This window comes from Clinocottus analis, unplaced genomic scaffold (genome assembly GCF_023055335.1).
Source record: "Clinocottus analis isolate CAN_PGR_092001 unplaced genomic scaffold, fCliAna1.0.p SCAF_5, whole genome shotgun sequence".
Classification (NCBI taxonomy): domain Eukaryota; kingdom Metazoa; phylum Chordata; class Actinopteri; order Perciformes; family Cottidae; genus Clinocottus; species Clinocottus analis.
This window is the reverse complement of record NW_027176207.1, coordinates 19,201,351-19,335,250: the sequence shown is the minus strand read 5'-3', so window position 1 is coordinate 19,335,250 and position 133,900 is coordinate 19,201,351. Positions and strand designations below refer to the sequence as shown.

Sequence of the window (133,900 nt, the reverse complement as noted above, 5' to 3'; positions counted from 1 at the left end):
AAACATGCTGACAGAGTGGGGGGGGGGGGGGGGGGGGTCAGAGTGTAAACACAACTCAATCCTGGGAGGCCATGATGTGTCCTTTTGTGCGCCGGGCAGTCAGAGTGGGTGGAGAGCGTTTTTCTTGGGAGCTTGCGGAGAGATTAACGCCGCCGCCGTCTTTGGTCAGTGTCTTCGGTCGTCGTCTTCGGTCGTCGTCTTCGTTTCTGTGGCCGTGGAGCGATGGTGGAGCGATGGTGGAGCGATGGTGGAGCGATGGCGGAGCGATGGCGCAGCGGGCGGCGCTTTGTTCGTTCCTCATTGCCCGGTGGCGGAAAGGTCGCGGGTCAAGATGGAAAACATCTCGTAAAATAAATGAAAACACGCTGTGAGAAAACATTTTATTGTTTTTAGTGTCGATATCGGCTCAATTTGCCAAACATGGTATTTTTATGTAATTTTATTCAGCAGCGTTTCCTCGCTTTGGAAGAAATCCGGGTCGATAGTCTCACTGTTGCAGTAGAATAATGAACTATTTTACCTGCAGTGTCTCGCTCACTTACTATTCGTGCTAAAGTGTATTAATATCACGTTAGCATTATAAAGATGATCATAGCTGCCACATCACCACTCAGACTAATTCAAACTGACATTTGTTAAGTTTGTTACGTTTTTTTTACGTTTGTTACGTTTATAACGTTTATTACGTTTGTTATGTTTGTTACGTTTTTCTACAATTGTTAAGTTTACGTTTGTTACATTTGTTAAGTTTGTAACATTTGTTAAGTTTGTAACATTTGTTAAGTTTGTTAAGTTTGTTACGTTTGTTATATTTGTTGCATTTGTTAAGTGTGTTACATTTGTTACATTTGTTACGTTTGTTACATGGTTTCTGTTCTCATTTATATTTAGTTAGCATACTCACCACGATGTTTTCCCTAAACCTGTAACAAAGTGGTTTTGTAAACCTCACTGAGCTCTTTACTGCAGTTGATCATCATGAATCTGATCATAACCGCGATAAGGAAGTGGCGTTAAATGACAAACAAAGCAGCAACGCACCGCTTTTCTTTTCATTTCCTATCGAAACGTGTCTTTTCCACGGTCTTCATCTCTGGATCCCCTCCTCTCGTCGTGCGGTGGCCTTCCTTCCTCTCTGACAGCCGATCAGCAGCTTTGGGTTTCGGTTACAGACGGATGATCTTCCTCTTCGGCCACAGACTCGAAGCCACGACCGCAGAGAGAGAGAACCCCTCAAGACAAACGACGTCCGCGTTACACGGCTGAGCTGCAGAGTCGCTTCACCGCCGCCGACTGTCATACCATCCGCTCCGCCGCTCTCTTCCCATCATCCCTCAGTGTCACGCTGGACAAGGGAAGAAGAAATGCTTCTGGAGGTCTAGACATCGCTGACATTCTCTCCTCGCCATATGCTACTGCTCATCAACGTTGCTAAGTCTTCAATCAATTAGATTTTCTATTTTTCTCTCCTTACGTTCCTCTCCACTGATTGTGTTTCATGAATGCGTGTGAAGCGGTTGCTGCTTTGAAGCGGTGGTATCGGTTGGAGGAATAATAATGCTGACACGGCACAGCTCCGAAGACAGTCTTCCCCAGCGTCGCATTCCTCGGCCCTGATCATGTTTCAGATGCGCTTTCATTTTGACGTCGGGAATCAACTTCAATGACGGGGCTGTAACGTGGTTTTATTTAGATCACAAACCAGCTGGAAAAGACGTGTGGAACCAGACGACAACGCTAGAGAAGAAGACTGGAAACTAGAGATGGAGACATGAAATCCTGTTGACAATGTTTACTGAGGGAATAAATCAAGAGAGAAGTAGAGTCATTTATATAGACTTCTATACAACCAGAGGAGTCACCCCCTAGTGGTCAATAGAGAGAATGCAGCTTTAACACATGAAGCAAAGACTTCTATACAACCAGAGGAGTCACCAACTGGGGGTCAGGTGGTAGAATGCAGCTTTAACACATGAAGCAGAGACTTCTATACAACCAGAGGAGTTGCCCACTGGTGGTCAATAGAGAGAATGCAGCTTTAACACATGAAGCAGAGACTTCTATACAACCAGAGGAGTTGCCCACTGGTGGTCAGTAGAGAGAATGAAGCTTTACCCCATTAAGCATAGACTTCTATACAACCAGAGGAGTCACCTACTGGTCGTCAGTAGAGATAATGCAGCTTCAACACATGAAGCATAGACTTCTATACAACCAGAGGAGTCGCCCCCTGGTGGTCAGGTGGTAGAATGCAGCTGTAACACATGAAGCAAGGACTTCTATACAACCAGAAGAGTATCCTCCCGCTGGCCTTTAACAGTAGTGGGTCCTTCTGCTCTTAAAGCAACACACAGGGTTAATTTAAGTCCCGGCACTGATATCACTGATTCAAGAGTCTCGTATCAGTGCAGCGACGTGAGCTCCCGTCTGTTGGTAAATGTCTGTTATTTGTATGTTTGTTCTCACGAATGAGTGTTTGTGTTGTCGTGCTGCTAACTGGGCGACAGCGCACCGCGCTCTGGTTTCAAATTGATTCAGCTGCATGTTTCTGAGGATTAGAGCCAGTAGCCAGCCAGTCTAGACTGGTCTCCAGTTACACTGGACGCACACAATGACTGGGACGCAGACAGAGGGGACACCATGGACAATATGCCTAATGGGCGGGGTGTGTGTCTGTTTGTATGTGTGTGTGTGTGTGGGAGAGAGGGCTGTGGGGGGTTGTTATGTGTTTCTTTAGTTGTGTTTGAGTGTACAGTTAGGGTTTGGGTTTGTTTTTTTTTAAATATAATAACACCTAATATTTACAGGTGTAAGCGTCTCAAATTTATTTATTTAATGTTTTTATATTTTTCAAAATAACTTATTTGCAATCTTTTTTGCTGTAGAATAAATTCTACAACTTGTTGATAGAAACAAAACCGCCATTTTTTTTTTTTTTTAACTTCAAAGCAAGTTTAGGAATAAGTCATGATTTTATACTTTATATACTTTTTATGTACGACATTATTAAATAATTAATTGATTTAATGACTTCATATCTGTGACTTATTGTACATATTCATACAATAGCACTGAGACTCTTCCTCTGGTCTTGAACGAGACGTCTCGACACAACTGATTAAATAAAGTGTAATATTACGTAACATTCGTAACCTTTGTGACATCTAATCTCAGAAGAAAGTCAACACTTTTCTCCTCCGTGAAAACGCCCGTCATCAAATACACTGTACGTATTCTCTCCATCATCAAATGAGCCCATTTCCTGTCAGACCACCTAGTCTTCCTGGAAGCCATCGTCTTAATGGGAATCAGCCTCCTGATGCCTGCCACTCCGCTGAATTACAGCACTCCATTAACTCTGATGAAGCCTTCTCTAATTGTCGGTATTTCCCTTTTTTTAAACCCCTTTCTTCGGTAAAGAATAGAAGGCAAGAACAGAAGGAGACGGATAAATACAGAGGAGAGACTCAAAGATGATCCATTAAGACACCACAAGCAAAAAAGATAAAAGATAAAGATAAAAGATAAAATACAAGGTGTTTGTTTTACTACTTTGTCTGTTTGGCATTCCCTAATGTGTGCAAATGTATCACATATTTCATGAGACTATGCCTCATTTTTATTTAAAAATACAATATCAGATTGTCTTAACATAAGTAATCACCTAAAGAAGTTTTATGATATCTGTTAGTATTTTTATTTTTTATCCTATTTACCCGGCAGCAAAAGGCTCAGATCCCGTCAGTAAGCTGCTAATTGAGCCTCATTGTTCTGCTGGACTTTGAACTCAGGCGTGTGTGTGTGTGTGTGTGTGTGTGTGTGTGTGTGTGTGTGTGTGTGTGTGTGTGTGTGTGTGGCCTCAGGTCCTGTCTTCCTTGAGGGCTTAAAGCATCAGGACCCTGAGACCCCCAACACACAAAGACGTGCATGTCCCGAGCGAGCGCAAGAAAAGACGACACAAGAAAGTCCATGGTGCATTAAAACACACACACACACACCAACACACACACACACACACACATGTTTACATACCCAAAAACACTGGATTCGGCCTCGATGATCTGTTTCATGCGGGGTCGTCCCTCACGCTGCTGCACGTCTGACTGACTGGTGACATGTCTGTGACACATGGACGCATCAAGAGTTTGTTTTTTTAAAGGGGCAGATGATTGTTTTTTCACTCTTATTTTAACGGAGTCTGAAAGATGTCGTCGGCCTCTACGGGTTTGTGGGAACCTGACAGACACTATCGAGTTGCATTGTGGGAATTGTAGAGTTTTGTGGGTACAGAAGAAGTAGTCAGATTATTTATTTAAGTAAAAGTAGAATCATCACACTGTGAAAATATTCTACTACGAGTAAAAGTCCTGCATTCAACAACTTCTGTAAGCTAAAGTTTTATCAGCAAAATATACTTAATGTTGTACTATAACTATTTTGGGATCCATATTATTGCTGCATTACTGTGTATGTGGTATTTCTGTACTTATTTAACTCATCACCAGTAATGCATCATATTCTAGGAGCTTTTCATATGAAATATATATATATATATATTAGATATTTGCTCAAACATGCGTGTACTTAATTTTAGGACTTAATCAATAGTTGTATCTTAATATATAAACTAAAAGTGAGTCGTATGAAGTTTCGGCGTTGCAGTAAAACAGCTGACAGACTCCTGTTAGCCACAGCTAGCTGCTAGTTTTATTCTCAGGTTACAGGATTCATCAGATGACCAGAAGCATAACTCAAAATGTAATCTGAAGTCGCTCCGTTGTGTATAATTAAGCCAAACGCTAACAATATTAATTTAGGTGATAGTATATCAGTGCGGTGTCACTAGTTTGTTTCTGCTGCCCCCTAGTGGCCAGAATATCAGCTAACGCAGGTTTAAGTAAATGTAGTTTAACATTTTTAAAAGTCTGTTAGTACCAGTATGAAAACATCTCGTACAACCTTTTACATCTTTTGTAGCGGAGTGCTAATAAGATAATGTTTGTATTTATTATTATTATTATATTTATTTATTTTTGATATTTTTATGTTTTATATTTTATTTATTTTATGTGTATTCAATTTATTTTATTTATTCACGTATTTTTTTAAATTTAATTTTCATATTTATTTTATTTTTAATTTTACTTATTTTTATTTTGAAAAGACCATATGCATGTAAAAAAACACCTTACTTTTGAAAGAAAATGCACAAAAGGTGATAAATAATCATAAACTATCAAACAAACATATTCTATCATTCTGTCCTCTTAGATCGGATTAAATTTTTTTTTAACTTTCTAGTCATTTAAAAATGCATAAAAGTATTAGTATTTCGCTGTAAAGCCGTATATGATCTCCTTCATCCGCACGTCCACATACTTCATGTGCCGGTGTTTCCTGCTGGACACGTTATTAATATCATAGATTATAGAGATGACTCGTGTTTTGTCGTGCGAGGCCGCGAGCAGACTGAGAAGTTCACACATCAGCAGTTTGAGCCGCTGTTGTTTCCCCACAGAGATCGTTGAGTTATGACGCAACGTTTTGTTTTCGTTAACACGGCGGAACATCGTTTCACCTCAAGGTGATGACTTCACCTGCCACCCAGACCACGAAACAACAGCTCCATGTGGGAGGTTAACAGATCATTGTTTACTCTGCTTTTGTTCTCCGCTGAGCAACAATGAGCGCCATCATCCCTCGGCTTATCGACGACGGCTCTTCTTGTTTCTGAACCGCATCGCAGGACGTGATTTATATTTACTGGCGTAGGAATGAGGGGCGGAGCCACGAAGACTGAATGAAGCAGCCGCCATGATGATCTGCTTTAGCACAACACAGCGCTGGGACGTCACTAAACTTTCCACTGAACACTTTACTGGAGGACAACGTTAAGATGCTTTTACTTTAGTTCCACTTATGATCATTCAGACTTCTCCTCCATTATATTTTAGCAGCCAATGTTGTAGTTTTTCTCTCCTATCTCGTCTATCTCTGTCTATCTCCTTCTATCTCCATTTCTCTTCTATCTCCGTCTATCTCTGTTTTTCTCTGTCTATCTTTTATCTCGTCTTCATCTCTCTCTCTCTCTCTCTCTCTCTCTCTCTCTCTCTCTCTCTCTCTCTCTCTCTCTCTCTCTCTCTCTCTCCTTATATCTCTATTTCTCTCCATTTCTCTCAATCTATCTCTGTCTCTTCCCTATCTCTATTTCCCTTCTATCTCTGTCTATCTTCTATCTCTCTCTATCTCCTTATATCTCCGTCTACTTCTCTATCTCCATCTACCTCCTATCTCCGTCTATCTTTCTCTATCTCCGTCTCTTTCTCTATCTCCGTCTCTTTCTCTATCTCCATCTCCGTCGGTTGCCACCCGCCTCTCGACCTCTGTCGTGTTTGGAGGTCAGCTGGCTGAGAGACGATGGCTTCAAGGGGCTGAGTGGCTTTCGGGTCACACCCAGAGTTTCAAACTAACACCGACCAAATGTCCACAAGTCATCTGCCAATGTTCTCCAGCTTTTAGACAACATTCCACTTGGAAATGTTATATTTAATATTTGATTCATTGTGGCCTGTCAACACATTCAGATCATGTAATACTTTAAGCCCATTTAAATTAGCTCATTAATTAGATTTAATACAAGTTCTATATTTTTGGACAAGACTCCATAGTGAAGCTTCATGGAGCTTTGTCACATTACAGGCTTTTTATTTTGTTAGATAAACGTTGTGAACATTTTGTCTCCGCAAGTTCACCCAGAAGAATTACACAATCATAGGGGACATTACAAAAGGGGCGGGGCTACAAGGTGATTGACAGGTCAGGGAGTTGTCTGTGTCTTTAACTCTTTGACAGTGTGTTTTCAGTTCATGGAAGTGAATTGAAAACATTTTTGGTCGCCTCATAACGCTTTGTTCCGTGTTTTCGGTTGTGCTTGGCTCCGCCCCCTTTCGCCACAAAAACAAGATAGCGACATCTTTTTGTCCACTCTTTTTTTTTTGTGCAGCTTCCAAACGCTCCCAAACCGTTGGCGGACGCGTGGACGATGTTTTCCCGTCTTTCTTTAAACCGCATTGAGAGGCGTACAGAAACCGCTCGTCATTGCTGCCGTTGTTGTCGACGCTTCGTGCGGCGGTCACACCCCGTCACACACCCTGCTGAGCAACCAGGTCGGACAACACACTCACCTCCCTGTGTTCAAAGTGTGCAGGCTTCCACATGCATGCAGACACACACACACACACACACATTGAGACACAGGCAAACCAACATCCACGCAAACACCGAGAAGAACCTGAGTCACGCCGCCAAAAGCTCGCCCTGAGGTGCACCCTCACCCTACCTCCACCCTCCTCCTTCTTCTTCTTGGGTGGGTTGCACCTTTTTGCCGTCAACCTGTCTCCTTTTCTAACGGTGTCAAAGCACAAAGGTGAGAGCCCTCTCAGTCCTCTGAAGAAGGTTGGGATCCCAATTAGCCGGAGGGCCGACCGCCCCACCCAGCTGTCACAGCGAGGGAGAAGCATTATGACGGGAACCAAGACTCCTCTTTTAAAACGGCACGATGGAAACTTGACTTCTTTTTTTTGTTGTTGTTGTCGTTGAAAGGCCGCCGGGGCCTCTCAGATTTTTCTTCTCTTTTACTTTCCTCCTCGGGTCTCCTTCGGGCTCTTTCTTCTCCTCGCTCATTCTCGGAGGCCCCTCCCACCACGGGCCCACTCCGTGCTTTGATGCCCTTCATTTAGCGTGTCAGCAACCCCGATGACACATGTGCCCATTCACCCGCCCCTCGTCCACATTGTTAGAAGTGTATTCCAAATCAAGCAGCAACAAGCACGGCCTTTCTGGCTTTTTTTTTCTCCCCCCATTGAACATTTATTCTGCCGAATAAAGCCTGCAGACATGCGAGCGGCTGAATATCTGGCCTCCACAAAAGGATTCCTTCTTGGAGATCTCTCGTACAAAAGCAGGCAGAGCGCATCATTTGTGCAAGTGTGCTTTCAGCGAGATCCCCTCCTGTCAGAGGGACGAAGGGTCTTTCATCTCTCGTGGGTGTCTTGAGCGGCTGCAGAGGCTCAGAGCCCGACCGACGGAGGGAAGACGCATACGTCAGCCGGAGTGGCAGCGACGGGGTCGACAGGCGTCGGCGTCGGACAAATCCTCCCCGATCTGGTCCCGGGAATCCTCTGAGGCCACTCGGGGAGCTGCCGTGACTCACCTTGAGCTTAATGATTTGCAGATATATACAGAGAGGAGAAGGCTGGAAACCTCCAGGGCCGGAGTTTATCTCCTGGACCTGACCCTTTGATCTGGCCCTTAGATTAACCCTGCAGACAAAGAGATAGAGCCTCTCTCCCTGTGTGTGTGTGTGTGTGTGAGTGTGTGTGGGAGAAGTGACAAAGACATTGTGTGCGCATACATCTGCTGTGCGAATACGTGTGTGTGTGTCTGGAGACGTGCTGCGCTTTGAATAACCTCGGTCTAACCTTAAGACCCTGGCAAGACCAATAAAAGCAATTTACAGCTGTCCAGCGATGCATTCCCCGACCTGCTGTCCCGTTCCCATGAGGAGAAGTTCCCCCGTCAGGGCTGCTGTCCGATCTGTCGTTAAGAAGTATTGTCTCTGTATCTATATTAATGTACTGCATCAAAAGCATGAACTAGATGTTTTATTTAAAAGCTTGATATTGACACCTGCAGGCTCGGTAATTTAGTTCAATATCAAGATGCGAATGAGAATATTTATTCCAATAGCAATAAAACTCCAATTACAAAATGTTTTCACACATGAAGTCCATGCTTTATGTGTTAAAGCTGCATTCTCTCTCCTGACCACCAGGGGGGGCGACTCCTCTGGTTGTATAGAAGTCTATGCTTCATTTAAATGACCCCATTCACCTTTGTCCAACACGGTGGTTTATTTCTCCGACTGTCGCGCATCTTAACTTCGGGGTCTCCTGAAAAATAAGACGTGGCCTAAACCTTGACAGAATGAAGCGTCCCTCAGAGCGTCTGTTCCTTCCTGCTTCGCTCTCGGGGCTTCGGCAGCGGCCTTACGCAGCTCTGTCGCATGTACGGAACAACAGGGATGTGCTCTTTGTTTCATCATCCCTGACAACCCCGCCGCCACGCCGCCACTCAAGACACTCGGGCGACACTCGGATCAGCAGTCTGAACACACATTACAGGCTTGTCATCGGCCCTCAGCCGTAAGACTGCCGGCTCTGCCAAAAGCTCCTCGCATTGAGGATCATGACTGAATATATTCTGGATGTCAGACTCCTGAGCCACTGAGTGACGCGTCTTCATCCCTACCCTGTCTCTTTTGATGCACCTCTTCTTCCTCTTCGACGCCTCGCGGTGACTGACAGTTGCAGCGGGGCTTCATTACGGCCGCACGAAAGCCACATTTGAAAATCATATTCACCATTTCCCCCTTCGGCGGGGCAGGGGAGGCGGCTGCTGGAGAAGAGGGGCGCGAGGGGGGTTGTGGGAGAGGAAAGCAGGAAGGGAGGGAAAAGCTCCCCAGATGAAAATCCTAAATCAGTATGCCCTGCCGCTGCAGCTGAGGCCTAGGCAGGGATTGCATTTAATTTATTCTCCTAAGCCTGGGAATCAGGCCATCAAAAGGAACCAAACTATCAGGTTTCCTGCACTAAATGGCCCGACGGTGTGATGTGGCCGGCCCGGGATCCGACTTAACCCTTTCGAGGTGGCGGGGCGAGCGACGCAGGCAGTCGCCTCCCTTCGCCCTGGACCAATTTATCTCCCGACACCCGCGAGTCTCCACTCGGGCCTCCCCCGCCTGGACTCGTGTGGCCCGAAGGTGACGCGCGAGGACAGGTGGCGCTGCCCTCACGGGCTCTGTTAGGCTCGGAGATCCCTTCTTTAGCCTTGTTTAATGGCCGTGGCTCATGGGATTAAGGGACACCCTCGTGGCGCAGGCCAGAGTCCGGCCCGGGCTTCCTTTTGTTAGTCACCTGTTGAAATGCAACTGGTGCTTCTTGCAGCACCTTCAACAGCAGGAAGAAGAAAATGTGGGCTGAAGGTCTGCATTCAGCTCCTAAAGACTCTGCTAAGTTCTTCTCTCGATTCAACCAGCGACGAGCTTTTGATTTCATATTCTTCCCCACATGTGGAATCTAAAACCGCTTCAGATCCCGAGCAGAGGGAAGACCGCTGTTCTTACATAACCAGCGTTCATCTTGACTGAGCTTTACCCACAATGCCGCGCTGGCAGGCGGCTGCAGGAGGAGAGCCTGAAGCGTCTTCATCGACTGTAAACGACTCGTCCTGGTGGAGGCGGACCCGACCGGAGCCAAACAAACCAACGCAGCAGGTCACATGGGTTCACATTGACTTTATTTTAATTTTTTTTTTTCGCTCACGTGTAAATCCATCTCTCGAGTTCTGGGAAATTATTGAGTCCCTCGACCGTGACTTCGTCCTTCGACCACATGAAACCCGGCTCCGACCCAGAGCGACGAGGCTACTGTGGAACCGTCACAAGACGCCGACCGCGCTCACTGTATACTTCACTGAGGCTTTGTTTCCTGCCGCAGAGGCTTTAGGAGGTTTTTATTAACTTATTCTGACACGGGGAGTCGTTTGGGTTTCCAAAAGTGAGGTCCAGGGACCATCGGGGGTCACCGTGGAGGTGAAAGGAGGCATCGGCTGCGTCCCAATTCCTGCACAACGCACTGATTCAAAGCAGGTTTCTGATGATTTACACAACTATCCCACACACATTGCAATGCACCATGGGAAATGAGGAGCTGCTCACAGCTGGAACACATTACATTAATTAAACTGTGGATGGTGAAACGGCACCAAGAAGAGCGAGGAAGACACAGCGATGACGCATAGTCTTCTATACAACCAGAGGCGTCGCCCCCTGGTGGTCAGTAGAGACAATGCACCTTGTTAGTCACATCACTCTTGCAAAACAGATTTTTTTTATCTCAAGGACACTAAAGTCCATTAACAAACACAGTTAAATAATGAAAAGCCTGTATTAGTACAATAGCACACTGTACACGGTACTGAAAGTGACGGTTTGAAGGCGTTTAAGGCTCCTTGGCCTTTTCTTCGACCTTCGTAATCTACAACGAGCTGAACGCTGGAAGAGTGAACGTCCAAGATCAGTAGCAGTTGTCAGCAGACTGTTGTTGTTATCGGGCTTCGGTCATAAAGGACATAATATTACTTTCTCCTTATGAACACAGTGAAAAGCCGGGCAGATCTCTGATGACCAGCTCCTTGCCCCCTCGCCTCCTCGCCTCCTTCATCTTCCTCCCCACTGTTTGCTTTACTTTATTCTCTGTTTTTCCTCCCCCTAACCCACACCCCCCCCTGTAATTTTTTCGTGCAAAGAATAAAATTTCATCCGCGCGGGGCTCTGGGAAAGGCGGCCCTCGGATTGGCCCTTGCCCGTACAGATGCTTTGAATTTACAGGGCTTCTCTGCCTGCGAGGAGAAGCAGGGAGGGATGGACAGTGGGGAAGGGAGGGAAAGAGATGGGGGGGGGCTGAAAGGGATGGGGGGGGGGGGTGAAACCTGCCTGTATTTCCTGGGGATTAGGGTTCAGATGGGCGCCCTCAGAGGAGGTCTCAGGTCCCGGCCTCCCTGGATGGCTGGGAAACTGACCCCCATCTGACTCCGTGGGCTTCTCTGTGCCCGGCCAGCTTTCGAAGCCCTCGAGGACGGGACCGAGACCCGGACTCTGTCCCATGAGCGGACCGGCGCCTGCTCGGCGGACTGAAAACCATCGCGTGTCTACCTTATACATACATATATTAAACCCCTATATATTTGCTTTATTATTATTGGTTTTTAAAAGGATAACGCCAGTGATTTGTTTTTTAAATCTGGGAACAAGGCAAACATCCCCAGAAAGAAGTCCAACGTGGTTGGAAACACAAGCAGAACAAACGTTGTGGCTTAGCCAAACTTATTGTCAGAAGACATGAAAGACCTTGAGCGCCGATCGAACGACTTTGCTGCAACGATGTAGCAACTCTGAAACAACTTTGGAGGAGCTCAATGTTATCGTAACCCTCAGATAAGGACCAAAAATATAAAGTTAAACCCAAGCTGAATCAACCAGAATGGAAGAAATGTGACGGATGAGCCGTAGAGGGCCAATCCGTAACCTGGATGAGAACTAAAGGGCCGATCCGTAACCTGGATGAGAACTAAAGGGCCGATCCGTAACCTGGATGAGAACTAAAGGGCCAATCCGTAACCTGGATGAGAACTAAAGGGCCGATCCGTAACCTGGATGAGAACTAAAGGGCCAATCCGTAACCTGGATGAGCCTTAAAGGGCCAATCCGTAACCTGGATGAGCCTTAAAGGGCCGAGCCGTAACCTGGATGAGAACTAAAGGGCCCTGAAGACTGAAATGCTGCGATTAAAAGGTTCAATGCAGCTTTCAGTGTGTTACAACATCTCAGATCTCAATACGTTTCAGACGTCTGAGGTTCGCTTCCCTCAGTAACGCATCACCGAACACGCTGGTATTCTTGAGTCTTGGTCTGTAAGCCGCACAGTTTGTTAACAGCAAATGTATGTAAGACTCTTTTAGACTCTTTCCTCAAACATTCCATAAACCAAAAGAAAAAACAGTTTATTTGTGAAAGACTTCCTAAAATAACTCAAATATTTGAGGCGGCCACTAAAAGAGCGTTTGTGATCAATGTTAACATGTTCAGCCACAGAAGGCGGTAGTTTTCAGCTAAAATAAACCCACTGGGTGCTGCTCAGAGTCAGCTGGTGGACACAGTGGAGCATTTAGCAGCTGGAGAGCCAGCAGCTTCCCTCAGAAGCTGGAGGAGACGAAAAGAGGAGCTAAAAGACAACACAAACCAAGAGAGAAAGTCTTTTTTCCCTCTTCGACAGGAAGTGTCACTTCAAAAGTTGTTATGCGTATTTATTATCGTTGTTTCATTGTTGTCTGAAGTCTTTTCTATTGTTCTTCTTCTGGTGCAATAATAAGAGCTGAGACACAGACGATGAGACATCCAGTGAACTCTAAAATAAATGAAGCGCGTCCTGTTTCAGATTCTGCTCACTTCAAAAACACTGGAGATGATTTATTACACTCACACACACTTTAAATTAAATCTTACACTCACACACTTTAAATTAAACTTCACACACGAACTTTAAAAACAATTTACACTCACACCTTAAATCTCTCTCACACACTTTTAAATTCCTCGCAGCATCCTTAAAGACGGTGGAAACACACCAACTGATCTCATAAAGTCAGAGATGGACGAATATGATTTTAAAGGTATTTTATTACCGGAGAGTGTACAGACCTTTTTATAGAATCATCAATTAGCAACTATTTAGAAAGCATTATCCATAAGAAAGTTATATTAGGCTTTTGAAAAGTCCAAATGCAGCAGAGCAGTATTCAGTTCCTCATATATATATATATATATATATATATATATATATATATATATATATATATATATATATATATATATATATATATATATATATATATATATATATATATATATCCGTCAATCCCAATTCAAATCCAACAGCTGTGTGTGTGTGTGGAGGAAAAGCTGCTGCACAGAAAATGGCCGAAGCTGAGAAATGTCCAATTCCTGGTTACAGAGCGCCATCTGGTGGCGGCTGAATGAAAGAGCAGAACCAAAAAGCAACAGCAGAGCTCAGTACATTTGTTTTATGGCTGAAGAAAAGACAACACAAAAACTCACAACAAAAAGAAGAACTACTCTCTCAATAATTTTTTTTTTTTCTCTCTTTCTCTTCCGAAGCTTTTGGATTCAATTAAAATTAGAAAATAAAATAAAAATCTGTTACGGTCCAATATTCTTCTATAACATTTCACAAATACTCCATCTATATCAACATTGATAGTAACACACAATGTAAACCTTCTGTGCTCTGCAAAAACCTCCAATTCTACTATTTATCTCATACATTTATTTATTTTATGACGACGCCGGCACCAGGATGATGATGACATCACGAAGGCGCTTATTCTTCCTCAAACAGAAAAAGTGTTTTGTGAGGAATTTAAAGGTTTCTGCAGCACACGAGGAAAATAACTGTGTTTGGGCGCGTAAAGAAAGGCCGAACACAGATGTGCAAACACACAACACAAAAACTCCTCCAATCCTTCAGTTTGAAGACCAACGCGGAGAAACTGAACGTCACCTTTTCATCACACGGTTACCGACAGAGACGATGAACGTAGAGAATAAAACGCAAAGAAAAAAACACTCGATTCGGTGTTTTGTGTTTTTTTGAGATGAAAATAAAGAGAACAGCTGTTTTTACTGCCATCGCCACGTGCATTAACCCGTATTCATCAGACCTCTCTGGAAGCCTGGAGGTGTGTCTATCTCTCATAGCATCTTTTACTGTGTCTATATACACACACACATGTGTATACATACATATACACACTTTTTGAATCGCTTTCGTCGGCCACTGCTCGTATTAAAAGACCGTCGGATGAGCAGCGCGCTTTTACATTTAAACGTCAGAGGTGACAAGTAAAATACGAAATTAAAATCAAATTTAGGAAAGAAATACAAACTGAAATAAAACTAAAATCTGGAGGCGGGACTTCCTCCCCGCCCCCGCCCAGCCCTTCTAGCTGGTCTCCAGTTTGGCCATTTCCTGCACGTAGATGCCGATGCTCTCGCTGTCGAACAGCACGAAGTAGACGGTCTTGATGGTGGAAGACATCGTGGCCACGAAGTAGGTGGAGATGGACTTGAGGATCAGCTGGGCCGCCGTCTGCTTCGGGAACCCGTTCCTGCCACAGAGGAACCGATTGCACATCAGCGTACGTCATCTTCAGGCTTATAGATTAACTTCACGAGGTGATTCAGCTGAAGTCCCTTTTATTTTGAAAGGGCATCATGCTCAACAGTACATCCTGTGAGAAGCTGCAGCCTTCATCTCCTCTCAGGTGGGTTTGAGTCTCTCGTCAGGATTCAGACGCTCGAGTGGTAAAATGTACAGTGCGGAACATAGGATGTAAAAATAATAAATGATAAAAATAGTACCGACCCTGTTGCAGCACATAGAGAACTTATTTTTCCTTTAAGATATTAAGTGTAACGTGTCTGTTTGATATTATCTGCCATATTAAGATGTATGCACGTATATATCTTTACATATAAAGCTGTGTATTATTTGAACCAACGGCATCGATCCTGCGGTGAGGCGTTCACAAGTTTCCAACGCGGCCCCCGACACATAGCGTGTGTGTGTGTGTGTGTGTGTGTGAAGCCTGATCAAACTGGAGGTGTGTGTTTTACCGCCGTCGCCGGGGGGAAACAACGGCAACGCCCGTTTTGATTGACGCGGGAGATTAGAGAAAGACGCACGAGCGGCGAGAATTTCCCTGCTGACGGTGAAGGACGTCATCAGGACGCTTTCTGGCCTGAAGGAGGACGGAGGCTCGGTTCAGGAGCGCAGATCAAGGCGCTTTGTCTAAACCAGGTGTTTATGCAACCAGACCTCATGACAAACAGTTCTTTGAAGTAAAACCGGCGTCAGGGGAAAGCACGTTTGCTTTGAGCAAAACACACTGTCCCTCAAGCGATGAGAAACTGCCCAAATCTTCAGATTTCCATCTTTCCCGACGGTTCCTGAACGCATCATGTGCGACAAAATGCTTACGTCAGAAAACGTGATTTTTTTGTACTATTTATTCTAGTTATTCTGACTTTTATACTGCAGCGAAAATCAACAACCGATCACCTCACGCTTTAAAACCAGAGACGCCGCGATGCATTGTGGGTGTTCTTACCTCCCGCTGCCGATGGAGGGGAACGCCACAGACTTGAGCTTCTTCTCGTCCGCCAGAGCCAGGCAGTTCTTCACCGTCTTGTCCAGCATCTCCTCGCACTTATCAGAGCCCCAACCCGGGCTGTTGCAGTGGATCACGTACTTAGCCGGCAGGCCGAAGCCCGAGGTCATCACGGCTGAGGGGGAGGAGTCAGAGAGAGGGAGGAGGAGTCAGAGAGAGGGAGGAGTTAGTGAGGGGAGGAAGGGTTAGAGAGGGGGACGAGTTAGTAAAGAGAGGTGGGGTTAATGAGTGGAGGTGAGTTAATGAGGAGAAGGGGGAAGGAGACAAGGAGACAAGGAGGGGGACAGAGTGAGGACGGTTTAAGTGCTGGCATTATTCGCGGGATTAAAATACGTCATATTCCTTTATAATCTAAATGATTTGAGGTCTATGATTAAATTAATATATTTAATTAGTCAATTAAACGACCCAAAATAAGAAAGAAAAACAAATGACGTAAAACAGATGAAAGCAACAAATCATCAGGGATTTAAATAAAGTTTAAAAATGTAAAATGTCCTGATCAAACTGAAACCTTCTCAATCTTCTTAACATTACAAATAAAAAAAGGACAGGAAACCGGACGCATATTTAGCTAAATTCATTCTACTTGTGTTTCGTCACCGGCGAGTGAACTTCTTCACCTCCAACAAGCTGCTGGCGTCCATCTTTTGAACATTAAAAAAACCCTGGAGGCCGAGATGCTACAAGAACACGTTGGCAGCAAATCTCAAACAGCTTAAAGCGGTTCGGCCCGGGAAACATAAAAATCACTTCTCCAGACTGCTCGAAGAGGAGCAGGAAGAGGAGGAAGAAGAAGAAAGTTAAACCAGCAGCCAAGGCTTCGGACTCTAAGTGAGAAAGCCTCCAGTCGGATTTTATAAGCCGGCAGCGAACGCCTCACCAGACACCGAGTCCGAAGCCGAGGACCAGCTCATTTCCAGATGGCACACAAAGAGGAAGGCGGGACTTCACACGGCACCATGCATGATGATGATGATGAGGGTGATGATGATGAGGGTGATGATAAGGGTGATCAGAATCAGGTTTTTCCCACAGAGTTCAACTTTACGGTTCGGGGCCTTTTCCATTATTGTCTATTCGTTACAATATAACAAAAAAACAACAACAATGAAGCTGAACTTCGGCCGCTGATTCATCTGAAGATCATTTTCTGAATTTATTATTTTTTCTCTCTCCAGAACGCTAAAAAACACAATGACAAAAAGACATCGAAGAGCTTAAAGCCAAAAGGTAATGTCATAAAATGTTCTTTTTTTATTTCACCAAAAGTCCGAGCACTTTGAAAACCTGCTGCAACACTTGTTCTGGACCGGGTCCGATCAGGACGACCGATCCCAAGATCCCCAGAATCGCCGGATGAAGAACAAGAAGTGAGCGACGAATAACGAGAGAGAGACTTTGAGAAAGAACAAGAGAACCGAGGAGGAAACAATGTGACGTCGCTCTGAGCTGCAGCTCGACACAAGATGTTACGGCCATGAGACACGGAAACTAGCACAAATCCAGCGAGAGGAGTGTGTCTGTGTGTGTGTGTGTGTGTGTGTGTGTGTGTGTGTGTGTGTGTGTGTGTGTGTGTGTGTGTATTTGAAGAGAGATTTACAGGACACTCTGACAGCAGATTGATATCAATATCTATATAATATCCAACATAACGTTCACGTTCAAGTCACGTCGATCGCTGTTTAATCACATGGATTTAGATAAATAGAAATTCTTATTGCTGTTTTATTACATATACAAATTCACAATCATAGTGACGAGTGGCTGAATCTCAGCCGACTACTTTTGGAAAATACTTTGTCAAGATCTAAGGCTTTTGTTGAATTGACAAAAGCTTGAAATACCAAAACAACAACAATACAAACTTGCAACGGCAGTAAATAACGAATGCCTGATTTGGACTTGGGCACCGATGACAAACTGCTTTTTGTATAAAAAGCAGAGTTTTGACAAAAATAAAAAATAAAAATAAATAAACGTCTGTGTGCATTTACCTCCAGCCACCTCCAGGGGGCCGCTCTTCTTCTTCAGCTCCGACAGCGCCTCGGTGAACTCCTTCCCTCCTTTCTTCTCCAGAGCGGAGCCTGAAAGCGGAGCAGAGGACCGGAGTGATCGCATAGCTCATGAGCTGCCGCCGGGCGGACAGAGGGGAGGGAGGCGGGGTCGTGCAGACAGACAGACGGACAAATAGACAGACAGGCAGGCAGACAGACAGACAGACAGGCAGGCAGACAGACAGGCAGGCATGGAGACAACGATGCTGTCAACCTTTTTCCCCGTGGTTTCTTGCTGTGTTTGTTGGAGATGTTTCTCAACATCTCCAACAAACACAGCAACAGAACCGTTTTATCCAAAATGACTCCGTCCGTTAAGCTAATGTCTTAAATGGGATCGCGTCCCTCTGTCCTCACATAGCGGCTGGTTGCAGAGGACCTGAAGACAGTCTGCTTTTTGCTCCACTCCCCACGTAGAGAGGGATGCGTCGGTTAGACATGAAAAACAGAGAAGCTCCTGGAACTGGTTTGAATACACGTTTTAAAGTAAAACAGCCCAAGAAGAGAAGCTCTGAGGAGGAGGAGGAGGAGGAGGAGGAGGAGGAGGAGGAGACTAAAGTCTCCCTGAGAAGTTAATGTTCTGGCTGCAGTAGCATTAGTATAAGGCAGGAGGAGACAAATACAATCAGCCCTTTAAAAGAAAAGTTAGTGATGAAAGCCAATAAGGTTAAAAACAGCCAAAACAGAGCAAGCAGATAACAACACATGAATATTAAAATCATTTTTTGCGTTATTTCATCACTCGTTAATTGACGAGCGATCGACGCTCAGGAGTTTCAATCGAGTCTTTTTATTTCTCTTTGGGAGCAGCTGAAGGGGGACAGGAAGTGGAGCGAAACCAGAGCGCCTGCATGTCAGTCAGGAGGAGCAAAGCAACAACAACAACAACAACAACAACAAGCAGCATTATGAACGCATGAATGTGATGCACTCAGCTGCTAGAAAAGAGTGACATCATAAAACTCAGCAGCGGTTAATAAATCCTCCTCATACTTTGTTACGCGTTCTGCCGGCCGGCTGCAGCTCGAGCCCATGAAATATTACGTAACTTAAATTTAAAAATTGTCCACATTGAGTTTATTTTCGGGGTTATTGAAGACGAAGGCGTACATTAAATATTCCCCCTGCTTGCACTTTCCACGACTCGGTTCCCTCATGAGGGGAAACGCCCAGAGAAGAACAGCAGGGGGTCTGAAGGTTTCTGACTAAACTACAAGCTGCTGCTGCTGTGATGCTGGTGCACTGACTGATATGCAGAATATCTGGTTTATGGAGAGAGAGAGAGAGAGAGAGAGAGAGAGAGAGAGAGAGAGAGAGAGAGAGAGAGAGAGAGAGAGAGACAGAGAGAGAGAAACAGAGACACCTCTGGTCCAATGGGTCCTTTACCTACTTCACCACCTGAATAGAGGGAGGAGTTGGTCGGGTGAACGACAGCGTCACTGTCCACGATGGAAATGTCGGCTTGGACAACTTGCAACTACAGACAACAACAACAGGCAAACAACATGGTGATAAAAACACAGTGAGAGTGTGTGTGTATATATATACACACAACATATATATAATAACGTGGGTAGAAAAAAGAAAGAAAGAACGAAAACACCAAAAAAAAGGATGAGAGAAGAACAGGGAGAAGAGAGGACTTGAGCTCCTTCTTGGCCGAGGTCACAGGAAACAAGGAGGCAACTGAGGACACGGTGGGTCACGTGATGTAACCAGGAAGTGGATGTGCTAAATGTTGTGTGTCTGACGCTCATCAGCGCACACGACTGCACGTTAAGAGCGCTTTTTAAATTCATACAATTGTACTTTTTGTGTCGTTTTTTTAAAAAAGAAAATAAAGCGACCATCTAACCGACCGTGTCATCCGGGTTCCTTAAAGAGCAGCCGACTCCCGGTGAACGTCCTCCAGGCCGCCGCCCTCACGGAGGGTTCATGTCCCCGTTGTTATTTCTGTAAATCGGAGCTCTGATTGACAACAAGCGTCCTAAATTAGAGATTATTAAGCTTTTTTTTCTCTTTTTTTCCTTTAAGTAAAAAGGTGCGACAGCCGGCTGGGAGGACGACGACCTGGAACACGTCGGGACGAGCGAGCGGCATCTCCGCTCTCCGCTTTGATGAAAAGTCCTTGAACGCCTCACGGCTCGAGTTGTGTTTCAAATGCATCGATCTTCCAATTGATCCGCCAGATAAAAATCACGTCTTTGTTTTATTTATTTTTTCATTTTCAGGTCGAAGAAGATCAAAAGAGCTCTGGCAGGAATAAATAAGAGATCTTTCATGAGCGTTTTACATCTTTGAGTAATTTAGGAGTCAGACGTTTGTGTCTAAAAAGAGAATTAATAATTAAAACTAAAGCAGAAAAATTATGAGAAATTTAATTAGAAGACCAATTAAAAATTGTGTATATGAATTGCTTATTAAAAGTAGTGTAGCTGCATTAAACATGAAGCTAATTCTGTTTATTTATTCCTTTTAAGATTGATTCAAACTGATTCACCCCCAAATTTATCCAAATTAATTGCATTTCTTGCTCCAAGATGATTCATGATTCGGATCTGGTGGAGTTTTTAAATTTAGGAGTTTAGTTATCAAGCTTTCGAACATTCAAGGATTTTGAAACTCAAAACTGGGACCAGAGAGGATGCTGGGGGTTTCAGGGAAGGGGGAGGGGTCAGGGAGGAAGGGGGAGGGGCTCACCTAGATCATCTTTAAGTTCAAGTTCAGCATTGGTGGGGTTGATGACCCCCTCCACGTCAAAGCCAGCCAAGTTACTGACCTCGCTGTGGATGAGGTTGAGCTGCGGGGGGGAGGAGCCATGGTAAAAGGGGGCGGGGCATGCCAAGGAGGAGGAGGGGAGGGAGGGGAGCCAGAAGGAAGAGGGGAGGAGGAAGCAAAGCAGTTAAAACCACATTCACACCACTGCTTAAGAAAAGGGATACCGTGACTTTTGACGGTTTAGGATCGAACATTCACATCTGCTGAAGCCGAATGTGTTCAGAGAGGCGGCCGCACGGGGTTGCAGCAGGACGATTGACCGGGGAACGCTGAATTATTTAATACGTCAAACGGGAACGAGCCGGAATAATCAGGACGGCGAGGACAATTGTCCTCGAGCAGGAGCTGAAAGGTTTACGAGTCGTCCGTTGCACAAACCTCCCATGATTTGAAACGTATGAATCATCCTCCCAAAAAAATAAGCTGTGACAACGACCCGTTGTGTTAAAAGCGTGCGACTGAGACTGAACACGCTGGGAATTAAAAATCGATTTGGACCAAATCAGAGTTGCTGATTGACGGAACGACTAACAGACTAATGTGTTTTGAATGCAGCGGATTTTATAAAAATACTAATAACAACAATACATTTGATTCATTGTAGTGGTTTTCATGGTACTCAAATCATCATAAAAGCTACACAATAAAAACAAATCAATAAAAAACACAGCGCACACAATGATGAACTACATTAACGTACGCTTGCGTTATTATGGGGAGTTTATTTTGTGTATTTAGCAGAGATTTGCGTAACATAACGAAACTAGCCACTCGCACGCAATGCATCCTGGGACACGTAGGCACCAGCAAGTCTCCGCAGAAGATGTTTCTCCAAAGCTAAACCAGGTGAGTTAAGTAGTTAAGTCTTCATGCAGCATTAGAAGTCACAGTGGAGCAGAAACGTTGAGCCTCTGGAAGTACATTTCCCACATTTGTCTTTCTTCTTTCTTTACATTTTGTTTTTTTGGAACGACTCAAATTGTAGAAAGAAAAGCTGCTAAACCCACGTTCTTCTCTTCAATGCACAGAATCAACGAGCCGTTAATATCTTTCTCCATCACTGCTGGTAATTAAGGAATCAGTGACGAGTGTTGCATCATTCTTGAGTCATTCATCCTCCTCTACATGCCCGCACGACTCAGATCTGACGACCGTCAGATCTTGAAACTTTAAGGTTGTGACTCTCAGGAAAATGTACTTCCATATTTCAGTTTAAATGATAATCATTTAAAATGAAGGTTAAAGAAAGAAGTTTTAGTTTTTTTATGCTGAGCAGAACCAAAGCGACGGGCGTGGTGGCTACAGCGCCCCCTAGAGGCCACTTTATGAAGTCTGGTGGATTAAAGGAGTGCTGTTAGAAAGTGCAGCGGGAGGGAAACACAAACAGCTTCATTGCTATACGAGACAGAACAGATAACTCATTACAACGTGATCGCCTCTCTGCTTCCGTTGAGATGGAAACGTGTCAATAAAAGATATTTATGAAGAGGCAGAGCTCACGGTTTGTAGACTCAAGCAGGCGGAAGAACGGTTTCAGTCCTAGTATGCATTATGTGCATCCAGTATGTATGCGTCTTATTCATGAGCTTTATTTTAGCCTGCCGTGAGTTAGAAATCTGTTCTTTCCAAACTGAAATAATTAAATTGCACTATGACACATTAAGCCATTGCAGGTTAAAAACATTTAAAAATTTAAAATTTTTTTTAAAGTAGAATAAACTCGGATATTCTCTGAATAGTCAAGAAATATATGAGGACAAAATAAAAATTGTGTCAAGTAACCAGTTTGCTTCACTTTACGCATACTTTATGAATTAACTCTGTTTTAGATTATTACGTATTATATGTTGATAAAAGAGCACAAAAGGATGAGAAAGAAAGCTCCTGTATGTGTCTTCCAGGACCTTTCAGAGGCCAATCTGCAGGGTTCATCTCATAACCCATCTGCAAAATACAACAGATATAACAAGAGGAGGCAGTAGTATTATTCATACTTTTGTGTCGCATTTTGTTCATAAAACAACAGAGAAGTGGAATAAAACGTGTCTCTGCATCTTTTGAGGCCTTCGTTTCTCAGAGGCCACACGAACACAACTTCAGAGATGAACAACTACATTTGTGACACATTGTTGCGGTTGTTCTCCCAAATTTGTCCTTTCATAATCTCAGAGAATATCCACTTTTATCCACCCTTTCCTGGCTCGGAAATGTTTTTTCGTTGTGGTTTTTACCTGCACAGGCCCCGATACGGCATCGCACCGCCGTACTCAACTGCACAGACCCGCCCGTCTACGTCTACGGAGACAGAACTGACCTTTTGACCCAGGAACAGGCTCTTGGTGGAGAGCACGGTGAAGCTGCCGGCCGGAGATCCCTCCGTGGTGCTGTCTGCCGACGCCGCCTTGCTCACCTCGCCCGGCTTCTGTTTGGGCACGGAGAACGAGGAAGAGGAGGAGTCATGGTTTCTATTGGGACCGATGGTTTCTATTGGGACCGATGGTTTCTATTGGGACCGATGGTTTCTATTGGGACTAATGGTCTCTATTTTATTTTTATTTGGCATTTATTTAACCAGATAAAATCAGTTGATAACCAATTCTCATTTACAATGATGACCTGGAGTAGTCTCTATTGGTACACTCTTGGTATTATTGGTTTCTATTGAGACTTATAGTTTCTATTGGTATTAATGGTTTCTATTGGTACACTCTTGGGACTTATGGTTTCCATTGGGACTAATAGTTTCTATTGGGACCCTCTTGTTACTAATGGTTTCTATTGGGAGTAATGGTTTCTGTCGGTACTAATGGTTTCTCTTGGTTTTGTGACGGGCGTTTGTGTCACACATGACATGTTTAAGGGCCGTCGGGAAAGATGAAGCTCAAACAACAACGACGGGTCTTTAAACTTATAGTTTTATAAACATGTTGTCTTTAAACCTACTGTTTTGATTCCATTAATACAAAGAGCGTCCCACAACAACAACAACAACAACAACGTTAAGTTAATACCTTCGCTTTCGCCTTCGCCTTGGCTCCACCCTTTCTCCCGCGCATTTTCTTGCCCGCCGATTTCTTGACCGGCTTTGGTTTCTTCTCGGGGGCGGGGGACATGGGCATCTCCAGCTTCCCCCTCAGGCCTCTCTTCTTCGCCAGCAGCTCCGGGTGGATGTTGGGCAACACGCCGCCCGCTGCGATGGTCACGCCTTTCAGCAGCTGGGACGGGAAGACAGAGTTAGTGGAGCGAAAGAAATAAAAAGGCTCAGCGTTTTTATTCTTTAAAAACACCAGAGTAGGATTTTTTAACCCTACTGAGCACAATCATGACTAGAAGTAGAGAGAACTCAAGAATGTGTTTAGTGCAGAATATCACAGTTATAAAGCCGTAAAGCTTCTTCTTTTTAAAGTGCAAGTTGAATTTCGGTGATAATTTATTTTACTAAAACTGGAAAACACGTGTCGAAAAAGTCTCAGTATAGTATTTTAAAAGAAAAACCACAGAAAGTAAATCAATGGTATTTCAACAAAGTGGAGAAAGAAGAGATAGTACAGAATGTTAAAAGTAATTGCAAAGTATTAAAAAGACGTAAAGTATTGTGAAAAGGTGTTCGTATAGTATGTGGACAAACGTGGAAAGCTTCATAGTATAGAACGCTGTAAAGTATAGCAGGTAAAAGGACACAGTAGAGTCTTTTAACGAGTCAGAGTATGAGTCATTAAAAAGTCCAAAATGCTAAGAAATATTTCAATCTTAAGATTTTTTTTTTTTTGCTGCTTTTTGTGACAGATTCTTTTTTTGTCACACAAGATGTGTTCAACAGCTTACAGCTCCTGTCTTTCATAAATGGCGTTGTTTTGCAGATGTTTTTCAGATTCAAGGGGTGAAACAAACGTGACACTATTGATCACATTTACATCGTCAACAACTCTAACAACGAACCTGGTTCAGCTCCTCGTCGTTGGCGATGGCCAGCAGGATGTGTCGTGGTGTGATGCGACCCTTCTTGTTGTCTCTGGCCGCGTTACCCGCCAGCTCCAAGATCTCAGCTGCGCGGTAGAGAAAACAATGATGTCACCAATAAGCACCGTTGAGAAAGAGAAGACCACTTCACGCCTCTGAAGCATAAACGCGAGGTTCCTTACTCTCAATTGGTTGAAAAGAGCAAATTTCGGCTACAAATAAAAAACGTTTAACCTCAATCCAGGAGAGACGTGCGTCTCTGAGCATGTGCGCATCTTCAAAATGTTTTCTCATTCTCTCTGCTGCCATTGATGTTGGCGATTTGGCGGGAACAAAAGCTTCCTCTGGGGTTTCTGGACGTCCCTGGCTCTGAAGACGCCTCAGCTCTTATAGCTGCGTCAACATGAGCCGATGAGATCTGTGGGGAAATGTGTGGTTTTCGTTATGTTCGGACACGACAGCTCACCGGTGAGATACTCCAGGACGGCCGCCAGGTAGACGGGCGCCCCAACGCCGATGCGGTACTTGGGCAGGTCCCTCTTGATGTAGCGCAGCATGCGACCCACGGGGAAGATGACCCCCGCCTTGGAGGACCGGGACGTCTTGGTCGACTTCTTCTTTGCTCCTCGGCTGGACATGGTCGCTGCCGGCGTCGGGCTCTAGGCTCCTGAGGGAGAAGGGGACATGTAAACATGGCTGACATGTAAACATAGCTGACCTTCAGAGACACACAAGCAGAGACACACAAGTGCGACGCCTTCCTCCAACACGTTGTCTCACCCTGACAACACACTGAAAAAGCTTTCTGTCAATGACAAACTAAATGCAATTCCTGGATAAACCACCAGTAGTATTTGTTTAATCTTTACTTTTTTTCGCAGGTTTGTTTCCCCTCTTCACGACAGAGAGACAACCTGAATAGTGTTTACATCCCAACACCCGGACCTGAGCTCCCACTACACGTACCGACCCATAATATGACTTGTTATTATGCCTCACATTGATTCCTCAATAGCCACTTCCTGTGTTAGTTTAGATCACGTGACGTTGCAGAGCCTCGTAAACGTCACATAAAGATCCGAGGATGTTTTATTAATAACAAGCCGGTGTCATGGCACCAGGTAAAATACATTTGCATATTCATATGCTGATATATTGACGGTGATGTTTCGAATAAAAAAGCTAACATTACAAGTCAAAACCAATGTTGTGAAAATGTAATTTAAAAAAACGCCCGTGGGGGAAAAATCTTATTTCTTTTTTTAATTATTATTCTTGTTGTTATTGTACAAGATGCAGACATCAATTATCCTTCTTGATACGGGTCATTAATTAGCAACAGGCCTTCAGCCCGCTGTGAAACACCAATACATCCGGTCACATCACAACATAAACCACCAATAACGTTATTGACCAGCGGAATATTGAAAAAAACAAGACACCATATCTGCTGCATTTCTCCCTGCGGACAGGTGGAGGTGAGTCCCAACCGCGTCTCCGGGTATTTCCGCATGTCAGCAGCTCCACGACGTCTCGCGCGTGAACGTTTATATCTATTCTACCCGGAGACGACGCGGCGGCACTAAACACCTCATCCGGCTCCTCTGTCGGCCGGAGACCGAGCCGGCGGAGCGACGACAGCTACCCGCTCGTCCTTCCCTTCCCTCCCCTTCCCTCTGCCTGTCAAGCTCCAGCGAAATCCCCGCTCTCGGCCTCCATACCGCCCCGCATACATGTCACCGTTACCGGCGGAGCTCGGCGCGCGGAGACCGAGGCCGACGAGACGCGACACGCGACGCGTAAACGTGTTGTTTCTTTCTTTTCGGTTACTTACAAACAAATTAAACACACACCGCCGTGGGGACGAGGAGGAGGAAGACGAAGAAGAAAATGTCTCCGGTTCTCCGGTAACGAGCCTCGGCAATATGCTCGACTCCCACAATCCACAGCGAGTCTGGATGTCGGAGGGAACGCGGAGCTGCCCGCGGAGCGCGCGAGCGGCTGCACGTGAAGTCCGCAGCCGCTGATCTTTAACCCTTCACGGCTTCTCTGTGAGCAGGAAGAGGAACGCGTGCTTTGCACTGGTTTTGCTGACAGCCCTCCACTCCTGTAAAGGGCCCAGAGAGTGAGAGCTGGTGGCTTCTGGAGCTGCGCTGATTTATTTATTTAGAGAATTGAAAAAGCGTCCAGCAGCGCTCCGCTCCTCCTTTGAGCGAGCTGAGGACTACGGTGGCCTTCAGGGATCAATAGTCTGCTACATGACCAGATTATTGCCTTTTAAAACCATAAATGTAATTTATAAAAGAATCTAATACAGACCAGGATTAGAATTTACATTTTCACTGGAAACAAAATGTAAATACAAATAAATAACACCTTTCTGACGTTTAGAAAGAATGAAGACCACAAATAACAGTCAATCCACCTGTCCACCTCTTCAGGTGTTTATTGGCTGCTCTGCTTTGCCAGCAGAGAAGTTAACAAATGAAACTAGAAAGAGCATTTCCTGCTGAAAATGCATTGGAATGCAAAAAGCTGAAGCTTAAAGCTGAAATATTTGAAAAAAAATAGCTGAATATCGCTGAACAAAGTGGGATATAGCTCAAAATAGCTGAACACAGCTAAATATGTATGAAAAAAGCTGAATATAGCTAAATATCTATTTAAAAAAAAGCTGAATATAGCTAAATATCTATAATTAAAAAAAGCTGAATATAGCTATATGATAAAACTGAAAAAAGACCTCTCCAGAAAGGTGTGCATCTCTTATCAAGACACAGGAGACCTTTGAAGCCTCGACGGAGTTTAAAAAAAAGGTCAAAGTCTGATCGACGTTGAGCAGGTTACTGACATACAGTCTTGTTTTTTAAGTCATGCTTTGTTTTTTAAGTCATTCATAGCATTTAATACATTGGAATAATATAAAAGTTGATTTCAATGTCTCATAAAAAGTCATATATCATATAACCTGTTTCTTTATGTACTGTCACATAACAGTGGAAAAGGAAGCGTGATGTTAATCGCCAAAACAAAAAGAAATGTGTGTTTGTACCCGAATGGCGGCTTTAACTTCCAGTAAAGTGAAATAAAGCACCTCCTCATATATACTTTGATTTTTAATGTGAGGTACATCTCTTTTAGTAAAAAATACATAAATGCATTGAATATGTGTAGCCCTGCAACTCCACACAAAAGCATTCATTGTGCCAAATGGGTCATGACGTCATATCTAAAACGCAGTCCAGGCTTCAGCCTTCAGGGTCGGCGCGAGACGGCTGCAGTGGCACCAGCTGCCCACCAGGGGGCAGACCTGAGCAGTCATTTATTTATATTGAGGCATTTACTGCAGAAGAAAATATGACGCAAAATAAAGATTCTGCAGAAAACATGGAAATTATACATTCTTATCAAAGTCAATGTTTTTTCTAGTCGAAGGTTAGGTTAGTACACTAAAGTCAAATGTTTTTACAGTATACCCTCAATACCTATATTGATATATAAAGAGCACAAACAATCCCAAGTTCGCATCATGTCTCATCTCTCATAAAAAAGCTAAATAAACATATTTATATTGAGAAAGGATTAGACAAGTTTAAAAGAAGACAAGAAGACTTCAAAATACATCAACTTCAGTTTCATAACACTACATAATAGACCGGTTGCATACAGTTTGTTAACGTTAGCTAAATATGGAATGATGATGATGGTAGCCAGATGCTTTGGGAGCTAGCCGGTAACTTCTAACTATCACTTCACTGCAACAGCCACAGTCGACTTTTGTTCATTTATTCTTTGACACGGTAACATTTAACCCATAAGAAACCCTGGGGGCACGGGTGTACATGTCCTCTAAATGTTCTGGAAAGTAACTATTAAGTCTGTGACAGGTCATGTGATATTGTGTTCTCATAACAACATTCCCAAAATGTCTGCCCCAGGCTATGACAGAAGTAGGTTGCAAAAAAGCTAATTTTTCATTGCTAAAGGCAAGATTTGCCCATTTTAAGAATGATAATGCTGACATAACATGTTCTATATTGCATTGAAGCTGCTGTGATTACATCTCTTGTAACATTCAGACCTTCTGGGTAGGTTTGATCGTCACAAGTCTGATTCTGTTGTGTTACCTGTCACTCACCTGTCTCTCGAGTCAGGCTCCGCCCTCCTTTTGTGTGACCTTGAGCCCCGCCCTCATTGTTCCAACCTGTGCCTCATGGCCTGACTTCTTTACGCATGTGTATTCAGTGTCAATTGTGTTTTCTGTGCCAGTTCATCTCAGCATGTTACTGTGAACCTACCAGCAATTCCTCCCTGTGCTTTCCCCATGCTTCAACCGCTTCTGTCTACCTCCAAGCGTTTACTTCGTAGGTAGACAAAGTTTCCTCTGACTGATCCTCCGTGTACAGAACCCCACTTGATCTTGTTTTTGCACCTTGACGCATGATTGACCAGATTGTCCTTTTAGGATGCTTTTCATGTTCTCCTTCAAAGGTTTATCGCCCACACCCTTTTGAAAAGCTCTCAAGAAGTCCTCAACACTAGCCAATAACACCCAATGATTATTTATGACCTGCCTGAATACACAAAATAAGTTTAACTGGGCCTCTGGGTGTCTGCTCGGTAGTTTAACTCGGCCGCGGCACATTTTCTACAATAAAAAAATCCTGCGGCACACCAACAACCAAAAAAGTTTTTAAAAATATCACATTGTAGCGTAATACAGCATATATAGTTATTGCACTACCTACTGGTGTGCCACAACGCAGTGGTTGAAAAGCACTGTGTCAGGTAGTTTAAATGGGCATTTGGGTGTGTTGCAGCTGGTGGATTATCAAGTCGCTGATTATGCAATGCGGCTGGCAGTTGGATGTTCCTTGAAATTAGAGGTTATCAACCATTATTACGTTGCATGTTGGCCATTATTACAATGCATGTTGGCCATTATTATGCTGCTCATTATTCTTCATTATGTCATCCAAACAGTGCACATTTTCATAGATTTCATGGTCCCAGACAACCGTGATTTTTATTGCTTCCAAGTGGACGATGAGGTTTCCTGGTGTCAGCATCTTTGTGAGAATTGTTTTTTTCTGATAATAAACATGTGTTTATTGCTCGTGCTATGCAACACAACCTCTATGCTGGTTCAATCTTCACCTCAAAATCTTATACCGTTTGCACAGCTCAACCTGCAACTGTGCATCATCCTTTTTGAGAACGTCAGTACGTTAGAGGAACATGTTTTAAAAATGTATTATTGATGTTTCAGATAAGGATTTTGCAGTATTCTTTACATTTTTGATTATTTACTTATATGACAAACCTTTAGGAAAAGTGTATATATCATATATCTATTGATTATTGTTGCCAAAGACCTATTTTTTGTGTTTTTTACAAAGATGTTATACCAACAAAACGGCCATAAAAACAGTCATGTCTAATATATAAATATACATGTATTTATTTAATATATATAAATATATTTATTTATATGTATTTTTTATTATATTATTTATTTACGTTTCTTTATTTTTATTTATTCGGCTTTTGTTTTTTTATTGATATTTTTTATATTTTTTATTTTTATGGATATGTGCAACTGTTAAATAAAACTATATAAGTGGAGTCGAGATCGCTGTTTCCACAACTTCCGGGTACGGCTCGAGTCAGCTGACCCGGAACCGGCCAATCAGGAGCCGCTCGCTGGTGTAAATACCCGGTTGTGTTGTTCGCGCCGCAGAGAGCTGAGCGGCACCGACACACCGGAGAGCCCGCGAGAGACATGACGGTGCAGCCCGGAGTCAGCGGTGAGTGGCGCTTCATTTGACCGGAAACACGTCGCTGGGCTCGGTGTGTGTTCTCCGTGAGAGACCGCGTGGTTGATGAGTGTGTATTAGTATTGTAAAAGTATTACTTTATAATATTCTGACGCTTTTATTGTTTTGAACAGTCTTTATCTCTACTTGATCAACTTTTATTTAAATGTAAATATTTATGGAAAGCCTAAATGTAATTCCTTAAAAGAAAAAAAAAGTTAATGTTATCAAGTTCATCTGTTTGTTCTCATAATTTCCTCAAATCGGCTACTAATAATAAACACATAAAATCGTATGTATTGTCCCAGCTGGAGCTTTAGATTTGTTAAATTAAGATAAAACTCCTTAAGCATAAAACTCCTCTGTTGTTGAACTTAAAGATGACCTTCAAATGTGGGTTATGATATTGTAAAAATGCTTTTTACAACATAGTAAGACACAATTTACAAAAATTGTGTCTTACTATGTTGTTCCATAACTTAAATAAACAATAACAAAATGTAACGTTTAAGAATGTTTAACTAAAGTCCACAGTAAACAAAGTAAAGTCGTCCGGATCACAAGACGTCTCTTGGTTCCCTGAAGTTTTCTCGTGGTTTGTGGTTTTCACATCATCAAGTTGAACATTGGAGCAAAACTAATTGTCAACCTCTTCTGCACAGTGAAGCTCAGACAACCAACGAGATTTAACAAAAAAGCAAAGGACGGTGGCTTCAACTTAATCTAGATGTTTACACCCGGCGCTGGATTAAAAAAAAGATTTCTGTTCTTTTTGTGATTTTCTTGCTCGGCTACAAACAGAAGAGAAAGTTCTTGGCTGTTCGCAGTGAGAAGAACCGATTATAACGAGATTATATTTGTAATCCTCTTCTGTAAATGTGGCTGCGGGCTGCATGGCACTCTGACGATTATCTGATGAAAAGATTAAAAAAGCAGGTCCGAGACTGTTTAAATGAATTCACATTATTGGTGGTAGAACAGCTCTAATGACTGAAGTTCAGTCTTTGGCACCAAGTCTGAGTTTCATGAATGTTCTGCGTTGAATATAAATTAATTATTAATGGGGGAAAAAAACACGGTAGAAGGTAAGAAATGATTTTAAAAGTTTTTTTTTTTTTTTACAGTTTGAAAAACTAAAAGGTGACTGTCATCCTAAAAATGTAATCCTGTTTATTTATTTTTTTTAAACGTATTATTTTACCAGGATTAGGCTGACTTCCTATTTTATAAAGCGCAGAACATTTGAACTTCAACCTTTTGCCTTCAGTCATTTTGGGACAGCAGGCGTCCCATTTGTGTCTAAAGTTAGCCCAAAATGTACGATTTTTTTTAATGGATTTTTTAAATCTGCCAATTCTGAACTGTATTTATTATGATTATGAACAACACCATGTGATGTGTGTAGATGAATGCTGCAGCTATGAATGTGTTGTCACACCTGGACAATAACTCAAATGTGCTTCTTTGTGCTGACAGACACGAGGGGCGTGGCCTCAGGGGACGGCAGCAGCCGGCGGGTAAGAACACAACACCTCACACCTGACTGCTGATACCTGATCATGAAAACGTGTGTGTGTGTGTGTGTGTGTGTGTGTGTGTGTGTGTGTGTGTGTGTGTGTGTGTGTGTGTGTGTGTGTGTGTGTGTGTGTGTGTGTGTGTGTGTGTGTGTGTGTGTGTGTGTGTGTGTGTGTGTGTAGATCATACACACGTGTATATATGTGTGTGTATAAACAGTGTGTGTTGTATGTATATTTATGTGTGTGTGTTTGTATATATACATATATCATCTTTTATCTATTGTTACACTGTGAATCCAAATGAAAGGATATGCTTCTTCTTCTTCTTCTTCTTCTTCTTCTTCTTCTTCTTTTGAAACCAATAAGTTTACTGATTTCTCTTACTTCTTTCATGTGAGTCGTTCCCACTTCCTTGTTGTTGTTCTCTAACGCATGATGTAACGCATGTCCTCCGCATGTAAAGTGCGTTTCCACCCGCCTGCTGGTGTTTTTGTCCGTGACTCAGTTTCCTGTTTGCCCGGTTTTCTTGACTTCTGGCTCGACCTGTTGAAGCTGCATTTCGTTCTCCTCCTGTGTGAATCTGTCGAGCAGACAAAGAGAAGGGTGGCCGGTGCATGGATCATGTGCACACGCTATGAGACACGCTAAGGAGTGGTTTATGCATCCTTCACACTGTAGAAAACAAAGGTAGTTGACTAAATGTCCTCGTAAGGATAGATATCCAAAGGATGCATCGGTGTCGGGAGACATGTGTGCAACGTTGTTGCCTCTGTTGCCGGGCAGAGAGCTGAAGGGGTGAAACGCTGGTATTTCTGGAGGTCTGGTGACCATGACATCAATCCCCTGGAAAATTAATTCCCCTGAGTGACCTGATCCAGTTTTCTCCGTGTCGGCTCAGATTTAGCTTTTGCTGAATGAACAGAGAGTTTGTACATTCAGGCGTTTAGCATTCAAGATGAAAAAGAAACGCTCGTTTCCAATTCAACTGTTGCCAAAAATGGATTTGTTAAAATCAGTTTAGGTCACGCTGAAATACATGGAAATAGTGTTACATTGAAAATTGGTTGTATAGAAGTCTATGCTTCATGTGTTAAAGCTGCGTTCTCTCTACTGTCCACCAGGGGTGACTCCTCTGGTTGTATAGAAGTCTATATAGATGACTCTACTTCTCTCTTGACGTATTCCAACATGAGTCTATGTCTCAATCTCTAGTTTCAAGACTTCTTCCATACAGCATGATGTTCATTCAGTAAATTATGGTCATTTATAGTCAAACAGATCATAAAGCAGGGGAGGCTTTAGGGGTGGGGCTACGAGGTGATTGACAGGTTGGTGTTGTCTAACTTTAACTCTTTTTCAGTGTGTTTTCTGTTCATGAATGTTAATAATAACCTCTTTGCTCTTCTAGAACTATCTTCTTCAGCGTTCGGTTTGCTTTGAGCTCCACTCTCTGGTTCTGAAAACCAAGATGGCGGCGTCTAAGAGGCCACCTGCTGACCTTTTCCACTTTATTCTATAGATTTATTCTCAAAAGCGCACTCTAACTTTGCTTTTCTCAGCATCAAGACCAATAAACCCACGAGTCTAACGTCTCCTTCTCAGTCTCGTACCATCGTAAAGCTGACGGACACGTTTCTCTCCTGCCGCCGGGCTTTATTTTTGCTCTCCGGCCTCACGCTCTCCCTGCTGTTTGTTTCCCTCCATGGCGCCGCATTCCTCACCGCGATGGAAACACAAAACCGCCGAGTCGTCTCCGTGTGTGAGGATCCGAATGGACACAAACGGAGACGTTTTCTGTGGGAAACGACGATGCAGCTCAGCATCCTCCAGAGTAACTGATACTCTCTCTCTCTCTCTCTCTCTCTCTCCTCCCCAGCAGGACAGTCCTGGAGAGCTGTGGGACTCCGTGAAGAAGGCGGCGGTCGTTATCGGGTCCGGGATCTTGTTCTTGGCTGCGTTCGGCAACTCGTTGACATGGTAGGAGCAATGTTGCCAACTCCTCAGCAAGGAAAGTCGCTATGGGCTGTCGTAGAAGTCGCTAGAAGTCGCTAAATGATGTCACCGGCATGACATCATTTAGCGACTTCTGCGTTGCTCCAACCAAACCAGAAGGAGCTGCACGGTCCCAGGTTATGAAGTCAAGCCCGATAATGAGAATAAAGGAAGAGGAGCAGAAGACCGAGCAGCACCGGTCTGGTCGGGCGTTGGTCCCTGCTCACCTGCTGCAGCATAAAATATTTATACATCTAAATAATAGCCAATGCGAGGCGGATCTCAGCCATTACTGTAATTACTGTCCTGCAATTATTTTTAATTTAGTGTGTGTGTGTGTGTTTGGCGGTGGCAAAAAATAATTGTCGGGATGATGGTTTCTTCTTCTTCTTCTTCTCCTTCTTCCTCTTCCTCCTCCTCTTCCTCCTCAGGCACCTGCAGAGGTTCTGGGGCGCTTCGGGGGATTTCTGGCAGGACTTATGGACCAAACTGCACGTGGCCTTCGAGGGTCATCACACCGCTCTGTTCTTCCTGGGTGAGGGAAGAAGAAACCTTAGCTTTGCTTGTGTTGACACACACACACACACACACACACACACACACACAACTTCCTCACTTCTATGAAGCAGCACCACGTTGTTGTTGTTGTTGTTGTTGTTGTTGTTGTGAGTCATGAGGTGTTCAGATATTCCCTCTGAGAACATTGGTCCATAACAACATGCGGTCAGAGATAAGCTTTATGATCTCTGACCGCAGAAGATAAATCCATGCAGCACAAATCAAATACTTACAAATATTTAAAACCAGGCGCAGGTAAAACACGTGTTTTAATGCAGCTTCAAGCTGATTGACGTCTGCAAAGAGAACATGATAACTGACGGAAAATAAATCTGATTATATTTATTATAAATGTGGTAATGGATGTAGAAATTAAATATGAAACGTATATCAATAAATATGGAAAACAAATAGTATTATATATTATTTATTCATTACCCAGTAATTTTGGCTTTATTCATTCATTTAAAATTGTATAATGCTCTTATGTTTTATTTATTAATGTAATCCCCGTGCCATTTTCATATAAATATTCAAATAATTCCACATTTTATTTATTCATTATGCCTGCGATGTGAATATTTCTGTATTTTCCAACTAAGGCTAAAAGCTGTTTTTTTGTATTATTTAATTACCATTTATGAAAAAACACATTTAATGGTGAATTCAGATGGTACGGCCCCCCGTGGTCGCCCCCGTGGTGAGTGACGGTTGGTCTCTCCCAACAGGAACCATGGTGATTCCCACCGTGACGTTCTGGGTCACCAACGGGCTGCTGCTCCTGGTGGACACCACCGGCAGGCCGGCCTTCATCACCCGGTACCGCATCCAGCCCGACAAGAACAACCCGGTAGGTCCGGTCCCTGATGTTGTCATTACTGCCAGGATGCTGGTGTGTGTGTGTGTGTGTGTGTGTGTGTGTGTGTGTGTGTGTGTGTGTGTGTGTGTGTGTGTGTGTGTGTGTGTGTATGTGTGTGTGTATATATATATATATATATATATATATATATATATATATATATATATATATATATATATATATATATATATATATATATATATATATATATTATTTATTTCTGGCAGGACTTAAAACATATATCAATAAATATGGAAAACAAATAGTATTATATATTATTTATATAATATACACACACACACACATAGTTAATGCATGATAAAATATTTTTCGGCGTTAACAGATGTTGCGTTAACGTCTATATAACGCGTTATGTGCCCATCCGTAATATATATAAACACACTCGCACACACATACGTATGTATGTATGTACACATACGTGTGTGTGTGTGTGTGTGTGTGTGTGTTGTATATGTGCAGCACATGTCCGTCTGTCCGCCGCTCAAAGTCCTCTTCCTGGGTTTGAGTCACCGGCGTTGGACAAAGATCGCTGTGTAATCAGATTATCGATAACCTTCACAGATCATGACGGGGACACGGTTCACAGGAAGCTCGTGTTTATGATCTATGAGGCAGGTTCAGGTTGATTTGTCCATAATTCACGTTTATGGGTGAACATTTATGGTTACATTTGGCCATGAATAGAAATGGTTTGACGTCGGCCATTAAGTGAACTTGGCGTTGTCTTTAATCTGCTGAGTCATGTTTGAGTCCCGTTGTTCTTTATGAGCGATGGGACTGCAGATCAGAGTTCACCTGTGAAGAACCAAAAGAACTTTTATCCAGCGATCCATCTCTGTATCTCTGTTATGATTTTATGAACGTCTGCGCCGGTCAATCTGCAGATGATGAGTAATAAAGATTTGAACTTCTTAGGCGTCTCCGTCTGCTCGTTCGACCAAAGCACGGAATATAATGTTCAGTAATTAGTTGTTAGTCTAATTTTGGATTCATAAAATAAATGTACCTTGATGTTGTTTTTGTTTATACGCACCAAAACATGTGAGTCAGTTTGAGAAGAACTTTTCCTGTTTGTGTTTTTATTTTCACCATCGTGGTGACGCTCGAGGATCAAAGTTCTGCTCCACATCGACACACACACACACACACACACACACACACACACACACACACACACACACACACACACACACAGTGTCTCACACACACACACACACACAGTGTCTCTCACACACACAATGTCACACATACACACACAGACATGCTCACACACATAGACACACAATGTCAAACATACACACACAATGTCACACACACACACAATGTCACACACACACACACACACACACACACAGTGTTTCACACACACACACACACACACACACACAGTGTGTCTCACACACACACACACACACACACACACACACACACACACAGGCCACGTGATGCGTTCATGTGTGTGTGTTGCAGTGAACTCTTTCTGTTGTTTGTGTTCTCGTTACAAAGATCTTGTATTTTTTATTCATCTTGTTTGTGTGTCCTTTAAGGTGAACTACTGTGTGCTCTGGAACTCTCATTGTTAGTTTAAATACAACATTGTCTCACTTTTTCATGTTCACACCGAGATATTTCCAAATGTTCGCTCATGTAAATTTGCTTTTAAAGTCATAAAATCCTCTGTTCTGATGCGTATGAACGTGAATATCAACATTCTGAACATTAACCGGCCCGCCGCCCCTGCGCCTCCCCCAGGTGGACCCCGTTAAGCTCCGCCAGGTGCTGAGGACGGTGGTCTTCAACCACGTGTGCATCTCGGGGCCCATGGTGGTGGCGGCCTACCAGCTGGTGACCTTGTGGGCCGACCCCTGCGGCCCCGAGCTGCCCACCTTCCACCGGGCGCTGCTGGAGCTGGCCTTCTTCTCCGGGCTGGAGGAGCTCATCTTCTACTACTCGCACAGGTGAGAGAGACCTCTTGATTTGGTTATTACTGAGCTTCAGCCGCCGCCACCTGGTGGCCGAGAGGGAGAACTTCAACTGTTTTTTATTTCGCTGTATGAACATTATTATTTGATTGTTTCAGGGCCAGAAAATGGATGCAGGAAGTAGAAAGTAATTAAAGTAAAGACCTTTCACATCGTAAAAAGGTTCAAGTTTATATTCATCCAATAATAATATAACCAGTGATTAATATATTAATAAAGTATATGTACACTTAAGTAAGATTTTGAGGTACTTTTGCCTTTATGTCACAGGGATATGTTGAACTTTATATTCCATAATTTTGATATTATTTGACTTTGCAGGTTCCGGTTATTAATAATGATGGATAACTTGTGTAATGTAAAATGAGACTTTTATTCTATTTTAAAGAAATTTAAATGATCTCTAACATAAAGTGATGCGTCAATCATCTGATTAAATACTGAAGCCGCTTTATGATCTTTGATCAAATCAGATGTTTTCTGATGTTCTGGTGCTCGAAAACATGAAAAGTTCCTTTTTTAAGAAACTTCAAATATATTTTTAAAGCAGAACTTCGACTCGTAACCGAGTTTCTACTCCGTTGTTTTTATTTCTGCTTTTATTCACGTAACTTATCCAAGTTCTTCTTCCTCTTCCTCCTCTTCCTCCTCTTCCTCCAGGTTGTTCCATCGTCCCGGCCTCTACAAGCGTTTCCACAAGCAGCATCATGAGTGGACGGCTCCCATCGGGGTCGTTTGTATTTACGCTCATCCTCTGGAGCACATGGTGAGTTCACGTCTTTAATACACGTTAATATGAACGTCTTTAATACACGTTAATATGAATCCAACATTCATTTACTAAAAGATAAGCGCTTCGTCCTCTATTAATCCATTCATCCATTCATCCATTCATCCATTCGCTACAATATGTTGTCTTTATGTCGTCTTGTTGTGCATGAAAAACTAAGTTAAAAAAAAAATTATATAAATGTATAGGCCCTGAGCTTTGAGCATCGTAGGTCTCTCACTGTCATCGTCGTTGTTGTTGTCGTTGTTGTTGTCGTTGTCGTCGTCCTCCAGCTCTCCAACATGCTGCCGGTGGCGTTGGGCCCGGTGCTGCTGGGCTCTCACCTCACCTCCACCATCATGTGGTACTGCCTGGCTCTGGTCAGCACCACCATCTCCCACTGCGGCTACCACCTGCCCTTCCTGCCCTCGCCCGAGTTCCACGACTTCCACCACCTCAGGTGAGTTCACCTGTCCTCTTCCTCACCTGTCCTCTTCCTCACCTGTCCTCCTTCACCTGTCCTCTTCTTCACCTGTCCTCTTCAGCTGTCCTCTTGTCCTCCTCCTCACCTGTCCTCTTCTTCACCTGTCCTCTTTACCTGTCTTCTTGTCCTCCTCTTTACCTATCCTCTTCTTCACCTGTCCCCTAGTCCTCTTGTCCTGTTCCTCACCTGTCCTGTTCCTCACCTGTCCTCTTGTCCTCTTCCTCACCTGTCCTCTTGTCCTCTTCCTCACCTGTCCTCTTGCCCCCCCCCTCCCCCTCCCTACAGGTTCAACCAGTGCTTCGGGGTCTTCGGGGTTCTGGATCGGCTTCACGGCACCGACGCCAAGTTCCGGCAGACGATCCAGTACGAGCGCCACTCGCTGCTCACGGGCCTCACGCCGCTGAGCCAGAGCATCCCCGACGCGCCCAAGAAGAGCCACTGACCCCTTGACCTTTGACCTTTTGACCTTCAGTGACTTAATTATGACTTATTGTGATCGGTATCTGACTGTGATTGTTCCCCCAAAGTAGAAATATTGCACTTTATTCCAGATTATGCAGATTCCTGATGAGACCAAAGAGTCCGGTGGTCGACGAGCGTGAAAACAAATCCTTCGTCTTTAACGTGCCGCCAGAAGGACTTCCTGTTCCGTTATGAAAACAGCTTTTTGGTTTTTAGTGTTTTTTGCCTGCAGAATGATTCTCTCAAGGTTTAAACCGACACGTTCCTGCTTTCCTTCATGATTATTAAAGCGGAAACGTGAGTGTTTGATAAATACATGCACAATATCATAAATATATATTTAAGAAGTGGTGTTTAGTAAGTAAACTTCCATTACTTCTCATGAAAGTTCTTGAATGTTAAAATGTTTGTATTTCAGGCCTCAAGTTATTGTGTAATAACACATGTGATTGAAATATGTAATTATTACTGATGTTTTTAATATTAAAAGATTCTCGTTTATTATTCCACTTGTTGCTCGTGTCTGCTGGAGGCTGAAGGATTATTACGCAACAGAAAAAACTAATATTTTGATTTTGTTAAAGCAGCTTAAGACTAAATCATGAAATACATAATTTAAAAAGCTATTAAACGCATCTGATGGACTGAGAAACACTTTCGCTTCTCATCAGGATGATACAAATAAAAAGCCTTTAAATTGTCAAAAGACATTTATACTCATTAAAAGCTCAGGTATGGAATATCAAAGTTGGTACATCCAAAAAAGGTGGTATATTTTGTTGACGCCATAAACATAATACGTCAATAGTATATTCATCATGGTCTGCCAAATCTCAGTATCGTATTTAAATGTCAGTGGCATTTCAAATAAATACGATATCATATTCCACATGAAGAGTACTCAATGTAAAAAAAGTAATTGCAAATTGTGAAAATGATATAAAATAAAAAAAATCTTTATATGCAGCAAAATGTGAAAGTAATTAAAGTATAGCAGGTAAACAAACAGTAAAATAAATCCTAAACGAGTCGTTAAAGTCAAAAAGCCGTTTTATAGTTAGCATGTTAATAAATCATAGTTCATACATTCATAGCAGTCTTTAAAAAGTAATATTTATTTAAAAGTAGTCATAAAAAGTTATATGGGAAAGAAAAATACTTTGTCACAAAGTATATTTTAAAGTTGTTTTTTTTTAAATACGAAATTCTAGAAAGAAATTTAGAATTCTACTTTCCTTTTCAGATTATTTCTGTGAAATCTGGATTAATTTTTTTTTTTTTTTTTTTTAAATGGTGTAAATTGGAAAGACAAGAAAAATCCCCTGGCAGTGTTTCCTCTGATATAATTTTCTAGTTCCTAAATCATTCTGTGACCTTTGACCTCGGCCGTCTGTCTTGAAGCGGTTCAGTGGTGGAAGTTGAAGCGTCTCCTCCTGCGATCGACACTTTAAAAAACACGTCGACATGATCGTAAACATAAAAACAAACAAACACTTTTTCAAAGATCTTCATTCAGAAATAATCACGCAGACGCCGACATTTTAGGTTTTTTTGTCCGTTTTGTGTTTTTTTTTTCTTTATTAAAGGAAAAGCATAATTACTACAAATTACAAATAACACTAATAGCGAATCACATCAGCCTACAAAGCAGATATTATGAATATTAAATGTTATAATACAAGATCTTATCCAAGTATTTTACATTTTTCCATTTTATATATTTTTTTGTTCCTTTTTTTTCCTCGTTTATCTTTTTTTCCTCATGACAAGCCTAAGATATAGTGATGCAATGAACTATGTTACCGGTTCATATACACTCATTTATTATTCATATGGCTTTATGGAATTTTGTCCTTTTTTTTCACATCAGTCTCCAGACATCCAAAAGCAGCCGGAGTCCTGTGAGCAACCTCACGAGCCCAGATGGTCTCTCCTCCTCCTCCTCCTCTCCTCTCTCCTCTCTCCCTCCGGTGGAGGCTTCGGCGCCCCCTAGAGTTCATCTGTGCTGATCCAGAAGGCTGAAAACTCCCAAAGCACCTGAATCCCTCTTCACCCCCCCCTCCCCCCTCCAAAAAATAAGTATGGTGGCAGGCGATGATGACAGAGGGATCATGTGAAGGCCCTTCACTGGCCCCTAGTGGCGGACTGCCGCGTCTGCATCCCCACACACACACACAAACACACCAGTTCAACCAGTCAAAGGCATCGCTGGTTTTTCCAGGGGGGTGGAACGAGTTTTCCTCTTTTCTGGATATTCTCTCGTCTCTTGAGAAGCTCGAGAAAACGTCTGAAACGGATCAAATCTCCCTGAAGATAAACGGAACAAATAAAAATAAAAACAAAAAAGTACAGCTTTGCATTATCGTGGACTCAGAGGAAGAAGCTGGAACAGCAGCTGAAGGGTTGTTACGCAACGAGGACCAAGACCTTCTTTTACAGTTTGATCAAAACTAGTCTTAAATTAAATTGTCAGGCTTTTTTTTTCTTCTTTCTTTGATCTTCTCCAAACTCTTTAGTTCCTTTAAATGCATTTTCAAAACTTTGACGAAGGAAACAGCTTAGTGGGGGGGCGTTGCGGTGATGAATTGTTCAATTTAAACTTGAAATCAGCTTTGAGGAAAACCAGGAGGCTGAAGGTTGAGTTCATTTGTCAATCCCAAATTATTTGATCGCGACCTGAAACCGTCTGAAAGCTCAGGTTTGAGTTTTTATGGCAATTTTTCCCTTTTGTGTTGTTCCCGTTTCTGTAAAAAAATGAAAAGAAAAACAGCCCGACACACAAACCCGTCCATCACAACAACAACAACGCTAGAAACACTGCAAATGAAAAATTAAAGAGCATTTGAAAAAGATAAATCATGAGACCATTAAAGAAAAGGGAAAAAAAAGAGAAAACGTTACGTTCACGTTTTTTAAGGCAAATATATAAATCTGTTCTATAAACAATAAAACAAGTAGCAGGAGCCTCTTTCATCCATCAGATTCACATTTTACACCAGCGGAGGAAGGAAGAAACGAGCCTGTGTGTGTGTGTGTGTGTGTGTGTGAGTGTCTCTCCGTGTGTGTGTGTGTGTGTGTGTCCATGTGTGTGTCTGTGTGTGTGTCTACACCGTCTGTGATGTCTGTAATTGATGTGCATCCGACAGAGCGCTCCGGTTTAAACACTGAAGCCAGGTGCCTGAGGCCCCGCCCCATGCCCCGCCCCATGCCCCGCCCCCTTCACATGCCCCGCCCCCTGTCCAACATGCGTGACTGAGCTTTTTTTTTTTTTTTTTTTTCAAGTAATCCAGATTGATGACTTCAGGTCGGATGGATGAACGGATGGATGGCGGCTCATCCAACGGGGAAGAAACAGGAAACGATTCCCAACGTTCTCTCCACCCCAGTGTTTCTGTTTTGGGGAGGCGGGGCGGGGGAGAAGGGGGAGGGGCGTTGGGTGGGGGAGGGAGGGGGGGGGTCAGGTATTTTTGTTGTAGTTTCAGCACAAACAAAAAAAAAGTCCCGACTTTGCAAAAATAAAAACAGGGAAGAATTACAGGACGTGTAACAGACCGAATGACACTTGGAAGACAGTTTGGGAAAAGTGACGGCGTGGAGTGAGCGAAGAGGAGGAAGAAGTGGAGGAAGAAGTGGAGGAAGAGGAGGAGGGGTGAAACAGCCCCACCTAGTGGCCTCTGCTGGGACCGGGTGAGCTGTACAGTCAGTCAGGCGGCGGCACAAGAAGAAGCATCAAACCATTCAAATAAGGCAACTTTCAATGCTGTGTCCATACCGAGGGAAGTCTCTCCTCTTCATCATTCTCTCCTCATCATCATCATCATCATCATTTGGTTCTTTAAAGAAAAAAAAAAATCATCCCCCCCGTCTCTCAACGTTCAGCCAGAAAGTAAATCAAATATTTTTTGTATTTTTTTTTTTAAACCGAGAGGATGAAACGTCCGCGTTGGGTCGGATGTTCAAGAGCGGCGCTTTTCATTCGACCCCCTTTCGTCCTCCGAGACGCTCAATGTTGTTCAAACTATTTCCTAGTCTGGCGCCGGGAGGAAATAATCATCATTAATCTGAGATCTGGAGGGGAGGAGCCAGCAGGACGCGAGGGGGGGGGGGGGTGGAAATGTAGGAAATAAAAACGTAGTTAATCACCACAAACCTCCACCGAGTGGACCGGCAAGGATTCCTAAAGCAACAAAATAAAAAGTTTATTTTTTTTTTCTCTCAAAATTATGGAACTAATTAATAAACCATAGCCGTATTAATTATTTGTCTTCCTTCCTTCCCATTCAAAAGTCTCTGTCGGGGTGAAAAACAACCTCATGCTGAGTGAAGAACCCCCCCCCCTCTCAGAGAGAACCGGTGACTTGCAGGCGTGGTCGAGTTGATCCGTGTGGGCCGGCGTGTTGGTGGAGTTACTTCAGTGTCTTGGCATCTGGTGCGGCGGCGGCGGCGGCTGTGGTGGTTCCGGTGGCGGCGGTGGCGGCTATCTGTCCGACGGGTTTGGCATCATCCTTGGCTGCGAGGCCCGGCGCGGTGGGGGCGGGGCCCGAGCCGGCCTGGCTTTGCGGCCGGCTTGAAGGCAGAGAGGGGTGGCGGCGCCGCCCGTCCCCGCTGGACGAGTGTCTTCTGCGGCCTCCTTCCTCCATCGGCGGCTGGAAGGGGGAGAAAGAGAGAGAGAACCGGGGGGGGAGGTGAAGAACAGTCAGTGGTGATGACGCCATCGGATAAACACCACAGGACTTAGCTTCCATGCTAATATACAGATATATCTACTGTAAAAGTTGGGTTATACCAAAAAAAACCCTCGCCTATGAATTTTGGAGTCTTCGTATTTTTAGTTACTTGATGGTTTCTGAACTTCTTTACAATCGTTGTGCTTGTTGCATATTTAAGTGTTTTGTATGATCAATAACAACTTCAGCCATCATGGTTCAGTACCATGATGAGTGCTTTTTGCATCAAACATATTATTATTATTAATATTATTATGACTCACATCGATCCTGAAGTCTTCCAGACGTTTGAACTTCTTCATGTACTCGTGCAGCTTGGGGTCGATCTCCAAGGTCTTGGCTTTGGAGTATTTAAGGAACGCCCAGAACTTCTCCAGTCCGTACAGCTGGCCTGAGAGGAGGAAGAGAAGAATTTACCAGAAGCTCCCGACGACAGACACGAGCTTCCGTCTCTTCGTTGCTCGTGCCGACTCACCGGCCTCGTAGTCCTTCGTCGTCTCCTCCTGGAAGTCCTTGAAGATGTCCGGCCTGAACTTCCTCTCCAGCCCGTAGCTGTAGTACCTGAACAGGCACTCCAGTCCGTACCTGCAACCACACCCGGTCAACGTAGAGGTCAATACAGAGCTTTAATAGCGAGCGTCAATATAGAGCGTTAGAGGACACACCGCTCGCCCAGCAAGAGCGCCCCGTATATTTAAAAAAAAATATACTTTTTTATACATAGACACTTTTTAAAAAAAAAAAAAAAATATATATATATATATATATATATATATATATATATATATATATATATATATATATATATATATATATATATATATATATATATATATATATATATACACACACACATATATATATATATATATATACACACATATATATATATACACACATATACACACATATATATATACACACATATATATATATATACACACACATATATATATACACACACATATATATATACACACACATATATATATACACACACATATATATATACACACATATATATATATATATACACATATATATATATATATACACACATATATATATATACACACATATAAAACATATTTCTTGATATATAAATACATATAAACAAATATGTATATATTCAAAAAATACAAAAATAAAACTAAGATTTTTAAAAAATGGAACCAAGTAATGGGTTTTAAACATTATTGCTATTAATTCCCTTTGCTCCCAAATAAATAAATAATTTGCCCTCGCCAACAGAAAGCAGTGATGAGTCGTCACTGAGCTGCCTACCTGTATCCTTCTTTCCCGTCCTCCACCACCAGCTGTCTGAACTCCTCGTACATCTTCCTGTTGAAGTGATCGCGCAGGAAAAACGACCAGAAGCGGAAGAGCGTGTTCATCTCCTGCGATTGGCCGATTCCCAGCCTCTTGCGCTCTGATTGGTGGAAGAGAGAGAAAGAGAGAAGCGAGATTAAGTTGACGGGTTTACTGAGAATACAAGACAAAGAAAACAAGACAGAAGAAATGCTTGAAGTAGAAGAAAATGTGTGTGTGTGTGTGTGTGTGTGTGTGTGTGTACCGTTCAGGCAGCGCCGGCGGTACTTGTGGTAAACGTGTTGCGTGAAGCCGTTCTCTTTGAGCAGCTCGTGTGACGGGTGCTGGAACTTGGGCAGAGACTGAGGGGTGCAGCCCACGTTGCCCAGGGCGGGGGTGCCCTCCGAGGGGCTGGCGGTGGAGCTGCTACAGGACGGGAAGAGGAGGAAGAGGAGGAGGAAGAGCATTAAAATGATTGAGTCATGATAAAGAACCGACGAGTACGGGTAATAATCCATCATGAACCCTTTGATGTGTCGCATTTCATCCCCTAAAGACATTCAGTCCTCAGTCTGCTGCAATAATTTCAGGGTTTATTCCAATATCTCAAATTCGCGATAGATTCACACTTTTTTTAAATACATTTTTTAATTGTAATGGTTAATTTGACCTAGCGGTTGTACAATACTTGACGCGTTACAATGCGTGCACAAACAATAAATAGAGAGTATTAATATGCCATGCAGTTACATGAACCATAGTTTTTTTGCAACTTTACCCATTTTGCTCCCAGTCAATTCCAGTTGGAATAAATAAAAAAACACTTTAAAAACTAAATATTAAACGGCGTTGCCGATGACCGCTTGGCGCTACGCCGCCTCACCTGACGGAGGCCGTGCGGGAGCGGTGGTGCTCCCTGGAGTCCATCACCCAGCCCACGTGGCACTCCATGGGCGGGTTGGAGCTGTGCCGGGTCTTCCTCTTCCTCGGCGTCTGGGAGGAGGAAGAGACATGTCACATGGTTATGGCGTTTCATGTCAAACATACATTGTTATTGTGCATTTAAAGAATACATGCGTATGCACTTCTTCCCTAAACCCCCCGGTCCTCACAACAACGGCGGCCATCTTACCTTGGCATCCACGGGCCGACTCTCCTTGACCACGGGGTAGAAGCGCGGCGTCATGGTCTGGTCCTTGCGGTGGGGCGTTCGAGGTGTGCGCGGCGTCCGGGCGTTGCGGTAGTTGGGCGAGTCGGGCACGGTGGTCGGGAGCGAGCGAGCTATCGAGGAGGGATCGGGGGCGCCGAAGAGCTTGTTCGCCAAAGCGTCTGTGGGGACTGGAGGAGGGAGAGAGTCGAGAAACGAATGCGAGAAAAATTTAAAAAAAAATATTTTTCATTTCTGTATAAACTAAGCGAGAGAAATTCTTCCACTAAAGAGACTCTAAAAACTGAATTGTTCCGTCTTTTCTCTGGATGATTTCTGGTTATTCTTTCAACGTAGGCCCCCAAATCAAGTGTTGCATTATGGGTAGTCTAAGTCTCAAATGCTAGAACGTTTTTGATGGCACTGTTTTGTTTTGGCTACAAGATGCAGGAGGAAAAAAATATTTTTAGAGGCTTAAATAAAGTATCCATTTTTTTTTCCTTCACAAAAAAGTTCAGAAAAAAGACAACAATCGGTATCGCGGACCCCTTTTTTGAGAGGAGGGTCGTCTGAACTCACTCTGCTGAGGTTTCGGGGGGCCGGGAGGGACTTCCTGGTTCGGGTCGATTGGAGGTTCAGGGGTCAGGCAGTCGAACTCCTCGCGGGTGATCAGCTGGACCTTCTTGAAGTTCTCCACCTCTTGCTGTAAAAAAAATAAATTAATAAAGAGAAAAACAAGTGTTAATATGACAAAAAAAGAAGCCAAGGACACAAAACATCAATAAAGTAATTTAACACATACATTAACAAGTAAATAGCTAAATATCTCCATTAAAGAGTAAATAAATAGCTAAATATCTCCATTAAAGAGTAAATAAATAGCTAAATATCTCCATTAAAGAGTAAATAAATAGCTAAATATCTCCATTAAAGAGTGAATAAATAGCTAAAGATCTACATCAGCAACACGGCGTCATCTACGGACCTCATCTGCAGTAATCTGGACATTGCGACGCAGCAGCACAACATGGCCGCCAGCAGCAGCCGCTTCACCTTCATTCTGCCGCTCACGGTTCTGACTCGAGTCAAACGCGACCAGCGGAGCTACATCACGCACACAACACCGTTGCTCCTCCTCTTCCTCCTCCTCTTCCTCCAATTAAAACCTCACAGTTGACCGTCAGCCGTCCACACACTCACGCGTTCATTCCTCCACCAAGTGTCCTCAGCGCTCCGAGCGGCCATCTTTGCCTCCACACCCCTTTCAGCAGGCCCGGCGGCTCGATTCTCCCCTCAGGCCGAGGCCTCGCACGCGGCGGGTTTATTTATAAACAAGTGACCCCCGTTTCCACACACAGCTGGACGCGTGCGGGCGAGCACGTGAAGGTCCTCACAATGAGGTCGACAATGAGGTCGACAATGGCTACACAACCCCCCAAAAACAACAACAAAACAAACTCTCCTCCGACTAGAACCAGCTGTGACTCTGCTCTCCGGGTTTGGGGCAGAAACGCCTCCAGAAGCCGTCAGAAGGGTTGGACTGGAGTCACGGCCCGGTTACTTTGTGTCAATGTGCTTTCCAGGAGGATCATGTGACCTCGGAAACTCTCCACTGACACTCAGATATTCTGGTCGAGTCCTTTCTTTTTTTACAAGTGCTGGTTCACGACTCGCATCGTTTCACGGCAAAGAAATATCTGCAATTTCTCTTTTTCTTTTATAAAAATGGGTGGAGATCAACAGTTTTCCCCAAAAATGTTTTGGTATGTATTGTAAATGTTTAGATGAACACTTAAATAAAATATACACTTTATTAAATCCAGTTAAAATGGTTGAGACAGATCAGCTGCTACGAAAAATAAAAGTTCATCAAAAAAATTTGAAAAAAATCTACAAATAATCTCTAAAAGTTGGACTAACCACAAAATTTCATTCGGTAGATGTAAAAAAATCTTTTTTTTAAAGCTCAACGATTGTTTTTTTTTGTGGAAGAAGTTGCTTTATATATAAATTTATTAAAAATTGAAGTGTGTCCTGACTGGTTATTACATTTAATTGTTATATTGTGTTATTGTTAGAGCCATAGCTCACATTTAATCAACATTATAATCAATCAATCCGTACAGAAGCTCACCTCCATGGTGAACTACGCCCCCGTTAAACCAGTGGCTCACCCTGATGGTGAACAACCCCCCCGTTAAACCAGTGGCTCACCATGATGGTGAACAACCCCCCCGTTAAACCAGTGGCTCACCTTGATGGTGAACAACCCCCCCGTTAAACCAGTGGCTCACCTTGATGGTGAACAACCCCCCCGTTAAACCAGTGGCTCACCCTGATGGTGAACAACCCCCCGTTAAACCAGTGGCTCACCTTGATGGTGAACAACCCCCCCGTTAAACCAGTGGCTCACCTTGATGGTGGCGTACTCGGGCTCGTAGGTGTCGTCCCACAGGTCCCGCTCGTAGTAGAACAGCCCGTCGTTGATGACCTTCACCAGCTCCCCGGTGAGCTTGGAGCGGGAGGTGTGGTGGCCCGTGCGGTCGCCCCCCGGGTGCTTCCTCAGGTACGGCGGCGTCTGCGTCACGATGAGGATCTTGTTCACGTCGTGGTCGTCGATCTCGCCGTCCGTCTCCTCGTCCGACCAGTCGGTGAAGGTGTTGCGCCGGCCGTCCATCTGCTGCATCTCCTCGTCGAACATGAAGTCCAGCTCCTCGGGCTCGTCGGGCTCCGCCCCGGCCTGGAGTTATGAGGAAGAGAGTTATGAGGAGGAGGAGGGGAGTTATGAGGAAAAGAAGAAGAAGAGTTATGAAGAGATGAAGAGGTTTGAGGAGGAGAAGAGTTATGAGAAAAGGGGAAAAGAAGAGTTATGAAGAGAAGAATGGTTATGAGGAGAGGAATGAGGAGAAGAAGAAGAGTTATGAGGAGAAGAAGAAGAGTTATGAGGAGAAGAAGAAAAAGAGTTGTGAGTAGAAGAAAAAGAGTTGTGAGTAGAAGAAAAAGAAGAAGAGTTATGAGGAGAAGAAGAAGAAGAGTTACGAAAAGAAGAGTTATGAGGTCATGAAAAGAATTATTAATTAAAAGAGTTATGAGAAGCGTCACAAGAAGAAAGCTAAAAATAAAATAAAACACAAGTTTCCTTCCTCACCTTGTTCCCTGTGGGAGCCGAGGAGGGCGAGGAGCCGGGCTGAGGCACCGGGGAGCGGACCGAGTCGTCCTTTTCCTTCTGCAACGAGGGGGCCTTCATCATCATCATCATCATCATGAGGAGGAAGAGGAGGTGGTGATAAGAGGTATGAAAATAGGTGAACGGTGACACCAACAGGACAAGTAAAAGAAAGAAAGCCATGAAGTGACTGAAAAGAGCTCCACAGCGTGAACCTGCCAGTAGAGATGACCAGAGGCTGCTGTACGGCTCCCATGCTGAGATCAGAGTTGTGAAAGTTCTCCTCATAGTTTATTCAGAGAAGAGACATGAAGATCTCATCACGTCTACAGCATCCAGGGCGGGGCTACAAGGTGATTGACCAATAGTGACAAATGTCCCCAAAAAAGTCTAATACAAAACAAGTTTTAGTACTAACTGTCTGGCACAAAGACATCTTTACATGTTCCATCGTATAAAAATAGTAAAACAAAAAATAAAAGTCAGAAACAGAATTTTATATGAATCCATTTTGTTTCGGCAATCATATTTCATGTGAAAAGGCCCTTTTCTTTAACTTCCTCCTGACATGCTTATGCTGCCAAGCTACCCAGAATGCATCAGGGTCCATATTTTGAACGCAATAAAGACGGGTCACCTTCTCCGCGCTGACCTTGGGTCTGGCCGGGGACGGTCTGGGCCTCTTCTTGACCTCGATCCAGCACTCGGAGTCCAGGTCGGGGAGGCTGGCGGAGAGGCCCTTGGGCATCGTCTTGAGGTTGGAGGAGTCGAGCTCGCTCCGGCCGCGCTGCTTGGCCGGCGTGGAGGACCTGGGAGAGCCTGGAGAGAGAGAGAGAGAGACAGAGAGAGAGAGAGAGAGAGAAAGAGCGAGCGAGAACCCGTTACAGGACTACTGGAGGAGAAGTGGACACGCTGCCCCGTCAGCCGGTGCGACCGCTCACCTGGGAGCTCCTCGGCCGGCGGCCTCGGGACGAACTCGGCGCAGTTGATGAGCTGCGAGAAGTCGGTGGGGGTTTGGCCGAGCGTGGCCAGGCCCGGCAGGGGCCACTTCTCCGGGTCCACCTTGCGACGGATCTTCATGTCGATCACTTCCACCTCCGTGCTGTTCTTCAGGGCCTGGAGACATTTCATGACGACATATGATAATTCATCCTCTTTGGAAAAGATGAGTTAGTCACTGTTCATCTATATTCACTCACACACGTTAAGTGATATTAAATATAAAAAAGCAGAATGCTGAGATCAGAGTTGTGAAAGTCCTCTTCATTGTTCAGTCAGAGAAGAGACATGAAGATCTCATCACGTCTACAGCACAGTCTCAATTACCCAGAATTCATTGATGTAGAGATTTAGATCCTAAAGATGACGCACTCGAAGCCGCGTCAGCGGTTTGAAATGGTTTCTACTTCCTGTGTGGCGCTTGAGGCCCAACATCACTTCGGGGCGTGATTAATGATATCTCATGTGTTAAATCGATGAAAACCTAACAATTAAAAGATAAGAGCATTTGCCAAAATGTAAAAACAGCTGACGTGTTCTTTTTTTTCCTGCAATGTTTCGCGATTTTAAAATGTGTTTTCAGTGGAATTGTATCAGACGTTCTTTGTATTACATATACTTTTTTCTCCCGAGTTCAATTCCCAAACGTTGAATTCAAATGGAGCCGTCACAAGCGCTCACCTCCATGATGAGGTTGACGTCGGTGGTCAGAGCCTGAACTCGGTGGAAACTGGCCACGAGTCCGATTGGCAGGAAGCCGCCGTCGTCCATCTTCCTCCGCAGGAAGAAGTCGCGCTCCAGGTTGTCCAAACTGAAGTAGTACTCACTACGGGAAGGGAGGGAGGGGAGAGAAAGAAAGAGCGAGAGAAACAAGCACATAATCAGCTGTTGGTTGCTGTTCCTTCACAGAGAAAGAAGCAAGTCTGGCAACAATGTTGCAAGTTGGGTGAACAAATGTAAATCTAAAAACACTGGCAACAATGTTGCTTTGCTTTTTGTGCCTCGTGGAGCCGAATGCCCACCAAGGAACCGCTGATCCAAACCAGAGTATCTGACAAGCTCTCAAAGTCTCAGAGTAACTTGATGCAGACTTGAGCTGAAGGGGGCACCGAGTGCACACAAGGAAACACTTAACTCCTTCAGTTAGGTGCCAAAAAAAAAAAAAACTACCGTCAACACGGTGAAGCGTCGTCATCGGCCAGACTGACTGCAGGCTGCCGCGGTGGGGAAGAGGCAGAGTCGAGCTTCTTGGGGAGTTTCCAACATTGTTATTTGTGCGATGTGTAAAAAGAAGATTAGGTGATCTTCACAAAAAAATAAAAAAGATCTGACAAGACGGATTTCTGTGCGTTATTCGGTCCCGGTGAGTCCTCTGGGTGTATAGAAGTCTATGCTTCATGTGTTAAAGCTGCATTCTCTCTCCTGACCACCAGGGGGTCGACTCCTCTGGGTGTATAGAAGTCTATATAAATGACTATTTGATGTATTCCCTCAGTAAACATTGCAAACATGAGTTTATCTCTCAATATCTCGTTTTAAGTCTTCTTCAATACAGCATTATGTTCATTTAGTAAATTATGGAGTCAAACAGACATAAAGCAGGGGACGCTTAAGGGGCGGGGCTACCAGGTGATTGACAGGTCGGCTACCGGAGGCGTGTATGGCTTCCATGCTGAGATCAGAGTTGTGAAAGTTCTCCTCATAGTTTACTCAGAGAAGAGACATGAAGATCTCATCACGTCTTCAGCGTCTAGCCGACCCCACCAGAGGAAGCTCAACTCAGACCGTAAAGCAGGGAATGCTTGAGGGCGGGGCTACAAAGTGATTGACAGGTCGCCACGGCTCCACTCACATCTGCTTCTTGATGTAGTCCTTCAGCAGGTCCTGGTCGGCGGAGAACAGGTCGTTGCTGCTCATGTTGTCGTAGTAGTAGGTCACCGTGTTGCCGAACTTCTGGGCCAAGGGCCCGTCCTTCCCCTCGTAGGACTTGTAGCCGTAGTGGTAGTCGTAGTGGCCTTGACGGGACAGAAGGACATCAGGTCAAGCCTCTCGAAAAATATTGTACAAGCTAAAAACAACACGCGAGAAGTTGAGAGCGAGACCTGCCAAAAGCAACAGGCCTTCTCCTCGTAGAGCTGTTATTGCACTTATGTGAAGCGAGTGAAGCGAACGCCCCTCATCTGTTCATTCCTTCGAACAGTATAGTCGTTTGTTCGCCGTTTGCATTTAAAATTTGATCTAAAGTAAAAATCATAACGAGAGCGTTCATTCTTTTTGCAGCGGAAACACAAGACGCCTTGAATTTCTCATGTTATGTAACATAATGAAACAAATATTGTACATATAATCAGTTGAGAAATGTTTTGTTCATGTATGTGTTCATTTATTCAAATTTGATGAAAACTACTTTTTATTCACAACAATTTAATGTATTATTATGGTTTAAGGACGTGCATAACCTGTTAGCTCGAGCTAAACAGATCATTTATTCCAATAAATAATATCAATAAGGTTCAAGAGGTGACTGTTTGCTTCCATGCTGAGATCAGAGTTGTGAAAGTTCTCCTCATAGTTCAGTCAGAGAAGAGACATGAAGATCTCATCACGTCTTCAGCAGCCGGCATCCCGACAACATCGCACATTGAGACACAACGAGGATATTACACAGCGCGAAAAAAAAGACGACTACGCAATTCCTTTACACAACGTTACAACTGCTAACCAGAAATGGACTGAAGGGACATTCAATAGATTAATCGACCGCCGCTGGATTAAAGACCAGCATAAACTGTTTTAAAAAGGATGCAATGGATCCAGCTGGTCTGTTTATATTGTGGAGAGAAAGTGGAGAGAAAGGGATCTGTGGAAGGGTATGTAAAGGTATTTAAAATTGCAACATTGTGTCATTTTCCGTGCGTACAGAACACACACTCGCAACCTTTTGCTGAAAAAGTGTCGCGACTGTTGCAAACCTGCGTCACTCAACATCGCTACATTCACGTGTTCCCTTCGTTACTTTTATTGCGCTTATAAAACTAACTTTTTAATCTCGTGCTTCATACCGCGAGGACCAGCGAACACTGGGCGAAGAAGACACCAGTATCGTCTGTCTCTGGATTTGAAATGAAATAAAAACACACAAACGTACCTCGGCCACCTCTGCCGCCTCGCCCCCGGCCTCTTCCTCTCCCGCGTCCGCGACCTCTGAACCCGCCGCGGAACGGCGCTCCCTCGCTCTTCACGCTGGACACCTCGTCGTGGTCGTCGCGCCACTCGCGCTCGTACTTCTGGCTGTGCCAGTCTGTGGGAGGGAACCAACAACCTTCCGGTCAGCCGTTTGCAGGATCATCTTGAACTCTGGTGCAAAAGCAACGGGTCAAAAGTCCCGTGAGACGGAATGCGCTTCGACTTCCTCGGAGAACACGACGGCCATTTTTATCTTTGGTTGACCGAGATAGCAAAGCAGAAGTAGCTTCACTTCCTGCTGCTGAGTCATGACGAGAGAGAGGGAGAGAGAGAGAGAGAGAGAGAGAGAGAGAGAGAGAGAGAGAGAGAGAGAGAGAGAGAGAGAGAGAGAGAGAGAGAGAGAGAGAGAGAGAGAGAGAGAGACACACACACACACACAAAAGAGAGTGCACGACAAAGCGAGAGGGAGAGAAAGAGACACACAAGAGAGAGCGCACGACAGAGAGAGACACAAACGAGAGAGCGAGAGGAGAGAGAGAAAGACACGAGAGAGAGAAAAACACACGAGCGAGCGACAGGAGAGACAGACGAGAGAGAGAGAGAGAGAGAGAGAGACAGACAGACAGACAGACAGACAGACAGACAGACAGACAGACAGACGTCTCGGTGGGCGAGCGGTGAGGACAGACTGACCTCTGAGGTCGTTCCGGGCGTTTGGAGGCAGTCGCGGGTTCTCGTTCTGCCGGCTGTTGTTTCTGGAGGCCGAGCGCTCACGAGGACCTTCAGACTTCACCTCGATCATCAGGGGAACCCACTTCTGCTTGTTCCCTGGGGGCAAAACATGGCGTCTCTTTAGGCCCGTTCAGACATCTGGGTTCTAGTCAACCGTTTAGACCAGTCTTGTTATTTTTTACATGCCGAAGTACTTATTTTGAAGAAATGTGTGATTCTTTGTGGAGAAGGTTTTACACATCTGTCAATTAAATGGTGAACTAAAGAGTCGAGTTGGTTGACGTCTGCAGGAATCACCTGAATAATTAATATGAGTGAATGTTCTTGAATACAATCTGACTTTTATTCCCCTTCAAACCCAAATATATTAGCATTAGGAAGGGAACGTTTGGTTTATTTTCTGCTTAAAATGCACCAAAACTACCGACAATCTCATATTTTCATCAAAAACGTTTCATTCTACAGGTAACAAAAAGAACTGTTTCCCAAACGCACCTACAGGTATCAGCAGCAGCGTCATGTTTACTGTTCTGATTATGTTACATTTCAAAGAAATGCTGTTAAAGTAGCCAAACAACCAACTCTTATTAAAAAACAAAATAGTTTTAGTTGACAAAATCTATTTGTATAAAATTGTACTATGTTAAAAATCATTTAGAGTTAGATAAAAAAAAGAGTGAAACTTTTTCTAATCTCTATTTGTGAAGAAAGAAACTAACGAAGGAAACAAATTATAATCCATTAGAAGAATCCTTTAATTGGGAACCAGCACAGTCTGTTGCAGTACCTCCACCGGCCTGCAGGCGGCATCAGAGAGCTGCTGTTTAAAGCAACATGTGGCTGCATGTGTGTGTGTCTGCGGCTGCGTGCATGTGTGTGTGTGTGCGTGCGTGCATGTGTGTGTGTCTGCGGCTGCGTGCGAGCGACAGATAACAGACGCACTGGGAGAGAGGAAATGCCAGTTTTAGGAGACGTGGCCTTATAGAGAGATTAGCGTTTCGCTGGTTTCACTGGTTTGCTGCCATGCTGAGATCAGAGTTGTGAAAGTTCTCATCGTTGTTTATTCAGAGAAGAGACATGAAGATCTCGTCACCTCTACAGCACGAAGCGCACAGCTCAACTGGTGACTAAAGAAATAAATAAAAAGCTGCCATGTGGTGAAATCCTATTAAAAATAATAAATAAAGAGGCTGATGACCAGAGGCTGGAAGTCCCCTTCAACAAACCCACCGGTTTAAGGTCCACCACAACTACACCGGGTTGTAAAAAATAAATAAAGGGAAATGCCGTCAACTTTACATGAAACTTCTCTGCACTTTAAAAGTAGATTTGGTTGCAAGAAAATGTTTTTTTAACCGTGAAGTCATAAACTACTTTTACTGCAGTCCAGAAGCTTCAAAACTGTTTTTGTGGCTGATTTTACTACTAAACCGGCATCAGACGTCGTCCATAACTTTCTCATATTCACCTTTCTTCCTCGGCCCGTTCTTCTGGGAGTCGTCGTCTCCGTTCTTCTCCTCCCCGGAGTCGTCCGACTTGGCCTTCAGGTTCTCCTTGCTCTCCTCGTTGCTCTCTCTCTTCTCTTTCAACTCCTTCTTGACCGTCGTTGACGTCGTCGACGTTGTCGTTGTTGTTTTCTTCGGAGCCTGCGAGGAGAAAAAAAAAAGAAGGAACAAACAAAAAGGTTTAGAATTAAAAAATTTTTTTAAAAAAAGCAGCGGTAAAAGTTCGGCCCCAACAAAACTTTGTTATTTCCTGATTCAGGAAAAAGTGGAATCTGAAAATATGAAGTTGGTTAAACATGCACGAGATGACCAACTGTTAGCTTGACCTCGCCGCTGCTCAGTGCTAGCTTAGCATTACCGCCAGGCGGTCCGTAATGCTATGCTAGCTACGGCGCTCTGAAGAGTCTGACGGACGGCCGAGACGTGAAGCTTCAGGCTCCTTCACGGCAACGAAAAGCATGTTGAAGACCTTGAAACTCGCCCGCTGGAGGTCAGCAGCGCTAACGTCAGAGCTAACGCCAGAGCTAACGCCAGAGCTAGCGGTTGTGATTTCAGCTGAGAGGCCGCTTGGTCTCCTATAACAAAATAACACCCATTCATATTCTACGAGAAGAAAACACTCTCGAGACACCAACGGTAGTATTTATCTGAAATATGAACGTTCAATATTTAAATGTGTTGCGTTAAGAACAAGAGGTTTCATATTAAAGTCAAAGTCACGGTGAGGTGACGCGTGGTTTAGAGGTTCCTGATCTGTAGTCCGTACGGACATCAGGGCCGTTCATGCGTCGCCTTATCTCGTTCTAACAGAGCCGATAGTTTATTCAAATAAAGAATAAGCTCTGCTACGACAACTCAGCTATCAGCAACGACACACACGCACACACACAATAAAACACAAAGACAGACACAGACCAACACACAGACCGACACAGCCTGCAATGGAGTCATGCAAAGCACTCAAGTCGAGCAAGTAAGCCCTGAACCGGTGTACAAACACTTACTTCCAGGTATCGTATCACCAACTATTTAAAAGTCAAAGACCCACCGCAAACATTCAGCGTAGTTCTTAACACGTTTGTGTCAAAAGGAGATTATTAAACCTTTTATTAGCATTATAACCTTCATAAAAATGTACCAATTTTCTTAATTGTGGAGGAATGAGTTTCCTAAACACGACTCAAAGAACTCTTCCAAGGCTGCAGCGCTCCTGACCTTTGACCTCTCTCTCCTGCTGGTGGCTGGCAGGACTGTTTATAATATACTTACAAAACCAGATGAAAAGGACGACATCAGGAGGCACAGACCTTTTATTTTTTGCTACCTCAAATTCTATTGGAGGCACCGCCAGTCCATTCAGTTTTCATAATGAGAAAGTAACGGTTGTAGAAACCAAACTATTCATTTATAACACCGGTAATGACGTTAATATCATTGTAGCTACATAGGACGGGTGGTGCATGAATAAAAAAAGGAACTAAAATATGTCTTTGCGTCACCTCGATAGCAACAAGTTCTGGGCCGTTCACCTGCTGATTCATCGTGTGCATTTCTTCTTTGATAACCGTTTTCAGAAGTGTGTAACTATTTTATGGTTATTGTATTTTTGTGAGCGGCTTCACAGGCTGAACTTACAGTGAATCTCCACGAGTCTCTGACCTGCCTGACAGGCGGCGGGCAGGACTCTGTCCGTGTCACTGCCTCGATCTGAAGAGAGGGAGGGAAGAGCAGTTTAGAGAGGACAATGAGGTGGACCATGATGCATGCACACACAGACACACACACACACACAGTATGAAGAACAATGTACAAACAGCTGGATTGAGAGAAAGTGGTTGAAAATGGAGCCCTGAACCTTCAATGTTTGGGGACTTTTTCAGGCCCAAAAGACAATTTACAAGCCTCTTTAAGCCCGCGACATTAAAAATCGGGTTATTTTCCGCGATGGAGGGAGGGAAGCAGCTCGTTTCTTTAAAAGCTCATCCAGGGCTTCTTCCTGCTGCCATCCAACACTATGAAAATGTCACATGATGGAGCACAAACGGCGGCTAATGAGGAGCATCTGCTGCTCCTTCTGGCTCTCATGAAGTACATCGCTGGCATCATCTAAATGGATTGTGTGTCATTTAATGAAGACGTTGTCGTTTTAGCGCTTTGGATTCGGCACAGACGGGAGGAACGGGCCGTTAGTCTGAAGCGCCGCTGGGTTTGGTGAGTCGCCGACTTTAAGAGGACGCCGGCCGACGTCATCGTTTTTATTCTTCCGACAACAGCGACTCAAGAAGCACAAGTGGAACGTTTTCCAAGAGGATTGGAATGACAATCAATATTGTTTGTCATTGTTACGCGTCATGCGTGTGTGCTCTCACCGAGAGTTTCAGTAGCAGAAGAACTTTGCTGTAAAATAATTTCAGAACCGCAGTTACAATAGAGCAGAGAGAGAGAGAGAGACAGAGACAGAGAGAGAGAGAGAGTGTGAGTGTGTGCATGAGATCGGTGCGTGTGTGACAGAGCGGTGTGTAAGCGGTGTGTGTATGTGATAGCGGTGTGTGTGCGAGTGAACGCTGTGTGTGTGTGTGTGTGTGTGTGTGCGTGAGAGCGGTGTAGGTGTGTGAAATCGGTGTGTGAGATCGGTGTGTGTGTGTGTGTGCGCCTCTAAGAATAGCAGCAGCGGCGCTGCATTGAAGGAGGATCCCTAGAAGGAGATCCCTTCCCAGGCCCTGACTCCGCCCCCTCTCGCCCCACCGGTGATTCTTTGCCACCGGAGCCACCGGTTATTCCTGACTCTTCATGAGGAGACCCACAATTTACTGCCCGGGGACGAGCCTCTCCCTCCCTCTCTCCTTCCCCTCCCTCTCTCGCCCCTCTCTCTCAGACCTGTCTGCCTAAAATAGTGGCGGTCAGCGGGGTCGCTCTTCCACTGACACCGGATCTCACCCGATTAATTACTGCCTCTACTGTAAAGGAGACACAAATTAGACGCATCCCCCGTCGGGCCAACAGCTGTGGTGGATGGAGGGAGGGAAGGAGGGAGGGAGGGAGGGAGAGAAGGAGGGAGGGAAGGAGGGAGAGAGAGGGAGGGTCTGAGAGAAAGTATGTGAGAGAGACATGAGTGTGAGAGTATTAGAGTGAGAGAGAGAGAGACTGTAAGAGAGACAGAGTATGAGAGAGAGGGAGGGGGGAGAGAGAGACGTAAGTGTGAGAGTATAAAAGTGTGAGAGCGGGAGAGAGAGCGAGAGAGGGATAAGAGAGAGAGAGAGAATGAATAGGCATAAGTGAGAAAGAGAGTGTGAGAGAGAGAGTTCAGTGTGAAGACTTATGTCACAAAACCTCTGGTCTAAATGTTTGAGGTCGGCCATGTTTGTTTTGCCTCAGCATCAGGGTCCTGAGGAGCAGACTGCTGTAATCACATCCACTAACACACTAATCATCATCATCATCATCATCATCCTCTGCAGCTCCTCCCATTGGCTACTGGAAACTCGTGAGATTCTCTTTGTACACAACACTTGGCCGTCATTCACTCGGAGAGTTAAAAACAGACCATAAAGCAGGGGATGCTTTTGGGGCGGGGCTACCAGGTGATTGACAGGTCGGCGTATAACGGCTCCCATGCTGAGATCAGAGTTGTGAAAGTTCTCCTCATAGTTTATTCAGAGAAGAGACATGAAGATCTCATCACGTCTACAGCGTCAAGCCGACCCCACCAGAGGAAGCTCAACTCAGACCATAAAGCAGGGTATGTTGAGGGCGGGGCTACAAGGTGATTGACAGGACGCTACAGCAGTTGTCTGTTTTTGTCTTACGTTTCATAAATGTGAGTTTTTTGGTCACCTAAAACACTCTTAGTCAGCATTCACTTGCACTTGGCTCCGCCCCTTTTGTGCCACTTCTGGTTTCAAAAAAGACAAGATGGCGACAGAAAGAAAATAGATGGTGATGCCGGATGAAGAAAAGGCCTTTAAAACTAAAATGGGGTGACGTGACAATGAACACTTCTTGTATGAAGCCGATGGTGATGCTTAAGATGGTCGAATCCCTTAAAGACAGTGAATCAAAAACAACACAACTTTACACACAGCTCTAATCCTTTGTCCTCGTCCAGCTGGATCTAAGCCATTAACCATCAAATGCACAACTATTAGAGAGAGGCGTTATTTGGCAGTGACATTAATACATCTCTGGCTCCTTTAACACCATGTAAACAAGTGTATAAAATAAAAAAAAAATTTAAAAAAGGAGCACGAGCCATCTTCCCTCCTGCACCATCCAACATATGCATTATGAACCCTTCAGCCATCCAAGAGCCTAAAAGACGCCTTTTTTCTCATCAGTGCGTCTTTACCACGCTGAACACTGGAACGACCCGAGACTCAAACAAACAAACAAACAAACAAACAAACACCCACCTGCATGTCTTTAGTCGCGATCTCCCCGGGTGTCGGCCAGCTGTTGGCGTCGGCAAAGTCTCCAACCTGAGCGGAAGAAGTCAAAAACAACAAATGTGAATTAGCAGGAGTGTCGAGACCCAGCGTGCCCCCACTTGATTGGGACTCTCGTTGTCACAAAACCAAAATTATAACTTCGATACGACACCTGCAATAAATATCACAATACAGATACCTGCGGTACGATACCTTAAATACGATACTGATATATTTATCTATTATAGTAATAAATAAAACATCTGTACGTTTCCCTTTTTTACCAGCTTGCTTCTGCCCAGCTTTTTAAACACTTTTATTATATATTACTGATAATAGGATTTGCCTAAAGCAAGATATTAATGAAAAATACATAGTGCCCTCATAGCATTGATTATACACGGCTATGTAGATGTTTACATAAGTATGAGCAATTGTGTGTGAGCCCGAAAGGTGCTTTGTCATGTTTGACGTGTGCCCGCCTCCTTAAGCCCCGCCTCCTCGCAGTCAATGCATGTCGGCAGCATGACAGGGCGGAGAAGTCAGTGCGCTCTGATCCGCACTATTTTAATAAAGTAGCGCTACTAAAAAATATACAAAATCGTATCGTTTATAACGTACAGGGTTTTCAGTGGCGATCTAAAGTGCAACATTAGGCGGGACGCGGGGTCGGACGTGGGTTAGCGGTGCGCTGCAGCCATGCGTGGCCTGTGTCGTTCGGATGTCAGCGGCTCGTCGCTGCACCTCACCGGCGGGCCGCCGCAACAGTTTTTGCGCTCAACCTCTGGCGCTCAAACCCGCCTGCGGGGGTTTGAGCGCCAGAGAGCCGCCGGCAATCCAGAGCGGGAAGTTCCACTTCGATGGCGAGTAACGCCGGCTCACCGGGAACTACCGTTTGCATTCCAGTAAGCGAGGAGAGGTTGACACACAGCTTCAGGCGAGACGCTCCGATGGAGTTCGAGGAATTTAAAAAGCACACGATTACATACTTAAATACATTTAACCTTAAAAAACACATCGAACGGCTCTTTTGTTGTATTTTAATCCTCACACAACCCGACTCGGTTAGACGCACAACTGCCCCACGACGCAAAAGGAAGCTACTTTAATTAGTTTGATTTCCAATTGGAAATGCGATTCGTGAGACTGAAACGTGCACAGTTAGTATTTTTGTTCTTGCTCTCGACCGAATAGTTTAATAAAACAGATTGTAATCCCTCGTAAATGTCCAATTAATTGAAGAAACAATTACATTTTTTTAGCCCTCAAGACTTTGATAAAGTGATTTTGAATTACATATATATAAAAAAAAGCAATAGCAGCTTAATTTTTGGATTAGCGTTAATTCTAAAAGCAAAAAAAATAAAATCGGACTAAAAAGACATGAGCGCCATTACTAGAACTTATTAACTTATTTTGTAAGTGTTTCTCCAAATTTATCATTTTCAACCCAGTAGTTACTTCCTCTACTTTTAAAAATCATCCTCGTCTTGTCTATTTACACCTTCAATGAATTTAATATTTAATCCGTTACCTTTCCTCCTCGTCTGGCTTTGGGCGGGTTCCCAGCTCTCACCACTTTGGCCATGCCGGTCGACTCTGGAAACACAAAGAAGACGTCGACGTTACAAACGGCTCTGCAAACAAACATCTCGGGAAAAGAAAATTACATTAAAAACGTTTTTTTTTTTTTTTTAAAAACACCTCGCAACAGCAAAGAAAGAGAAACGCAGGAAAAACAGACTAAACAAACAGCGTCTCAGTCGGATTAGTTTCTTCAATAACTTTCATTCCTCTTATTCCTTTCTTAAAAAAAAAAAACTTCAGCAAATATTATCCTTTAAACACGAAACAATAAGCCAACGTTATTGCTTGTTCACGTATAATTTGATTTATTTAACTCCGTCCTGGTCGTGACCGATGTTCTCCTCAAGCCAAACAACAACAGAGAGGCATTCAAGCGCACAACAACGTGACAACTCATTTCACAGCGTCACACATTTCAGTTGCATCACAGTTGGTTTCTCAATGTGTTTGGTAACTTTGTTGCGTTCCTCTGAAGCAAAGACGTCCGTGTGGAAACGACAACCAGACGCGTCTGGTTCCAACCCAGCTAATAAAAAATAATGCAGTAACTTTTCATCACGGTCCAGCTCGTGACGCTTCACTAAAAACAACAACCTCCTGAAGCCGCAGGTTGTTGCCTCTCGCCGGCAACAAAGTTGCCACAGTCGGACCAAAGAGTAAAGCCCAGTAAGCTCCTTAAGGAGGATCTCGTGGAGGGACGGCGGCAGAGAGAGAGAAAGAGAAAGAGGGGGCGTTAAACCCTGCTGGTGTTAGTGGGAGAGTAATCCAGAAGGTTCTTTACCCACTGGAACACGGAAAACGTCTAGACGATTTATTGAACGATAAATATGAAACTTACAAATTAAATCAACTTTTTTTCCCCCCCATTTTTATTAGTATTAGACGTCTCCGGTCGCGCGTCGGCTGCGCCGCATGTCGCTTCCTGACACGACTCCTGACCTTTGAACCCAAACCGTGTGTTTACTTTGTCTGTTGAATTATTTCTCAACCCGTTCCCTCGGAGCTTCTGGACTTCGCTCTGGACTTCTGGAGATTTGTGTTTAACAGAAAAGTTTTTTGCTCAGCAGAAGTGTTTGTTCCCCCAGAACACGGCGTGAAAAGTTCCAGCAGGAAATCCACGAGGTGAAGCGTCAGGTAACCTGGACGTCCATCACTATTAAAGACAATGAGGAGACAGAAGAAGGAGACGAAGCACAAGGAGACAGTAGAAGAAGACGGGAGACAAGAAAGAAGAAGAAAGACAGAAGAAGAGACAAAGCCCAAGGAGACAGAAGATGAAGACAGGAGAAGAAAGAGACAGGAGAAGACAGGAAGAGAAAAAGACAGGAGGCAGGACGACGAGGAGACCGAACACAGGAGGAGGAGACAGGAGAAGGAGACAGGAGAAGGAGACAGAAGCAGAAGGAAATAGATGGAAAAGGGAGACACAGAAGAAGGAAGGGGACAGAAAAAGGAGACGAAGACGACAGGAGACGAAGAAGGAGACAAGGAAGGAGACAGAAAAAGGCGACGACAGAAGGAAACGACAACAGAAGGAGACGACATAAGGAGGCAGAAAAAGTGGATAGAAGAAGGAGACAGGAGGTAGGAGACGAATAAGAAGCCCAATGAGGAGACACAAGATGAAAACCTGCTTTTAGGGTGAAGATATCTCTCGTTTCCTCCAGTCAGCTGTTCTCCTGCTTTCTCTTTCAAGGTGAGAAATTGAAACTTTGCGTCCAGCAAAGCGTCCCGAGCCGCTTCGCTTGTCGCCCGAAATGACCCCACCGAGCGAAGCAGGAACCAAAGTCTGATACCTCTAAACGATCGATGGCGCTGAAAACGTAACGGGTCAGAGACCAGACGAGACAAAAAGGACGAGAGACGTTTTATGAACTACAACACCATACACCTGCATGCTGCCATTTTGGTACTTAGAACTACGTTTTACTGCAACTAAAGTCATGTTTTTGGGCCCTTTTGGTAATCTGGCTTCTCTTTATTGGAGTCGGCTGAGTGGTTTCATGACAAAAGGCCACGTGGACTAAAACCAGAGAGCTGTTTGCTCTGTGAAGCCGGCGGCACAACGTCAACACGCTCGCCGCTCAAGAAGAGCTGACGCGTCACAGGAAGATCATTCCCGTCCAAATAAAAGCAGTTAAGACGCTAAATAAATCACTCATGTTTCATAATCACCTGTTGGAGCTCAAGAGACAAACTGTCACCAAAATACAATTTATTCTACCTGTTAATTTTACTTGTAATAACCATGTTATAACAGAAATGAATGATTTCTTTGAGGAGGGAGGGCGGAGGGGGGGGGCTGAACAAAGACAGAAAACATCCCAAAATAAACTCAGATAACGTTCAGAGTATTCTCCGCTGTGAATCCGTGACATCGGGTCACTTCCCACGGAGAAACTTGTGCCGCGACTCCGTCGCTAAATTAAGCCCGAGAATTCCTCAAAGGATTTATCTGCTTAGTTTCAACAGAAAAGTGTGAACAAACGTCACAACGTGGCTGCTTAACAAGCATGACGGAGCAACACACACAGACACACACTATGAAAATAAAATAAAAACTCATATCGGTACATTTCATCAAGTTAATGACTTTTCAAACCAAAGCTTTTAAAACCAGTCTAAACTTTACGATTATTGAGATGTCAAACACAATCTGTCTCTCACAGACACACACAGTGTCACAAACAGTCACACGCACCTTAAGTGTTTTGCGGCTGATCTTTTTTTTGTGGGTTTAAAAAGAGACGATTAGCACACGTAGAGAACGACTCGACAGGTCGAGTGAAAGTGCGTTATCGTTGTGTGCTTAACTGTACGAGAGCCTGCTGATAAGTGGTCAACTCTGAAACTCAAGGACAGTGTGTGTGTGTGTGTGTGTGTGTGTGTGTCACATAAACACATGATTAAAAGACATTCAGGAGGAGGCGTGCTGCAGCTCATTTTTCCACCAGTTGCATCAGCAGAACAAAGATGGAAACCAAAATTTAAAAATTTTAAAAAAAGGGATTTATTGTATTTTACCCATATTTCCTACTGCGAGGGATCCCCGTGTTATGATGCAATCGTCTCAAATGTCAAAACAAAAAAACAATATGGCGGCGCTGCAGAAGTCCTCTGGAGCAGGAGCCTCGTCATCAGACGGACAAGCGAGGTCTTTGTTTGACCTGCAACTTTATTCTGAATTAACTCAACAAAAAGGCAGAATGGAGCCGATCAGCTGGACCTGAAATACGACACACACACACACACCCTTTACCTGCTTTTCCAAGATGGCCTCTTGCCAGCGGCTGCCTACAATTCAATTAATCATCTTTTTCCCCTTTTCCTCAGTTTTTTTTATTGTATATAAAGTATTTTTCAGACATAATAGTTATACATCCACTGTGCAACTTGCTGCAGCCACAAACAACACAGGGGGATGAATAAAGCACATTTAAATCCATCTATCAGACCACCAGTTTAACCAACACACACACACACTATGAAGTGACTCATCACTCTCTCATTTCACCGTCGTCTTTCTCTCCTCTGTGTTTATTCCCTAACTCTCGTCTTCACGGCCTCGCCTGACGGCCTGAGGCCAACATTAACATCCCCCCTACCCCTACCTACACCCCCCGGCCTGTTCCCATTAACCATTCCCTCCCCGGTCTGTATTTTATGTATTTAGGATCCATACCAGATCCTTCTGCACTTCGACATTCACTGTAAAGCAGCTGGAGGTAAATCATCTCAACGAGCGTGAAGCGCAGAAGCTCTCACATTACCGTTAACTCAAAGTCCACAACAGACAGTCCCTCTCTCCGTTTCTCCAGACACACACACACCAGGTGGAGTCCATAGACGGGTTCCCAGGGCGTCGCCGCACCCGTTGGGAGCCGATAACCTGCTGCAGAGCCCCACGGGGTCTCTGCCGCTGGAGCCTATAAATAAACCGTGTGCCACGTCGGCTCAGAGAAAGAGAAACACAGCGGCGCTGCTGGGAAACGCCGCTGCTGGGGCAGATGCTGGGACTTTTGGGGGTTTGTGGCGAGTGAGTTTGTTCTACGCCCACATGTTGCATCGTCATATTGCAATTTTAAGATTAACTTATTTGGAGGTGGGTGTTGTGGGGTTTTACAGTTACTAGGCAAGTTAGAGGGGAAGAAAAAGTAGAGAAAAAAACACAGTTTACTGAAAAATAAGGCACTTTAAAACTAGCCACTGTCTTATTTTGAAAGGGCTCGTTACAGGAAACTGGAGGTGGTTGTGTGGAGGAACTTTCTCTTATAACGGTATCGTCCGCTGAAGGCTTGCAGCAGAGCGACGACGCGGAGGGAGGGAAGCCTCTCAGAACCAAATATGGAGGAAACGACAGTCGCCTGAACACACACACACACTATTTTTTCTGTCGATTGTTTAAAAACATTCATTTGTAAGAGGTTTTTAAAATGGGACTTTTTTTATAAATGCAGTTTTTTAACAAAGGCAGGAGTGATCTTTTAAGCCACACCAGCAGAGTGTGACTGGTTACCTGCAGCACAGCCTGGTCATAGTGGGTCATAGTGGGTCACTAACATTGTTTGCCGGGCCGGCTTCACTGACATGGCGGCGCTATAACAACAAAGTTTCCAACAGTTCAGATTTCCTTCTTCATGAGAGCTTTCGAGTCCCAGAGATTGACCGCCTGCTCAACAAGCGGCCGCTGATTTATTTTTGATTCATTCAAAAAACGTAAATGAGACTTAAAGAGCGTTAAAACAAACTGGTTTGGAATAAACTTCACGAGAGGCCGAGCAGGAAACAGAACAACAACGACAACTTTTTTGATGCGATGATCAAACTGAGGATAAAAACGCAGCTCATGACTTGGGAGAAGATTCAGGAAGGTTTTGAAATCAAACGTTACCAAACTCACGTCGCCTCCTGGCTTCAGGGGCTTAGAGACTCACACACACACAGTGTGAGAGTGTGTGTGTGTGTCTCTCACACTGGGCGATGCTCGCAGGACAACACCCAGACCAACGGGTGCTCTGCCGCCGCCACAAAGGGACGGAGCCGCTATCGCCGAGTCCAGGCGTCACAGATAAAGACGAGCAGGGACACCCTGAACCAGCTGACTGAAGAGAGAGAGGGGTGTGTGAGGTGAGGAGCGAGTACAACACACACAACCCAGCTGAGCACCTGTGTTACTCCACTCAGAGTTACGTCATCAGCGTCTCCACACACACAACTTTTATAGGATAGTTATATAGAGATACAGCAGCCACAATAAAAGACAAAGCGGCTAAGCAGCTCCGAAACATCTCGCTCACGTCCGATTCACATTTCTTTATTTAGAGCTTACTTTAACCTCCCAGCCTTTATATTCAGGTTATAGACTACAAGTTTAAATCGTACTATAATTAGTTTGACTCATTAAAGCCACCAACTTGGCAAAATGAAAATAAAAAGTTATAAACGACAATAAATTTCAATACCTATAAAAATGAAAAAAAACATAATCTATTGCAGTCTGTTATGATTCAAAAAATGATCTCACACACACACACACACACACGATAAATAAGTAGAAAAGAAAGGACATTTAAACTTTTTCCAGGACTGGGTGTCATTTGTGATTCTTCAAATTGAAAAACTGGAATAAACACCCAAGTTTTCATATAAAAAAATATACATTTTAACGTGTTTTTAAGTCAAAACACTGACCCGTTTAATGACTTAAGCCGACGTCAACGGCTCAAACTCTTTGGCTCGTATAGCAGCGATGTTTAGTTTAACTGTAAAACGCCCAGTACAATTTAAAAAAGGTCCGTCATTCGTTTATTAAAACTTTTATATAAAAAAAGGCAGTACATTGTTATTATTAGAAACAAACGTGCATAACTGGTAAAGCTATACGGTCTAACGGCCACGACGTTCTGTGCGGCGCCGACGTGCAGAAAACTTGGTGCCGCGATCACGATCTTTACGGTCAAACTCTGACAACCCGCCGGGCGCTTGTGCGCTCACAGCGAGGCCGACACAATCCCGCTGTTGTGTTGGAGAGACGAGCTCTAGGTTTCCTTCACTGGATGCTCGTGCCGCCGCGGGGCGCGGAGCAGATGACGCCGCCGACCTACTGAACGCCGTTCACCGAGACGTCTATCTCTCTCTCCGGCGGTGCCTAGCATCTGACCTCTGACCCCCCGTCATGGGTTGAAGGCGGAGACGACGATGCTCAGCGACGGATGAAGTAAAAGGCTTTAAGAATCTTTTGGCTCCTGGGGTCGAGACTCCTAGTCGCCTGTTCAAGCAGAACTTTAACGCAGAAAATGGGTGAAAACACCCGCGTGCGCAATTAGAATTCAGTTCCTACAACGAAAAACAACATTTTTTAAATCGTCGCCGAATAATATTGGGATGATCCAGTCATCGGGCAACCCTTTAAGTGTAAATCATTTACAGATTCTGCGTTGAAAGTCGCAAAAGGGTTTAAAATAGTAACATTTTAACTTGGGATGTACTGAGCATGATTATTATTATTATTCAACTGCAGGATTTCAACTATAATTTATTCGTGGCTAAAAATGGAAAAACAGATATATAAATGACGCAGCGCTTCCCCGGTCAGTTAGCAGCAAACGACTTCACAGCTGGGGAGAAGCTTTCGGACACAAAGCGGCCGCATTGAACACAAAACACTGGTTCTCTTGTTCTGTGGCGAATGACTGAAACAAGGACGTCGACAGCACTGCTAACATTTAGCACTAATTCACGGTTAAAAAAGGCCTCCGGGGGCTGAAGCACACGGGCGACTTTCTGCCCGGCTGTTGGGTAGGAACTGAGCCCACTTGTCTGGAGATTGACCTCAAGTTCTGGACCACGAACCTTTAAAAGGTTCGTGGTCCAGTTCGTAACTAATCCCAATATTTAGGATTCGGGGAAAACGCACAAAGCAACAGACTGTGGATGCTCAAACGGTCACATGACGAGGAGTCACATGACGAGTCAGACGGAGTCGTTCAGCCGAAGGCCGGAGGCCCGAACGTCAGCCCGGCTTCAGAAGCGGGTTCTTGTTTGTGTTGAACACGAGCGCTTCCAAGTTATCCTCAAAAGGCATCTTGTCATTAACGTTTCCAAAAAGCAGCGGCAGATCGGGAGTTTGATTTTGCTTTAAAGCCCATCGGATCCTGAACCCGTACATATGAACGTAGCCAGATTATTGCGCAACACACTGCCTCAATGTAAACTCTTTGTGTGTGTTTTTGATCCTAATCGGCTTCTGCAAAAGTTTTATCAGGGGCAAGAAGAAAAGAAAAGAAGAAGAAAAAGAAAAAGAAACTAACTCAACCGGTTTGTTGAGCGCCAGAGACGTGCTGACGTTCTGGTGGGACCTTGAACGCAACCACAGCAACATATAAACTTGCAGCCAGAGCACTGGGACCAGACCGGCAACTGGGACCAGACCGGCAACTGGGACCAGACCGGCAACTGGGACCAGACCGGCAACTGGTGTGGTGTTTGAGGACAGTGTCTCTACTGGGACAGAAGACGGCGCTTACAGCACGTTTACAGCCAAGAACCAACCAGACAGATGAGAGGCCGCTTTCCAAAAGATAAAAACAAGACAATTTGGACCGGCAACGAGATCCGGCTTTGTCGTTTAAAAAAAAAATCCTCCAACAAGTTAGTGTTATGCTTCTGTTGGGAAAGTTGGAGCATCAGAAAAAGCGATCACAATGGTGTGTGTACGTGTAGGTCTCAAGAAAGTCTTTCACATAGTGAGTGGTGATGGTCGCTGTGTTTAAACCTTTTGTTGACGGCTTGATTGTACAATAAGTTATTTAAATTTCTTTTCTGGGGAAAATAGACTTCCAATTTTTATTTATTTTTTTAACTCTGAAGAGACACAGAGTCGGTCGTCAGACATCTGGAGGCGGCTCAATTACACATCCATTTGGGGATCTAAAACGTGGAAATACGTTTTCAGCTTGTCAGGGTCTCGTTCAAGGACACGCAGAGTACACGTACACAAACACACACACACACACAGACAAATTAGAGAGCTGGCTACCTGTAAAAAAGACACAACTAGAAAGGACACTTTCCTGGACAATAACTTTACAGAGAACCTGAGCTCAACTTCCTGAAACAAGACACATATCTGGGGCCCTTTTATCTCCAGGATACATCCAAACCACCAGAGAAGGAGCCGGACTCCGTCACAAACACACAACTTCTATGTAGAGGGTTTGGTATTTTAAAAAGGGGGGGAAAACAAACAAAAACAATTCAACTTGCAGCTAGTAGTGATCTTTGAAATGCAACATAAAGGGCAAGGGGGGGCCTCCAGCCCAGTTATCTCAACCTCTGGCTCCCAGCCCGGCTCCTGCTGAGGTGACAGATTCACGTCCACCCACGCCGGGCCACGATTCAGGGTGCACATCGTACCCTGAATCCAGAGTCCACGTCAGTAACGGGCAGCAAAACAACACGACAATACAAACTGCTGACGGGCCACACGGTCAGATTCATTGTGACACTGGAACACACACACACACACACGCAGACACACACACTAAAAAGAGCAGTCTTTATGAACAATCACCAATAAACACTCCATAAATCGATTACTTGAGCTTATTTGATTATATACATTGTTGATTTGAGAACACCCATGTGTATTTATCGTGACAATTTGTATTTATTCTTTTTTTTTTAAAGCCAAACCCAGTGAGCTCATGCAGAAGCCACGATGACTCCAGTATAAATCAGCCTGCTAGCTCCCATGCTAACTAGCTTAGCTGCGCCCATGCCTTTCTCTAAGGGGAACACGTGGAGTGGACACGTGACGCCCCACAACAAGCCTGCTTCCTTCTTTTAAAGAGATTAATCGAGCCGATGTGTCATGTCATGGGGTTTGATAGGGGGGCAGACACGAGTATCGGGTATTTTAAGAAGCTCAATTTTCCCAACACAAAGCGAAGCTGCAAATGCAGTGCGGAAACCTGGAAGCTAAGCTAGCACAGCTAGCAGGCCGGAGAGCTATTGTTAGCCGGCTACAGCTAGGTGACAAACACACAGACAGATACACACACACGCACACACACACACACCGACAGACAGAGAGGAAGAACGTGGTGCAGGAGGAGGCTGAATATGAGGACATTTGTGTAAAAAGTCACTGCAGCCAAAGTATGCACTGTGACACTGCTGTAATCACACAGACCTCCTCCTCCCCGCTCCCTCCCCCCAAAAAGAAAATGCCAGAAACTTGATGCACATGAATGAAAGCAGTTTGTCTGGTGACAACTTCAACAACCAATGCATACACAGAAACACACACAACGTGCAGAAGTACATAATGCACTGCAGCAGCGAGACAAAAAGAAAAAGTTTGTTTTGCAAGTGATTAAAAAAAAACGACCTGCCATGTTTGAAAGGATAATAATATGGGTGCTCCTGTATTTATATTTAAGGGTGCAGACCTCCAGGAATAGCTTTCACTAGGAGGGGGGTCAATCCAAATATATCCAGCTTGCAGGGAGCAACAAGAGGGCGACCACAGACGGGGCTTCTTTATGCACTTTGTTTTTTTTTTAAATGGTTTCAATGAAATGCTGTCTGACTGCTTTCCTCCTTCACCACCCCTCATGTGACAGCTGCTCGTGTGACCACACCTGGGCGGACACACAACACACACACAACCCTACAGCCACTTCATATGAAAAAAATAATGATAAAAAGCACAAAAAGGGAGGCTACGAACCGTGGTGCGCCTGTCCGTTCACGCTGACCACCGTCACCGCGTTCATCTTCCTGGTCCACGGGTTCACCTTGGGCGGCGGCGCCTCGGTGAACTCTTTTCGGCCTTTGCCGCCGTCCTCGCTGAGCTTGTCGTCGCTGTCACGACCCCCTTTGCCCTCCTGCCCCGCCGCCGTCCCCTCCTCCAGCTCCTGGTCCCGGTCCTGCGCGTCGGGGCTCCCCGCCGGCCCTCCGCCGCTCCCAGCCTGCCGCTTGGCAGCGTCCCCGCGCCGCGCGCCGTTCTCTGACTCGCCGCGCGCCGCGTCGCCGTGCTGCTGCTGCTGCTGCTGCTCCTCCGCCGCCTTCGCCAGCGGGTTGCCGGGCAGGAGAGCCTCCACCTGAGTGGCCATTTCCCAGCGCCGTCTTTCTTCCCCCTTCAGGATTACCAGTCTCTCGCGCACCCCCCCTCCCTCCCTCCCTCCCTCCTCCTCCTCCTCCTCCCTCGGGCCCGAATTCGCCTTCAATTCACGAGGAAACGTGAAGTTGTGCCGCTCCGCTGCCGCTCCTCTGCCGCGCCTAGATTCCAAAAGATCTTCGGTCGAAGACGCGGAGACGTCGGCGGCGAATTAATACACGTATAAAAATGAAGAAACGTGTCCGAGGGCCTCGCAGGATTACAACCTTATCTCCAGCAGTAGCAGCAATATGGATGATCCCCACCACGCGATATAGGGGAGCGCGCACGTACGGTGGCCTGTAAGGTGGGGGGAGTAGCCACGTAAAAGACGGGAGCGCGCTTGTGGGTCAGGTCGAGATGCTGCCTTCAAGGACTTCCTCGTCGTCGTAAAAACCTCCTAAAATGTGCGTTTAGTAGTTAGTGTATTTAAAGTTATTTTGGTCTCAAGTTGAATGTTTGATTTAGTTTCATTTAGTGTTCAAAGATAATCAAACAGCCCAGTTTTGAAGAAAATATAATAATAGTTAAATAGTTGCTTTATTAATCCTGCTCTGGAATTGTTTTACTACAGCAGCATTTACACATAAAGTTAAGTAATACAATATTTTTAAAAAAGCACAATATATTCCAACAAATAGAATAGAAGAATAAGAAAAATCACAATATATACAAAACATAGAATACAATAAATTAAGTAACAACGCCAACAAAACAATAGTGCAAAACAAACATGAAAACAAAAAAAATCGTCACTTTTTAATGCAAAATTATTTTCATATCAATAGATCTTGGCAGAAAACTACACCTTCCATCGTGTTTACTACCAGATAGCATTCATTTAAACATATATATGGACAAAAAAAGAGAGACATACAACTTGTCTGTGCAGCTTCATCGTCACATTCCAGCAACTCTGGTTCCAGAAACCTGAACTATGTTGATCGCACGAGAGCTGAGATCCTTTTCTGGACCAGTCAGATACGCGACGGTGTACATGAGCCTGTTATAGTGCTGCACATGACCAGAGGACTCCTCGCAATCAGTCATGGACATCAGACCTTTAGAAGCCAGTCACACACATTTATGTGTGTTCGCTGTCACACATTTGTCACATGTATGACACAACAGTGCAAGCAGTCGAATATTTCCCAGTGTAAAAAGTTCCTTTGCTCAAAATCTTACAGCAAAGAAATACTTTAAGAGTCAAAATTTCAGGTCACTTTGAGAATAGTTTATTTGTATGTCAGTAATAAAGGTTTATTTTGGTCGATGCAAGAACAAGAAGCCTTTTAAAGCTGGAGCTTGTTTTATTTACTAAACAGTAAAACAATGCATTATGTTGTTTTTTTATCTATAATCTATATAATATATTTAGTGACTCAAATATATGTGCTCCAAAACCTCTTTTTAGTTCAATTTATTATTGTTTATGCCATTTTTAATACATGTAAATGTTGTAAAACAATGTCTTCTCCAGAAAACGATAAAACAAGTACTAGTTCACACTATCACGCAGGCAGATGTCTTTCTCATGTCATTTATCTTTCCAACCGCATTTTCCTCAGTCACTCGCTTAATCGACAGTGTATTTCTGCGACAAAATAAGATTTTTCCGACAGACCTGAACGCTGCGCGAGGCCCCACCGGATGACGTGTGTCTTGCCCTCTGATCCGCGAACACAAATCACCGTTACCTCATTAAACGTGTGTGCAAAACACGAGGATCTCGCTGCGTTTTCACGCTTTGTGAGACGCAGCGAGGATGCGTTGACATGCGGGTGTCGCCGTCGCGCGTATAATACGTCACTCGGTTTATTAAAACTATGTAAATATTTCAAATAAGTGGATGGAAAATAAGCCCCCAAACCTCCGTTTTTAGTGACATTACGCACATGCCCACGCAGAGGAGCTGCACGTGTCCGCTTTCCCAAAAACTTTTAGTCTCTTTTTTAGATTTTCTGTTTTTTGAGAGTTTCAATGTTTGTTTGTGCTGACGCCGTTTGTATTGCGCGTGTGTGAGTCTGTTGCGTTCAGTGACACCAAACGTTTAGCTCAACGTTAAAAGACCCTTTTTCTGTGTGATGATTATATAATAAAACTGTGTGTGTGCGCGCGCGCGCGCGCGTGTATGCATCTCTACCAGTGCTGGAATGAAAGAAAGTACTTACAGTACTTTTATAGATGACATGACTTGTACTTTGAGTATTTCCATTTTTATGCAACTTTATACATAAACCACATCCTGCCTAAACTATAATCTGCCTAAAAATAAAAGCAACTTTCTAAATCAGATTATTATGGCGATCAAACCAGACTGGTCTTTGTATAAACTACTTACATTTATTTGTACGTAACAACTACATTCCCCAAGTAGATTTATTTAAGTTAAGTGTTCAGGTAAAATCAACTTCAGTTAAGTTAAGTTAAATGTTCAGGTAAATTCTACATAAGAAGTAAAGTTAACTTAAATGTCAAGGTAAAATCAACTAAAGAAGTAAAGTTAACTTACACTTAAATGTCAATTCAAGAAGTAAAGTTAACTTAAGTCGAACTTAAATTACTTAACGTCCAACAGGTTATGTAAAATCTGGCTGAAGGGAATGGTGTTCACCTCAGTGGGTGACAAATGAAGTCATGTGACCCCGACCGCCCCCACTCTCCTCCCTTCCCCCCACTTATGCAGAGTAAATACAACATGTTTGTTTGTTGGGTGTATGTAAAACAATTGGCTGGGATTAAGAAAATACCTCTTGTTAAGGAGAAAAAAAGTACAATGTCTTGTCATTTTAACATGCAGATTAACTGCAGGACAGGATTTATTTATTTTTTTTGGTAAATAAAAACATACATTTTTACATAATATCATTACATTATTTATAAATCTACAAAATAGACATTAAAACTATAAATGTAAGCTCATCTATCACATGCGCTGTGTAAAAACAACATTAAAGTACACATTAGCATCTTGATGATCTTTTATTTTTGAACAGAAACCATCGGCCACAGAGCGCGACTGTCAGATGAAACCAGCCATTCATTGTTTCTGTTTCCGAAGGTAGAACTAAGTCGTACTAGGCCTTTAAATCAGTCACACAGGCGGGGTTGTTGCGTCATTTCAAACCCTTTTAAAGCTTCTTTTGACTTAAGTAAAAAACAAACATGGAAATCATGTGCGCAGTGAATTCCTAGTTTCTTCTTTCTGGTACTTGTCCAGCGTCGGCGCGGTTGCTGAAACCTGCAGGAGATCTGAAGTTTGTAAAAAGTATCCTTCAACCAGATCTTCAGCAGGCCGAAAATTGCGGGTCTGTATGTATTAAAGTTGCATTCTCTCAGCTGACCACCAGGGGGAGACTCCTCCGGTTGTATAGAAGTCCATGCTTCATGTGTTAAAGCTGCATTCTCTCTCCTGACCACCAGGGGGCAACTCCTCTGGTTGTACAGAAGTCTATGCTTCATGTGTTAAAGCTGCATTCTCTCTCCTGACCCCTAGGGGGCGACTCCTCTGGTTGTACAGAAGTCTAGAGAAGAAAATGATTTTCTGTGTGTGTGTGTGTTTTTGTGAGTACAGAAATCTTGAACTGGGACGAGACAACGTTAAACTTGTTAAAAGGTCTTTCCTCTTCGTTGTGCTAAATACTGGTGGTCGTTGTCTCCAAACATCCTTTTCTGCTTATGTTGTTTAAAGAGCAACTGGACGACGCCTGAAAATCTTTTTTTTTTTTTGCTGACCTCCCCTCCTGTTGCTGGAGGTCACTGTGACATCACTGCTGGGCGGGGATTCAGGTCACTGTGACATCACTGCTGGGCGGGGCTTCAGGCCACAAATGACATTTCTACACAAAAGCACATGCAATGTTAAATATAAAAATGCACTTCAAAAATGTTTAATGGCATATGTGACTTTATTTTTAAAATCATAAGCTGCCAGATAGACACTCATGGAGCAGCTTTTATTGGATTTCCACAGCCGAACATTCAGGAATCTGACATTTAGCTGCTGTGTTTCTCACCTGGAGGACTGGGCGGTCATGTGACCAGAGAGTCACAAGCAGAAGGCTTCTGGCCGGTCCCGTCTGGTTCCATTCGGGGGGTTTTATGACCCTCTCGTCGTGAGGGATTTGGGGGTTTTAGTGCTGCTGCGTTTTGCAGAATCTCTCAGTTAAAGTTTTTGTTTTTATTGTGTTGCTTTGACGTAATTATCTGAATTCAGGTTTTCAGGGTTTTTTTCTCTTTAAAACAAAGCTCTTGTGTTTATTGTGACTTCAAGGAATGAACATTTATTCACGAGTTTCTCTGAGGATGACGAGGTCAGTGGCATATTTATAGAGAATCCATCATAGGGGCAGAAAGCTGGCATCACAGTCACATACTGGTCGCACCCTGGTTAAATACTGGTCTCGTGAGTCGGTAGCACCCATCAGGGTAAGGCACAGGTATGAGGAAGGTTGTGAAAGGTGTGTGTGGGTTCACCATATAATGCTTTACATCTTAAACATTGTTTTTCTATCCACAGTCTCTCTCCTCCCGTACACGCCCATCAACACGCCTGTCACTCAAAGCCAAAGGCGGCAACGCACTTCCCTTCACTTGTTGTGAATTGTTCCTGTGACACAGGATTTTGACCTTTGACCTTTTGATTACGGAGGACTTTGCGGTGCATTGTTCCCCCAAATCTTTTGTTTTGTGCCTTGATAATCTGCTGAGCTGGTTGAATAATCTATCGAAAAAAATAATCATTTACCTGCGCATTAATATGAAACATTATTGCTGCATGGGCCTTGGTCCGGAGGCCGAGGCGACACACGATGATTGACTTTATTTACACAACATGAGGTTTTAGGGTCTTTTTATTGTTTATTTTCATGAGTGTTTACAAATGTACCTGACATATGTTTGGGGGTAGATTTTTTTTAAAAAGTACTTGTTAGATTCTCTTACATCATTTGCTTCACTGGAGTGCAAGGAAGCTTTTTTTTTAAAAATGTAAGAATTAACAATCAAGATCATTGCTGTCGCCATCTTGGTTTTTAGCTGTCGCCATTTTGTTTTTTGCGTCCAGAAGTAACACAAGAGGGTACGAGAGCAAAGCACAACCAACGCACTTTAAAAGGGTGCAAGTTAACTGGAGATTAACATATTTGCTGCGTTTGAATAAATCAAGAGGGATGTAGTCATTTTCTATAAACTTCTATACAACCAGAGGATTCGTCCCCTGGTGGTCAGTACAGAGATTGCAGCTTTAACACATGAAGCATGGACTTCTATACAACCAGAGGAGTGTTCTGATATCACAAAACAGATTCACCCCAAAAATGTTTAACTTCCTTTAAATCTAGATGCTAATAGCCAATGTATAGAATATTATCATCTCTCCATACGACTTCATATTTGCGTATAAAAAGTGAAAAACACAATTAAAGAAAAAAAAAAAGTAAAGTCAGCAGAGTTATTACGCATTTTAGATTGTGAGCCTGGGAACGACTCAACGCGCCGGCAGCTCGTAGCTAACAGCAACAACAACAGTGTTGACACGGCTAACTGAGCTAACAGAGCTAACCTGAGGGGAAACTCTACTTCACCTCCTGTTTACACAGCTAAGAGTTGTTTGCTGCAACAATAATGCTGAGTATTGAATCCAGCACTTTCCTTCTTTTAAAAAAAATTGAAAACAGTAGACATATCCAATTGTTACTATCTTCATCACACGTTTGACCTCTCGTTATTATCTGTTTTTCTTGTGTTATTGTTACTTATGTGGATGAGCCCGGTGTCACCGGCGAAAAAACACACATCGCTCTGTCTCGTTGGACACGCCTGTCACACACCCTCAGACCACATAATCTCTAAACACACAGCAAAGAGTTTGCATTGCCAGTCCCCTGTAGGTATTGCCACACACACACAGACACACACACACACAGACCTCGAGGCCCCTCACTGTAAACAGGCCGATATTGGGTCGGACGGCGGCGTCCCATTCTTTGCGTGCGATGACTCTGTGACACGTAAAGCTCTCGGCATTGTCCGTCTCCCGGAGCTCTTTAGCGGTGTACTCACCAGTGAAATGGCAAAGGGCCACCGGAGGAAAACACGAGTCAGCAGCTGGTCAGCAAATCACAGTTGAAAGCGGTTAAATGGCGGATTTGCCCCGTAAGCAAGACGGGCTCCCCGGGGGCCTTTTGCGGGCTCACGGGTTGGAAGGAGAGCCGTCGGTTCCACTCGGGCCTCTGGAATATATTCAGAGGCCGGAGAGTCGACAGCAGTGTGGAGGAGCTGGATCTCACTTCAGGAAGGAAATTATAATTTTGTATGTTGCGCGTTTAAAATGTCAGATCAAATATCTTTTGTATAAATATTTTGAAAACTATGTAAGATTTTGCTAAAAACAATGACTGGCACATGCATCTATTAATAAAATGTGAATAATAAATACAATAAATAATAAATATATAAAATAAAATTTAAATAATAAATAACATATACATAATGAATAAAATATAATTTAAATAATACATACAATTTAAATAAATAAAATAAACAACATCATATAAATAAATAAAATAAACAACATCATATAAATAAATAAATAAAATAAAAAATACTAAATAAACATACAAATATAAATAATTATAAAAACATTTGTAAAATATTATTTTTAAAAAACAACAACTGCATGATGATGTAATTACTGGACACAACATGGAGGCAACTTTTAAAAAGTCCAAACATAGAAAATATAACCAGCACTTTTTTTTTTAAATGACCAGATTGAACACATAAATACTTTTGATGAAGAGGCAGCACATGAAGGACCTCTCTTTTTGTGTCATGTGATCAAACTTCATGTCATTGGTCCCTGGAGGTCAGAGGTCAACACAGCTCATGTCGTCATGTATTCTTCAGCACGCTGACCTTTGGTTAAACTCATTGATGGAAGATGGATATTAATCCCAGTGGTAAATTGTTCTGTTCCAGCAGCTTTGAGACAAAACAAAACTATAAAACATACGTCTCAATATTTGATGCAATAGCTCAAATATGTCAGAGAATATAAGGGATTTTTTTCCTGAACTTTTTTACTGTTTAAGACATATCTTCTTACATATCAAACAAATGTCTACTGTTTCAAACTCAAATGTAGTTATCTCACTTCTTTTCAGATGTATTTTCTTTTCTGTTTTGGGCTTGTTTTCTAATTGATATTGCATTTAAAATTTGGATTTAAAAATATTGTGTTTTTCTGTTTATCAACTATCACACTGTGGAAGCCCCAGTTCAGACAGAATTTCTGGTATTTATGACTTTTGGAGGCTCTCAAAGCTCCAGTTAAGCTCTACAACTTCCCACCAAAATGTTTTTTTTTAAAGAAAGTATGAATCTATGTATTTTCTTCCGTTCCTGTTATGAGCGACCAGGAAGTTGTTGTCGTCGTATTAATTTACAAAACGTCGTTGCGGCCTGAACTAAAATAATGTCTGTAATTCTTTCGCCGCGTTGCAACAGTCTTGGACCCTTTTTTTCTGTGGTTGTGTCTCACGGCGTGTTTCCTTCAGGGAGCTCAGCATGCAGAGTCTTGCCAAGTATGTTTATCCAAGCCTTTGAGCAACAGGCGTCCTGAACGCAGCACAGAACTCCGAAAGCACAGGCTGCTACTCTACCTGGTGCGAGGAGGAGGAGTGGGGAGCTAATGGGGGTTGCACCTGTTGACCTTCAATGAATGACTCGTGCATTATGGGAGTTCTACAGGAAAGAGCAGTTTAGAAGGTTTTACTTATATTGCTGCACTACATAATACATACAACATCCTTTACGTTTAAATACTTTTATACACATTCTTATTCATATTCCATCTGTATATTTAATATTCTTCTTACTGTTTAATTTGTGTTTTATTACTGTTCTACTGTTTATTTATATTGCTTGATTTTTATCTTATCTTTTATTTACTTGTGCGCAAGCCTGCTGTAATCCTGTAATTTCCCCACTGAGGGACTAATAAAGGATTATTTTACCACCCAATATCTTCCTTGTTGTATTTTATTTATATATTTATTTTCATTTTGTAACAAAATTAATTAAAAAAATGTTTTATGGAATAAAGCCTCTTGGTGGTTGTGTGTTTTATTCAGTCAATCATTATACTACAATCATTCAACTCACTTCAAGGTCACGTGAACCCAACACTCCCAACATTATCTGAGGGACACCAGTATGAAGCACCAGTGCTCTGGGGGGCTATCAGACGGGGTGTGCCGAAACTGAGACCAGCTGATAGTGCTGCCGGTTAAACTCACTCCCGAGGAAAGAGTCAGGACGAGCGCAGAGTGTGCACACCTCCTGTGCGTGTGTGTGTATGTGTGTGGGGGGAGTAACAAACAGCAAGATCAGGGGTAACTGGAATCCTCAACATCTCATCGATTGTCCCACATCGATACGATGTGCATGCACACAGCACTGTGCCTCCATCTAGTGGCCACATGTAAAACACGTGTATCCAGCGGTCGCTCCTACCAGGCTGCCTTTTAAAATGTAGCAGTTCCACGCCGTCTTTGATATAAACGGAAGTACAACATATTAGAACTGGATTAAAGTGGTTTTCCAGACACATGAGAGGCCGCTCTTGAATTCGGCATAGGTGTAAACACACCAACAAGCTCTCAGCGAACGCGCGTTCAGACTTTAGTCCTCGCTCAGCGCGCGCGCCACAGCGTTCACGCGGGAATGTTTGTATGCGTTAAGATGTGTCGTTGAAATATCAACTCCGTACTATGCGCCGAAGTGAACGCCGTGTCACGCCGAAGCAGAGACGACTCCCTACCGGTGCGCCTACATATGACGTCACGGCGATTCGGCGTCACAGCTGGGCCGCTGCGAGTTCAATTAACACAAGTGACGCGCGCTCGCCATTGACTGACATTTGTTCACGTGTTTGGACACGACGGGTATGCGCGCCGCCCCATCTCCTTCAACATCCCTCCCCTCCCCGCGCATAACTGCGGCGCTTCTCGCAAGATCTCCACGGCTCCTCGGCTCCCCCGGTCCTCTGAAACCTTAAACAGCGGAAAAACAACATGCCGTTAAGTGGAAAAAACTGCGTGGTGACCGGAGCGGCGATGGGCATCGGGAGAACCATCACGGAGGTGCTGCTGCAGAACGGGGCCAAGGTAAAGTGTGTGTAGTTACGGGCTTTTAATTGCCTGTCAAAAAAAGTGAACATGTTTTGTCTTCTTTAAATGGATCATTTCAACTCGAGATTACAAGGAGATCTCGACCATGGAATCAAGAGACATAAACACGATGAAATAACAGTGTTTCCCCGAGTTGATACGATCAATAAAATACGGTCGTTTAGTTTGTTTAATAACAGAACAAGGTGTATACCTGTTCTATAGGAAAGATAGAAGTAATGAAATTTGTAATTGAAATAGCAAATTTCAACTGTATCCTTGTGTCGTTTAGTGCGTCCTTGTGTCCTTCACTGTGTCCTTGTTTACTAGGTCGCCCTTCTGGATGTGAATGAAACCGCGGGGAAGAGTTTAGTGCAAGTCCTGGAAAACCAATATGGACGAGAGAGAACATTGTTCCTCAACTGTGATGTTGAGTCAGAGGAGCAGATTAAAGGTCACACACACACACACACACACACACACACACACACACACACACACACACACACACAAAATAAAAGCAGAAGTAGGGGAGGCACTGGAGAGGGAAACAGCTGGAGAAGATCAGAGTGCTGCAGAGTTGCAGAGTTTTGTGATGTTTTACTTCCAGAGAAAAACACATACACACACACACACACACACACACACACACACTGAGGCTTACTGCAGTCTCAGGGTTGTGACAGATACACTTAGTTTACATCTCAGAAAGTTCTAAAAGTTCCTCATAATAATTTAGTGCTTCAGTGTAATCTTATTTTCACCTGATGATCATGTTCTCTGTTATTAATTTTTTTTTTTAAAGTGTTTTGTTCTGTTTGACAAAAAGTTTGAAAGAGAAAGAATCCTCTTTGAGAAGCTGGACGCAGGTTGAGGGATATTTATTTCTATTTTCTTTTTTATAATGTATGATTCATGGATCCTCAAAGTGGTTTTCCTGCGATTGGCTAATGGTTGCAGCTCTGCAGTGACGCTCCACTGAACTAATAATGACTAATAATCCTCTCTGTTCTCCAGCTGCCTTCCAGAAAGCTGCCGACACTTTCGGGGGAGTCGACGGCGTGTGCAACAACGCCGGCATCCTGACCGAGGCCTCGTGGGAGAAAACCGTCTCCGTCAACCTGGTGAGGCTCCAGAGTCACGAACCCCACGACACCCGCTGCGTTCACGTCGGAAGCGTTGCAAAATGTTTTCGCGCCAGTAGATCGATTGCGTGCAAAGTCAACGCACGGGGGCGAATGGTTGCGAAACAACGCACATTTCTGCTGGGCGCCGCGAATAAAGCGAATGCCACGAAGGCTAAAAACGAATGTCCGAGTTAATTTTAGTGAAATTTTCCAACTTTTGAGAAAAATTCTCGCGAGAAGCTCCGCCCCTTGTCACCGCCGTCCTGCCGTTGCTGAATCAAACTGCTGCCGGTCAGCCCGACGCATTCAGTCATTCAGACGCAGTTCCTGGAGGAGTCAGAGCCGTGTGCGGCTATGAATAATATTATGGATGCAGACGGGGGCGTTTTATGATCTGAGTAAGTATAAAGCAGAAGTCGTGGTTATTTCTATGGTGGATGACGCAATATTCACGACGCCGAGTCAGCAGATATTTTATCTTCACAGCGTATTATTACTTCACTGTTTAGCACAATGGAAACAAAAGTGTGTGTGTGTGTGTGTGTGTGTGTGTGTGTGTGTGTGTGTGTGTGTGTGTGTGTGTGTGTGTGTGTGTGTGTGTGTGTGTGTGTGTGTGTGTGTGTGTGTGTGTGTGTGTGTGTGTTAAACTGGTGGTCTGATAGATGGATTTAAATGTGCTTCATTCATCCCCCTGTGTTGTTTGTGGCAGCAGCAAGTTGCACAGTGGATGTATAACTATTAAGTCTGAAAAATACTTTATATACAATAAAAAAACAGCACAAAAGAAGAGGAAAAGGGAAAAAGATGATCACATAAATTGTAGAGAGCCGCTGGCAAGACGCTATGTTGGAAAAGCAGGTAAAGGGAGGGTGTGTGGTTGTGTGGTTGTGTGTGTCGTCGGGTCGTATTTCAGGTCCAGCTGATCGGCTCCATTCTGCCTTTTTTTGTTGAGTTAATTCAGAATAAAGTTGCAGGTCAAACAAAGACCTCGCTTGTCCGTCTGATGACGAGGCTCCTGCTCCAGAGGACTTCTGCAGCGCCGCCATATTGTTTTTTGTTTGTTTTTGTTTTGACATTTGAGGCGATTGCATCGTAACACGGGGATCCCACACAGCAGGAAATATGGGTAAAATACAATAAATCACTATTTTTTGGAAATTTTGGTTTCCATCTTTGTTCTGCTGATGCAACTTGTAGAAAAATGAGCTGCAGCACGCCTCCTCCTGAATGTCTTTTAATCATGTGTTTATGTGACACACACACAGACACACACACACACACACACACACACACAGACACACACACACACACACACTGTCCTTGAGTTTCAGAGTTGGCCACTTATCAGCAGGCTCTCGTACAGTTAAGCACACAACGATAACGCACTTTCACTCAATCTGTCGAGTCGTTCTCTACGTGTGCTAATCGTCTCTTTTTAAACCCACAAAAAAAGATCAGCCGCAAAACACGTAAGGTGCGTGTGACACTGTGTTTGTGACACTGTGTGTGTCTGTGAGAGACAGATTGTGTTTGACTTCTCAGTAATCGTAAAGTTTAGACTGATTTTAAACAGGTTTGATTTGAAAAGTAATGGACTGTGTGTGTCGCAGATGGGAGTCATTAAGGGGTCCTACGTGGCGCTGGAGCACATGAGCAAGTTGAATGGAGGTCGCGGAGGGTTCATCATCAACACGGCGTCCATGGCAGGTAAAAAAACACCCACAATGCATTGCATGCCTGTTGTTTTAAAACAGCCGTCTTGAAAGAATAGGAACGGCATTGGCGGTTTCTTTGATTGACCAACGTAGAGTCTCAACACTTCACAACTGTCTGGGCCACGTTCGAGTCTGTTGACCAATGGAGCAAATAAAAGACAAATTAATAAAAACAACAAACAAACAAAAATACTTATTTTATTGTAGAAGATGCGTACAAGGTGCAAAAAAGGAAATGGGTGCCGCCACGGAGCCGGGGGAGGCTGGTTGGTTGGCTAGTTAGCTGGTTGGCTAGTTAGCTGTTTGGCTAGTTAGCAGCCAATCTAGTAGTGAGACTGTTCACCAGTGGTTCCACCGTGCTTTCATGCTGCACCAGCCCACAGAAAGATTCAGCCAATAGTGGAACCTTCTTTTTGGGGTTTTCCCTCTCCGGTCCCTCCCCCTTCCCTACAACCTCCGGTCTTCACCGTTAGCGGTCGGCACTTTGTGGCTCAGCTGTTGCCATGTTGAGAGCCATTGAGAGTCAATAGAAATGCTTCCAGTTTGGCACCTTTTTTTTTTTTTTTGCCAATAAAAAGGTGCCAAACTGGAGGGACGAAGTCAGGGACTTGAGCCTATGACGTCGACTGATCCGACCTCCATCCCGCAGGTCTCGGCCCGCTGCCCAGCTGTCCGGTTTACACGGCCACGAAGCACGGAGTGATCGGCTTCACTCGGGCCATGGCGGTAAGGACGCTGGTTTTCTTCTCCAGGAGACTTCAAACATTTCAATGAAGCGTTGCTGCTGTTCAAAGTGCAGGAACACGTTGCGTGGACATGTTGTACTTTATAGCTTCTAGGGTTTGGCTTTTTAATAACCACATTGTCAAATTGCTATCATTCAGGAAGGACAAGGTGCCTCTGAGTATCTGAAGCACAGCGTCTGTTTGCGTGTGTGTGCGTGCGTGTGTGTGTGTGTGTGTGTTCCCACCAGGCCGCGTCGGAAATGTCAGGTTACGGTGTGCGGTTCAACGCCCTCTGTCCGGGTTTCGTCCAAACGGACCTCTTCGATGCCATTAATTCCAACCTGGGGCGGTTCTCCCACCTGGATGAAGCAACCCGGCAGCTGATGCAGCAATTTGGACTCGTAGAGTGAGTCTTTGTTCCTGTCGTTCTGTCCAAAGTGTACGAAGAAATGAACAAAATCTTACTTACTGCAACAACAACAACACATCTATTATGTTTGTGCTATACATGTAGAGCTGGGTGTTATTAATTGAATATCTCCTTCATGTTGTATATCACGGTATAGAATTTATTTTAGTCAATCAATAAATAGTCAAGAAGAAATAACCACATGGTTTATGTAAATTGGAAACAAATTAAAATCATTTTCTCATTCAATTTAGATGTTTAGTGAAACAAAAAACTGATTTTCTGAGAAACTTTGAGTTGGTGTGCTTGCTAGCGGCGATTTTCATTATTTATTAATCTGTTGATTTATATTCTCGTTTAGTAAATAGTCTATAAAAAGGTACTAAAATAAAGAAGTCACTCCCTGTGGCCAGAGGCGACCAGAACATATTCACATTCAAGAAGCTGAGAACTTTTTGTCTTCTCTCCTATAAATATTTACTCAAACCGATGAAGTTGATGACCAAAGTACTTGGCAACTGATTCATCTTTGCAACTCTGTTTCATAGAATATAAACACAGCGACATGGTTCCATTGAAAGACGACAAATACCACACGTTAAAGTGCATTAGACGTTACTCATTCAAGCCACTTTACCCTTTTTTTTAAATGTTATATTTGTATTATTTCAGCATGTCTGACGTAGCGGAGGCCGTTCGGCAGATGGTGACCGACGAGACGAGGAACGGAGAGGCCTTCTTGGTCACCCGGCAGAAAAAGGAATACATGAAGTTCCCCTCAATCATCTAGTGACTTCTAGTGACTGAATCAAAGCAACAACGTTTTTTCAGTGTTTGTATAAAAACCAAATGCCTCGAGTGCTTTTCATATAGCATATGAGGATGTTTGAATAATTTTTCATTGTGCTAAAAAAATAAAGAGGTCACTCCGTCCCAAATAACCTCATATCTTTCTTTTTGGTAATTCATCTTGCATGAAAGTCACATGTCATTCTGCACGTATAGTAGTGTAGTTTGTAATATTTATGTTTTATATATATATATATATATATATATATATATATATATATATATATAAAACATATATGTATGAAAACCACACATGTATGAAACCACACACAGGTAATGGTTTTAATGTTTAGATAATTTAATTCAGTAAAAGCAGCAGAATATAAAAACACAAAATTACAAGTAAAAGTATTACATTTCATTTAGCTGATGCTTTTATCCAAAGCGACTTACATTTCAGCTCTTTACACCACAGACACATCAACAAAGTTTTGTGTACTGACAGTATCAAAAGTACTCATACTGAGTATTAACACATGAGCAGTACTTTAACTTGGTCAAGGTGGTGGGAATTTTAAACACTTCATACATTGCTGAGTATTTTAGTATTGCATTCTTTAACAATTATAAACTGGTCTCGTAAGAGAGTAATTAGCAACGAAAGCAGTAAAAGTTTTCATTTATTTTCTCACATGTCGATTAGATTATTACACTTTTTTTTGTTTGCCTAGTTTTTGGATTTCGTGAACAATTTGAATCCAAGTTGCCGGATAATCAATGAAGTGCTGATTGAACAGCTGACTTTACTTTCAAGGTCTCCTGGACCTGAAAGCTGCGATGACCCGCGAGGTCACAGACGGAGAGCGGCTAGCTGAACGTCGGGAACGTCACGCAGCTCCTCCCGACGCGTCTCACCATGAGCGCCTCCCCGTTCTTCGTCTCGTCGGTCAGCAGCTCCAGGACGCCCTGCGTCACCTCGGACACACTGACACAAGAAGCAGCGCGTTTTAACGGAACATTTCTATTCATGGCGGAGCTAAATACCATCCAACGCTGGATTAAGACATTTTCAGGCGACCAAACATTTTCAAATGAACTTTCATGAACAGGAAAGGCTCTGTGAACGGGTTAAAGTTGTGAGATTAAAAACACGGACAACTCCCAGACAGGACAACACAACGCTACAGACCTGTCAATCACCTGGTAGCCCCGCCCCTAAAGCACCCCCTGCTTTATGGTCTGTTGGACTCTAAATGACCATAATTTACTAAATGAACATTATGATGTATTGAAGACTAGAAACTAGAGATTAAGACATAAACTTATGTTTACAATGTTTACTGAGGGAATACGTCAAGAGAGAAGTCGAGTCATCTATATAGACTTCTATACAACCAGGGGAGTCACCCCCTGGTGGTCAGGAGAGAGAATGCAGCTTTAACACATAAAGCATAGAGTTCAATACAACCAAAGGAGCTTACAGCAAAAAAATTCAACTCACTTTATCATCGTTTTTTCCATACGTTTTACGATGTCGTCAGCTCGGTGGGAAAATTGTCCCATTTTGTCAGAAATGTTGGAGAAGAAGTCGGTTTGGACGGCAACTGGGCAAACGACGTTGAACCGAATGCCGTAGCCCGAGGCGGTTGAGGAAGCCTGTTAAACACACACACACACACACACACAATAATGCGAGCAATAAAAGGATGAAAAGGTCAAGCTGTTGACTGACAGCCGTCCTTACCGCCATGGTCCGAGTGAAGCCGACCACTCCGTGTTTCGTGGCCGTGTAGACCGGACAGCCGGGCAGAGGGCCGAGACCTGCAGGATGAAAGTCGGATCAGTCGACATCTTTTTTTAGTTTTTGTTTTCATGCCATTATTTCCCCTTAAAATATAATCTCGCTATCTGACCAACAATCTTTTTTCTTGTTTTTGTACACAGGTCTCATCATAAAAAGTCTCATGAAAGCTATTTCTTACTGCTTTGGCAGTTAAAGGAGATACAATAGAGTACTGTGTAGAAGGTGCACTGCAATGCATTGTGGGACGTATACCTGCCATGGATGCAATGTTGACGATAACCCCTCCCCGACCTCCAGTCAACTTGTTCATGTGCTCCAGAGCCATGTAGGTCACCCTGATGACCGCCACCTGTTCAGGAGGGATGCGAGGTCCATCAATGAAGAGTTTGTTCTGTTATTGAAGGTACTAATACTAGTAATCTGAATAAAATCAGATTATTATGTCTGACCAGGTTTATGTTGACACATTTCTCCCACTCCGCCTCGTTCAAGATGCCGGCGTTGTTGCACACGATGTCGATCCCGCCGAAGGTCTCCACCGTCTTCTGGAAGGCGGCTTGAGAGAGCAGAGAAGAACATATAGCGGTCAGCTTTAAACTCTGCTGCCGCGGTCGACCTCCGACCGACAATAAAACACGGCTGATGGCGCGGCCTGTAAATGAGTCCATAAGCTCCGCCTCCGAGCTTTACCTTTGGTTTGCTGCTCTGATTCAACGCTGCAGTGGAGGAACAGAGTGTTCTGTGCTCCGTGCTGCTGGTCAAGGACTGCCTTTAAACTTTGGCCTGCAGATTCATTCACGTCCAGGAGGGCGACCTGCACAAGTGGAGCACCAGATAAAGATATATACACACACACACACACACACACACACACACACACACACACACACACACACACACACACACACACACACTCTGGCTTTTTCATAAAGCATTGTTTTTGGATGCGTTCCAGAGATATGTTTACAACACTGATTAGTCACGATTGATTGTCTTTTCATGGCTGGACTTTAAATTAAACAATGTGTTACATATATGTCACATAAAGAAATGCAGATAAACACTCATATTTGTTTTTTAAGTCCCGACTAGCTTCCAAAAATACACTGCAAGTAATCAAAACATAAAAGTATAATCTTGTGATCTTATTTGTGTGTTGCGACACATTTGTGAATGTTGTTAGCTCTAAAAAAGATTTGCAACTCAGTCCTGCTCTTTTGCTTATTGTAACACACACACACACACACACACACACACACACACACACACACACACACTGTCTAAACTTGACCTTCGCCCCGTTCTGGAGCAGCATCTCCGTGATGGCTCTCCCGATGCCCATCGCTGCTCCAGTCACTACTGCCGTTCGACCACTTAATGCCATGTCAGCTGTTTGGTAACAAGAGGAGGAAGAGGAGGAAGTCAGCTGTACAGGATCTCTGCTGGAAGAACAAATAATGGCCCGAGTGAGAGGGGTGAGGGGGCTTTTTAAACGCCCGCCTCATGGGCAGAGCCATCTGAACCACTGACCGCCCACTTATTCGATCGATGTGATCATGTGACTCTCTTTGCCCCTTGGCTTTAATTTTTTTATGTTCAACCCTAAATGCCCTTCAGGCTCTTGTCTTATGAGGAGATTTGCTTACTCATTAGCAGCACCTTAAATGCTCCACGTTAATGTTTACAGGTGTGTGTCACAACCTGCAGAGGCTGCAACACACAGGGACAACACAAAAAGGGATTTATCGATAACAACACAAGTCAAGTGAAAGTGCTCCACTAAAGTGTTTAAAGTGTATGGTGCTGAAGGTCTGACAAACCCACAAATGCCCTTTAAAGACTTTGCCATTGTTAATTGTTTACAACATATATTACATGCAATACACACTGCCACATTGAATCCAAGCCAATGTCAGTATTAGGAGTTACTGGAATTGTATAAAACGTGATGTTTCCATTTTTAATGTGAAATCTTTTTGATATCTTTTGTTGTATCTATTGAGTATTATTTTAGTCCTGATATGTTGTGTCTTCTATGTAACTTTGCTTGCTGCTTTGATGAACACATTTCCCCTTGGGGATGAAAAAAGTATCTATTTATCTATCTATCTATGACGTGGAGGACATGGCGGAAGTGGTTAACGTGCATGGAGGAAGTCGAGCAAATGGAGAAGGTGGAGGAAGTGGATGTGGAGGAAGTAGAGGAAGTGGAGGAAATGGAGGAAGTGGAGGAAGTGGATCTGGAGAAAGTAGAGGAAGTGGAGGAAGTGGATGTGGAGGAAGTAGAGGAAGTGGAGAAGGTGGAAGAAGTAGAGGACGTGGAGGGACCCGTCAGAGGGCCATGAGGACCTTGAGCCACAAAAAACGACAATGAAAAATATGCGCCGCCGTACAGCTGTGTGGCGGGAGGGCGTGACTTAATACCGTAATGAGTGACAGTCACGTTCAATGCGTGACACTTGAGATCCCCGATACCTTAGTCTCTGCCGGCGGTCCCCCAGTCGCGCGAGTTTGAGGTAAATAGGTTGTCTATGCAGCGTTTACAGATGCGCTCCTTAGCGGCATCTATCGTCGGGTGATTTAAAAAGGAACGAACGCACTTCAGACTTTTTTTTTGCCGTGAGATATTGGTTGTGTGGCGTGTGAGCGTGTGAAAACATGAAAAAGCGTATGTCACACGGCGAAACCGTGAGAGTTGGTGGCTCTGCTATTAATGCATACGAGGATTAAGCTAACCTGTACGCCTGTGTAGACGGGAGGGGTCGCTCGGTCACCGCTCGCGCTCTTCGGCCAATAGGGAGGTCGTGTGTGCGTGATGGTCGGTTTGGGGCCCTGTGATTGGTGGAGCAGGCGGGAGGCGGGGTTTGACCTGTCGGGGAACGGGAAGGTTAAGTGTGTAAGACGCGTATTCGAGGAGCAACATGTGCTTGTTAGCTGTTCGGTAGCTTCTAACTGGATGTAGGAGAGTTTCGCCGACGTTATTATCAGTTCCATAAATAAACCTACATTGCAAGGAAACCAGCGGTCGACAAGTCGTGAGTATGGACGCTACAATAATGATCGCTTTTGTGCCTTTGTACGCAGCTTTTACGTTCGATGGGGATTTTATTAGTACTTATGAAATCATCAGTCAAGTGCAGGACCACTTATCTGTATGCTACATGAGATGTATAGCTATATATACAGACGCACTGAATTGTATTAATAAGATGTCATTATGTCAAAGTGTTGGAGTAAATGTTAATTATTTAACTGCAAAATAATAATGCGTGTCGTCAGGTTTGAGTAATGGATCGCACATCGATTTGGACTGCATTGAATCCAAGCCAATATGAGCATTAGGATTTACTGAAATTGTATAAAACGTGATGTTTCCATTTTTATGTGAAATCTGTTTTGTATCTTTTGTTGTATACATTGAGTATTATTTTAGTCCTGATATGTTGTGTCTTTTATGTAACTTTGCTTGCTGCTGGATCCGCACATCGATTTGCAGTAGCGGATCAGTCACATTGTCTTCGGATTATTTGAGCGGTCCGTGAACGCATCTTCTCGTCGGCGTTTCCGTAGTGTAGTGGTTATCACGTTCGCCTCACACGCGAAAGGTCCCCGGTTCGAGACCGGGCGGAAACAATTTATTCTTTTCGCCACGTGATTTTATCGATTACGATTAAGTACATTTTCAATATTGGTTGTCTGGCTGTTGTCCACACGTTGTTGTCCTTGACATGAAAGCAGGTGTGGAATAAACCTGCTGTTAGCTCAAGTCTATCCAGCTCCTCGAGAGCCATCAGGCCAGGAGACATCTCACAGAGGTTACATCCTGTCGGTCTGCCTCTGGTTCCACGACTATTGTACATAACCTGATTGTACAGAACACGTGTCTTCCAGATTATTTATCCGTTTCCTGGAGTCTGTAAAGTCTTGAGTTCTCGATGCGGCCATGAACGCAGCCTCGAGGCGACGCGTGTTGCAGTTAAATGGCGGCGTGTTGCAGATGCCGTGAGAAGTTCTGGTCCGAAAGAACTTTACCAAGCGAGCAGTTTGTGCTCCGGTGTTTGGTAAGGGCTCGCATTACGATGGCGATCACGTTTAGTTTAACCTTCACTGTTTATGACTAATGAGCCTGCTAGTTAAAAACTTCAATGGAGGATCTTTGCTGTGCTTTAATTGCTTCAACGGGATATAAAAAACCTCCCGAAACAACAACATAATGATGCTGATTTGTAGGAAGTCTGAAGTAATACATTGTCCGTTTTTTCCGAAGGACGACAAGCAAACATCTTTTAATATGTGTCTTTTCTGAATGGAGTCCGGCTTGTTCAGGGCTATGCTAAGCTAACACTGTAGCGGCCTCAATGAGTCAAATGCTTTCTAGGCATAAATACAGCAGTTGTGTTATTGTTTATACAAAAGAGGCGCTATGGTTTTTGTATCTACATTTCCAGGTGTAGTTACGTCCGGTTTATGTTTAAATATGGAGTATTTTCAGAAACTTATGGTCAACAGATGGTGACGATGCGTTTCGCCTCCATTTTGTTTCAACAACGTCATTACGTCAAGTGGAGAAACGTCTTGGCTTTGACTTTGTACAAACATTTTTGTCCATGTTGTATTAGTGTTTAAATTACGTTTAACAAACATTGTATTTAACTTATTCATCAGAATAAATTGTTTTAGCAGTCTGCCGTGTCTACAGAACCTTCTCTGGACAGCAGTTCCTCTTGACGTCACATCTGGCTTGTAACGCAGTACTTTTAGTTAAATACTGAACAATCTGAGGTATTCATACTTTATTAGTATTTTCATGCGCCACTAGATGGCTCGCTTTACAAATTTATTATAAAACACCAAGCATTGTATTGTTGTAGCAATCTAGATATTAGCTATGAACACAATAGACGTTTATCCAATCATATCCATATTTATTCTTGTGCACTAATCCTATTTATACAACTCTGCCTCAGAACACCTGCTGGGAGGAACCAGATAGGACCGTCTGTCTCCCCTTTGACCCGCCTGTCTACACAACAGAAAGACACGGTGCGTTCATGGACCCTGGGAAAATCTGATTTGTCACATGGTTTTTCTACCTCTTCCTCGTTAGTATAGTGGACAGTATCTCCGCCTGTCACGCGGAAGACCGGGGTTCGATTCCCCGACGGGGAGTATCTTTATTTTATTTATGTTGTGTTTTCAGTACGTTTGAATGTTTAAAACAATAGATAGTAAAAACAGCCCGTTGCACCTGTGGAGCGGGCCTGCGTGTGCAACCGACGGTGATAAAACTTAATTTACAAAATGCATTCAAGCCGACGTTGCGCCCTTGCTGTGATATGGGACGAGGTGGAAGAAAAAGTCCCAAAAATCACTTAGGTTTTGGGTTCACAATATTTACAACAAAAAAAGGAGACAGTACAGCGAATACCATCTATTCCGCGAATTGTCTTGATGACGAGTGCTTTCAGTTGTACTTTTGGCTGAGGAGGAGTCAGGTTGAGTGTTTTCCGAGCAGTAGAGTAGTGTTTAGATCTAGAATTGTAAAGCTCTTTGGCATTGAATACCGCTAATATTAGCGCCTCGTTGGAGGTCGCCATTTTCTTTTGACTTCCCTGATGTTCACACCGCATGAAAACGAGAAGGAAGTGTGAAAGTAATAAAGCCCGTCTCTTGCTTGATCTGAGTTGGATGCCTTGGCCGAGTGTGACATTGATGAGCTGTGCGACTCCGTGCCTTGCGCTTAAAGATTGAGAATATTTAAATTTTTATTTTAAAAGGCGTGCATGAAAGCCGCGCAGCGCCGTTTTGCTCGCGACGCATTTTTAAGAGTCGTGTCTGGTGTGTTCGGCCCCCAACACTTTACTCAACATCTGCTCGTTAGGAAACATAGGGATCAGTGTTGGTTATTCCGTTTGACCCTGAACTCACTACCTTCTCACCGTTTCCGTAGTGTAGTGGTTATCACGTTCGCCTCACACGCGAAAGGTCCCCGGTTCGAGACCGGGCGGAAACAATTTATTCTTTTTGCCCTTTGATTTAGTGATTAGATTGAATAGTTTTCCAATGTCCTTGTCTGTTTGAATTTATTCAAGATATTGACTATGTTTATTCTTGTGCACTAATCATATTTATACACATTAATATTGACTCTGCCTCAGGACACCTGCTGGGAGGAACCGGATGGTACCTGTCTGTGTCCCTACACTACAGAAAGACATGATGCGTTCAGGGACCCTGGGAAAACCTGATAAGTCTCATGGTTTTTCTACCTCCTCCTCGTTAGTATAGTGGACAGTATCTCCGCCTGTCACGCGGAAGACCGGGGTTCGATTCCCCGACGGGGAGTATCTTTATTTTATTTATGCTGTATTTACAGTAAGTTTGAATGTTTAAAACAATAGATGGGAAAAGTAGCCCGTTGCGCCTGTGGAGCGGGCCTGCGTGTGCAACCGAGGGCGATAAAACTTAATTTACAAAATGGTTTCAAGCAAAATCACTACTCATGACTAAACTTTATTTTAAACACTGTCCCAGAATATAAGATATTTATATTTCATTTCATAAAGTAACACTGGACTTAAAATCTGCTTGTTAGGAAACATACAGAGCGGTGTTGGTTATTCTGTTTGACCCTGAATGTGTCGCTTTCTCACCGTAGTGTAGTGGTTATCACGTTCGCCTCACACTCAAAAGGTCCCCGGTTCGAGACCGGGCGGAAACAACTTATTCTTTTCGCCCTTTTTTAGAAAAATGTGTCAAATGTGTCCCAGTGTCAAATCCCGACCCCGGCAGACAAGGAAACACACAGAGCGGTTCCTGACCACAGTACTCCACCCAGTTTCCGTAGTGTAGTGGTTATCACGTTCGCCTAACACGCGAAAGGTCCCCGGTTCGAGACCGGGCGGAAACAGTTTTGTTTTTTCAATTCAATATTGCTACAAACCAGTGTTGAAATTTAAATCAAACTTTACATGATAATTTTTGTGTTAAAAAAAAAAAAAACGGCAACAATTAATTTGAAAACCATAGTTAATATATACCAATTACTCTGCGGCTGGAAAAATTTGTCACTTTCAGGTATAAGAACAAGGGCATTAAACTACAGCATCCTCGGATCATGTGACATGAGTCATGTCTCAACATAATTAAAGAGACACATGGTGCGTTCAGGGACCCTCGGAAAATCTGATTAGTCAGGTGTGAGATATACCTCCTCCTCGTTAGTATAGTGGACAGTATCTCCGCCTGTCACGCGGAAGACCGGGGTTCGATTCCCCGACGGGGAGTACCTTTATTTTTGTTGTATTTTCTGTGCGTTTGAATGTTTAAGACAATAGTCAGAAAGCTGCTGAGCCTGTGGTCAAGACTGGCGGGATTAAAGCAGCACTGCTGCCGCTTTGCACAAATTACATTGATGGTGAGAAAAAAACAGCTTCAAAAAAGCAAAACAAGTGCACATGCAGTATGTTGTGTAACCAAGTTTGAACCTTGGCACCGTTTTCCAGGACTGTCTTGCTTTTCTTGTCCCGCAGCGTTGCTCCGGTCACTGAGATTTAAACACTGAGAATCTTATCAGCTGTTTGTTTATTCTTTGTTTCCCTCGGAGGACAGTTTGATAGTTTTCTCAAACCCATTCTACAATGCATAAAGCTACAATGTAGCTGATGATGATTTTGGAAAATAAAAGACAACTTAGAATTGTGTGTTATTGTTTTTAAGTGCATGTACAGACAAAAAAAAAGTCCATTGAATCACATGTTCACACCATTAAAGTTCATAATTCAACACAAGGTTTTAATAGAGTCGACAGATACTCTGAACCGAGAATGTTTTTCGTGCACTGTGCCTTTTTTTAATTCGTTGTTCTTTTCTGGAGCAAAGGCCGAGTCTACATCTCTGCAATGACCGGTAGCATCGGGGCCTTGAACCTCCTGCACTGTCTGAATGAGGTGCGACAGCCGGACACCACGACGCGAAGGCCCGTCTGCCTGTCGGCCGAGAGACACCCTTCAGTCCGTTTTGCTCCTTCTGGAACATTCCCGGGTTCCTTCTCGGACCTCGAGGACGACCAGCGCGACGAGTCGATATAGGAAACTTGCCACCCTGTATTCTTCCCCTCCTCCGCCGTCCATCCTCTGCGGGCGAGCCGGGCCGCCGTGAGGACGGAGTCCGTCTGGCTGTGCAGCTTCCCCAGGAGAGGCCCCGACATGGCCGACGTCCCGCCCGGGACAGGAGGCTCTGGCTCACTGCAGCCCTCCATCCGCTTGATGGCCAGAGTCTCAGGAACGCCTGCAGGTACCTGCAAATCACATAAGCACCTTATTAGATGACGTCACGTTGAATGAGATCATTGGGTCCCAATATGGGGGTCGAAGCACCTGCAAAAGATCACAAATACATTTTTTTTCTAATAATTGCTTCTTTTTTTTTTACGATAAATGTTATCTCTCGAATCGTCCGACAATAATACAAATATAAAATCTCTTAAAAAAGCAACCTCTTCTGAGTCTGAGGTCAGACAACCTGTGATGCAAGCAGTCGTTCATTTTTTTTTTAGGGGAGTCTTAAATCAACCAGATTAGCATTCAGAGTCAAGTTTCTGTCTGAACAATAACACAATGCCCGTATTAACTCTAGTTTTAGCTCTGCTTAAGTCTCCAAGCGCCTGAAGGGAAAAATACATTAAAAAATAGGGCTCTTAAGCTGTTAAATATCTTTCACTATGTTAAAAAAAAACATCCTGCAGAGTTGCTCGAAACTGCAGTTGATGTTAATTCTTTGGAACATTATGCAACCGAGACCGAGTCCCTGTGTGTTCATCAGCTCTCCACTAGGGGAGCGCCAGAGGTCCCGTGAAAGAGGAACCGATACGGTCGATTTCAGAGCATCAATTCATGATCTCTTTCACCTTTTTGTGTGTTTTTAGTTGCCTTTCAATGTGTGAATACACCAACAGAGCTAAACTAACCTGCGGATGACGCAGCCGTGTGGACAAAACCAAATTTGTCCAAATCCTTTTCAGTTCGCCAAGATGTGCCGGCTGCAGAGGCGCTGGTGAAGGATTTTTAAATTCTAGTTGAGATCCCGACATTTCCAAATTAATCTTTCTGCCTGCTAAGCATCATTTCCATTTGATGGAATGGAACAACGATCAAAAAAAGGGAACTTTACACGGTGAAAACATCATAAATGCTTCAGCGATGAGCCAAAATAAGGTCATGCACAAGACATCCGGTGTTTTCAGACACCAAATGTGCTACCTAATGGGAAATATAAACAGGTTCGCTGGATTCATGTCGTTCATCGTTTTTTTTTTTTAAAGCTGTTTTTTTCTCACCATCGACCCTGATTACAACTCACAAACCTCGGCCAAGCCGATTATATGCAACTTGCCAGGTTCACCACAGGACACTGCAGACGTCAAAGCTGATGCTAACCGTTGTATTTTACTTCATGCACATAGAGAAATAACCAGAGCAAATGTCAAACCAAGCCAAGTCTTCATCAGGTATCTTATCTGCACATGCAAACATTTCTCTGAAAGCATGTGGTGACCATGCGAACAGCCCTCGGCATTATCTAAATAAAATTCTGCCATACATGTAAAATATTCACACAAGTGTAGATTTGTGTAATACCAGATTTCAATGGGAGATCCTCGTTTCTGTCATCTCTTCTTTCCTCCCGGGGCTGACTGAGTATCACTGCTCCTCCCTCCCTTTCTCTCTATTTAAGTGAGCTTTTTGTGGTGCAAAGTTCAGGTTTAAATAGTGTGGACATTTTTGTGGAATTTGATGATGTGAACGAGAAATATAGGAACAGTGATAGTGCAACAGGAAAATACTTCACTTATGTTGGTTGTACAGATGCAATACTGGATTTTGCATTTCACTTTGATTCACCAAATAGAGAAAAGAAGAGAAAAAGCAAATCCCAAGTCAATTCTCAAGCTTTTTCTTGGTCAATCTGCAGATTCTCAGTTATTACGTAAATGCATTTGTTCAAAAGTGAGTTGGAGCTGTTCAACTTTTCATTCACGGCACCCTTTAGAGCATCTTCTACAGCACGAGAACATCTCCTTACGGTCGCATTTGGCAGCTGTTTTAGGCAAGAGGGGGATAAAAAGCTCTGATTAACCCGTTGAACGTTTTGAGACCAGCTGACGAACCAAGAGAAGCATTTAGCAGCTTAAGAGCCAGATAGTTCTGTCGCAGGAGTTGGTGGAGACCGAAACAGAGTTCAAAGAGAGTGAGAGTATTTTTTGCACAAATCAAACAATAAAATATGAAGCATATATAAGCTTATAAGCATGGCTTGCATTTGTTCAGGGATTTTGGGTTATACCTCTGTGGCATTTCCTAAGCAATGCTAATGCTACAAGTCCCCATGCTAATACTATTAGTCCCCATGAGTGAAAAAGCTAAACATTTTGATATAACAGCTAAAACAAGAAAGTTATGAACACTAATCCTTAAAAAAAACTCTTACAAAACAGCAATTAGACTTTCCTTTGGGCAATTGTTGAAACATTTATAGAAGGACATTTCTTTATTAGGTGGGAAAAGTCATTTCATAATTTGGTTCCCCTGAAATCTAATAGAAAATTGACCCCGGAGAGTCAGTAATTTAGGAGGATGAAGATGTGAAGATTGACGAGTTGAGTAAGAATTAATCTGTGAATTGACGTTGACGAATATTGGAATTAATCTGGTGGCCAGAAGCTTTTAAATGAACTTAACATGTAAAACAGTTTGCTAACATTTCTGCACTATATCAGTGTTTACATGTTGCTCTGCCCCATCGGGGCAAAAATAAAAACAGTTCAAGCCCAAATACAGATTCAATATTCAGTAAAGACCTTTAACTAGGCTGAGTGCTTTGTACGGAAACATGAAACAGTTCAAACGATGTTCAAGTTGGCTTGCGAGGCGAAGATATGGCGGGAAAACAAATTGAATGTGTTGTGAGTGAAAACATTCCCGTATGATTTAGAGCACCATTTCTTTTCTCTCAAAACACATTTGTTGCAAATGTGTTGTGAATAAACAACAGCTGCATGCATCAACACTTTAAATGAATCTTCCTGTTTTATTAGCACTTATTGCTGAACTCGACCAATTGCCGGGGGAAGGAAAAATTCAACTTTTTTGGGGGGGGGGGGGGGGGATTTTGGACAAAAGATGACGATTCTATCGACTGTGGATGGACTGTGACCTCGGTCTTCGGCGCTGCTGCTCTGCTGTCTGTTTGCTCTGTTCAGACATTCGCTCTCTGGTTTTCACCTCTCGAGTTCAACTGGTTTATCTGCTGTGGACAAAGCGGTGGCATCAAGGTTTCAGGTCTGCAGAGTGACCACATGTTCAACAACCTGAAGTCATCGTCTCAATGTGATTAAATTTAGACTTTTGACACCATGCAGGAATCCTTAGAGAGAAGTTGTCACATTCACATATTTCCAGTTAAGTTCCCCTTTGGCACAAAAGAAAATAGTCGATAGTCTCACATTTTTTTGGGGGGGGGTCTAACTCCATCTCAAACAATTCCCTTATGTAAAGCGCAGCGTTAAATTCGTCTTAGTGGGATTTGGGGGGTTTAAGATTTATTATTATTATTTTTTTGGCCATTATGGAATATAGTTTAAAACAACAGGTGAATCATATATGTTTAATTACATTACATTTGATCATTTTTATGATTATTACTTTTATTATGTTTAGCTACAACATCTCTAGTTTGTATTATTCTATGGAAGCCCATTTCTGCCACAAAAAAAGTCATTACAAAGCCATCAACATTGCACCTACTATCTCATAATTTTGACTTTTTTTTAAATTTTGTCATACTTTTTTTTTTGTGCGGACATGGGCTTCCATATTATTCTTACTGGTCGTTGTTTTTAATAATATTAGTTATATTTTTCAGCATCTGTCTACATGACCTTGTTGGAATGTGTTGCATTATTATTAGGACTATTAATAAGAATAATAACAATCATAATAATTATCTTCATAATGAGAATACTAATACATACTGATGTTTTTCCCCCAAAACAAGTGTCTTCATTGTCTTTTATCAAACTGCGGTGTATTATTTCTGTTGAAATGTTCGCAGCAGCCTGTTGCATGAATAAGTATTAAGACACAAGTCAAGCGCACGAGGTTGTTGTAATCCTCGACTATTTAAATTATTTAAGGATTTCTTTTAATCATGTGGTCATCAGCCTCAAAAAGCCGTTCACGTGTCGGTGAGCGGCTCCTCCTCCTTGAAGAAAGCTCTCTAAAGAAAAAAGTGTCCATAGGGAACAAAGTGAGAGTTGTGTCATCGCACAGCTCGGGCAGGTCACTCAGTTTGTGCTGCCTCACGGGAAGCCATCGATCTGGGTCAAAGGTAATGGGAAAGCTGCAGAAAATGAACTCTTACTGTCAATAAATCCCTTGAAAAGGACAGATAACAATTAATTTCTAGAACTAACAAGCATCGTTTGTGTAGTCAAAGCTTGATTCATCGTATTCCTCACTGAGTCTCAATCACTTCAGTTAGCGTTAATATTAATCCGCTGCTGAAAATAATCCCCATAAAAAACACCATTTACTCCAGTTTATATCATGTGTGCTAAAAAACTACACCGACAGCTGTTTGCAGGAATTACAGAGCCTTTAACAAAATAAACTAAAACTTTACATGAATACTATTTAAAAAAAATGAAGACAATGATCTCGCTGATGAGTCTTACCTCACCACACTCTAAAAGCCTTTTTTATCTTTGCAGATCATAATCATTTACATTGCCGACATTTCTTGAATTCTTCCTGCGACGTTAACTTTTGACAGCCGCTTATTTTATGCTTACTGGCGAAACCTCTCCCTTTCTTGAATGCAAAGTTGTTTGCGAAAGAGTTTCTGATGTTCCCGATCACTCTCTCGTCATTCCTGCTTTGAATGTAGTAGAGCGACTATTGAAGACGAGTTTCTAGGACGTCATTTACATTAAACGAAAAGATAGGAGGTCAAAGAAAGTGTCAGTGATTCATAATTCAATCGAAGCACGTTATGTGAACGGTAGAACAATTATGGATGACATTTATATTTACAACTTTCACCAATTAAACCAGATTTTGCAACTAGAGGAGCAGGGTTCATGAAGTCATCGTCTCTGTGTGTGGTTCAATACACACATTGACTCTCATGCTTGAGGGCTAGCTAACCAGTAAAGCTTGGCGGCGCTGGCTAGCGGGCTAACGTCGCCAAGCTTTAAAGCTGTTGTTACTGAACAACGTTTAGCGGTAGCATTGTGTTTTCCCAAGCTGTGGCAAGAGTGTGTGGATGAAGAATTACGTCGGTTTTTGGGGTTTTTTAGTCGTTACTCCAAACCTTTACCTAAGCGAGTCTGTGACTTGTCGCACGTCGTTTTTTTTTTTTTTCAGAAAGTCAACCGCCTAAAACGGTCACCGCCTAAAATGGCCGCCGCTCTGCCCATCCTGCTTACACTGATTTTGTAATGTCTGTATTTAATTTCTACTACCACAAAGCTCCTGTGAATGACAATGCACTTTTTATGTCGCGTGAGTCCTTCCAGCGAGAAACTGTGACTAGTCGTGTCACGAAACTTTGAATGATGTAGAGCCGGTAATAATCCCTCGCGGCTTTCGTCTCTCTTCGTCACCTGGTCAGGAATGCAGGGCGAGGGCGTGTGTCTGCGGAGATAAGTTTTTGTTTTATGACGATGTATGATGCGTAAACAAATCTCTACCCTTTTTTTTTTTTTTTTTTTTTTTTTTGCCGTTAATTTTCGAGAAATTATTAAGACGACGATCTTAAATCTTTACAGGATCAAAATGACGATTGGTGACGAAAGTAACAAACCACCGGCAAATTCATCAGTATTTGTGTGCTGTGAACATTATTTTATTAAATGTGAATATATATATATATATATATATATATATATATAATTTATTTATCATCTTTATGTTGCTGCTTTGTTCAGTAGACTACAGAAAGTGTCTTCTTGAGGGTGTTGTGTAGCCACGGTTTTTACTGTGGTTTGTGGCTGTTGTGACTCATTAAACGTTTTTTTTTGTGTTTTTTTTAAACGTAATTGTTACAGGATGGGAGAGGTTTTATTTATTTCGCGATTCCAGCCCCAACTTTCTAAAGAAGAACAAACCGGTTACCTTAACCTTAACCGGTTAGTTCCCAAAACCACATGCTGCGTCACTTTCACCTGTTCAATTATGATGAAAGGAAAGAGACATTTTCACAAACCAAAAGTTCAGCATTAAGTTTAAGAGACGGTTCCTACCGGATAAAGTACTAAAGTAGTTTGACATTTTTATACGGGTGTATAATCCTTGAGGTAGGTCAGGGCCTGTGTGATTTGGACTCCAAAAACCAGAACAAAGTCCTTTTGAGTTTCTTAAACTTCCCCCAACTGGTTTGAAAATGCATGTTTTTACAGTCAGATTTAAACAATAGATGAGGAATGTCAAACTCAGTCATCTACGACACTGGGATTATGTCTAAATCCCAAAACCGAAACATCGGCTCCCTAAAAGCAACAGGTAGCGCCCAAGTTTTCCTTCAGAGTCTGCAGAACTACATTGCACGTTAAGATCTGATTCCCTCATGTCTCAGTATCAGTCGAGATAACAAGAAAGTATTTAATCCAGGTCACGTGGTAATACCAGGCGTGAATAGGCCCTCTAACACAACCGCAGTGAGCCGCGTTTAACCATTCCTCTTCTGCTGTTTGTCTTTGATTTGCTCCTGCAGTCAACAGGAAGTTTACTTCCAGAACTTTATGTTTCAGGGAAAACAATGTAATGACGTGTTTAGCCGTGTAATGACCCCGCCCCGCTGCTTGTTGGAATAAATAATAGCAAAGGGATGTTGGAGGAGCTCAGGACGGACTGGTTTGTCCAGTTTGTTCTCTCTCGGGTGTCCTGTTGTCTGCAGGTATTTCTGAACCGACTGAAATGACAACCTATCCATACAGGCATTAGCCGCGACAGGACGTCCAGATCAGAGCTCCCTCAGCACGCAAATACACAGGTGAGACATTAATTACATGTCCATACACATATGTTCTTGTATTAGTCTGAACCTGTCTATATTTGTGTCATTGTGATTCCCTTACATGGAATGATCTTGTTTTTTTTGCACTGTGAAATTTGATTTGAAGCAGTTTGCCATAAAATATAATTGAAAGTCAGATTTTGTTGTTTGTATGTGTCCACAGGTCAGTCTAATGTTACTTTTAGTTTAGCCTGAGACACAAACAGCGTTCTGCTGGACTCAAGACCCTCAACACTATGTCCTAAAGTTTAGCATTTTAATACTTATGCAAGCGATATCCTCGCAGATGTTTGAATAACGAGTTATCATTAAACCTCTCCACAACATCCTCAAGTTGTCCTTCGTTCCAGAGGTTCTCCCTCTGAAACTACAAGAACATTTGATATGTAGTGAATCTTTTGTTTGTTTCAATGTGGAAGTGACATGAGTAAACTCGATATTCATGTTTTTCCTCTTTTTAGAAGCCGTCATGACGTCAAAGATGGTCGTCAGGCAGCCGCAGCCTGTGATGGACGTCCGGGAATCCCAGGATTGGGGATCTGGAATATGTCAGTGCACCGAAAACATGCCCGAGTGTAAGTTTCATCATCACACGAGCGCTGGACAATAAACTGACCAATAGGTTTATGAAATCAAGCTTTTAAAACATCGTGAATAGCTTTAATGAACTTTATATGAACATTTTTGGCTCAGAGCAACTCATTGTTTCATTGTTTATATTTATATATGTGTGTGTGTGTGTGTGTGTGTGTGTGTGTGTGTGTGTGTGTGTGTGTGTGTGTGTGTATATATGTATATGTATATATATGTATGTGTATACATATATGCAAAATTATCAAACTTTGAGCGGAAGAATTTCCTTCGAGATCAATAATAGTTCTGTCGTTTATTGTATTTTATCTTATGAAACGCATAATTCTATATTGAGTGTTTTCCTCACAGAATCTCTAATCTTATTTGTCAATTTGAACGCCAGACAATCTCCAAAACTATACAATTTCAAATCCATGTTGACAATCATACAAAACACATGACAGTCAGTTCACTTCCTCATGCCTTGATTTGTATCTCAAGACAATGTGCGTCTTTCATCGGTAACCCTCTCTGTTTCTGGTTCAGGTTGTCTTGCTTTCTGGTGCCTGCCCTGCTTCGCTTGCATCACTGCCAAGAAATACGGCGAGTGCCTCTGTCTCCCCTTGCTGGACGGCTTCGGCTTCATCCCTCCGATCGGCATGTCCATGAGGGTCTCCATGCGGCAGCGTTACGGCATCAAAGTAGGGCTTGTCTGGTGTTTTAGCCCCGTGGGTTGACCTTGAAACCCAACCCGGCTCCAAGCTGTAATTTTATGACCAAGGGAGAAATGTCACCCACTAATCTTTTAAAAATAAATGTATCCTCTATTACTCACATAACAAGACCGGCTAATTACCGTAAAAGTCGGGTCACGAGGCGCTCCTACCTTCGGTGGGTGTCCCAGCTGTAGCAAGCTAGTGTTGCTACTGCTAGCTGCTGCTGCTACTGCGCGCGTCCGAGTCGGGCGTCCAGCCGGGGCTGGTCCCGCCACCTTCGGTGGTTGTCGGGGAGCTAACAGGGAGCTAGCAGAGAACTAGCAGCAGCTCTAGCGGAAAGCTAGCAGCAGTGCTAACTGGCTTCAGCGGGGAGCTAGCGGAAACATCAACCCTTTCCAACACGTACACCAGGGCTGTGTGAGATCCACCTGGTAGATCAGATCTGTGTAATATTAGTACTTTTATAGTTCTGTTCATATGTGCTGAGCCATTTTAACTGTTATTTCTTCAACAAGACCTGTTGATGTTGACCAGAGCTCCTTGTGTTCTTCCTGCAGGACAACATGTGTAGGGACTGCCTGTTCGCCACCTTCTGCGGCCCCTGCAGCTGGTGTCAGATGTCCAGAGAGATGAGCAGGAGAAAGATCCCCATCATTCTGATCAGCACGAAGAACACATGACCTCTCCGCTCCCCTCGCCAGTACCACCAGGGCTGTGCTTCAGTACAAGCCGCTGTATCTGTAACACGTTATCGCCACACTCCTGAAGACCTTCGAGATAGAATGATGATTGAAACTATCAAAAGACTGACAAACTCTCACTAAAGAGGTGCACCTGTAATACTAACTTATTGAGGTTCGCTTAGAGGGTAAACCCAATGAGGAAGAATAGCATCATGAAAAGCTCATGCTGCAAGGAATTAGTTTTTTTTTTTATGTTATATTTTTTTTTCCACCTGAGAATATAACTTAAATTTAGGGAAATCTAGATTAAATAGTAATTGTCCTCTGATCTGAGGTCAGCAGTACATTGATTAAATTATGCATTCCTATGCTTGGGATTCAGTATAAAAGTCTGTTGAAAAGTTGCAAATATAATTTTCTATTTTCTCTTTTTTTTCTTTGTTTCATTTTCACATCACACGGCATTGCTTTTATTGTAGATTGTAGATGTTGTAAAGGCTTGTGTATGTGTGCATATATATATATGAGGCTATGCATGTATGTGCGTACATACATATGTGTATGTACGCATATATACCCTTATGTATTTTTATTTGTATGTTATGTGCATGTGTATCTTTATGTACATGTATTGTGCACATCTTTTCTTTATATGCACATCTATAATATGTATAAAAATGTGATCACAAAAACAACTGGCAATGGTAAAATTCTATAAAAGCACATTTAGCAATTCAAAATAAATCATAAATTATCATCACAAAATAGAAGGTACAAATTTTATTTTTGCTTTATTTACAGCATATATATGCACTTTTACTTTAAAAAATATTTTTCTGCTTCATGGCTAAATTGCTAACGTCACCATTTAACAAATTGACTTTCATTAATTATTGATTTATTGTAAACTAATTAAGTTCAATCATTTTGATCGTATTTCTTTGTACATCCATGCAGCACTTTGTTTCGAGAACGTTAACAAAAAAAATATTATAAACAATTAACAAATGCACAACACACAGAGGGCAGAAAACCACAGTTACACCTTCGGTTCACCTCACATGATGTAAAGCCCAACCCGGCCTCTAGGGGGAGCCACACACTGCACCATGCCTTATGGCTGTGTGCAGGTTGAGGCCATGTGGGGTCACAGCAGCGATGTGCAGCATCTTAAGTCACGTCTCACCTCGTCAGCCCTCAAAATAACCAAAAACACCTCACAGTTAATGAAGCTTTCCTGCACTCTGCATCACAGAAAGTGCGTGTGCGTGTGTGTGTGTGTGTGTTGCTCCAGTAGCACCGACGTTCTTTCCGCCCCTGTGAGTTTTCAGCTCACGCGCCGCTTTGAAAACTCCCGTCATGACAATGAGGGACTCTCGCATCCATTAAAGCCGACACACACGCTGCTAAGTGGCACTCAGCAGCTTCCTTTGTGTTATGATTTAGTGGTGACGCAGTTTCCTTGAAACAACGATGCAATTTGGTGCTAATTACATGGGAAATAGAAACACTTGCTATTATGTTTGAGAAAAAACATACAGATACATATTTTCCTTCCTGGGTAATTCTTGTGTTCTCTATAATTGGCAACAAATGACATAATTATTACTCAATTACTTAGCTCCTACGCACATGTATTTACTTCCACATTTGTATTGTTTTGATGCCATTATTATTTTGTCCATCGCAGGTTGCGAGTAGAATTGCAGGATTTGTCTTAATTAAATTAGATTGACACTCTTAAGTGTTTCTGTTATTTTGTCCACCCAATGATCAGACTTCTAGGAAGTAGATTAAATGTTAATACAACTTGTCAAAGTTCTGAGATAATAATTGTACTCATATTACGTCAAAAAATGTCAATATTTTGCATATAAATATTTGACTTAGTATGGAAAATTTTTGATTGACTACATTTTGTTGTAATTTCTCCACAAAAGGAGCAGTTTTAGTTGTTTTATTTCTTTTTATTTTTTTATTTATTTAAACTTGGCCTCCAGCACATTTACAGAATTGGCATGCCTCCGGTGTTTGGGCCTTCGTTGAACGCTAATATTAGGATTTGCACAAAAATCACAGAGAATAATCGTTCAACTCTTTGTCGCCACTTTGGTTTTGTTGGGAAAAATCAGCACGAGAGTTTCAGCCAGCGAACTTTTATGGCCATCTGTTTCCAGCAGGAGAAAAAAAACAGACAAAGCTAGCAAGTAGCTGGGGAAGAAAATGGAGCATCAAGCAGCTAAAGAGACAGATATTTTATCAGGAGTGGGTGGAGAGGAAAGATTATAATTGCATATGCAATTATAAAAGTGGTGACAGTGTAATTATCAGCTTATTTCTGTGTTTTTCTGCCCCCTAGTGGCCAAAATGACACATACGCGTCTTTAAATGGCAACACCTATACCTTGTGGCCAGCTCGGTGTTCGCAAAGAGGCTGCCGAAGAAGAGGTTTCAGCTCATTTTTGTGTGTGTGTGTGTGTGTGTTCAGCTCGCACTGTGAACTCCTGGAGTCACTATCATGTCATATTCTGTCAAATTACTCCCAATAAACTTTCACATTAGTGCAGCTTGCGTTCCGGCGGGAGGCGATTCCCTCCCCGGGGCCGCTGGCACACGGGGCCCTGGTGTCCACTGTAAATTGCTCAGTGGGTTGTTTTTAATGGGATTATAATGACAGTTATGGTTTGCAAGAATTGATGTTTGTGACTTTTACGAGGTGTGAGTGAAGGGGCGGGTCCAGGCGGCTCATAAAGGCTGCAGGAATGTTAATTGGTCGAGGCCGCCGCCGCCCCCTCTTTGTTCTGCGCTGGCATAGTGGGGCTTCTGTTGCGCCCGTTAAAGGCCAAAGAACTGATTTAAAATCTGTTACTTTAACCCCGCGCACCCTCCGACACCCCCCACACACACACATATGTACAAACGCATATCCCACCTACAGCCCCCCCCCCCCCCTCCTTCCTCGGTCGTCCCCTCCCATTCTTTCTTCTTTAGGTTTTCCTTCCCTCTCTTGGAGAAAATGGACCCTTTTTTTTTTTGCTTCTCTCATTTCCTCCGTGTTGCTTAATCAGGTGGTTGGCACTCCCCTCCCCGCTGGGTTTTGATCCAGTGTTGGGGGAGTAATTTTATCACAGTTTTTTTTTTACTCCCCCTAGTTTCTCTTGCGGTCACACGGACGGCTTCACTTGCAGCCAGATGACTCGGCGCTGAGGAGGTTTCTGGAAGCCGAAGGGGATTCGTGTCACTTATTTTATTGTTTGGAAATGTTGAATACACGAGCACAATGGAAGAAAGATCCGCTCATTGTTTTGGTATTCACTCACTGTCAAGCTCATAAACGTTTGAATGCTTAATACGTCTGATTATCATTAATACATTTTATTTGTATAGTGTACTCGAGGCATTTTACATGGTAAAGACAAACAATAGAAGCAACAACAATATACACAATAGAGATGACAATAGTGGGAAACAAAATCAAAGCATAATGATTAAAGCATCTCATGTTGTCTTTAATGTTTTACTGTTTTACCATGTGCAAAAAATACTGTCCTGTAATTTACGAATATATTTTTCCCATGGCTAAATGAGAAAGTTTTAATCGTGTAGTTTCACCTGCTGTTGTGTTCAGAGTCGGTCTGAATGACGGTCGGTTCTGTCTTCAGTTTCAGACTGAAATATCTCGAAATTATCCAGCTCTGCTCCTCAGAGATGCGTCGTTATACCTCCAGTGATCCCCTGACCGCGGATGGAGCGCCATCATCAGTTCAAAAGTGAAATGTGTCCAATCATTTTATGATCTTTATGTATTTTTGATGACTTTTTAGGACCAAATACAGACAGTTCTCATCCTCTGTACATTTACCTCTGAAAAGTAGAGTGTATTTATTCCAAGGAAGTATAAAAAGTGACCAATAGGGAGGCAGCCACGGTGGACTGAGGGTAAAACACTGGACCGGGTAGTTATTTGAACTCAAACCCTGAACCTTTCCTGAACCTAACTTAGTAGTTTTGTTACAGAAAACCAAACAAAGTCGTGTCTAGTGAGGACGGAAGTTTATTTTTGAAAAGACCGTAATTGGTCCCAAAAAATATTATTTAGTTGCCGCAAATCATTTTCCATTGTTGAGCGTCTGAGCCTGCAATATAGCGTCTGGCATAGCAGTGAAATACTCTTCCATGTCAGTAGGTAGCGCAATAACTGCCTATCATAAATGCTTTATTATGCTATTCTGCTTGGAGGATGCAAGAGCCAAAAAATACCTAAAAACTTGCTCCTTTCAGAAATAATCATTGTATTTTTTTCTATTAAAATTGTGAGCCCTTGATTATCTCAAGAAGTGAATCCTGAGGTGCAGGTCAGAGGTCACGGGATGGATTTGAACCCGCCGTATACGAGGAATCTGTCCGAGTGTCGTCCCGTCTGTCCGGAGGTTTCCCACCATGACGGATGGAGACGCCGTCTATCTGTCCATAATTTCCAGGGGGAAGTGTTCCTTTTAAAAAAGACAAGGTTGGAGTTGCCGGGGAGTCGGCTGATAACGGCTCTCGGCTTAGGATGAGGCGGGAGGCGTGGTCCGACACACACACACACACACACACGCTATCAGACGGCGAGGCCTCCGGGCAAACAAACAGCGCCGACCTCTCAAAACAACGGCAGCAGGGAGCAGCTGATAGCGGGAGACGGATAGGTGGAGGTCGGTGATGTTGCTGTGTGTGTGTGTGTGTGTGTGTGTGTGTGTAAGGGAGGCAGAGGGGCAAAAGGGCACGCAGGGCAAGAATTATCTGATCCCTCCGTGATATGTGTGTGTGGGTAGTAGTTTGCGTTTTGTGAGTCTTTAAGAGCTGTGAAACCAACAATTATTGTAGCTGTGGTCTCGGTCAGTGGACGTGAGGGAGGCGTCCACATAGGCTGCCAGGGCTTTGACGTCTTCACAGCGATGTCATCAGCATCCCTGTTTGGAAAAGTTTGTCATCGACATGTCGATCAAGTATAAAAGCGCAGAACAAAAAGCAAAAAGAAATATCTTCTCGCCGCTGTGGGAATGAAAGCTTTTGAATTAGAAAAAGTACAAACGGAGACATTTTGACATCTTGTTCCAGGAAGAAGGACCTTGATTACTTTACATTTATGACTTTGTGGAGTTCAACGCAATATCCAAACTTACTACTTGTTTTTATGTATATATATATATATATATATATATATATATATATATATATATATATATATATATATATATATATATATATATATATATATATATATACATATATATATATATATATATACATATATATATATATATATATATATACATATATATATATATATATATACATATATATATATATATATATACATATATATATATATATATATACATATATATATATATATATATACATATATATATATATATATATATATATATATATATATATATAAGAATAGGGAGAGAAATGATGGAAAGTTAAGTGAGAAAACAGCCTCTAAAGCTATTTATTTATTGAATGCAAACACAGGTGAATAGCGTAAAAAACAACTAATATATACCATTTTTAAACTTCTTCAGGTACTTACAGTATATGAACATGTGTTTTCTGAGATTAAAACATGTAAATGAGGCATTATCTAATGCACACTTTCGGTGATTTTCGGTGAATTTTGAGAGACCCAAAGACCAAATAGACAAGTATAAAAAAATAAACACTAAATGTGGATATTGGAAGTTTTCTCTTCACTAGTGAAAGCAAAATAACCCCAAATGATGTTGTTGTTGACCTGTGAGATGATGAAATATGTTTGTGTAGCGGATCAGAGAGTCAGATCACTGCACTATTACCGACGGAGTAACCATTAAAAACCACTGACAGTGAACACAACACTGGTCTGACTCACTTATCCCGTAACTGTTATTACTGCGTGGACATTGTTGCAAATACGTGTCATTTTAAATTTTTTTAAAAGAGAAAGTTGTCCCGAAAAATGCTTTGCATGCAACGTTCCCCCGTGCGTGTTCACCCCCAGTGGAGCTCCTCTGTGAGCACGACGTGGTTGTGCGTTCGTGCTGTGACACATCCAGACAAACGAGCGAGCAGAGGGACGGGAGGTGTGGAGGAGAGGCGAGTGAAGGGGGAGGAAGGGTCAACAAATTCTTTGATTGCTGAACCTTGTCATTCAGATAGCAGAGGACTCCAACACTCGGCCAACTCGCCGCGCAGCAGCGACGTCGACTCCTGAGGCTGAGCCTCCACATTTAAAGCTGGAGACGTTTAATCGCTGTTGTTGACTCCATTCAGACGTTCAGGACAACTTTAACTGCATTTATTCATCCAAGCAAAAGTGTGAGGATCCACTGCTGTTTTTATGTCATTATACATTAAATATGTTTTTATTTTCGCGCTATTGGACGAACTAAACAAGACTTTTGAAGATATTTGAATGCAATTTTCTGTCATTTTTTTTTTACTATTACAAGACTTTTGAGAGAACTTTTATTCATTTTTTTGTCATTTTTACACAATGAATTAATACAAGAACCACTGTCAAATGAGCCGTATATTATATGTCTGTACATTTATAGTTGCAGCTAAATACCACTGAAATAAAATGTACAAATCTCTCATCTCATGAGCATTCAGGTGGAGGCCACGCGAGGCCTTTTCTCCTCGTCCACTAGTGGGCAGCACCGGGAGTTAAACGTCCTGCCGGGCTTCCTGTGAAGAGGACCTCTGGTTGTTAGCCTTAAGATATACGGCTGCTGGAAACAAGCCCTAAGTGCATCTCAAGGTTCATTGAAAGGGTGAATAAGATCTATAACTCTGGAGTGGACGCTGACCTCACGGGCTCCTTCAGTTCTGGGAAGGAACAACGAAAAGTGACCTTGTTTGGCCTAAAAGGACCACTTTAAAAAAAGAAAGAAACATCTAATTAACCTTCTGTCAACAGCTGACGGAAGTTGTTTGTGTCATGTGTTCGATGCTCAAGCACCCTCGTGTTTTAATTGGGTTAAAGATTAATGAACTCTAGCGACTATCATCAAAACTAAAAAGAGATTTTTTTTCAATTTTTTATCTTCTTTTACATCTTTTTACCTGCGACCAGCTTGGAGGCAGAAAATAGGTTTTAAATATTACTGGATGAATATTTTCACATTGTGTATGATTAGACCAACTATAACCAGTTGGCTGAGGTTCATATATGGTATTAATAGTACAGTGAGTGATAAAAACAAGTGTTGAGGTTATTTAAGATAACTTTAGCGCTCCATCTCAGCGTGGAGCAGCTGTCCTCCTCAGATGCCCTCTGCGCGTCCTCGCTCTGTTTGATGCAAAGTACCAGGATGCAGAGCAAAAGTCTGGTCTGTCGACCCCAAAGCCGAGAGTTTTAAACTCCCCGAGAGAATCTACGAGGACGCACGACATCCCGAAAGCGTCTTTAGTCTGCTCAGACAGCTGAGAATGAATGTGTGTTACGGTAAGAGAGACGCCTGTGAATTACCCTTCACAGGAGTTTAAACTGTCCAGAGCAGTGCATGAAGGCTGGAGGGGGTGTGTGTGTGTGTGTGTGTGTGTGTGTGTGTGTGTCAAATCTGAACCTCGGTAATCAGAAATCGCACAATATCTCTTCAGTTGCAATATACTTTTCCTGTTTTAATATTTTTTTTTACTGTATCAAAATGTGCATATAGTTCGTATACTACTTATTACTCTATTACTCATATGTGTTTATATTTTTACTCCATTGTTTTTGATAAATCTCCAGCACAAGCCTTTTCCTTGAGGATTAATAAAGTTGTATTTCATCTTATGAAACCTAAATAGATTTATTCTCCATTTTAAGCGTGTCTCATCCTGTGTGACATCATAGGTAAACGAGCCAAAACCTCCATTTTTATTTTTTCCTCAATGAGAGCAGACCTGTTCTCTGTTGCAGCTTGTTGGGTGACTTTTTTCCCTCCTGCCTGACCCACAACACCACTAACTACTCTGACCCCCACCTCCTCCGCCCCCCCAAACCCAGACTCTTTGTCACCGTGGTGATTGGTAGACTAAACACCGTGCAATATTCACCAGATCCCCGACCCGTTGGATCATTACAAACATTAAGACGATACAAGAGGCAACAAAACCGCGTGACCCCGCCCCACACATGTGTCCCCCCCGGCCTCCTCACACTCTCTATTTTAAGTGCACATGGTCACATGGACATGAATTACACACACACATGCACACACACATGGGCTGAAGCCTTTATTCTTAACATTCTTCGGCCAGTAAACAAACGGGCCGGACAGATGCATCACCCCCGGCAGACAGACAGATTCGGGGGGCTGGGAATGTTTACGCGGCGCTGTCGCCCTCTGAGGCCTCATCCAGAGCCGGCGAGGACGCAGACGCAGAGAAACGCTGGGAGACAATGTTCACGGAGTCACGATACCGCTTCTAATAAGAGACGACGCGCAAGCGCTCGGGATGGTCCGAAAGAAAAAAAGATGCACAATTTCATTCATAAATTCGTAAGTTAGCGTCCAGATTTACTTTGTGACCAAAATGAATGAAACTCTCACACCAACCTGCAGTTGTTGCTCATTGTGTGGACATACAAAAACTATTGATGCACTTGTTTGAGACATTTTGCATTTCAAGCCGATCACACAGCATGGTCTGGTTTCAATTGATTGATTCATGTTTTCCACATCGTCCTAAATTACCCACAAAAAAATTGGTTTCCTAAACTAGAAAGCTGCTCTCAGAGGAGTGCAGCTCTTTGGCCAATGCCGTATTGTGCGATTGGGTGAATACAACGTGGCAAACAAAGTCTAGACACGAAAAACACACTTGATTCATTCAAACTCAAAAACAAGCGGCGATGGACGCAGGCAATTGTCTCAAAGTTGTTGTTCGAGACAATCTCACCAAAAACTAAATTAAACTCACCAGGATTTCTGCTTTCATAGCAGCGGCGGCGATGTTGTGTGTAGTGGTAGTTCCGTTAGCGGTTAGCAATCGGTTGCGTGGCCCTCTTGGCGACAATACATGTGAGGCAACGATGACGGTGAGTGTTTGTGGGTAACTTTCGGTCCGTGACGTGAAGCTGTCTCTGTGGGACGTCGGTGAACACAAAGCTCTGCTCTCTTTCTAACTTTGATGCTGCAGAAGATGCAAAACAACTTGCGGACTACAGTATTTCATCGTCGCCCCGGTCCGTGCACAGTTCTCTGCTGAGCGGGTTCGGAGGAGCTTCACAGCAGGACGTTTCCTTAAGTTTGATTCGGTCTCTAAATCAGAGGAACCAGGACTAACCCTAACCCTCCCTGGGAAGCAAGGGACCAGAAACTATCCAGTTTTGCACTGCTAAACATATCTAACTATCAAGAAATGTGTCGTTAGCTAATAACTTTTCTAGAGCTACATTTAAAACGGTAAACAAGTCATCTGGACCGATACTGTCGACATTAAGATGAGGGATTTAATTAAAAAACACATATTAAACGTTGTAATGGGAGGCACTGGGAAGTTACCTGTTTTGTAGTAGAGGCCCTTTTTTTTTAGAATGAATAGCTTTGCTGACCCCCATTGATGAGATAAGATAAAATAACACTTAATTGATCCCCATGGGGGGATTCAATAAGTGGGCTCTTGGAGCCTGAAAGTAGAAAGTTTGTGTCTGCCGCGATTCTGTGTTCAATGCGGATCAACTTCTACACAAATCCGACAATTCTTAACTGCGATAAAAAAAGAAGAAGCTTTTTTTTTTTTTTTTTAAAGCAAAGCAAAGAGTTTAGTAACTGAATGAGAACCAGCCAGCAGACATGTTGGAGTCCCCCACGGCCCCGGATACGAATGAACCGACCGCATTCTACCGAGACTCCACATCAGTCAAAAAGATATACGCTACTTCCTCCACACACACACACACACACACACACACACACACACACGCTAAGAGAAAAAAAAAGCCTCCATCCACGTCTCCATCAGTCAAGTCCTGTGGCCGATGAACTTCCATCGTCTCCAAGGTTGATAACAAGCCTCTTAAGCTCGGCGGCTAATCAAGCTCAAAGGAGGGAGAGAAAGAGAGATAGTGGAGGAGAAGAAGAGGTCTGCCTGTGGATGCAGCGACGTCTCTCTCTCTCTCCCTCCCTCTCCTTCTCTCTTTCCTCTTCATTTTCAATTTTCCCTTATCTTCCTCTCTCCACAGGGGGAGGTGGAGGGAGGCTTAATAGCCTGCGAGGGGGGGGGGGCTGTGGACTCTCTACATACCAGTCATTTACTTTAACAGGAGAGAGAGATGGAAAAAAAAGAAGAAAAATGTTCTGATAAATCATCCGGGGGTCACACAGCTTCCATGTTCCCCCCCGAGTCGCAGAGATATAGAGCGAAGGGGGAGAAAAAAAAGAAGAAAGAAACCAAAGAAAAATGAAAGAAAACCCCAAAACTATCCGTCTCAGACGTCCGACTCGTCTTTGATGTCCGTCCCATCGGACAAACAGGCAAGAAGCTCAAATAAACAGAAACAAGTGGCCGGCGCTCTCGGGTTCGGTTGAACCGGACTTCCGCCGCTCGCTTTGATGATCTCATGTGGCTAATGCGGCTCCCGTGTGTCACACACGGGATCAAATCATCCGTTCATTTCACATCGCGTGTTCTTAGTCATCCCGGCTTTTCTAGAAGTTCAGTTCAGTCTCTTGTGGGATTTCCCAATTCATGTTTTTGCAATCCCGAGAAGATTAATAAGGATGTTTGGTGTCTCCTTCCTTTGACCAATGGCTTCGCTGTCATGGCGCGGAGCCATTTTCCACCGTGTTGTTTTGCTGTTATCTCTCTCAAAGCTTTTTCCTCAACTTGCTGTTTTTTTCCTTATTCTTTCACAACTCCTTCTGCTCCGACATCTCGCTCCGTTATTGCTAATCATGTCCCAATTGGTAGCAGCTAAGCAGCTAAGCAGTGGTGCAAAATGAATAAAACATTGTTACGACCAAATGGATGGGACAGTAAAATTATTCTTTTCCGTTTTTACTCCCATTTTATATTTATATTACTTGTTTTGTATATGCGTGTCTCTACTGCTGTAATTTCCCAACTATGGGAGTACCGTAAAAGTCGGGTTACAAGCTGCTCCTACCTTTTGGTGGGTGTCCCCGCTAGCTTCCCGCTGTAGCCAGCTAGCGCTGCTGCTAGCTCTCCGTTAGCTCCCTGCTAGCTCCTCGCGAGCTCCCTGCTAGCTCCCCGACAACCACCGAAGGTAGCGGGACGAGCCCCGGCTTGCCGCCTGACTCAGGCAGCGGCGACGCAGACAGTAGCTACAGCGGGGAGCTAGCAGCAGTGCTAGCTTGCTACAGCTAGGACACCCACCGAAGGTAGGAGCGGCTTGTAACCCGACTTTTACGGTATTAAAGGACTATCTTATATTATCTCTTACGATGTCGTTAAAATGAACTGATTTACTTATAAAAAGTTGAATAAAATTTAAAAAAGACATGGTCAGTTAGTTGTAAGTTGTGTGCAGGACAGTCATAGAGCAGCTTGTGTAGTGACTGGTCCAAAAACCAGCAAATATAGCTATACAAAACATTTTTGAAAGACTGTGTTGCTTAAGAGCTTTTGTATTGGTGCATGTGAAGAACCAGTTAATCATGTGATGTCACACGGGAGCAGCTGGAGGGGAAGAGGCATGAGATATTGTTATTGTACTTCCTCGTGGTCACCTGTAGAGGCTCACAGAGGTCACAGATGTACAGATTGGTAAAGTTCCTCTCCCTCTTTCATCACTCTTCCTCTCTCGCTGCCTCTCATCTCTGTTTCCCACGACTCTCTTACCTCATCTCCTTCCTCGCCGTGTCCCCTCCTCCTCCTCCTCCTCTTCCTCCTCACTCTAGCGCTTGTCATCTCTCCGTCTCAAATCACCTCTTCTAACCCTCATCCCATTCAGCCTCTGCTCCGTGCTCTTGCTCATCGTCTTCGCTTTAACGTTTTCCATAACCAGGAGGAAGTTATTCATTAAGTTTATTTTTTTAACAAGTGACCTTTATGTACTGATGTAAGGGCAACATGGCAGTCAGATATTGGCCTTCATATGTGTGCATTTATGTTTTGTGTTGATTTATTTGCTGTTTTGTGTCCGACGATCCTGATCTCACTGGAAAAACACAATCAATAAAACAAGTTTTTTAAAGTTAAAAAAAAAAAACAGGCCAAATTTGAACTGAAACTATTTCACCTAAACACCAGTAAATATTATTGAATATTCTAACAATAATCAGATATTGTAGAAAGTAAGCACTTAGATACTCGCATACGGCTCTGGTAACGGCAGCGACCTGTCAATCACAGACAGCCCGCCCTCAAGCTTCACCGTATGGTCTGTTTGACTCTAAATGACCATAATTTACTAAATGAACATCATTTACAATGTTTACTGAGGGAATACATCAAGAGAGAAGTAAGGTCATTTATATAGACTTCTATACAACCACATGGGTAACCCCCTGGTGGTCAGGAGAGAGAATGCAGCTTCAACACATGAAGCATAGACTTCTATACAACCAGAGGAGTTGAGTTTCTCAGCATTGCCAACCCACAAGTTTCTTAGTCGAGTCGTAATAGGTGGACTTCCACATGAGGTGTCAGAAAGTGGGCCGGGCATCAGAAGAGGAGAAATAAAAAAGGTGAGAGACACTGTGTCAAAAGTGTTTGAAAGACAAACACACACACACACACACACACACACACACACTCACACACACCTCTATTGTCCCTCTCTCCCCCTCATGGTTCTCTAACGTCACTCCTGCAGTGCAGATAAGACCGAGCCGGGCTGTCAGCGGACGCCACGTCTGTCACTGGTGACACACACACACACACACACACACTCACACACACACACACAAAGAGAAAACCTGGCCCTGACAGTTGAGGGTTGCAGCCATATATATCAGTTCATCAATTATGGGTCCACTATTGTCCTTTTGATTGGCGTGTAATCCGATATGTATTTTACAGTCGGGCTGAATAAGCCCTGGAGCTGCACTTAGAACTGTAGTCGGATTGTCTCAAAGCTCTCTTAACCACATCAGCTGCAAACCCGAAATGTACTGTGTCTCCAGTCCGCAGGCAGCTCTTACGTCTTTTGACATGACAGTAGGAATATTAAACTGTTCAGAAATAAGGATTTCTAGTCTCTACACTCCATTGTGGCGATAAAGGAGAACAAGGAGTTCTCTGTACTCGGTGTTACGGGCGGAGATGTTGCCGGACTCGGATGGTCAGCCATATTTATTCGAGCAGAGAGTATACAGGCTGCAGCGGAGAGAGGCCGAGGGAAGAGGCCAGCGAGACGTTTGCACCCGCAATGCATCCTGGTACATGTAGGCACTGCCGGCGCGGCCCTGCAAGCAGCACAACTCAGTCAATGCAGCGCTCGTTGAGGAATGTATTCCTTCATTTACCGTCAGAACTGTTTGGACATCCACGTGAAAGCTGCATTTTTCCCTTTCAGGTTGTGGAAAGATGATGGTTTCTTTAAAATGTTTAGAGTAAAGACGTCCCTTCTCATGCTTTAGGTTACTATTGACATTCATGTCAGTAAATATTTTTGCAGAAGGAGCATTTTGCAGCCTGGCAGATTCCTAAAACTTAATCCTGCATTACATTTGTGTGAAAATGTAAACTATCTAATCTCTGATGTCATCTGCAGAAAATAGGGTTCATCATAACTGCTAATAAAAAAACTTGTTTCCATGTTAAAATGTTGTTAACTCTCAATAACCCTTGAAAACCTTTCTGAACAGCTGTGGCAACAATAACATGATTTTCTTTTAAAGGAAATTATTCGAAATTTTGCAAAAAAGAGCCATATATTTTCAGTTATTATGCAATTTTTTTAAAGATAAGAATTGGAGAATTGTGGTTGGTAAATTGCACGCACACACATTCTGGTCACTATATGCATTTCCCAAGGACACACACTCACACACACACACAGACACACACACTGAAGTAGGGGCGACATTATACCATTAAGGCTCACTAATCATGCTCGACCTTTTTCCTCCTCGTCTTAATGTGTCTCTGCTAAACCCACCATTAGTGTGTCCCCCATCACACACACACACACACACACACACACACACACATCGTGACATGAGTTAGAACCAAAACTTATTTTCGTTTTCTGTGACAGAAACTGTATCAAACTGTACGTTTCGCTCCATTAAACCAAAACAACTGAAGCTCAAAGTGCTGTGACACAATCACTCAGACGTAATTACACTTTCTGACCCTGATCTGGCTCTACTTCAGACGCCGTCGCCTCCAGCCAACCTCCCGTGTCCTCATCCTAAATGGAGTCGAAGAAAAAGCCGGGTGTCCCCCTCGACCCCCGAGACGCACCTCTGCACTTCATATCCAGGAGCGTCTCTGGAGTCATTTCTGTGAAACTGCAGCCTCTTAAAGGGCTCAAGGTGTTGCATATTATCAAGGCTTAACACAGGAGGCGGAGGGGGAGCAAAGAGAGAGAGAGAAGGGGGGGGGCGAGTGACGCCAAACTATTTAAAATAGAGTGGAAAGAAGCAATAAAGCGGCCGAGAAGGAGTGAAGAATCTCCGAAGAAGAACATAAAAAGGGTGAAGGTTCAAGGCGTGCGGAGAGAAATGTTCATTTATTTACTCTCCGCCCTCCAGCGTAAACGGATAATAAGTCTCTCGGCGAGGGCCTTTGGATCTCCTTCCAGCCGTGTTACAGTAAAGGATTATGGGCCATTAAAAAAGAGGAACTGGATCAAAACAATGCGTCGCGATGAAAGATGGAGGCGCGCGACGCGGCGGTCACACGGAGACGCACGCGTACACTTCCGCGAGCGACCTTACAGAAAATACACCCGACAGATCCCGTGTTTCTGTGGATGCCATCACGAGCTGCTCGTCTTGTAAATGTCAGTGTGTGTGTGTGTGTGTGTGTGTGTGTGTGTGTGGACGGGGTCGGTGTTAAATCCTCCAGAGGTTGAACCCCGCAGAGAGACATTTTTCTCCTCAGCTTCACCTGCTGAAAAGTAAATGTTTAAGCGAGCGAGGGATAAACAGCCTTAAATCATCACCGCGAGCTCCCGAAGGCGCATGCACACCTTATGGGGGGCGGAGGGGGATGGAGGAATTCTGGGAAATAAAAGTTGTCCCTTGGCTAGTCGGCTGTATCTCCGGGTGAATCAGGAGCGCGACAGAGCGGACGGTGTGTTCATGTGGTTGGTATTTAAATCCCCGGGGTTTAAGACTTGATTTTTGTTTAAGGTCGCTCGCTGCCAGCTTCCCGGCACTCCGATGTTTCCGATGTTTCTGAGATACGGCAGCAGCTTGACGCGGCGGTCACCTCGCAGACGGCGTTGCACCCTTAATCCCGGCGGCACCGATAATTGGTTGACATCCATATTGACTCTGTGGGAAACTTTATCGCGTCTGATTCATAATGACACCAAAACGCCCGTCTCTGCTCGGCATGTAAACACGGATTAGGCTTTTCATTTAGCAGAATATTGGCTCGACTCCCCTCTTCCCCCACAATCCCCTTCTGTCTTCCTTTAACCCAAACAAATCATTAACGTAATCGCGGTTCTTCCAGCAGGCCGAGAGGTCACGCAGCACAGTTACAGTAAGACATCGTCGCCGCAGTTTCTCCACAAACAAGGGATGTGACCCCATGGTGCTTCTGCGGGTCACAGTCAACAACACAGCATTCTTTTTTTTTTTTTCTTTCAGAGAATATTTTTGGGAAGACATTTCTGTGTCAGACAACAACAAAAAAAGATTTGCACCCTTTGCAACCGCTTTAGCAGGTCTGTTCCCCAAACGACATAACGTAATACTTGTGTTATTTTATATCTTTTTTTCACAATTTATGTGTGAAAATATTTTTTTTTTAAATAAAAAACTGTACCACATTTTGATCATTACTATGAACACCTAGTATTATTATTATTTTTAAATCCCGACTCCACTCCGAGTGTTTTCAGGGCCTAAACTAGTGTTTTTCCACCTTTTTTGAGCACATTTTCTACAATACCTGCTGGCATTGGAAGAGTATTTATTTTACTAGCCCAGCCACTCTATTGCAGGCTCAGACGCTGAACAATGGAAAATTATTTGTGGCAACTAAATCATATTTCTTTTGGATCAATTGAGTGAAATTGGACTTTTTCTCACGGCATACTGGTTGAAAATCACAGGCCTGACTGACTAAAACGCATGGAGACTCTAGGTTATAGCAGTTTATTAAGACGAGAGACGGTTAATGTCTCCCCTATGGATCTAAATATTCAATCATAGCAAAGTGACGTGCTTAAGGTTTCACCAACAGACGCCTCAACAGCTGAGACTGAAGCCGCTGGACTGAAACCGATAACTGGATGTATTGTCTGACATTTGAACCGTGCAAGTATATGAAAAGAGACTCGATGAGGGATGCAGGGTTGAGAGTAAGAGAGGTGGAGGTCACGGAGTTTAACCAACAACTTTGCATTCAGAAACGTGTCATTTAAGCTGAATGGCGTCTTATTTTCGACAATGTTTAAATTATTTGAAGAGCGTCGCGTTTGTTGTGTGAAACCATCTGGCTTCTACGTCCATTTTTTGTTTTATTCCTGCAGCTTCTTAAAAAGAGATTCCTCATGTGGGTTGAGAAAATCCTGGCTTCTAAAAAAAAACCTCCTCCGGATCAAAAAACGGAAATTGGGTTACTCCTCCTGGTCGCCTTTTACCTCACCTACAGCGAGGATGTAAAGCAAGTGGAGCGACGCGGCCTGTTTAGTATTATTTTATTTGGCAGAACTATGGGCAGCGGAGGGAGAGAACCACCCCTCCTCCCCTCATCCTCCTCTCTCTCCCTCTCTCTCTCTCTCTGCACCCCAACACACACCGCCGCCCCCTCAGTATCTCCCAGCTCCCAGGAAGCTGCCGGGCTTGGCTGGAGCCAGAGTTCTGCCCCATCCATCATCCTTATCAGGGAGAGTCTGGCTGAACTGAGGAGAGGAGAGTACGAGGAAGAAGAAGAAGAAGAAGAAGAAGAAGAAGAAGAAGAAGAAGAAGAAGAAGAAGAAAGCGCAAAGGCAGTAATTTTAGATGAAATAACAAGCAAAAGAAGGGAAAGTCACGTCCCAAACTTTTACAGCAGTTATGATGAGTGTGTGTGTGTGTGTGTGTGTGTGTGTGTGTGTGTGGTTGTGGTCATGAATCAGGACGGGGGTATGGTAGAGAAGTGATAAGCCCTGATACAAACAATAACAACAGGCACCATCCAGCCACATCAAAGCCCCCCATTTAGATTTGGGCTGGTTGAAGGTGCCCGGGTGGAGGGGGTGGAGGCGGGGGGTGCAGGGGGTGGAGGTGGGGGGTGCAGGGGGTGGAGGTGGGGGCGTGCAGGGGTGCTCTGCAGTTGCAGAGTCTCTTCAAAGCCTTTTCCGGCGGCGGTCTGGCCCCGCACCAGGACGGTTTGGGGAACATCTTTTTTTACAACTCCGTTTCAAATAAACAACACACGGCCAACAACACAGAGACGGAGAACGAAGAAGAAAAAAGAAAGAAAGAGGAATGTCCAAAAGCGGCTCCTGATAACGAGCTTTACGGCCCGAGCTGCTGCTCAGCGCCGCGGATAAAGAGGCGGATGCCACGACGACTGTCAGCGTGCGTCCTCAGAGGCAGAGCTACACACACTGGAGACACTTTCAACACAAGTATTACATTATGTCGTTTGGGGAACAGACTGGCAACACAACAGACCGACAATGAGGACGTGTTTGTCTTTAATAAAGTATGAGGACGTGATCACATTTAATGTGACGTCTAATGGCAGCATGAAAGATATATAAATACACACATATATATATATATGTCTGTATGTTATGTATCTATGTATATATATATATATATATATATATATATATATATATATATATATATATATATATATATATATATATATATATATATATATTTTGTATGTATATATATATATATGTGTATACATACATATATATATATACATACATATATACACATATATACATACATATATAAATACATACATAGACACACACACACATATATATATATATATATATATATATATATAAATACATACATAGATACACATATATATATAAAAACATACATATATAAATACAAACATAAATACATATTATTGCTAGTTTTGGTACAAGTTGATACACATAATAAAGTGGTACCAAATATGTAAAGCTGAATTAAAAAGGCAGACACATTTTTTCATTTGATGTAATAAAAAAAGGTCCATAGTACAACTTATTTATATTTACACGTCACATGTACTGGTAACTTAATTACACAGTTGTTTTCTTCATGAACAAATTCCTCATTTGCATAATAATAGCCACAACCTTATGCTAAAAAAAGAGCAGGGAAGTAAATCACAAGTTAATTAATGTATATTAAGAGCTTTTTTTCTTCTTCGAAGGCAAGAATCAAACCAAGAGATCCGCTCGCCGCATTAAAAGCTTCCAGTAATTCAAACCGTGCAGCGTTTCCCTCCACCAGCGGTTTGCGCTGCGTGATTGAGAGTCAGTCTACTCTCAAATTGGCCATGTTGGACTGTCAGTCATGCAGATCTCAATCACCCGAGTGAGGAATGTGCTGGAGTCTGTGAGCTTTCACGACCGTGTGCCAATACTTTGTTTGATTCTTGTTATTTTGATGCAGCACCCGTTGAGGGTTTCTTGACGTGCGCATACGCTTCACCCCGTTCAGCCTCTTTGGGGAGCGTAGCGGGAGCCAGCTGCCTTGTCTCCTGAAGATGACGTCCTTATGAAACAAACTACACGGAGAGCTACGGTTCGAGGGACACGTATGTTTTCATGCGTCCCAAATGAGGTTCAAATGAGTCGAAGGATGTCGGGGAGGAAGTGGATGGGTCAAAAAACCTTCACCCGGGAGACCGCCGTTTGTGTACTTTCGTTTTGTTTTCAGTTTTATCATCATTTCAAGCCAAACAACAATGTTTTATTCCGTTTTTGTGTGTAGATTACCATAAAACTCGGGTTACAAACCGCGACTACCTTTGGTGGGTGTCTCCGCTAGCTCCCCGCTGTAGCCAGCTAGCATTGCTGCTAGCTCCCTGCTAGCTCCCTGACAACCACTGAAGGTAGCGGGGCCAGCCCCGGCTCGACGCCCGACGCGAGCAGTGTGGACGCGGGCAGTAGCAGCGGCAGCTAGCAGGGAGCTAGCAGCAGCAGCGCTAGCTTGCTACAGCGGTGACACCCACCGCTGGCAAGAGCGGCTTGTAACCCGACTTTTACGGTTGTTTTAATTCACAACGTTTACCAAGTGTTTCAAACTGCGACCGTAACCCAACAGAAGATGCGTTTCACCTGGAAACGTGTGATTAAGAATCCAGTTGAGTTGAAGGGCAACGTGATGATGTCGGATTGGAAGCAGAGGCCATGTTAACCCGACGTACAGGCAGAAACTGGAGCGGCAAAGAAACTTCAGCGTCCAAAATGACAGGGAACAAAATCTGAAATGGAGTAAATAGTTTTTTATGTTTGATTTAAATATAAATATATAATCTGTGTTTTGTGATTCTGCTGAGAGATGCATGCAGGCCTCCCCCCTCCCTCGCCCCCTCGCCCTCCAACGCCAGAGGCAAACATAAAGTCATCCGTCTTGATGAGCACAAAAAAAATCAAGAGCAATCCATCTCGCTGGAGATGAATGGGCTTCTCCGGGGCTGGAAACGTAATAAAAGTGGCTCTCTAATGGCGTATAGTTGTATTAGGCCCCGTTTATAAAAGCCATGAGGCCATTGTCAGCCAGGCAGGGGAAAATACTGCATCATTACAGCTCCGTACAGACGTGGATCAGCCCCTGATAACATTAAAGCGAAGCTTCCTTTGTGTGGCGGTGATCTGCTCTGCACCACCGTAACTGCTTCTGGCGTGAGCCAGACGAGCGGCGGCTTTGAAGTTTGCGGCGTGCGTCGCAGGCGTCGCCGAGGCCCGGCTGACGTCGCGGCCGCGCAGCTGACAGGACGAGCGCGGGGCCGTTTGAACCGGAGGCGCTGCTCGCCGTGTGATGCGATTAAAGCCGCTTCCTAGAAACGAGCTCACTGTGGAGTAAAAAGGGCTCGATGACGGGGGTTTAAAGGGACACGCCAGAGATCACGCATGTATATATTTTCTTTTACTGATGTACTAACAGGACGTTATCACACACCAGCGAAACACTTGTTGGATGGACGCTTCGCTTAAAGGCCAAACCAGTGTGTGTGCAGTCGGCTTGTTTATTTATTCATTGGTTGCATCATTTGAAGCATTTTATGCCTTTTTATTGTACATTTAACAGTGGGAGAGAGATGGGCAACGGCAAGCACCAATGGTCCCCTTTCCGAACCCGAAGCGGGGACATTTGGACTCAAGGTCGGTGCTTAAACAGCAGCGCACACAAAACTACACACATAACTAGCAGATCTGTACAAAATGTCATCCCAATGTGTCCAATATCTGTACAAATATTTCACTCTGACTTACAACCGAAGGGCCACACCACGTGCATGACTGCAAGTAAAAGATAGAACACTTTTACACTGCAGTGTTTATACCTTTCATTATGTAATTAATGGAAAACAATGCATGTAAAGTGGCAACAAAACAATCTAAATCCCCGTGTTTTACAGTTGGTCCGAATGTCGATGCAGTCTGAAGACAACCGAGCTCACTTCCCTCTTCATGCAGACTGATCAGCGAGCTCGGATGAGGAAAACTCGTGACATTTGCTTCCATTTGCGTGTCGTGTTTTCTATCATTTCAAACAGGTTTTTGCAACGAGCTTCTGGAGTGAGTCTGGATGGACTCGCTGCACCCGTGACTGAAATGCTTCCAATGAAACCAAAGCGCAGCATCCAGACGTCCCACCAACCCCAAACTGGTCTTGGTCTGGATTATTAAACACATCACCTCCCATTACATCCCCGTGTATCCTGTCACGCTCTACTGTAACCTAAAAAAAGCCAATTAAAAGTAAAACCAGAACTCGTGTCAACCAAATAATATCCATAAAAAGTGAGCCAGTAAAGTATCCAGAATGCATCTATGGAGAACGGTGTTTTGACAAAAAACACCTGCTTCATAAAATGTGCTTCAGTTACAAACAAATAGCTTTGATGGGGTTATGACATGTAATTGTGTTCTGCTTGCATTTAAATGCATTAAATCAAACTCGATGTTGAACTCGATTAAAAGACAATTTGAATCCGCAGAACCAAAAACATCCATATGGTCAAATTGGAGTCTGTTTTCTGTCTGCAGAGACGACAAAGCCCTTCAGAAACACATCTAATATCCAAACAAACAATATCTAATGTATATTTTTCACATTTTTAAACATACATAACCACCTAGATGTGTGTCAAATTGAAACTAAACACAGCGTCCATGGTCTTTGTTGTCATTTAAAGTCATTTGTTTCGCTGTAAGTCCACTCACTGTTTTATTTGTGTTCCCTGAAGGCCTCTTGATTGATTCCTCTTTATCGTCTAATCGCCATCAGCTGTGTGACTGGAGCGGCCTCGTTAACAAATCCACATCACTGACCTCAAAGAAGGCCGTGAGTAACAATAAATACATATAAAGTCATACTGTATGTTTTTCCTACTTTAAATGTTTCATTCCTAACATACTTTATACATTTTAAGTTAGGATGTCCTGTTTTTATACATGTTCTTATACATGTAATACATGTTTTTATCTGTTACTGCTGTCCTATCTTTTAGTTTTTTACAATGACAATAACTATATCCTCTCCTAAATAGTATTTTATAGTCTCATTGAGTTTCTTCTCTTGACATGAAGGCGATACCGACGTCGCCAGTGACTCGTTAGTCACCTGAATCTGTGATTTGTGGTTAATTTATTTTGAAAAAAACACACTATATGCATGTAAGGAGAGGAGTCTGGTAAGAGGTGAGTGAAGAGGTTCATCGTTTGAAGCTGAGGTTTTTTTTGGTTGTATTGCTTTTGTCTGAATGTTTGATCAGTTATTTTGAGAAACTGGATTTTACCAATAGGGACCGCCCCTTCCCTCAAGAAACATTTAGCTATATCTACCAAAATAAAAGTCTATAAATGTTTCACACATGCCGGTGACTCAACATTTTTAGATAAAACTTTGAAAATCTCCTCGCTCCAATCTCTCTCCACAGTAGTGCCAAGAATACAGTTGTAAGTAACTCAATGTGTGCTTTAGTTAGAAACTATTTGGAAATCAATTTTGTTGTTTTTTGTTGCATACTTTGGTCTGCGATAAGCAAAATGTATCTGGTTTCATGTTTTGTTGTAAGGTGCTTTTATTTTGAAGGCGAAAATTACGGTTAAACCGAAAGTCGGAGTGATTTTTTAGTGATTAAGTTAGTTTTGTAAGGAATAAAGACATTTAAAAAATCATCAGTTAAAGCCCAAAGCCATCTGTCAGAGGACTACGCTACAACAGGCACAAAAAAACACTTTATTTTAGTTTTAGATCTTTTTACCCAATAGTACAGCTCTTTTAAACAAAATCACGGGCCATGCATTAACTATGTGAGCACCATCTCGTGCCAACAGGCTAAAGCAAACTGTGCCATTTAAATTCCAAACATTTTCTTGTTCCTCACAGTCCCGTATGTAATTTAAGAAAGAAGACAGCCGTGTGGATCTGCGCCGTCTCGGGCCGCGGCGGCCTCGCATGCTCTTGTGCCGCTCGTTGTTTTCACAAAGGGCAAAGCTCGGAGGCCCCCCGACAGATACGCCGGTGTAATTGGAAGCGTCTGGCGTTGTGTGTCGGCCTACAACCTCAGTGCTTCTGTCTGCACGTACAGAGAGATTCCGACCTGTACACACACTTAAAGTCAAGTCGCGGTATATCATGACCCGACGTCACAGGTTTTGCTTTTACACTGATCTATTGGCTGCGAGAGACCGTGGGAGAAGGCAGAGGAGGCCTGTCTGCCCAGAAGCCTCGTCCACATTTGGTTATGAAGTAGAGAGAGAGAGAGAGAGAGAGAGAGAGAGAGAGAGAGAGAGAGAGAGAGAGAGAGAGAGAAATAGGTAACTGGGTCAATTCAGGAGCCAAACAAAACCAGGAGAAACACGGCCACTGTGGTTTGTGTAGATTTAACAAGGTTTTCTTATTTGTGTGACAGTGAGCAAGAGGATTTGATGGAATGAGTATTTACTGAAATGTGATGGTTTAACTGTGCTATTCACCACTGGGCCTGATAATGCATCCAATATGGTGTCTGCTCTCGCCCTCCAGAACAACACAAAGGAGTGTTTTCTGATTTAAAGGCTGGACGACATCCTTTTGTTTTTTGCCTTTCGAAATCATTTCAAATCGGTTTTATTGTGTGAAAATCATACTCGGCTAGAAGAAGTTTTAAATAACACGGCTCTTGGTTTTTGGTTGTCGCCATCTTGTTTGTTTTTTTGCAACCAGAAGTGACACTGAAGCGTGACGCTATGTACACTCAAACGCTGAATACAACATTTGTAGGTGACCAAAATGTTCTACAATTAACGTATATGAACTGAAACCAAACTGTGGAAGGGTTCAAGACAAAGACAAAGAATGTAGAGAGCTGTCAATCACAGAGTAGCCACGCCCTAAATCATAACCTGCTTCATGGTCTATTTCACTCTAAATGGGACCATAATGTACTAAATGTACATCATGCTGTAATGTAGAGGAGAAGGAGGAGGATGAGGATGGTATGGACATGTTCAAACACAGGACTTTCACCCAGGAGACCAGTGGTAGTGTTACGTACTTATTTTAACCCAATCCATGATACATTTACTAAAACCAAGCTAACAAAGTAGATTTGTTGCCATAACCTTAACTTAATTAGGAATAAAAAAAATGCTAAAGCACCACGAATTATTCAAACACTGACGTTTTGTTGTAGAAATGTCGATATGAAATGCATAAATAGATTAATTGCATCCAATGTTTTATTCTGGCGACTGAGTTGTAGGAATATAAACAATACAACACCCGGAGTTGTATTATTACGAAGGCAGTGGGCACGACACGTTTATTGGCATCCGTCTTGTAAATACGTGTTGTCTTTGAAGAGAAGTCCAGCTCTGCAGACGACGTCACATGTTATGCTGAACATTGTTCCTCCAGGTGGCTTCCAGGTCATCCACAGAGGAGAATCCTCCAAGACAGCGGCGGGTAACACCTCCAGCCACAGAGAGCACATTTCACAAGCGACTCGGACTGTCTCGGTGCAGAGGGGATTACACGAGGTCCCGCACATCTGACGGGTCGGTACCGGCATGGGATCGCCGATAGGGAAGCGGGACTGAACAACATGTGACACGAGCAGAACGAGCCATAAATCCCATCCGGGGCTCAGCGAGAACGAGCGGCAGTGAGTGGCCGGAGCAAACAGCCAGATGTGGAGCGGTGCCGCTGAGGAGGGAGACAGATTTATGGCCTCTTCTTTAATGAGGTAACATCCTTTTCTCTCATAAGACTTTTAAGAACTTTTTTTTTTTTTTTCTCCCACATGCAAGAAAAAGCAATTCCTCTGGAAGCGAGGCGAGGATGCTGAAAGGAAAGCGCAAAGGGAAGGAAGAAGAAGAAAAACTAGGACGCAAAATTCTTACGTCGTTGAAACAGCGGCTGCAGAAGGGAGTGAGTGGGAGGATGAAAAAATGGTGTAATACTTTCACAGCAACATAAACAGCCCAATATGATCTACGACACCTTATAAACTTGTGTGAATGATTTGCAGTTTCGATCTCTGCAGTTGGTGGGAAAAAGACTCGAAGACTACACTTTTCTAGATAAACTTGCAGAATGTGTTGAAGCAAATATACCAAAAAAAATCATGGTACCCAACTTTTTCTTTTCGTTTTTATCAAGTCATCTTTTCAGAGACACAACACAGGCGTACATATTTTAGAGGGCTGTTCATGGATTTTGAGTGTTTCCGTAACATGTCATACTTGTTTTCTGAGGATACAATCCTATCGACAAAAACATTAATATGATAAATACACGTAGAGGTACTCATGAGTCATTCATTATATTATTTTTGGAAGCCTTACATTGTGGTTTAACTTGTATTTAAAGACATTTTGTTGTTAATTTGTCTTCTAATTTGCTGGTAATCCTTGATAGCTTCTCAGAGGTCCAGTTGGAGTAACACATACAGCGTTTGAAGGCTTATGAGGCGCCAAAAGGGTTTGCTAATCACAGAGGGGTAATTATTTTGTGCCGTTTGTCATAATAATCATGAGGTAAACAGCAATGTGCATTTGCATGGATTGGATTGGCCAACGCGACGCCTCGCCGGACGACGTTGCGTTGCAGCAACGTCAACCTTCTCGTTGTTGGTCTTTGTTGCTTTCTTCCCAAGCTTTGACGTTAAATGAATAAATAATTGCCCTCAGCATCACCTGTTATCAAATAAAAGCCTCCGCTATTAAATAAAGAAAAAGAAAATCCAGAGGGGTGATTAGGGCCCGCAGCAGATTGCGTCCTATAAAAACCGAAGGGCCTCTGCTTGTTTTTGCTGAGGCGGTGGGCGGCCATTTATGAGCTGCTAACATGAACGAAACAAGGTTTTAAAACAGAGTAGGTAACAGAGGATTTGTGTGGCTGCACTCGAGGGCCTCCGCCTGGAACACTAGCGCAGATTGTGCTCGGGCTCTGAATGGCAGAGTCATCACCCTGTAACTCCTCTGCTCATTATACGGCCTCTCCAGCTTCACTCAGCAGTGTTTGAACAGCACTGAAGGACCCTACGAGAATGAGAAAACACGCCACCAGTTTCATGAATGGGCACCGCGCCCCCCCCTCCCCCACCCACCCACCCACCCGCCCAAACCTCTCAAAAGAAATAGGGGAGAAAAAAACAAGGTGGGTAAATACCGCCGGGCCCAGCGGTTGACTGAAAGCGACAAGAGTCAAAATTGAATTTCCGTGGAAGTGATGTAATCCGCTGGCTCGGGTCAGTCTGAGATGTTATTATCTTAATTTGAGGTTCATTAATCGCCCGGTGAAGCGGGCTGATGACAAGGTTTCCACCTTGTCCCAGCTGCGTGGAGCTGCCAGCTGATTTAGGACGGCTCCCTGCCTCGGTATGTAAACCATTTGCAGCAGGAATGTATAAGCAAGCTGTAAAAATAGGATTTGGCCCGAGACGTACAAGACAGATCGTGCCGTAAAACAACGCGCCCCATCTCCACCGCAGCCTGGCGGGGGCGGTCGAGGTTGTTTTGGGGAGGGCTCGGGTTGTTGGTTAGTTCTCACAAGCTGAGGGAAGCCCGCAGGTTCAGAGTTCGGGACTTGGCGACAGGCCATAGATTTGAGTAGGAGGAGGAGGAGGAGGCGTGTTTGAAACTGAGAATGGATTATAGGCTCCAAAATGCTGTAATCCTCCTCACAAATAAACGATATATAACGTACGAGTCTCACGAGGGGGCTTAGGGAGGAGACACTTTCACATGCAGGCAGGTAAACATACGCTCGCTTTCCCGTCCGCACACACGAGCGTGCGCATATCTCGGAAAGTGCAAGAAGAAGAGGCAGGAGGAGAGCTGCCTGCACTAAATCTGAGCCTACTACCTGTTAGCCGCGAGACCAGACCGTAATCCAGGGCGAAACAAGGCCCTCGTGAAAGCCCGAGGAGAAATATTGACGGCATGATGCGAGGAAGCGGAGCAGCTTACCGCCTTCACATCCATCAGCATTGTGGAATCAGCAGTTAATCGCGTTTAAAAGCACAAGAAATGAAAAGTAGACGAGAGGAAGAGGAGTCGCAGCAGGAGACTTAGCCAATGCTGGAAAAGAAAAAAAAATGATATCAAATTCAGAGTTGGCCTATGAGAGATGGAAAAGAAATACACCAGCAGAAGTTGCGTACAGATCACAGTTATGTCTGCGCAAGAATGTTTAAGAAACAGTGACTTAACCCTAATCCTAATCCAAACAACCCAATGCAAATGTTGGGCTTCTTCTACATTTAAGGAGGAAAACAAAACCTGCCTTTACCAGTTTTCCTCAACATGCTAACTGATTAAACGTCCGATTTGGAAGAAAAACAACAGAAAGATATCTCGAATAGTCGTTTGTATCCACGGAGGAACAACGTCCACGACGTTTCGTTGAAATAGTGGAATTCAGTCTCATTCAAATGTCCCTCCGGCATCAATTTAGCGATTTGAGCGTGAAGGTTTAACGCGTCTCTTGGTTGTACATCTCTGAATTTTTGTAACTAAGCGCACGCTTGCACACTGCCCGCTTACGCAGGACTTTTGCCATAAATAGTGACCGTAAAAGTCGGGTTACAAGCCGCTAATACTTTCGGTGGGTGTCCCCGCTAGCTCCCCGCTGTCGCCAGCTAGCACTGTTGCTAGCTCTCTGCTAGCTCCCTGACAACCACCAAAGGTAGCAGGACCAGCCCCGGCTTGACGCCCGACTCGAGCAGCAGTGACGCGGGCAGTAGCAGCAGTAGCAGCTAGCGGGGAGCTAGCTGCAGCAGGGAGCTAGCAGCAGCGCTAGCTTGCTACAGCGATGACACTAACCGAAGGTAGGAGCGGCTTGTAACCCGACTTTTACGGCGATAGAAAATAGTTTAGGGACATGAGCAATATGAAAATGTCTGAGGATTTTACAAACACAGACAAAGTTTGCAGGTTGTGAGAAAATATCCATCCACGTTCAATTGTTTTGCTTCTGTAAAGGTGTTACCAATATGTCCGTGAACAGGAGATACGAGCTTATGATTCCAGCTCTGCATTGTTGTTTTTTTGGCGTTTTACCGGCTGCACTCGATGACTTCTTGCTTCTTCACAGTACAGTTTGTCTGTACGCCCTCTGGCTTTATGTACAATACTGCAACGAGCAGCGAGTTGAGCAGAAACGTCTTTGTGCATGCTCGTGGCGAGCACGCCATCTGTGGAGGCTCACGCCAAGGTGCCTGGCTCGAGTATAAACAAAGTTTTATTGTCTAAATATGGTTTCAAACTATTCTCTACACAGCTAGGTATGGAGATCTGATGGAGGATACCGTTTAATTTTTATATACTAAGGTTTTGTTTTGCCTACAAACTGCCTCACATTTTAAGATATTAAGTCTAAAGATATGAGATTGAACCTTGAAAAATCCAACAAGTGTAATCGTGAAATGTAAACTCCTCTTCTGGTCATTAAACCCCCGAAATATGGAGAAATATTACATGACAAGAGGACGTGACCTCTGTGTCTTCAGCAGCCACGATAAAAAAAACAACTTGTGCTTTTTTTCTACTAGTTTTGCAGTTATACTGTTCCATAACACAGATATTTAATACAATTAAACAAACAGGTGTCAGCATGTGGATGTACATCTTGAAAACCGCAGCAAAAAAATAGAAGATTATATAATAAATCAGGAGATATTACCTTAAGTGTGAAAATATCCACCAAACAGGTTTTGCTCATTATTGGAGTCCAGAAAGCGAAACTGTCCGAGACGAGTGACGGTGTAAAAAAAAAAAAAGAAAAAAGGTTGACCTACAAACGGACGGGGGCAAAGTTGAGTTTGTATTTAAACGTGCGCACCAGGCACGTGCATGTTTGAGGTTAAAAAATGTCAAGACTTGAGCGTTTATCATATCGCTGCTTTTCCGTGTGTGCCCTCGAGCAGACGACATTATCCATGATCCCCGGGTTTAGACCCCCGATAGAAGGGCGTCTCCCCCCCAAAAAAAACACAGTGCACTTTCTGCTTTTCTTTTCCTTTTTTAGGACCAAACAACAAAGAACATAGAATTGTTGAAGTGGATTTTTTTTTTATTTGGCCCCACGTTTTTCCGTCTTTAGAAATGAAAAGGACAATAAAAGCAGCCAGAATCACTTCAAGACCCGGAAACGTCTCAGCCGTGGCATCAATATTGTTTTCTCGGTGGCACAATGATCGACTCCCAGCTTGACTCGGGGCTAAAAGATGCCCACGACTGCTATTTTATTTCAAAACACGCTGCGCTAACTGAGT

At 43.5% G+C, this 133,900-nt stretch overlaps 6 protein-coding genes and 6 non-coding genes across 26 annotated transcripts; 9 read left to right on the top strand and 3 right to left on the bottom strand.

Annotated features, from left to right (window-relative positions):
* Positions 1-13,503: 13,503 nt before the first annotated feature.
* Positions 13,504-26,865, bottom strand: macroh2a1 (macroH2A.1 histone). 3 transcript variants are annotated; one of them, XM_068599959.1, is made up of 9 exons: positions 26,497-26,864; positions 25,129-25,329; positions 24,642-24,748; positions 23,714-23,917; positions 23,017-23,124; positions 20,625-20,724; positions 17,865-17,954; positions 15,808-15,982; positions 13,504-14,805 (listed from the first exon to the last, which is right to left on the bottom strand). In XM_068599959.1, exons 2-9 carry the CDS (start codon positions 25,298-25,300, stop codon positions 14,640-14,642), a joined length of 1,122 nt encoding a protein of 373 aa, XP_068456060.1. In that variant the 5' UTR covers positions 25,301-25,329; positions 26,497-26,864; the 3' UTR covers positions 13,504-14,639. The 3 variants fall into 3 exon arrangements, with proteins under 3 accessions (XP_068456060.1, XP_068456061.1, XP_068456062.1); XM_068599960.1 differs by lacking the exon at positions 20,625-20,724 and adding an exon at positions 19,311-19,401; XM_068599961.1 differs by lacking the exons at positions 13,504-14,805; positions 20,625-20,724 and having other exon boundaries at positions 15,844-15,982; positions 26,497-26,865.
* A 3,549-nt stretch (positions 26,866-30,414) lies between these two features.
* On the top strand, positions 30,415-39,626 carry faxdc2 (fatty acid hydroxylase domain containing 2). 3 transcript variants are annotated; one of them, XM_068600994.1, is made up of 10 exons: positions 30,415-30,469; positions 31,955-31,995; positions 32,362-32,388; positions 33,875-33,972; positions 34,419-34,522; positions 35,274-35,395; positions 37,178-37,383; positions 38,068-38,173; positions 38,470-38,636; positions 38,946-39,626. In XM_068600994.1, the coding sequence occupies exons 1-10, from the start codon at positions 30,445-30,447 to the stop codon at positions 39,100-39,102; spliced, it is 1,053 nt and encodes a 350-aa protein (XP_068457095.1). In that variant the 5' UTR covers positions 30,415-30,444; the 3' UTR covers positions 39,103-39,626. The 3 variants fall into 3 exon arrangements, with proteins under 3 accessions (XP_068457095.1, XP_068457097.1, XP_068457096.1); XM_068600996.1 differs by lacking the exon at positions 32,362-32,388; XM_068600995.1 differs by lacking the exon at positions 32,362-32,388 and having other exon boundaries at positions 33,872-33,972.
* Positions 39,627-41,546: 1,920 nt separating this feature from the next.
* larp1 (La ribonucleoprotein 1, translational regulator) lies at positions 41,547-72,072 on the bottom strand. 5 transcript variants are annotated; one of them, XM_068599996.1, is made up of 21 exons: positions 71,637-72,072; positions 61,851-61,915; positions 60,302-60,367; positions 57,528-57,599; positions 55,856-56,033; positions 54,349-54,483; positions 53,618-53,770; positions 52,322-52,484; positions 51,151-51,295; positions 50,412-50,586; positions 50,108-50,289; positions 49,453-49,545; positions 48,718-49,044; positions 46,884-47,007; positions 46,290-46,495; positions 46,041-46,150; positions 45,423-45,583; positions 45,134-45,278; positions 44,325-44,434; positions 44,113-44,240; positions 41,547-43,768 (listed from the first exon to the last, which is right to left on the bottom strand). In XM_068599996.1, the coding sequence occupies exons 1-21, from the start codon at positions 72,019-72,021 to the stop codon at positions 43,529-43,531; spliced, it is 3,363 nt and encodes a 1,120-aa protein (XP_068456097.1). In that variant the 5' UTR covers positions 72,022-72,072; the 3' UTR covers positions 41,547-43,528. The 5 variants fall into 5 exon arrangements, with proteins under 5 accessions (XP_068456097.1, XP_068456098.1, XP_068456099.1 ...); XM_068599997.1 differs by having other exon boundaries at positions 49,453-49,530; XM_068599998.1 differs by having other exon boundaries at positions 50,123-50,289.
* Positions 72,073-80,980: 8,908 nt separating this feature from the next.
* LOC137802558 (15-hydroxyprostaglandin dehydrogenase [NAD(+)]-like) lies at positions 80,981-86,141 on the top strand. The gene is made up of 7 exons (XM_068600518.1): positions 80,981-81,235; positions 81,569-81,692; positions 82,256-82,362; positions 83,976-84,072; positions 84,730-84,806; positions 85,054-85,211; positions 85,887-86,141. Exons 1-7 carry the CDS (start codon positions 81,143-81,145, stop codon positions 86,002-86,004), a joined length of 774 nt encoding a protein of 257 aa, XP_068456619.1. The 5' UTR covers positions 80,981-81,142; the 3' UTR covers positions 86,005-86,141.
* A 720-nt stretch (positions 86,142-86,861) lies between these two features.
* On the bottom strand, positions 86,862-89,245 carry LOC137802559 (15-hydroxyprostaglandin dehydrogenase [NAD(+)]-like). The gene is made up of 7 exons (XM_068600520.1): positions 89,099-89,245; positions 88,498-88,621; positions 88,257-88,363; positions 88,060-88,156; positions 87,748-87,824; positions 87,505-87,659; positions 86,862-86,988 (listed from the first exon to the last, which is right to left on the bottom strand). The coding sequence occupies exons 1-7, from the start codon at positions 89,189-89,191 to the stop codon at positions 86,871-86,873; spliced, it is 771 nt and encodes a 256-aa protein (XP_068456621.1). The 5' UTR covers positions 89,192-89,245; the 3' UTR covers positions 86,862-86,870.
* A 1,504-nt stretch (positions 89,246-90,749) lies between these two features.
* LOC137802624 (cornifelin homolog B-like) lies at positions 90,750-105,412 on the top strand. Of its 7 annotated transcripts, XM_068600637.1 has the most exons (7): positions 90,750-90,842; positions 92,775-92,850; positions 93,966-96,102; positions 102,803-102,858; positions 103,344-103,457; positions 104,002-104,156; positions 104,729-105,412. In XM_068600637.1, exons 5-7 carry the CDS (start codon positions 103,352-103,354, stop codon positions 104,849-104,851), a joined length of 384 nt encoding a protein of 127 aa, XP_068456738.1. In that variant the 5' UTR covers positions 90,750-90,842; positions 92,775-92,850; positions 93,966-96,102; positions 102,803-102,858; positions 103,344-103,351; the 3' UTR covers positions 104,852-105,412. The 7 variants fall into 7 exon arrangements, with proteins under 7 accessions (XP_068456738.1, XP_068456740.1, XP_068456737.1 ...); XM_068600639.1 differs by lacking the exon at positions 93,966-96,102; XM_068600636.1 differs by having other exon boundaries at positions 92,775-96,102.
* On the top strand, positions 91,368-91,440 carry trnav-cac (transfer RNA valine (anticodon CAC)). The gene has a single exon. It is a non-coding gene; the product is annotated as a tRNA-Val (tRNA).
* trnad-guc (transfer RNA aspartic acid (anticodon GUC)) lies at positions 92,905-92,976 on the top strand. Its single transcript has one exon. It is a non-coding gene; the product is annotated as a tRNA-Asp (tRNA).
* Positions 93,748-93,820, top strand: trnav-cac (transfer RNA valine (anticodon CAC)). The gene has a single exon. It is a non-coding gene; the product is annotated as a tRNA-Val (tRNA).
* On the top strand, positions 94,081-94,152 carry trnad-guc (transfer RNA aspartic acid (anticodon GUC)). The gene has a single exon. It is a non-coding gene; the product is annotated as a tRNA-Asp (tRNA).
* Positions 94,645-94,717, top strand: trnav-aac (transfer RNA valine (anticodon AAC)). The gene has a single exon. It is a non-coding gene; the product is annotated as a tRNA-Val (tRNA).
* On the top strand, positions 95,022-95,093 carry trnad-guc (transfer RNA aspartic acid (anticodon GUC)). Its single transcript has one exon. It is a non-coding gene; the product is annotated as a tRNA-Asp (tRNA).
* Positions 105,413-133,900: the final 28,488 nt, after the last annotated feature.

Excerpts from the sequence above, each read along its gene's own strand:
- macroh2a1 (XM_068599959.1), bottom strand. The coding sequence starts at position 25,300 with ATGTCCAGCCGAGGAGCAAAGAAGAAGTCGACCAAGACGTCCCGGTCC. Across the intron at positions 23,918-24,641 it reads ACGACGAGGAGCTGAACCAG|CTGCTGAAAGGCGTGACCAT; the intron begins GTTCGTTGTTAG and ends TTCCCGTCCCAG. Across the intron at positions 20,725-23,016 it reads GCCTGTTCCTGGGTCAAAAG|CTCAACCTCATCCACAGCGA; the intron begins GTCAGTTCTGTC and ends TCCCCCCCGCAG.
- faxdc2 (XM_068600994.1), top strand. The coding sequence starts at position 30,445 with ATGACGGTGCAGCCCGGAGTCAGCG. Across the intron at positions 30,470-31,954 it reads GGTGCAGCCCGGAGTCAGCG|ACACGAGGGGCGTGGCCTCA; the intron begins GTGAGTGGCGCT and ends TTGTGCTGACAG. Across the intron at positions 37,384-38,067 it reads ATCTTCTACTACTCGCACAG|GTTGTTCCATCGTCCCGGCC; the intron begins GTGAGAGAGACC and ends CTCTTCCTCCAG.
- larp1 (XM_068599996.1), bottom strand. The coding sequence starts at position 72,021 with ATGGCCACTCAGGTGGAGGCTCTCCTGCCCGGCAACCCGCTGGCGAAG. Across the intron at positions 54,484-55,855 it reads GAACGGGCCGAGGAAGAAAG|GGAACAAGCAGAAGTGGGTT; the intron begins GTGAATATGAGA and ends TTTTGCCCCCAG. Across the intron at positions 51,296-52,321 it reads GACTACATCAAGAAGCAGAT|TGAGTACTACTTCAGTTTGG; the intron begins GTGAGTGGAGCC and ends CCCTTCCCGTAG.
- LOC137802558 (XM_068600518.1), top strand. The coding sequence starts at position 81,143 with ATGCCGTTAAGTGGAAAAAACTGCGTGGTGACCGGAGCGGCGATGGGC. Across the intron at positions 81,236-81,568 it reads TGCTGCAGAACGGGGCCAAG|GTCGCCCTTCTGGATGTGAA; the intron begins GTAAAGTGTGTG and ends CTTGTTTACTAG. Across the intron at positions 84,807-85,053 it reads GCTTCACTCGGGCCATGGCG|GCCGCGTCGGAAATGTCAGG; the intron begins GTAAGGACGCTG and ends TGTTCCCACCAG.
- LOC137802559 (XM_068600520.1), bottom strand. The coding sequence starts at position 89,191 with ATGGCATTAAGTGGTCGAACGGCAGTAGTGACTGGAGCAGCGATGGGC. Across the intron at positions 87,660-87,747 it reads GCTTCACTCGGACCATGGCG|GCTTCCTCAACCGCCTCGGG; the intron begins GTAAGGACGGCT and ends TGTGTTTAACAG. Across the intron at positions 86,989-87,504 it reads ATGGAAAAAACGATGATAAA|TGTGTCCGAGGTGACGCAGG; the intron begins GTGAGTTGAATT and ends TTCTTGTGTCAG.
- LOC137802624 (XM_068600634.1), top strand. The coding sequence starts at position 103,325 with ATGTTTTTCCTCTTTTTAGAAGCCGTCATGACGTCAAAGATGGTCGTC. Across the intron at positions 103,458-104,001 it reads CACCGAAAACATGCCCGAGT|GTTGTCTTGCTTTCTGGTGC; the intron begins GTAAGTTTCATC and ends TTTCTGGTTCAG. Across the intron at positions 104,157-104,728 it reads GGCAGCGTTACGGCATCAAA|GACAACATGTGTAGGGACTG; the intron begins GTAGGGCTTGTC and ends TTCTTCCTGCAG.